This window comes from Mytilus edulis, chromosome 5, assembly GCF_963676685.1.
Source record: "Mytilus edulis chromosome 5, xbMytEdul2.2, whole genome shotgun sequence".
Taxonomy (NCBI): Eukaryota; Metazoa; Mollusca; class Bivalvia; order Mytilida; family Mytilidae; genus Mytilus; species Mytilus edulis.
The window spans coordinates 79,865,438-80,009,616 of record NC_092348.1 but is presented as its reverse complement, the minus strand read 5'-3'; the positions used below and the strand labels follow the sequence as shown (position 1 = coordinate 80,009,616).

General features: G+C 31.8%; 5 protein-coding genes across 8 annotated transcripts in view; 4 read left to right on the top strand and 1 right to left on the bottom strand.

Annotated features, from left to right (window-relative positions):
• Nucleotides 1-13,398, top strand: part of LOC139525493 (transmembrane protein 143-like) — a 19,594-nt gene extending 6,196 nt beyond the window's left edge. Inside the window, exons 4-6 of one of the 2 annotated variants that reach the window (XM_071320872.1) lie at nt 4,160-4,354; nt 6,601-7,225; nt 10,476-13,398. In XM_071320872.1, coding sequence (XP_071176973.1) covers nt 4,160-4,354; nt 6,601-7,225; nt 10,476-10,789 — 1,134 coding nt within the window. In that variant the 3' untranslated portion in view covers nt 10,790-13,398. The remainder of the gene's footprint in view (nt 1-4,159; nt 4,355-6,600; nt 7,226-10,475) is intronic. The other variant, XM_071320873.1, reaches the window with a different exon arrangement.
• A 2,567-nt stretch (nt 13,399-15,965) lies between these two features.
• Nucleotides 15,966-24,193, top strand: LOC139525262 (uncharacterized). Its single transcript, XM_071320462.1, has 2 exons — nt 15,966-16,842; nt 19,474-24,193. Exons 1-2 carry the CDS (start codon nt 15,966-15,968, stop codon nt 24,135-24,137), a joined length of 5,541 nt encoding a protein of 1,846 aa, XP_071176563.1. The 3' UTR covers nt 24,138-24,193.
• A 9,339-nt stretch (nt 24,194-33,532) lies between these two features.
• On the top strand, nt 33,533-42,475 carry LOC139525261 (protein TANC2-like). The gene is made up of 2 exons (XM_071320461.1): nt 33,533-34,268; nt 39,882-42,475. Exons 1-2 carry the CDS (start codon nt 33,533-33,535, stop codon nt 42,473-42,475), a joined length of 3,330 nt encoding a protein of 1,109 aa, XP_071176562.1.
• Nucleotides 42,476-64,130: 21,655 nt separating this feature from the next.
• Nucleotides 64,131-123,971, bottom strand: LOC139525492 (dentin sialophosphoprotein-like). 2 transcript variants are annotated; one of them, XM_071320870.1, is made up of 11 exons: nt 123,509-123,971; nt 118,396-118,452; nt 102,122-102,177; nt 91,823-93,025; nt 74,465-74,513; nt 72,974-73,018; nt 69,316-69,460; nt 68,728-68,869; nt 68,135-68,203; nt 65,913-66,007; nt 64,131-64,872 (listed from the first exon to the last, which is right to left on the bottom strand). In XM_071320870.1, exons 4-11 carry the CDS (start codon nt 92,947-92,949, stop codon nt 64,832-64,834), a joined length of 1,713 nt encoding a protein of 570 aa, XP_071176971.1. In that variant the 5' UTR covers nt 92,950-93,025; nt 102,122-102,177; nt 118,396-118,452; nt 123,509-123,971; the 3' UTR covers nt 64,131-64,831. The 2 variants fall into 2 exon arrangements, with proteins under 2 accessions (XP_071176971.1, XP_071176972.1); XM_071320871.1 differs by lacking the exons at nt 102,122-102,177; nt 118,396-118,452; nt 123,509-123,971 and adding an exon at nt 93,899-93,991.
• Nucleotides 123,972-142,923: 18,952 nt separating this feature from the next.
• LOC139524540 (uncharacterized) overlaps nt 142,924-144,179 on the top strand; it is a 10,687-nt gene continuing 9,431 nt past the window's right edge. For both annotated transcript variants that reach the window (XM_071319386.1, XM_071319385.1), the window contains exon 1: nt 142,924-143,029. The gene's annotated coding sequence lies outside the window, so the exon portion shown is untranslated. The remainder of the gene's footprint in view (nt 143,030-144,179) is intronic.

Below are 144,179 nucleotides of genomic sequence, written 5' to 3'. Positions count from 1 at the left end.
ATTTTCTATACAAACTGGAATCTGCTTGTGTTATCATTAATTATGCATGAGAGGTCATTGTGTAGTAATCAGCCAGGAACCAGTTTACAAACTAACTGGTTTCTGCTTGTATTCCACTACACTCGGACAAAGTGTTGTAGTTTGACGGGAACCAGTTTAGAATTTGTAAACTACAAAACGTAATCGGTTATTGTTCATTCCGTTTTGGTGTTTCATACCGACTTTTATGGTTTGAATAAGCTTAAGACCCTTCAAACATTAATGTGATAGGTATATAAAGGACTGGTTTACAAAAGGATGGAACTGTTTTGCTTTCAAAGTCTTACTATAGTGATATCTGTTATGTACGGATTTCCACTCTCACCGGTTAATTTCTTTTTTTACACGTGCTTTTGAAACTTCCTGTTTAAACATCGCAAGTTTTAAAATTGTTTTTTGAGTGAATTTAACTTATTTTAACAATCATGAAGCGTTCCAGAATCATTTTCAAGCAGTTTCTTCTTCTCTTTGATGATGGAAAATAGGTTTTTCTCAAGAAAATACCGCAAACTATCGCAGAGGAATTGAAACGTACAAGTCAAGTCGGCACCTGGTTAGATTGGCATCTAGTCAAATCGGCACCTATTTGACGTCAATTCGGCATCCAATAATATTTGTTATAATATTTTCTATTCAATTAATTAATAACTGTTACCAAGTACATAGTGAATATGTTGTTGTGTATTTAGGTAAACAACGAAACCAAAGTAAAATTATGTTGTTGTGTATAAAGGTAAACAACGAAGCCCTTACCCAAGCTGTTGTTTTAACAATTAGACAATTATTAAAAAAAAATGGAAAACTATGAGTCCCTTTCAATAAATCAAACTTTCATGCCAAATAATAAGCAAATTTAAGGTGTTTTTTTTTTCAGTAAAGTTTAAAAAGCATTAAACAAACAATCCTGTAAAATGCTCAACTGGTTTAAATAATGCATAAAAATATCCAATATCTCATGTATTAGTCCAAATAATTATGACGTCTGGCATGGCTATTTTATTTTTTTTCTGTGACGTCTTCCTACGAAGTTCGTAGGAAGGCTTTCTTAGGAAGGCGTCCCAGAAAAAAATTAACATAGCCTTGCGGTCATAGAAAGGTGTCCCAGAATAAAATTTAAAAAGCCTTGCCAGACGTAATAATTATTTTGACTACTCATATATATATCATTAAAAATACACCAAAAATGACATTTAGTTGAGAAAAATAAATATATACAAAATGTACAATGAACACCCCAAAATGTGAAAGTTAGTATTTAACTCTTTTTGCTTAAATACTGAAAAAAATTCTGGCAACCCCAGGGGTCACCACACCAGGCGAAGTGAGCGACAAAGTCGCTCTAGGTCTCCCCACTTCGCTCTAGAGAAGCTCCAGGGAGAAGTTTATGTCGCCCTCGATTTTCAGTAAAATTCCCCAATGTCGCCTCATGATTTTTGATAAATTCTCGATTCAAACGTAAACGACCGATAGGTATTGAAATACAAAACATGATTCCCCAAAGTCAGAACTGATTTCTCCGCGATAGTATCATACATCAACGTAAAAATTGCATGCCCGGGTGTACTATAAGCAAAAAAAAAGAAAAATCTCGATTTTGTTATGATTGTTTATTGTCCGCCATCTTTGTTATTGAAAATTGTAGATGGCGCCATTTCATCTTTTCATCTCTCATCATTTACCTTATCCATATTAAAATGCACTATTAATTTTGATGTTCTTATATTTACTGACAAAATGTGATGTCCCATAAAAAATTTCAGATTTCTTTTAAAAAACGGAATATTATCAACTGGTATTCGCTAGTATTTTTACTACGTATGTAGTTTAGTACACTGCCGGGAACAAGCACAACAATTATAAACTACAAAACGCAGTCGGTTTTTTGTTCAGGATTTTGTTTTACAGACTGATACATGTGCTTTGTTTCAGCTAAAGGTCCTTTAAACAGTATTTTAATGAATATCTGCTCATTAATTTGATAAGGAACGGCAATATTTACTTCCAAAGTCGTATATTTTTCAAAAATATAAAGTTAGAATTAATGACGTGGATCGCACCGTATTTGTTTTCGATTTACAAGTACCTATTCAATTCCGGTTATGAAAAATACGAGGACTTACAAAATGTACTTCCTTAGTAATTGTCATGAAAAAATGATTAAAAAAGTAACAAAAAATTTTATTCATAAAAAGTATAAACGTGATCTGTCGATTTTCCCTGAAGTCTCCCTGTTGGGCCTTCACTTCTCCCTGAAGTCTCCCTGTTTGGTCTTCACTTCTCCCTGTTTGGCTGCCAGGGAGAAGTCACTTCTCCCTATAATTTTGAAGTGTGGTGACCCCTGAACCCCTTACTTATTTTTACTTCTTTTTGCTTAAAATACTGTTAAAATATATATTTAACATGGGTGACGAATTGACTATATCAGGTGTTGATTTAACCAGGTGCTGATTTGTCCAGGTGCCAATTTAACCAGGTGCCGGTTTGACTAGAATTCTTTGACAAATGTTTAATATTACCTGAGTTTCATTAGACCTTTGATAACAGTAACAAAAAGATTATTTACTTAATATTTTGTGGTATCAGGTCTGTTCGCGCCCAATACACTTTCGCACCTTGCAGGTTCGCACCTCGCACGTTCGCACCCAAGGTCTGTTCGCACTCTACTCATTCGCGCTCAATTTTAATTCAAATTCAAGTTGAATAATTGGAAAATCATGATTGTTGTTTTAAATTGCTTTGGTGTAAATACTGAATGTATTTATAGCTTGGTATGAGTAAAACATTGAAGATTTTAAAGGAAAAACACAAAAGATAATTGTTTTTAACAGCTTGGTCCCTTTGATCTGAAACAACGAAACAATAAAATATAGGAACCAAAATATAGCAATCCACTATTATAACCAAAACATGATAAAATCTATTCAACACACAGAAAAAAACATAGTCAGAATCTCACTTCATTTTGAAAGAAGTCAATGAAACAAAGTTATAACAATACACTAACCAAAACATGATTAAGAGTTATTCAAAACAAAATAAAACGTTGACAAAATACCACTTTAATTAGAAAGGATTATTATTATTTTTAACAATACGCTATCCAAAACATGATTAAGATTTATTCAACACAAATAAAAATGCTGTCTCACTTTATTTTGAGACAATGACAACAATTATACTTATAAGAAAACACTTGCTTACAGAGTTATTAAACACAAAACCAATTAAGATTGGGTGCGAACATTTAGGGTGTGAAAGTGAAAGGGGGCGAACATGAGTGGGCGCGAACGGACCCGGATTCAGACTATGTACCAGTGAGAAATATACAAGCCTTTCTACGGTATTTATTTGTACAATTCAGGTAGTCTTGACCTATTCATTTGTCTTAAAAAAACAGCCAGTTGTCACCTTCACTTCACACACACACATATATACGAATATCAATTATATGCTTACGAGACATGTTGCATTGTTAAACTAATTACGGTATGTGAAAATCAAGACTTGCATAAAAACTATCCCAATATTAGAGACAGTGGCGTCATTTTTCTTCAGAGCTTTCAGCTCTTTGATTTTTAAAAACATCTGCATTTTAAAGTACTATATATATAACAATTTTATCATTGAAGTGAAACTTATCTTTTCATTCAAATACAATGTATCAAACAACCAAGACCCTATTTTTAAGTGGTTATAGCCAAAGTTATATACTACTATGGCAGGGGTTTCATTATCTTTCATGTTGACTGGTACTTTCCACGTTTCTAGGTGGTACTTTTCAATTTATTCCATGATATCTTATATAAAAATTCCTACATTTAGGCGGTACTTGTCAATAGCATAGGAGGGTAAAAGTACCGGGTACCGCCTCCTAATGAATGGCCTGCTATGGATTCATTAATATTCGTTGGATACCAGTTTTCTTGGATTTCGTCAACACAGGTGAACCATGAAATTAAATGTTCAACGAATAACATTTTTTCTATAGGCCTGTATGCAGTGGCAAAATTATTAAATAAAATTTCCGTCAACATGTTAGTTTTCCTTAATCTGCAAAAAATTGGTACCCACGAAAATAAATCAGTCCACAGTATTTACATAAATTTGTTTTATTTTTCAGGCACTGTTTGATCCTATTAATCCTGATAAAGATACAGTCAAAACCAGAAAGTACACTAGACGTGAGAAACTTGACAATGAGTTCTGGTTATTACAAAGACTTGAGGACTTGGTAGAGAAGGCAAACTTTCATGAACTCTCAGAAAATACTCTCATTAGATCTATGAATGAGCATGATGTGTCAGAGGGTGTTAGGGTTTGTAAATTATAATTTTATTTATGCTTAAACAATGAAAGCTGCTAAGGCTTGATCCTTTTAAAATTTAAATATGATAAAATGAAGGTCAGGATTGGTATTGACCATATTTCATTTTTAACCGGATTTTTGTGACAAAAATGTCGGTTATTGATTTGGGGATGTACGGCGGGCGGGCGGGCGGCAATCAAATGTTGTCCGTGCATTAACTCATGAACCGTTCAACCAAAGCTTTTAAAATTTTAATATGTTATTCCTGACAACTATACGAAGGTCAAGTTCAATAATGGCGATTTTGACTTTTACCGTTCAGGAGTTATGGTTCTTTAAAGATTGAAAAATTGAGTTGTCCGTGCATTTACGCATGAACTGTTCTACCAAAGCTTCCCAAATTTTAATATGTTGTTACTAATGAAAGAATGGAGGTCAAGTTCAATAATGACGAATTTGACTTTTACCGTTCAGGAGTTATGGTTCTTGAAAGATTGAAAAATGGAGTTTCCAGTCGTGTCCGTGCATTTATGCATGAACTGTTCTACCAAAGCTTCCGAAATTTTATTATGCTGTTACTGATGACAAAATGGAGGTCAAGTTCAATAATGACGATTTTGACTTTTACCGTTCAGGAGTTATGGTTCTTGAAAGATTGAAAAATGGTTTTTCCCGTCGTGTCCGTGCATTTTCTCATGAACCATTCAACCAAAGCTTTTGAATTTTAATATGTTGTTACTGATGACAAAATAGAGGTCAAGTTCAATAATGACGATTTTGACTTTTACCGTTCAGGAGTTATGGTTCTTGAAAGATCGTAAAATGGCGTTTCCATTCAGGTTGTTACATTTACTCATGAACCATTCAATCTAAGCTTTTCAAATTTTAATATGTTGATACTGATGACAAAATGGAGGTCAAATTTGATATTGACGATTTTCACTTTCACCATTCATCAGTAATGGTTCTTGTGATATTGCCAGGACACAAATAAATGTTAATAAATCTGGTTTGCTGTTGTTGTGACAGCCTCTTGTTAACATTCAAAAGATATGGCTCCTGCAAGATTGCTTTAACAATGACGCTAATAAAAATATTCTCTGCTAGCCACACATGTAATGCATTTGATGTATAGAATACAATGAACCTTGGTAATTTCATGATCATTTTTATTTGACAGCAAATTTTTTGCAGCATTGAATCAGAATGAACTTGTTATTCTCTGAAGAAGTTTTATAGTTTCCATACAGTAACTTTATTATAAGTGTAAGGATCTCTATATATTTGTACCATAAGGTTACACACCCCAAAAGAAAGGTTGGGATTTATTTTTTTATGATAAATTTCAATGGGGGCTAATTCAAAGTCTTGAACTCTTTGAGTTCTTTTATATGCTGAATCTAACCTGTCACCACTTATTTTGAATTTGGATATTGAGCCAGTTTTTAAAATGATCCACATCGAGGTCCAAAGGTTCGAAATTATACTTTGTTTGATTTCATCATAAAATGAATTATAGGGGCTCTTTGATATGCCAAATCTTACAGTGTATTTAGATTTTTGTCACCCCTTGAAAGAAGTTTAAAAGCTAGACATATGTATGCTGTTACAAATGGCAGCGGCTGTGGCATCAACAATGAGTAATTTGCTTTGTTCTATTAGAATAACAAAAAAGCAAGACATATCTCTTAACAGTTTCATAAATTTTGGGCCTATTTCCAAATTTGTTCACATGAAGGTCCAAAGGGTCAAAAATTAAACTTCCTTTGATTTTAAAAAGAGTTGAATTTGTGGTGTTCTTTATATTCCGAATCTAACCGTTTATTATGATTTTTAAACTTTGGTCCCTGTTATTAAATTGGTCCAATTTATTTCGTAGAAAATTGAATTCTTTATTTCATACCAAATTGAATTCTTTGGGTTCTTTGATATGCTGAATCGAACCACATATTTAGACTTTGGGTATTGGACCATAATAGGTTAATGTCCAATTTAAAAAATTTAAGTTCTTAAAGTCCACATTCATTCTGTGTCAGAAAAATATGCTGTGCAAAATATTTAATCACAAACAAAATTTAGAGCTGTATCAATCTTGACTGTTGTGTCCATACTTGCTGAGGTTGTATCAAGCTGCACCCTGCTTAACATTTTATCTTTAGAGAGATAGCAGCTAAATTTAAGAAGCCTCAGTATATGAATGTCCTTAAAATGTTCAATTTCTACACAATAATAAATTATTTGACTTATATTTACAGGTCAAAGTGGATAGGAACAATTTTGATATTCTTCGTATTTGGGCCTTAGGAAAAGAGAAACCAGAAATGAGTATTCCATGGTATAGAAAATTACAGTTTTGGAAGACACCTGTTAAGCAGACAGATGGACCTGCCTTTTACAAACGTGTTGTGGTAGCTTTAAGGTTGAAGAAAGATCAGAAACTCATGTTAAAAGTTTATAAAGAAGTTCCAGTAAACGGTTTAGAAATGTTATTACCAGATGGAAGAATAGTAATCAAATCAAGAGACAAACAAATTATAGCAGGATCGGCATTCCTTGCAATGTCTTCTGTTTTGGCAAAATGTGTCACGATTTTAGCTCACCTGAATATAGATTGGTTTTTGGTTGTATTTATAACGGCTGGAATGATAGGAGGTCGTACATATACTGTGTACAATAATCGTAAAAATAAATACCTTGCACGATTAAATAGACAATTATATTTTAAGAACGTAGCAAATAACCGTGGCTCCTTGGCTTTGTTGGTTGATCGAGCTGAAGATGAAAGTTTTAAAGAGGCACTCATGGCCTACACATTTCTGTTGACAAATAGATCAGTATTAGCAATGAAGAAGGACGTTCAGTTTGTACCAACAGAATTAGGTATGAATTAAATGAAATTAGGTTCTTAATATCATAAATTGTTCGAACTATAAGAAGATGTGGTATGAGTGTCAATGAAAAACCATTATAGGTCAAAATAAGGTCTTCAACAAGCCTTGGCTCACACCGAACAGTAGGCCTAGCCACTATAAGCCATTTATAAGCAATATACATGTAATAGAATCTTGTAGGATATTTTCCCAATAGTACAAAAAACAAGAAAGAATAAAGGAAGGTTTGCGAACAATAGTTGAAAAAAAATTAAGAGAAACAAAATGGTCAGTTAAGGAATACGGAAAGAAGTTTCTCCATCCAGACCCTCATATATTCACCATAGTAAGCACTTTTATGAACTAAAGAAATGAGTGAATGATAATTGTATGTATGATTGGCAAATGTCTGACAATTGCATATATATGAAATTTACTCTTTGATTTAAAAAACGTTATTAAAATTTTTACAAACATACCAAACTCAAACGTAAATTACAAAAAGGGTGAAGACCATCGAACTTGACAAAATAAAACTTTGGAATATATATTAAACAATGGAATAAATGGAAAACAATTGCATATTCCTGATTAATGTACAAGAAAATGATAGGTTTATGTGTGGATGTAATTTGTTGCTGTATATCATATTTGTTTTTCGTTCATTATTTTGTACATACATTTTTTTTGTGTAAATGAAACCTTTAGTTTTTGTTGTTTGAATTATTTTGCATTTTTATTTGGGGCCTTTTATAGCTGCCTATGCGGTAGGTGTTTTGACCATTTTTGCAGGCCTTATGATGACCTATTTTGTTAATTTCTGTCTTTTGGTCTCTTGTGGAGAGTTTTCTCATTGGCAATCGTACCACATCTTCTCTTTTTTAGCTCACCTGGCCCGAAGGGCCAAGTGAGCTTTTCTCATCACTTGGCGTCCGTCGTCCGTCGTCGTCCGTCGTCCGTCGTCCGTCGTCCGTCGTCGTCGTCGTCCGTCGTCGTTAACTTTTACAAAAATCTTCTCCTCTGAAACTACTGGGCCAAATCAAACCAAACTTGGCCACAATCATCATTGGGGTATCTAGTTTAAAAAATGTGTGGCGTGACCCGGTCAACCAACCAAGATGGCCGCCACGGCTAAAAATAGAACATAGGGGTAAAATGCAGTTTTTGGCTTATAACTCAAAAACCAAAGCATTTTGAGGAAATCTGACATGGGATAGAAATGTTTATCAGGTCAAGATCTATCTGCCCTGAAATTTTCAGATGAATCGGTCAATCGGTTGTTGGGTTGCTGCCCCTGAATTGGTAATTTTGAGGAAATTTTGCTGTTTTTGGTTATTATCTTGAATATTATTATAGATAGAGATTAATTGTAAACAGCAATAATGTTCAGCAAAGTAAGATCTACAAATAAGTCAACATGACCAAAATGGTCAGTTGACCCCTTTAGGAGTTATTGCCCTTTATAGTCAATCTTTAACCATTTTTCATAAATCTAAGTAATCTTTTACAAAATCTCCACTGAAACTACTAGGCCACAATCATCTTTGGGGTATCTAGTTTGAAAAATGTGTCCGATGACCTGGCCATTCAACCAAGATGGCCGCCACGGCTAAAAATAGAACATAGGGGTAAAATGCAGTTTTTGGCTTATAACTATGAATTCAAAGCATCTAGAGCAAATCTGACAAGAAGTTAAATTGTTAATCAAGTCAATATCTATATGCCCTGAATTTTTCAGATGAATTGGACAACTGGTTGTTGGGTTGCTGCCCTCCAATTGGTAATTTTTAAAGAAGTTTTGCCGTTTTTGGTTATCTTGAATACTATTATAGATAGCGATAAACTGTAAACAGCAATAATGTTCAGCAAAGTAAGATCTACAAATAAGTCAACCTGACCTAAATGGTCAATTGACCCCTTAAGGAGTTATTGCCCTTTATAGTCAATTTTTAACAATTTTCATTAATTTGGTAAATATATGTAAATTTTTACCAAATATAGTTCTCTGTTACTAATGGGCAAAGTTCATTATAGATATAATTGTAAGGAGCAAAATCGTTCAGTAAAGTAAGAACTTCAAACACATCACCATCACCAAAATACAATTTTGTCATGAATCCATTTGTGTCCTTTGTTTAATATGCACATAGACCAAGGTGAGCGACACAGGCTCTTTAGAGCCTCTAGTTTTTTTTTTTTTTTAAATAAACTGGGTTTTGTAGCTACCTACATGTAAACCTCCTTCTTTTATGACAGTTGTTTCACGGTGAGGATTGATGATTATTTTGCAGTGACTAAGCAATAATTATAAAGTCTGATTTGAATATTACCTTGACTTTATAGATCTATTATAAAAGAAGACAACATCAATCAAAAACATACTCTTCATTATGGCATCTTAATTAACATCAACTAAATGTCGATTATAAGATTCGTAAAACTTAAAATGTATCAGGTCATTTTTTTATCCCTTGGGGAAAAACATCACATAATAGAATATTTTTATTATGCCCCACCTACGATAGTAGAGGGGCATTATGTTTTCTAGTCTGTGCGTTCGTTCGTTCGTCCGTCTGTCCCGCTTCAGGTTAAAGTTTTTGGTCGAGGTAGTTTTTGATGAAGTTGAAGTCCAATCGACTTCAAACTTAGTATACATGTTCCCTATGATATGATCTTTTTAATTTTAATGCCAAATTAGAGGGTTTACCCCACTTTCACGGTCCACTGAACATAGAAAATGATAGTGCGAGTGGGGCATTCGTGTACTGGGGACACATTCTTGTTTATCATTCTTTAGATAACTTCAATATAATTAAGGAATGACTGTAATATTTTTTCTGTCTATGAAGAAATAACATAACAAATTTGGTGCACACTGAATAACGCGTGTAGCGGGTTATTTAACAGTGTGCACCACATTTTTTATGTTATTTCGAATAGACAGAAAAAATATTACAGTCATTTCTTATAATTTAATTCTAAATTCCATTTTAAACCGTAGAAAACCATGTAAAAACGTTGATGACGTCACGGTCACATGACTAAATTGTGTCTATGGGCTCATAACAAAATAACGTCAGCCAATCAGAAGACGTGTTACATCCAAAATTAAATTATATGTATTTGTTTATTACTTTCTATTGAAATCTTCATACTTCTTAAATATTTTGCCATGTTTTGACATCTAATCAATATCCTAATATTACATGTAACAGTAACTGTATCCAGGAAGATAATTCTGATATTCTTTGTAATTTCAGGAAATATTACAGATTTGCATTTAGAGAGAAAATGCGAGGAATGGATAGAGAAAAAGACCGGTGCCAAAATAGAATTTGATTCGTCAGAAGCCATCAAACACTTACAAGACTTTGGTATTCTAAGTAAATTAAACGGGAAACTAAATGTATTACCACTTGATTCAGCCATGCGTAACCTTCCACAGCAACCATCACCAAAAGTAGAACGTATGGAGGAAGATTTATTGGAGGGTTACGACAGGGACTATTTCTTAGAAACAGAGGAGAAATACACAGAAGAGGAAAACAAGGACAAGAAGTATGGATGGTTTTAAAGAAAAAAACTATGCATAGAAGGATTTTATATTTAATTTGAATAAGGTGTTATTAAACATGATTTATATTTATATTTATGTTAAAAAGTTTTAAGTGAATTTCATGACTTTGTAACTAGAAGTAGTGACGTGTATGTTTTCAGTTGATTTCTAGTGTGTCACCCCTATAAATCATGAATTCAAGATTATTTAAAGGTAAAAGTAAATGAATTTGTCCATTTATTATTTATTGTCAATATTCATAAGAATAAACTGAACAAAAATGCATGATGTTATTCACATATCAAACACATTTGAAATAACATCCAGCTAATATGAACAAAAAGAGAGTCTCAGTGAAATAGCAAATTTTTTTATAAACAGACCAAAAAAATAACATAGTTCAACATTGAGTCATGTTGTTAGAATGTAACAAAGTTTCAGTATGTTAATCTCATATTCACTCTAATTATTGACTACATGTTTTATGTTGGGAGGTAAATATCTTTCTGAGATAAGTTATTTATTTTTATCATATATTTAGTACAAAATACAGCAATTTTGTATATCTATTAAAGGTTCTTTTATCCAGTCTGTATCACCTACCCTGTATCGCATACCCCATATCGCATACCCCTTATCGAATAGCAAAACCTGTATCACATACCTGTTGAGACGTCATAATTTGAATGACGTCAACGTTTGGTCTATGACGTCCAGTTGCTGTATTTCTTTGCATGATAGGAAAAAATGAGTTCCGGGGGGGACCCACTTAAAAAATGTCCTATCATTTCAACTAAAATCGATTTGTTTCCAACAATTATTACCCAGTAACTTTACGAGTGATTTTATACATAAAAAGATACAATAAGATGAAGTAATATTTAAAGTTTTATTGTCCATTTTGTCATAATTTTCGTTAAGTTTATTTTCATTCCCTGATGGATTAAACACAAATGCAATTTTTACGATTTTAATTTGGTAAGAATAGATACATTTTGTAGCAAACTTTTCAAGAAAAAATTTCTTGCTGTTCACCTCCTCAGAAATTTTTAAATGATCATGAAAAATATCATTGCCAAACAAACAATAAAACTTTAAATATTTCTACATTTTATGATATTTATTTGATAAATTTTGGAGAAGACGCTACTAAGTTGTAAAACTTGTGTCTGATCCTTTTGTCATTTTGAACAATAAAATATGTTTAAATTAACGTATATTGAGAATGTAATAAGGTTATAGGGGACATTACGATGTTGATATTAAGCAAATAAGGAAGTCTATAAAAAATGTCAGCTGGAAAAATACAGGAAAATCATAATGTTCTTTTCTAGCTTATAATTTCAGACAATTAAAAAAACAATGGATATCCCATGAATCTGATTCTATTAAAATATATGATAAACAGAATAATACATGGCAAAATCTGTATCGCATGCTGTATCACCACTCGACCAATATCAGCCCTGGGGACTGATATTGGTTTCTCAAGGTGATACAGAATAAGATACAGATTTTGCCATGTATTATTCTATATATATCAGACTGAGATAAGATATTTATGTATGTAATTAGAAGAGACTCCTGCAGTGTTCCTTTGAATTCTAAATTTCAATTACAATTTCGGAAAAAATGGTGATTACTCTTTTCAGATTAGAAATCAGATTCAGAATTACTTCAAAGGCCATATTTATGCTAATCATTAAAGTGCTTAGTTCCTGAAAATAACTAAAGTCTTGACAGTGTTTCTGATCTGTTTTATAACTTTTCCAACTTTATAAATTGTTGTTTTTGTCCTCTGTAACATCCAGTACATTAAATAAGGCTTATATCTTTGGCAAATCCTGAAAAAAGAGTCTAAACTCTATTGACACACGAATCAATGAATGTGTTTGTAAATAGATGTTTTTGTGTTCTGTTAAATTTGTTACATGATGACGACTGCTGTACCCATATTTTGACTATTTTATTTATTGTGTCTGTTTAGTTAACGCATCATTGTAAATATTACGGATTTGATGAGACTTGTCATCTAAGTGAGAGGGTTAGCGCTATAAAACAAGGTTTAATCCACCAATTTCTACATTTGAAAATGCCTGTACCAAGTCAGGAATATGACAGTTCTTGTCCATTCGTTTTTGATGTGTTTTGTTATTTGATTTTGCCATGTGATTATGGACTTTCCAAATTGATTTTCCTCTGAGTTCAATATTTTTGTGATTTTACTTTTTTTTGAAAGCAGATAATGATATTTCTTAGTTTCAAATTTTCAATAAATTTTGGATTTTATTATTACTCATGGGGGGGGGGGGGCAATTATCTTGGTTAAAAACCATGCATGTTCAACCAAGTACCAATTTTCTATAGGCTTGTTGTATACTTTTGCAAACCACAAAATCCAATATCCGCAAAAAGATTCAATTTATCGTAGTCCATTAAAATTGTTTATTAGGGGAAAGAACATTAAAGTTTGCCATTCCTTCATTCAATATAGATGGTTGTATTACAAATGAAGGGTCATCATAATGACATTCTTAAATGTGGGTTGGATATCACTGAGAGCATATTATGGAAAAGATGATAAAAGCATAAATGTTAATATATAGAAATAAAAGATTAGAAAATTCTTTACTATTTATGTCTGAATTGTGAGCACCGTTATGAAAGGAAAGTTTCCAATACAGTTTAAGAAAGCCTGGAGCTAATCTCCTTTCCTGTGGTGTAAAATCGTTTGGTGTTAAATTTAGCTCTGTACTAGATTAAATTGAGAATGATAATGGGAATATGTCAAAGAAACAACTACCCGACCAAAGAGCAGACAACATATGAAGGCCACCAATGGGTCTTAAATCAAGCCACAAAATCCCACACCTGGAGATGGTCCTCAGCCGGCCCCTAACAAAATTGTGTACTAGGTCAGTGAAAATGGACATCCCACTAAATTCCAAAACATATAAATGAACTAGATTTAAAAAAAACATACAAGACTAACAAAGGCCAGATGATCCTGATTTGGGACAGACACAAAAATGTGACAGGGTTAAACATGTTTTGTGAGATGTCAACCCTCTAACCAATGGAGAATAAGGAAACACATAGCAATGTGCATAGTAAAACTCAGTTTAAAAGAAGTTATGATGTCTTCTAGCTGAGGACTTAATTACTGGAGCAAAAGGGGTCAGACTCTTATTTCTGCATTAAATGCTCAGCAATTAATCAAACAAATCATACCGAATATAACGATGATAAATCATGATGATTGATGACTTTTAAACACCGGTATGTCCTGTTGCCTTTATTACAAAAAATAATAACTAACATGAAACTGCCAACCACTCAGTAATTATTATGGATTGTGACATAGGTGTGCATAAACAAGATCCTACTTGTCACAGACAAAGTACGTATTCAAGCAAATTATTGAATAAACAGTAAACGGATCAAAAGAGATTGTCGGTGACTACTAAACTGTGTATAGAAACAGCAGTATTAAACAGTTTAAACGTTTGTTAGCAGAGGAAGCAGAAATTCACCCTTGTTCAGAATTGACAATACTAAAGTGTAACTTGAACACAAATTTGATCATCAAATAAAACTAAACCTGTGAGTTATTTTCGATAAATAAGGAGGTAAAATGAACTCACAAACACTCTACTTCAAACATTGCCCAATATATATAAGGCACTGGCTACGGTTACATGGAAATGTAACAATAATAAAAATATTATTGTTACATTTAAGACTAAATGCCGGAATGCATGGTTGAGTAAGGACCTGTTTAATGGACAATGTAACAATAATTATTGAGGCTACGATTAAATTGCGTTATTGTTACATGAAAAAAAAAGCAATGTACAATGGGACTAGTAATATGTACTAAATAATAAAAGTTGAGGACATTTATTACATACATTTATAACATACAATTTATTTACTATAATTTTTTATTTACAATGACAATTTCTACAAATCCAGTAAGTTGTTTTTAAAGTCCGACACATTTTTGATGAACGAAATTACGTCCTCCACGGATACGTGTACATACAGAATTTCTTAGTATTTAAGTTACAGTTAGCAAACTTTGCTTTTGATTATCAATTTGCGTCAAGTAATAAAGATGTATGAAATGTATGTCTTGATATTGTTTCAGTTTCGTTTAAAACGCATCCCAAGTTTTATTTTTTTCACCATTAACAAAATTGGTCCAAAGTATAATAACAGTAATAAGAGTAGGTGTGCTGTTCAATACTTTAAAAAAGTGAAACCATTGAACTATATTTTTCGCCTTTGACGGTCACACTCTTAATCTTGAGTAGTATCTTTAAGAACATCAAAACCATTAATACGTAGTAAAACTATTCAAGTTGTACACCATTTGTTGAATAATAATATTTTATTATTTATCAGTATTAAATTACAAGTATTGTTTAGTACATATGAAAGAATGAAGCAATGCAACTATAGAAGATTTAAGTTTAATCAATCTAGCGTACATTGCTGTTTTTCATGTAACAATAACGTAATGTAACCGTAGCCTCAGTAATTATTGTTACATTTGTAATTAATCGGTTCCTCACCCAACTTTGCATTCAGGCAATTAGTCTCCAATGTAACAATGATATTTTTATTATTGTTACATTTCCATGTAACCGTAGCCAGTGCATATATATAAAGGGGAAAGTAGTTTACTGATGTCCAAGGTTACAAACAAAATTGACAGAATTGCATTAACTAAAAAAGGAGCGAGCTAGATTGAGTTCATCGACATGGTATAGCGTCTCATGCAATGAATGCGTCACCTGCATATGAATCCATGCTCAGTCACAATGTCAAAATAGCGAAAATTCGATAACCCATGATAAGCTAGAAGCTTAATAAGACGAAATCGTATATTATTTCTTTTTACGAATATTATGCAAGTGTCAGTATAATTATATATTTAACCGTTTTGGGCTTATAGTTACAAGTGAACCAGCTAGTCTATCAAGCTGATTTTCTATCAGTTTTTGTGCATCACTAATACGTGCATTTAATAGTTGTAAGTACATATCCATGTCCTTAGTAGGTAGGTTATAGTATACGAGTATAAAGAACTCATTCATTTAGAACATTTTCCACATTTAAATGTACAATTTCAATCAATTCAATGACGTACGTAATCCGTATTTTTAGACAAGGATGTAATTAATACACGATGGATCAAATTAACGAGGAACATTATGACAATTATAAGTCAGTTACTGTTGCCTTGAAATTAACAGTTAATGGATTACAAGATTTCGTTCATGGACATTTTCAAAGATTACATCAAAATATATACAGAAAGTGTTCAGTGGGTCAATGTAAGGTGAACTGTAGTAGAAGATATGGAAATGAGTTTTCACGATGGTGCTCTACCTGTCAAACTTGGAAGATGGAACTCAAACAGTTTAATCGAAACAAGAAACATTGGAATAACATAAAATGGAATACATTAGACACAATTGATTTTCCCATTTCCTATGAAGAGGTTGCAAAAGTCTTTGTGCAAGACTTCTCACACGTTCGGCAAGGAGTACTGAAAGACATAAGTGCTGTAATGTCACTTTGTAGGAACTTGAGGATATTCAACTGCATTATAAGTGATAATTTAATAGCTAATATTCAGCGTTCACGAAATAACTGTTTTGCTCATAATTATAATCTTGAGTTACACGACGTTGAAAAATCACAATGCTTCAATTATTTTATTGCACTATTAAAAATACCTGATATAGCATGCACTCAAAGCTCCAAAGCTGCTTTGCATCTATTGGAAGAAATGAAAACGTCACAAAAAATACCAGAGAAAATTTTAAGAAAACCAAGCGTTCAGTACACAATAGCAATTATCCAGAATGCTGAAAGAGGAGAAACATTTGATACTGCAATGGCAAAACAAAGCTCTTATGAGTACCTCGACAATGAACAATTAGATATCAGAAATCTTTTGGCAAAGTTTCTACGTATTCTGCTTCTTTTGACCACCATAGCTTTATGGACATGTATAATCATGTATGGATTATTGTCTGAAAATACAATACCAGTTAAAGGTAAATTATTTCTTTTTAGTTGTATCATTGTGGGTGCTGGTATTTGTTTTTTGACATGTACATGTATCTATTTCAGACAAATGGAATGATCTGAAAAAAGAAAACATGATTAAGCAGATTTTGATCAAATTAAACCTATATTGATGTTATTTCAGAGATAAGTTCTGTGAAATAATTAAATATAATCACCATCATTATTGCATAGTTGCTAACAACTCATTGGCAATCATACCGAAACAATATTTCATATTAATAGAAGGTTTGGTTGCTCGTTTTGTGTGGATGCCGAGGAATGTCCGTATATTTCATTTTTGTGTTTACTAGTCAGATAACGGTCTCCATTTATTATTCTTTTATTTTATTTCTTTTAATTTAGCTTGTTCTATCTGGTCTTCATATAATAATACTTTCTGTACACTGTTTTTCTTATTTGTCTGTTATGTTTTACCCATGTCTTTGTGTCGGACAGTTTAAAAGTTTTTAAACAGTTCTTTGATTGCACTACCTATTGCTTATGTATTCCGTATTTGTAATCGTTCTTTAGGGCTTTGTTTTTCGGTCTCATTTAGTTTTCTCTATTCACGCATTACCATTTGTGATATTACCAGGCAAACATAATGTTTAAATTCTACATATAAATTTTACGAATAAACTCGTCTTCTAAATTTAGCAGTCTTCACAATTGTGACGAAGTAAGCATTACCTCTGCAGCTAGATCATTTATAAAAAAGAAACGCGGATATCCCATGCAATACAAACAATGCCATACCTGCTCGAGATTGCCTTATGATTATGATACCATGACATCAACAGTAAACGGGGAAGCTTTTTATCCTCCTTTTCCTATGAATTACTTGAAAAACCCAAAGCTTTATTTATAATGTTACTTTAACCAAACTAAAGTGTGATATTGTTGAAATGTGTAGGACAAACGTGACGGAGATATTTTAAATAACACAGGATCATCTATACTGCTTCCTAAAACCTAAGACATTTAAAAGATTAATTTATCAAACTTTAGAAAAACACAAGCACAATATTAGATGTAAAAGATGTCAATCACTCAAAACAAGAATAATATGTATATTCCCGTACATGTGAGCTGTCTTGGGTTCAACGATTGCAATCAGTATATCTATACTTCCTCTATTGACACCGCTTATATTGATAAACGACAATGCAATAAAAGGTCGCAGGACAAACGTATGAATCAAAAATCAACAAATTGTATGTTTTGTGCGCCTCTCTTTGTCGACATGTTCTCAATTTCATGTGAGTTCGTAGATACTACGGACACTTGTCAAAAACATGATCAAAGAAGTAAGATCAGATATATTGATGATGTTCTTTGCATTAACAATCCAAACTTTTCTGATGGGCTCCATTAATATATCATTTCAGTACCAGAATCTCTGACAAACGAGAAGCTTTTAATTTCATAAATTCCCCCCACCGTAGCAGCAATACACCAACTTCTCCTGTATAAGGAATACACATTTCCGAACTCATTTGGTATTCAAGGGCTGTTATTTAGACTTGAAAGTTGACGAACCATGGATATGCCAAAGAACGTCTCGTCCTTGTTCTAAAAAAGTTTAATCGTAAGATACCACGACCTTATTGATGAATATTCAGTATCAACTTAACAAATAATACATGATGGTCTTGAACTATAAATTTTAATTAGTGACATCTTTATTTGATATGTTATAGTGTTCTTTTTATTTGTCTTTGTATTTTTTGTAGCTTTTACTCTTAAGTCTATTTTTTGTAATATCTTCTTGTCGTGGATCAGTTTTTATACATCCCGCCAATGTGTTATTGCGCTATGGTCATTTTTTGTATTATTGTCTTTCTTTTTTGCTTATGTGCTTTGTCAATAGAGTGTCTCCATGCATTTTGTTTTTCTTTGTTGACATTATTGTTTGTTTTATAGTGATTTTAAGATAATTATAATACAATGTTAACTGCTGTACCCGAATTGTTTTGATATTTTTAACTATTAAGACTGTTTGTTATACTCGCGTATTGTTGTCAATGTGCGGATTTTCACGTGACTGTCGTACAAGTGAGAGGTTTAGCTAGCTATAAAACCAGGTTTCATCTACCATTTTTTTTGCATATGGAAATGCTTCATGTGCTTGAACTTTTGATTTAGCTATTTTAAATTCTATTGTAGTTTTCCGTTATTTGATGCATCCAATTTTACGATAGTTATGGGACTTTTATTATATATTAAGCATTGCAATATTGTCATCCTGTGATTATAAATTCTTTATGTAGGACAATTTAGCAGAAAGCTCATATTATACTGCCATTTTGTTTGGACTTAATGGGAGAAGCGAGACGTTTACAATATTTTGACTATTTTACCACAAATAATTTGTATTAAGAAGGTGGAGGTGATGTTGCTACGGCATAGCAATCTTGTTGAATTTTTTCACTTTTAAGGTATTCATTCAAACGACTTAGGTCACACATCTGTTGACAGATATATATTCACCATAACTAATCATAGATAACAGAATTAAATTTTTGCGCTTTTTTTCTACAAATGACTCAGTGCATTTGCTTGAATGGTTATAAATCGTCCATTAAAATATTGTGTGTTTAAACTCTTTTTAATTACAGGTTGTTTAAGCGTACGATTTGGTGAATATTGGAAGAGTGATTTAGATTTTGATTTATATGTCCAGGAAAAAAGCAAGGAAAGCATAATTGAGAGATCTTGGATTCGTCAGGAGATACAAACTCACAATGATCCTGAAAGAAGAGGAATACTAATGTCAGCTGATATGGGGTTCGGGAAATCAACCATCGTTTCAAATATCGTTTGTGCAGAATCCAAGTCTATCTGGTATTCATTAAGGCAGCACACACTTGTTTATCACATGTGTCGGTATGACTTGATTTTATCGTCCAAACCCGAAGTTTTTGTACGTAATTTAGCTGGTGCAATCGTGAGAGCAATTCCAGAGATTGGTAATGCGATTCTTTCAGATGATATGGCTCTAGATTTTCTATATGGCAAATGTGCAATTGATCCAGTAGCCTGTTTAGAATTTTCTATTCTGAATAAATTAAACCAATTATGTGATAATCGGAAGTATCTTATTATTATAGATGCAATTGATGAATGCGAAACTTCAGGAGGAATTGATTTAGTTGGTTTATTGTATAAGAAAATTTCATTTTTTCCACGCAATTTTCAGTTCATAATTACTTCTAGAAACATAGAAAGATTAATTTATAAATTCAAAGAACTTACTCACATCGATCTACAGGAATATGAACAAAATAATTTGCAAGACATACGTTTATACCTTGAAAACGTTAACCATTTGACAAATGAAGATGTGGTTAAACTAACAGAAATTTCCGGCAGAAACTTTCTTCAAGTCAAACTGTATCTCCATTATTGTAAGAATTTAAGTATCGATGTTTGTGATTCTATTCCAGACAGTCTCGAGAAAATATATATGCTGAACTTCGAGCGAGTGTTTGGTGAGAAAGGAGATTTGTTTGAAGAATTTATAAGTGTATTTGAAGTCTTATGTTCCTTGCAAAGTCAAATTGATGAAAGTAAACTTTTTGATGTTGCAGGTCTATCAAAAGAAATCAAAAGAAAAGCATCTCGCATTTTAGGCAATGAACTACGTCATTTCATCAAGATATCAAATGGTTATATATCATTTCAGCATAAATCAATAATTGACTTCCTAACAGATAAATCAAGAAAACATTTAAATTTTTATGTAGATTCGCAAAATGGTCATAAACTTTTTGCAAAATATTTACTGAATGGCTTAAATGTATCAAAAATGGATAATTTGATAGAGACTGTTTACCATGCTGCAAAAGCACGAGAACCACACTATGAAAATATATTATTAGAATTTGTTCGAGAACTGAATAGTGAGAAGATTGTATCAAATTTTACGTATTTGAATTTAGCAGCAAAGGATGTCAATTGTTACAAAACACTTAAATTATTTATTAAATTAGTAATTCCAAATAAACTTCAAACACCTGATCAAAGATTCACTGCCAACCATAGCTGGATTAAGAACGTACTGTCTGAAGCAGCCTTTATTGCTGCCCAATATGGAAACGAAAAGTCTTTATTTGCTCTTCTTGATCACGGATCTGATATAATGTTCACACTTCATAGTTCTGTACCATTTTACATTATGGGTGAAAGAGAACGCGCAATGTGTCAATATGAATTATTTTGTGGTTATAACATGCTTCATATCGCAGCACAACGTGGATATATTAAAATAGTGAAAGAACTATTACGCAGAAATTTGACATTACTTTATCAGCATAATACTATGAAACTTTGTGCGTTTCAATTGGCGGCTGAAAATGGGCATGTTCATGTACTACAAATTTTTCTAAACATTAACAGTTCTCTTGCAGATTCACATTCGTTATACTTAGCATCCAAAAATGGACACACGAAAGCCGTTGCTCTTTTACTAAACTATGTCGAAGAAAAGTGTCTTCCTTGTACTGTGAATATTACTGGGAGACCAAGTATACTAACTGACAAAGAACAAGAAGATGGGCAGTTATTAGTACATTTTGTTTTCAACATGTCGGAAATACCAGTTTTGAAATCTGTCTATGATTTCAGATTATTAACTTGTGATACACCATTAAATATAGCTGTGAGAAACGGACATATTAAAATCGTTAAAATTTTGGCCAAAAAGAGTCCTGAAACAGTAAATTGCAGTGTTTACGATGGATCTACTCCTCTTTTCACTGCGGTCAAATATAATCAAAACGAAATATTCAAATATCTATATGATACATCAGACTTATCGCATAAATGTAGAGGGATTTCTGTTGATCAGACAAAACTTGGAGTTTTTGAAAAAAATATTTTTAATTCCAAGAAGTGTCCTTATAATGCTGGAATGGAACATTTACTAGCTATATATGATAATTTACAGCTTATCGAATATGTTTTTCAGAAACATTACAGAAATTGGGAAACATTTGACAAGGAAGGTTGTACTCCACTTCATTACGCTTTTTGTCATGGGAGTTACAAATTTATAAATTTTTTTGTATTCGAAAAGATGCTTCCTCTAGATTTATTGTCCAGGTCAGTCAATGGCTCTACTCCTTTTCATTTGGCAGCACATTGCCAGTCATTCGTACTACATCAATATTTGCAAAAGATGAATGAGACTTACCTGCCAATTATACCTGATGTAGTAGATAACCAGGGGCACTCAATTGTACAGTATGGTTTAAATAAATCATTAAGCACTGATGACTTAGTTAAAATTGACAGACTTGGTAGAGATGATTTCACCTTTTCTTTATTTGTAGTAGTCATCAAGTTTCATCATAATTTACTACATACTGATAAATCAAAAAACAACTTTCTTCATTACGCTTCGAAAGCAGGAAATTACTGGGCATTTTCCCTGATACGTGATTCAAAGATATTTAAAGAAAAAATGCACCTGTTATTAATGCAAAGAAATCAACAAAATCGAACACCTTTGGAAGTAGCATTTGATACTTTACCAAGGCGAAAATCTTTTGAGGCAATTAGAATTCCTGACAACTGCAGCTTGACTGATGTTTTCTTTGTTAGCTGTAAAGCAAACTTTTCGGTTTTACTTTCTCCACACGAGTATTTTATACTCACTCTGTTCCAGTATTTCTATAAAATGGAAAACTTTTCTGGGGTTAATATAAGTGAACTACTTGAGATATCCATAAATAAATCAAGAATATATCCGATTCTTATTATGAATGTATACGCAGAACGGCAAGTAATGCATATTATGGAAAGGTCTACTGAAATACCCTTTTTATTATCCATGTCAAATTCGCTATATATTACCGAGTTATTACTAAACACAGACAACGCACTTCGTTGTGATGGAAAGAAAAGTGCTCTTCATGAAATAGTACAAAACGACAGAAACATTCAATGGACATTCTGTTCTCATATTCTCAATCCTCTTTTCAAAAAATATTCTGCAAAATATTTGGATGAATGCTTCGATGACCAAGGATATAATCTACTTCATAGATCTATCATGGGGGCACATTTGATGACGATACAATTTTTTGTCGAGCGAGGAATGAACCTTTGGCAAGTCTCCAAAGATAACAAAACAGCTCTAGAAATATACATTTACAATTCACCATATACAGACAATGGTATCACACCATCTTACTATACACGTGGGTCACGCCTTCATACGATTCGATATGTATCTTCGATCAGAAATCAAGACGTTTCATTCGATTATAGTCATCTTATAAGTTTTGATGGAATAACAAAATTTCTTTTGTATACAGATGAGAATAAAAAACAACTTGTTATTAGTCTATTGTGTGACTCAAAAAGTCAAGAATTTGGATTAGTGCACATTGCTGCTGCTAAAGGTCTTTTTACGTTTTTGAAAACAGTTGAAGAAACCTATGGTTTAGATTATTTACGTTGTGAGGATAAATTTGGGATAACACCAATGTATATTGCAAATATCTACAATCAAAAAAGAATTGTCCATTGGTTGAGAAAATTAAAATTTAAGCTAAAAAGACCTAAGACAAGTTCAGAAAATGTGCTTCTTTTTCATATGATAGATAATTACAAACCTTTAAAAGAGCACGATTGGACTTGTCTCCTGCGATATAGATACATATACACTAGAATAATACAAAATCAAATTATAAAATGTATTCTAAAAAATAGACATTTACCCATTCATCATTCGTGGAAGTTCAAAAAGGCCACATATTTTGCATTACGCAAATTAATTTATCTTATGAATCATGCGACAGTATTCTCTACAATGGGAACTGAAGTGGACAATCTTCATTTTAAACTGAAATCTGAGATGGGCTATCTGACTTCTAAAGTACAAACTACGATGCACAATTTACGCTTATCAGTCAACAAGAAGCATATTTGTTTTAAAACGGTCCAGAATAAAGCATATTATTTGATGAGAAAATTGATGTTGTTCGGAGCTGATGATGAAGACTTTTATTATGTGAAATTACTTACGTCGGTAAAGAAGAAAATGAATTCACATATAAAAAATACACCAGTAATGATTTCTGATTTATTCTATGATGTTTATGGAACACGTTACAGACATTTCAGCAAATTAAAGATGCGCTCTTCACTTCACCACTTGTGGTTGAAAGAATCACAAATTCGCTTTACAGATGATTTTCAAATTTTTTTGAAATTCAAAAATGTAAATAATCGCAAGTTGTACAAGTTTTTGGAATTTAGCACGATATGTATTTAGACAGACATAGGCTAAGATATATGAGAACTTTCAATAAGATTTTAAAATTTATAGTAAATTTGTAGTTTGTTGTGGAATATTAATAATTGATTATCACAAATAAAAGCTGAGCTATTTGTAAATAGTTTATATGTTGTATATTAAAAGAGTTTTACACATATAATAGGCTTGTACAAAATCAAGATTCGAACGAAGTTTCTGTCTGACATTGGTATAAAGCTCTTAACCATATTTCAATCCTCAAAGATAAAATAAAATATGCAAAAGGTTCTACATTTTATGACCCTTTCACTTGATATGACTAATATATCAGTTATAATAATGGCACATAATTCTTCCGATAGGATTCAGTTGATATGACTTAATTTTATAGTCCAGAGATCAACGTTAAGTCATCATAAAAAGATCTGCTGAAAATAATTCCCTATCAAGAACACCTTTCTATTTTGAGGTATAGAATGATTTGCAATTTTAGTCAGGTAAGGATTACTTAATCCTGACTTCATGTCGATGATTCTTTGGTCAATATCAAGTTTTCAAAGTCCTATTCATAAAGAATTGAAATGAATCAAAAAATCAATGTTTTCGGCACAACTTTGGGTGCTCAATACTGTTCAACTTTGTACTTGTTTGGTTTTATAACTTTTTTGATCTGAGCGTCACGGATGAGTCTTATGTAGACGAAACGCACGTCTGGCGTATTAAATTATAAACCTGGTACCTTTGATAACTATTTTACCTATTCTTATTAATAAATGGCAGGGCTGCATTGATCTTAATCTCATTCCATTCATCATTAATCATTGTAACAAATCACCAGCCCTACAAACGCACACTAAATCAAAATTCAACAATAAGAATATGTTTAAAGTCGTCATTTTGTTTTAATATCCAGGAAAAATATATAGTTATCGGTAATGTTAGTTATGTCCTTCTCTTGCAGATTTTCTTGTTCTTTATCAGTTTGTATACTTGAAGAACATGACTAACATTACCGATTGTTATTTTTTTTCAATTTTCACTGGAACATTGAGCGTTTGCTAAAATAGGTATCCATAAAGTCAAATACGGTTTCCACTGGTCACTAAGGGGACACAAGATTGTTTGGACAATGAGATATCGAATACCAGACATTAGAATATTTTAGACTCAAATTGTATTTACATTTTTTCACTTTGATTTGTCAAATGCCCTGATGAATATCATTTGTACTAATATTGTAAATAAGCATTATTATCGATTTTACACATTATGACAAAGTGTGTCAGAAATCATATCTGATATTCTTCCTCAGTCATTATAACCTTCCATCCTTACCGAACTGTACAAAGAAATAACACGACGGATGCCGTATACGGAGCAGGAAATGCCTACCCTTCCGGAGCACCTGATTTCACTCCCGGTTTTTAGTGCAGTTCGTGTTGTTTCTTATCTATTATTTATAACTGTTGATGTAAATGTTCTTTGGTTTTGTGCGTCTTTGTTTACTCCTTGGTTTTGATTGTTATTGTCTTACACGATCGAAACATGCTTGTACGTAACAAATTGTTCATTATTTCAATAGACGAGAAAGTAAGAAATCTAGCTTCACCTGAAAAAAACATTTACAGGTGAAGGTGCTTTGAAGGACATGACTAACATTAATTGTAAGTTATGGCATTCATGAGAGTAGCATTTGCAAGTAAAGATTTGTTCATCCCAAATTTTGTAAATTTGGTGTACGAAAGTCGTCAACCTTTGATAAATGTCACTGCCTACGTTTAAAATGTGATTGATTCAGCGCAGCTGTCCTACGTCAGGAACATGTTCATCAGTGGTTGTCGTTTGTTGATGTGGTTAATAAGTGTTTCTCGTTTCTCTTTTTTTTTGTAAAGATTATACCATAGGTTTTCCTGATTGAATTGTTTTACACTAGCCATTTTCAGGCACTTTATACCTTGCTGGTCGGTGTGAGCCAAGGCTCCGTTTGGAAGGCCGTACTTTGACCTATAATTGTTTACTTTATACATATTGGAACTTGGATGAAGAGTTGTCTAATTGACACTCATATCACAATTTACTATTTCTATTTTGTCAATATTTGTCAACTAAGTTCTAGACTCCTTTACAGGTCCATTGTTTCTTAATTTATGTAGGTAAAATGCTAGGAAAGTTTTTTTTTATATTTTATTTGTAGCCGTTAGCTGGTTAATATTTCATTGGGATCATGTAGCTATAAAGGTTCTGCATCTGTACCTTTTTTATTTTGGCTTGTCGTTCTTATCTTTTGGTGCCTATTGTACCACCGCTTAACAATTACAAAATATCTTTAAATCTTATACAAATTTTGTCATTATGCGCGGTTTTACTATTATGAGTTCATTTTAATATATCGACATTCAATAAAAGAGTCTAATTCACGTCTTTAGGCCATCGTACGATCTTCTCAAATGAGAAAAACCCAAAATTCTACCGCATCCGAAGCTATAAAAGGCGCCGGTATGACAACATGTACAACTATAAAAACGAGAAAACAACGATCTGATATTTTACAAAACAGCAAACGAAAATCAAATAAGATATGAATTACAAGTTCATGACTTGTAACGGACACATACAGAGAGTGGCATAACTTATTTGATCAAAACAAAGCCCCCCCCCCCCCAAAAAAAAAAACAAAAAAAACAATCCAAATAACAAAAACACCTATAAACACTAAGAACCGATCTGAGAGTACTCAATATTAAAATATGCAATAAGACAACTTTCCACAAGGAACACAATGACATATCTGTTTCACAGATGAAAGCGGATATGTTCCTAATATGGTAACCACAATCCTGTTCCCTTTTCACGAATGTGACTTACCGAATTAGATTTATATCCGGGTTTCTACTACCATGACGGGTGCCGCATGTGGATCAGGATCGACTCACCCTTCCAGAGCACCTAGGAACACCCCTTTTTGATAAGTGTCTTGTTACTCAGTCTTTAGCTTTCTATGTTGTGTTTTGTGTACTACTATTTGTCTGTTTGTTTTTTTCTTTTTAAACCATGACATTGTCAGTTTATTTTCGACCAGTGAGTTTGAATGTACCTCTGGAATCTTTCCTCCCTCTTTTAAAACTATACTTCATCGTGTGTCCTCCAACAAATAGAAAAACCCATACCGCAAAGTCAGCAATAAAAGGCCCCGAAATTAAAAATGTAAAACAAAAAATGAGAAAACTATGAGATTGATGTAAACAGAAAATGACAAAAAAAAACAACAAATATGATAAACAGTATTAAACGACAACCACTGAATAACATTGACTTTGGATAGCGCATACAGAATGTGGCTGGGTAAAACTAGTTTGTCGGCGCCAAGCTTTCTCCCTTAACTGGGACAGTGGTAATGCACAACATAAGAACACACAATGAAAATCAACCAAAGGGCTTAACTCATCCGAAAGAAAGAAGGAAACATCTTCAAAAACACAAATCGGACATGGCAGGGTATTTATAATCCCTCTAGCAAACAAAAAACAACTTATTACAGATCTAAGAGTACTCACAGTTACTAGTAGCTAGTTCAAAGACAATAATAGCTAATTAAATAAAGAATCATGCATCGTAGACTAAAATATCAATAAGTGCACATCCAACATCTAATAGATATTGCGTAATGACGCCATAAACAGTCAGAGAAAAAAAAACACTACCTTATGCAATGCCAAAATACAAGTATCGAAAGATTGTAGAGCCATCATGAATGTGCATATGTGTAAAACAGTAATATTTAAGATGCTTTTAATTAATAGTTATACAAATAAAAACAATATTCAAAGTACATTATCGTAGAAAGCTAAAAATTATTTGTACAATCGATGGCTTTATTACAGGATAAATACTAACTCACTGGTGGTAAGCGGATGTTTAAGTTACGACATTCGAAAATGGGAGACAGCTCTAGGGATAAATTTTTTTTCTCCGATTTTTGTGCAGTAAAAGATTTATTTGAGCCAAACCGCTTGTCTCATACATACTAATTGTCAGTGCGTTGATATTGAAACAAAATTTGATAGATAAAAACATTCCAATTTTCGTAAAATAGTCATTCAATAATTCGAGCATGATGGTCGTAAATAAAACAACAAAAATGTTCAGGATGGACGTAACTTAATTTTGTGATGGTCGTAACTCTTTATGACCCAATGAATCAATAATTGTAATAGGACCTAATAAGCTTAAGACAAGTCAAGAGTTCTAGACGTATATTTTATTATATGAATATTTTATATGATATATTTGTGAAGTTGATTTCACCAAATGATAAAAACTAAAAGTGATGAAGAGAGGGGTACATGTAAAGTGCGAAACAGAAGTAAATTGGAACGAATCTTTGTCTTTCTTATTGATAATATCCTGAACCCTGGACCACAGGTTTTTTCTATTCCCAATTCATAAAGGGAACGATGCATCCGATCTTAATAACTATCGCGGAATTACAATTACTGATTCATTGGGGAAGCTTTTAAATAAGATTCTTGATACACGTCTTTGTAAATTCTTAGATAAATATCATATCATCAATGATAGCCAAATTGGGTTTACAAAAAAAACCATAACAATTTGAGTCCAATTTTGTTCAAAATTTTCATAAATGAACTTCCTGATTGTTTTAAAAGTTCCCCTGATCCAGCTGTTAATTCACGACCAGTGCATTCTTAACTATACATGCTGATGATATTGTCTTTTTTTCAACTTTGACAAAAGGATTTCAGAGTAAACTTGATGTATTAAGTACTTATTTTTAAGGTTGGTGTTTGAAAATTTGTCCAATTAAAACCAAGGGGGTTGTATTTAACAAGGTAGGCAGACATATCAAACATGTTTTTTTATTTTTATAACATACTTAGTGATTATGCTCAACGTTGTAAATATTTAGGAATAACTTTTAGTGCATCTGGATATTTTTCCTTCACTCAGAGAGAATTGTATAGTAAGGCGTTAAAGAATATTAAAGGGGTTAGCAATTTACATTGCTTACTATATGCTGATGATAATGTATTTTTTTTAACTTCAGCAAAAGCACTTCAGTATTAAACAATATTCATAATAGCTTGTAGCCATGATAATATAAAAGATAGAACTTTATGCTTCAATTCAGCGTGCTTTTCTTTTAAATCTGAATATATTTACAATATTGACATAAACATTATTTTCAACGTGCATATGTATGTGATAGTTGCCGCAGTACATTTAGTTCTACCTTGTAATATTATCCTGGCTACAAACTACTAATATTTGATTCAACACGTGGAGATGGGCCATTTTGTACATTTACAATGAGGAAACTTCGATCAAGCATTGATATTTGTAGTTTTATTGCATTTAAAAGTTAAACGGGATTTCGTGGCAAATAAACCAAGATTGTTGTAGAAAATCCACAGATATTTGTTATAGACGTATAGACTTTGTTATAAAATTTTCAGCATAGATTACTCACTTGATTTTCTATGATGTGCTAGCGTTTATTGTTTACAAAAAGTCCTAGACAACCGTTAATGTAAATTGTCCGAAGTCACGAAATTCGAGCGCACACTAGAAGGTTTACTTGTCCATATATATATTTGTTTAAACCAATATCTAAATTTATAAACTTGTTTTAATGAAATCATTGCTAGCACTGCTTGCAAAAAATCCTCCATGTATCAAGTTCTAAATTGCCAACTATAAAAGTGCATGGGGAAATGCTGTGGATTTTCTATAAAATTTCCATTTGTTTAGCATTGAATCAACACAAGGGTACATCATCCTTGAACAAAACATAAATCGTAACTCCGCTTCTAATTTATTGTAATACATAGAATTTTTTAATTCAATTAAAAGCTATAAGAAATGAAATTTAATTTGCAAAGTTGTTTAGGAAAACCTTTTTGTATGAAACATACATATTATAAACAGGACATTGATATGAGTGTTTTCATTGGATGATGAATTGGTGCTATGCTCCACCAAATTTTGAGGTAATAATCATTTCATTGTTGAGCTAACAAGGAAGCTAACCAAAGAATCTACATGTAGCTTCGAATTCATACTCGTTGGAATCTGTTGTAACATCGCGATGTTTACAATGTTAAAACGATGTTGTTTCAACATCGTTTACATTGTTTGAACCCTAATATATTGTTTACATCGTTGACATCGTTAGCATCGCGATGTATACAATGTTAACACGATGTTGTGTCAACATCCTTTACATTGTTTGAACTCTTCTATATTGTTTACATCGTTGACATCATTAACATTACAATATTTACAATGTTATCACGATGTTGTATCAACATTGTTTACATTGTTTGAACTCTTATATAGTGTTGACATCTTTGACATCGTTAACATCGTGATGCATACAATGTTAAACATATTTTGTATTTATATTGTTTACATTGCCATATAAGCAGTGTTAACACTATTTTTTGTCAAGTTAGAGCTATAACATCACATATTTTTATGAATTGTTGTTAAAAAAACCCAATAAAAATGCAAACTCTATACAGGTAATCTACTTTATGGAATAATATTAATGAATAAAAAAACATTTTTGTGAATATTATCAACATCACAATGTATACGATGTGAACGATGCAAAAACAAAGGTGATATCTTGGTACACTTTATTTATACGATGTTGACGATGTAAATGAGATAAAAACGATATTGTCAACATCACGATGTAAACGATGTTAACGATATAAACAGAAAGTTATAGAGTCCATATACAACATAAACACGATGTTGACACGATATTGTTAACATTGCGATGTATACGATGTGATCGATGTAAACAGAAAGGTATGGACTCTGTATACAATATAAACACGATGTTGACACAACATTGTCAACAACACGATCTATACGATGTTGACGATGTAAAAACGATATTGTCAATATCACGATGTATACACTGTTAATGATGTTAACAGAAATTTTAGGAATCTATATTCAACATAAACATGATGTTGACACGATATTGTCAACATCACGATGTATACAATGGGAACGATGTAAACAGAAAGTTATAGAGTCGATATACAACATAAACACGATGTGGACACGACATTGTTACCATCACGAATATACGATATAAAAGATGTAAACACAGGTACAGAACATAAAGGTAGGATACAATGTAAACAAAATAACGACGCTATAAAGCTGACATTGCGATATTGACAATATCGACAAAAACATCGTGCACTGGACATACTTCTATGTTTTGTATAATTTGTGCTTGTATTGGATTTTATATTTCTGCTCCTTTGGGGCGTTCATTGCAAAATAAAATTATTTGTATGTGTATTTGTATTTGTATTTGTATTAAAACACAATACAAAAGTGTTCTTGTAGGGGATTCGAGCTTGACTACAACAACTATTGCTAAAATATATTTAGACCCCTCATGAAAAAGAATATAACCATACAACAGCAACTCCTAGTCGCACTATTCAATCTCCATGGTCTGATAAAAATAAAATCAACGGTACCAATTTTGTTGCACCAGATGCGCATTTCGACAAAATATGTCTCTTCAGTGATGCTCGTGGCCAAAATACAATGTTGAAATTAGGGCTTAAAACCATAATTTGGTGAACAAGTAAAAAGGTTTCACATTCTTATGAGCGCCCCAAAGGAGCAGAAATATAAAGTCCAATACAAGCACAAATTATACAAAACATAAATCCAGAGTTAGTCCTTAGTGGGCCAGTAAGCTGGAATTGAGATAACAAGAATTGGAACTAGTAGTGGAGTGACAAATCACGAAAAGGGTGCTTATTTTACGAGTTTAATGGACCGGCATACCTGCAGGCTGAAAATTATATTTTTGCAAAGCCAATAGATTAATCTAACGTTTTTGCCCGGTCGTAGACATTTCGTACGGTGCAATTTTTTTTGAGAGTGAAAAGAAAATGAATTTTCGATTTTAACTTGAAATGTATTCCAAAAACATTTTTTAGCATGATTTCATTTTTATAATCCACAAACTCTTAATTTTGGATTTTATTAAGAGAGTAACAACACATGTATATTATAAAATGAAAATTTGTTCTATTGAACCTTATTTTTAACTTTTTTATCCCCTTTGAAAAATGCATACTCTTTTTTTTATTTGAACGGAGAGGTTACAAAACTTGTAATTAATATCTTATTGATATATTACAAAGTTTTTTATGTGAAAAGTAATAAAACTTCATTTTCTAAACTTATGAGACCAACTTCAGCTCATTCGGATGAGTATATCTATATTTTTAGCAATTTATAAACATTGCTATGAAATTCATTGAATTTCCGGATTTTTAATTCCTTACCGATCAGCAATTATATGCTGTCGCCCAACAGGTGAAATGGTCTATGCCGGATGTTTTTCACTCCCATATAATAAGACTCGGTGGATTTCACGGGCTTTCCTGTTTTATAGCAACAGTTGGTAAGTTATGGGCATCAGCTGGGCTCTCTGACTTACTTGTAGACTCTGGAATTTATGCTTCAAATACAGTTTGATCAAATGCTAGTTGGTAAACAGTTTAATCGTGGTGTTCGAGGATTAACATTGGCCTATGAGGCTCTTATGGTTCTTTTGTTTAAGGCATTCTTTAATTGATGTAGAGATGAAAACCGTATGAAAACGATTCAATCAAATGTGTGGAAGGTGTTCCTTGACTGTCATAGCTCATTTGCTGTCCCCAGCACACCACAAAGCACTGAAGATATTGAGGAGTTCTTCAATGTTTTTGAAGAACATATTTTACCTTTGTTTGAAGAATTCAGAACACATTATTGTAGTATATCACCAACCTTTGCATTTTGGGATATGTTTCTTCAAGCAGTTGAAATATTGTTACAGAATATAAGAGCTGAACGGGATAGTTTGTGGCTTTTACATTTGAAATCAGTGTCTGCAATGTTGCCATACTTCTTCATAACTAACCGGACAAACTACGCTAGGTAGACTCCAGCCTACATTTTGGATATGTTAAATTTACCAGAAACGGTTAAGTCCTCCTTTTTGTCAGGTGAGTTTGCAGTCAGACAAAAGCCTGGAACCTTTAATGGTATCTGGAGTGACATGGCCACAGAAAAAACTATCATTAAATATTCCAAAGGTTGTGGCGGCATTGTAGGATTGACAAGAAAAAAACCAGCATTACTTTGATGGATGCTTACAAGGCATATTCTTGCGCATTTCAGTGCTGAAATGAGAGCAAGATCTGGATTATCAACCGACACGAAGAAAACAAACCAACAGCAATGAATCGCGACGAACAAAATGTGTCTGATTTGGTTAGTTATGTGCATTCAAACATGACTGACCCATTTACATTTGTAACATCACCGATCATCCAAAATACTTGATGAATATTTCTACAGGGATGCAAGCCTCAAAAGACGTTCAAGATTCTCTTCTAAAATCTCTTGAACGTGGCAACCAAATGGTCAAGTCTTTTGTCGAAGGTTGCTTTAATGAAGGTGAAAACCGTGTTTTCTACAGTCCTATTTCGAGGTCTCCACTAAAGACATTTCAGGATATGACTATGACTTCAAAACTCAAATGTAAAACAGGTGACTTTGTGAAAGCCCATATAAACCCAGAGATGATATTTCGTCGCGCTTTAGCCCTGGCTAATGTTCGAGAAGATGTTACAGTAGACAAGATCTTGGCATATCCTATTGGTTCAATACCTTCAGCACTTTTCCACGATGATGGTACCATGCTTAAGTGTTGCAAATCAGATATAATTCACCTACTTGAAGAGGAAATCTGCTCTTCCTTCAACCTTCCAAGTTATGACACAGCAAATACAGTTTTGATACGTGATGGTATGGGAATTATTCAATGTATGGATTTCAAGAAATGCAACACATTTGGTGATCTGCTTCGAAACTATGTAACAATGTTTCTGACGTGTTTTTTAAATGCTGGAACTGTGGTCGATGTTTTTGATCGATACGATGTAAAACATTCAATCAAAGCAGCGGAAAGATTGCGTCGAACCTTGTCATTTGGAGCTCAAAAGGTTTATCAGGTTATTGAAGGAAGAGCAATTCCGGACTGGAAAAAGTTCCTTTGCAATCCAGAAAATAAACAGTCACTTATCAGAATACTTGGTGAGTAATGCAAACGGTATTTTGGACAGTCTCCTTTAGAGGGAGGTATCGAATTGTTTCTCGCGGGTGTTTTTGAAAACCCAGAAGTTGTCAAGAGATTTTCTTGTGATGGCCTGTCAAATTGTACTGACTTATACAGCACACAAGAAGAAGCAGATACACGAATGATTCTTCATTCGGTGTATGCAGATGCCAATATTTTTTCGAATGATAGAAAAGGTCGTATTATTATAAAGTCATCTGACACTGATGTGTTAGTGCTCTGTGTCCACTATTTTCCTAAACTTGAAAATACAGAGGAGATGTGGTTCCAAACTGGGTCAGTATCAAATTTGAAAGATGGAGGCGTTTTCTACCTGTTCACGATATATGTTGCTCACTTGGACACTCAATCTGTAATTTACTGCCAGCCACACATGCCCTCCCTGCAGGATGCGATACGACTTCTTTTTGTTTTGGTCTCGGAAAGAAGTCTATGTACAAACTTTTGCAGAAAAGTGCAGACAATTTCCAATCCCTTCAGATAGGTTTTTCAAAGGGAGATCAGGACTCCGCCATTCATGATGGACGCAAATTTGTTGTTTTGTTATACGATCCGAAGAGGAAATTCAGTGATTTACATGAAGACCTGAACAAGTAGAGGGTGAAATTTGCCACAACAAAAGATATGAATCTTGTTAGATTACCCCCATGTGAGGCGTCCTTTTAACAACACATCCTCCGTGCAATGTTACAGACGCAAGTTTGGATGCATTCACACATTGCAAAACCAGCAACCAGACAGCCCAAAAACTCTGGTTGGCAAGAGGGTAAAATGGTTTACTACCGATTTTGTTTGAAGGACCTATGTCAGCAGATTTCCTTCAAGACCTTATTTGCACATGCAAGGGTAAAAAGGCTTGCGATAAAAATTGTGTCTGCAACCAGCAAAATCTTGGTTGTACAACTATTTTTTCGTGTGAAAGTTCTGAGAGTTGTAGAAACTATCTTACTCACATTCAAATTAGTGAAGAAGATGACGATGAAAATGGCGTCTGAGTGAACTGCCCTTTATGACTGACCACTTTTTATTTGTTTTATGGGTTTCATGTATGCATAGCTGTCCTGCAATAAGGGAAAGTTTGTTTTTCTATCCGTACAATATGTATTTTTATTGGAGTACACATAACAATGACGCCTTGGAATTAATTGTTTCGATCTCATTCACATACCTTTGGTGAAATATTTGCCACTGACAAATGGCATATACCATACCAGAAGCATAATTTACTCTCTTTTAATTTGAAAAAACGTATAAATCAGAAATACATCGTAAAATGTATATGTGAAGAACAAAATACCAATTAAAGGTCATAAACATGTTTATCTTGTGTGTAAATATTGTTGCTGATCTGAATTTTCTTTAAAATCGCCTTTTTTTAAATTTAAAAATTTATTTTTTTTGGATAGTGAATTGTTACAGTTTATTGCTTCATTTAAGAATTAAATTTTGTTTATTAAAGCAAATGTGATATTATTTTTTTGATTGTTCATAACCGCGTGTGAAATAAATGTACTTCGGTGAAAAATCTACCACTGCACTTTAACCCCAAATAAAAAAAAAATGCACCATATTTCGATTCTACGACCAGGCAAACATTAAACTTTAATCATTTCTCTATCCAAAAATGTATAATTTAGCCTGCAGGTAGGGTGGTCCATTAAATGTGAAAAATCATCGACTTTGTCACTCCACTATAGCTTAAACATTTGATTGAAATTCTAACAATGAATGGAGATGATTGTGAATAAATCTCGACCTGAATCGGCAATTTCGGGATATGTCTCCTAAAGGTACGGAATCGGCCGAGTTGTGACGAATGATCTGCACCTTTGAATTAAAAATAGTTCTGAAAAGTCCAAACGTTTGTAATAGAGAAAATAAAAAAAGTTATCTTGATTTTTCCGCCTCAGATATGTTCCATTTTTGCCAAAAGTTAAAAAAATTGAATTACATTCTTACTTATAGCAATTTTTTGTTTAAAGACACACCTTAAGTTTTAATCTGTTTAAAATGATGATTCTAAACGTTTCGTAAAGGGTCTATATTTGTGTACTTCATACCTTAAAATGAAAAATTAAAACAACAAGTTCTTGCATTTTTGCAAAACCGAAAACGACACTAGTATTGAAGTTCTCTTTTTGTAATTGAGTAATTATCCGTGAAAAGGCTAAATTGAAGAAACAAGTAAACAATGCACAGGGTAGTCACTCAAATAGATTAGGTGTAACATACCACAACTAACTATAGATAAATGAAAAGGATAATCGGTGTATAATTCCGGACATGAAAAATCATAATATACATATAAAAATCCTAGAAACAAAGACTAGCACCTGAATTGCTTTTAATCTTTACCTTTTACGGGTATGCTCATGTAGTTCTAATCTTTGCTATCAATAACTTATCAAATTAAATAAACACGGTATATATATAATTGTAGGAAGGTTCATACTGATAACACTATAATTTGATAAATAAACATATAATTTGCTTTGTCACTTGGTCATTTGTTGCACAATTAATAAGATCATATGCCACAAAATGAATCAGATTGATAGTGAACATTTTGATAATTTCGGTTGCTGTCGCTTTGAAAATAACAGTGTATGGATTACAAGACTACGTTCATAGCAAACTTCGAAGCTTACATCAAAATATATACAGAAAGTGTTCAGTTGGTCAATGTAACGACAACTGTAGCAGGAGGTACGGACACAAATTTTCACAATGGTGTACTACGTGTCAAACTTGGAAGAAAGAACTCCACCACCATAATAGGCACAGGAAACATTGGGATAACATAAAGTGGAATAAATTAGACACAATAGATTTCCCCTTCTCCTATGAAGAGGCTTGCAAAGTTTTTGTTCAAGACTTCTCCAACGGACGACAAGGGTTACTTGAGGATTTGAGTGCTTTGATGTCAATATGCAGGAATTTAAGACAATTTAACTGCGTTATCAACGACAATATAATAAGCGATATTCTGCGAATAAGAAATAAATATTTTGCTCATAACTATGCTCTAAGTTTACACGCCGTTGAAAAGGCTCAATGTTTCAGTTGTTTAATTGTATTATTCAAAATACCCGAGATAGCATGCACCCAGAGCTCAAAAACTGCTCTTAGCGTGTTGGAAGAAATGAAAACGTCACAGGACATTCCAGAGAGGATATTAAATAAACCGAACGTGCAGTACACATTAGCCGTTATCAAGGATGTTTTAAACAAAACAACCCATGAAAAATTGGAAGAAAATACAATATTAAATCCATTTTATGATGAATGTGTTGACAACGAACATTTTCGTGTCAAACAATTTACAAATAAGCAAAAACCTCCGACGCAAAATTGCATGACCAAGATTCTACGCTTTGCAATCTTTCTCACAACACTAGGTATGGGGATATCTATAATACTGTATGGATTGTTGTCCAAAGACACGATACCAGTTAAAGGTAATTATTATTATTTTTTTTTTATCCTGAATTGGTTATGTTTTAGTTATTATTTATATTAAATGAGTGAGTGGTTTACATAAATAAATAATTAAGCGTGATTGCTACTACTGTCACAATTTTAATGGTAATGCGATAGCCCATTTTTTATTTGCCGACTTGTGAATTGAATACCTCTGCTACTATCTCCCAAATGTAATCGGTTAGCATGGAAAGTTTTTCCTTTACCAGACTGGATGTTTGAAAAATCATCCATCTACATACCAACTTGCCAGTCCAGAATACTAATATTTACGACTTCTTGCATCCTTTGTTTACAGTTTAAATTTTCAATTTCATTTAAAACCACAAAGACATTTATTGATAGAAGTTTAAATCTGCTGATACCCTACTCAAATTTTCAATTAACAAATAAAGCGTCTTGTTTAAATTTTTTCTTCCCATTCCAACTTGGTCTTGTCTGAATTTATATTAAGACCTGCATATATATCTAGAAAAACGGATGGATCCAAAGATTCAGGTGATCCATCAAGTACAAGATGATGATGATGGATGACTGCTTACGTCTAGCGTAAAATTAATAGCATATTCAGGATGAGAACTTGTTTATGTATTATGTATATAAACCCTGCTTGGTACTATTCTAGTTCACAAGTTTATATTTCCGTCAGAAGACATGATACCTTAACTGGATACATTATTCTGACTCCGAGCCGACCAGTCTTTGCTGTAACTTCGTAATGCCGTATGCCCAGTGAAAAGGCAGCAAAAATTTGGGTTCGAACCCACGACCACCTGCAATCGAGGCGAACACGCCACCACGAGTCCACCGAGGTGATTTTCAAGTACTAGTATTAGGGAATAATGAATATTTTTGTAATTCATCACAACGGTTTTTCAGATTTTTTGTTTAGAGCGGAAGGTTATCAGTCGGCAGCGGTATAAGTGTATTGACGAGTATTATGAATCACATACGTAAACAAACAATGGGATATTTTAACGTTGCTAGTTTGCGAATGATTCTTCATTTTGATTTCAAAGCAGTAATACGGACTTAAGACAAAAACATAATCATCTCAAATGATTAATATGTAATGGATTTTTATACCAGTGAGAGATTTAACAAGCTATAAAACCAGATTTTTTAAAAAGTTTAAAGTTATCCTTTCGTTAAATGTGTTAGAGCTTTTTATTTTGCCATTTAATAAGGGAATTTCTGTTTTTTTAATTTTCCACAGAGTTCGGTATTTTTGTGATTTTACCTTTTAACTGAATTCGAAATTGAAAACAACACGTTTGATAATTCTATGCGTCCGAAGCGCTTTTCTAGATTTACCTTCATCAGGAACGCTAAAAACCAAACATTTGAAATCTGAAGATGTATAAGTACCGAAACCATTGAAGAGCTATACGACAAAAATACCTAAAATAAATAGCCAATTATACAAAAGTTATCAAAGGTGCTAGGCTTGTAATTTGATACGTCAGACGCACGTTTCGTCTACTTAGGACTCACCAGTGAAGTAAAAATAAAAATTGATTCCTAATTAGACAACTATCAACTATAGATTAATGGACAAAACATTGTTAAGTTTCTCTTAGAACGTAATAAGAGACAAATAAGGGTCCACTTTACAAACACAGAAGTATGTAGCAAAAAAAAAAAAGAACAAGACATTTGGTCACATGTGAATATTTGTCTCATTGGCAATTATACCTTATCTTCTAATTTAGAAGACGCAATTTTGTCTAAAAATAAAATTTCTAGCCCATTAGTCAGCATTTCTGTGTTGACATGAATTTTCATTGATATGGTTATAATTATAAACTACCTGTTTACAACACTTTGAAATTTTGTAATACTAAGGCTTGTCTACCTCAGGAATAGATTACCTTTGGTCAAACTTATAGGAACTTTTGGTCCTCAATGCTCTTCAACTTCGTACTTTATTTTGCCTTTTTGATTTGAGCGCAAATAAAACATTTCTTTCCTGGTTTCTATGATGAATTTATTCATATTAAATAGAAGCAACTGGTTGAATGTGTGTGTAATTTTACCATTATGATATAATAGTACTTTGCAATTATGTTTAACATCAGTTTTAATTATAGGGTGTCTAAGTGTACGATTTGATGAACACTGGAGAAGTGAACTAGATTTTGATTCGTATGTCGAAGAAAAAAGCAACGAAAGCATAATTGAGAGACCATGGATTTTTCAGAAGATACAAACACATTATGATACTAAACGAAAAGGAATACTGGTATCAGCTGACATGGGGTTTGGAAAATCAACCATCGTGTCAGATATAGTTTGTGCAGATCCAAATTCTATTTGGTATTCATTAAGACAACAGGTACTCGTGTATCACATGTGTCGATATGACTTGATTTTATCGTCAAAACCCGAAGTTTTCGTTCGAAATTTAGCAGGTGCAATCGTGAGAACATATCCAGAGATTGGAAATGCGATTCTCTCAGATGATATGGCTCTTGATTTTCTATATGGCAAATGTTCAATTGATCCAGTGGCCTGTTTAGAATTTTCTGTTCTAAATAAGTTGAGACACAGTAATACTAATCGTAAGCATCTTATCATAATAGACGCAATTGATGAATGCGAAACTTCAGGAGGAACTGATTTAGTTGATTTATTGTATAAGAAGATTCCATTCTTTCCAGATAATTTTCAGTTTCTTATTACTTCTAGAAATATAGAGAGATTGCTTTATAAATTCAAAGAACTTGAGCACGTTGACCTACAGATATATACACAAAATAATTTACAAGACATACGTTTATACCTTGAAAAAGTTGAACAGTTGACAAATGACGAAATTGATAAATTTACAACAATTTCCGGCAGAAATTTTCTCCACGTCAAACTTTATCTACAGTATTGTAAGGATATAAGTGTGGAAGATTGTGACTCTATTCCAGGAACTCTTGAAAAAATCTACACTGAAAATTTTCAGCGGGTATTTGGTAAACATGGAGATCTTTTCAATGAATTCATATGCCTTTTTGAAGTTTTATGTTCATTGCAAAATCCTATTGATGAAAATAAACTTTTCGAGGTTGCAGGAATGAAATCTGAAAAAAATAGAAGTAAAGCATTTCGAATTTTAGGTAATGAACTTCGTCATTTCATCAAGATATCGAACGCTTATATTTCATTTCAGCACAAATCAATCAGTGACTTCCTAACGGATTCTTCAAGAAAACATTTAAACTTTTATGTTGATTTACAAAATGGCCATAAACTGTTTGCGAAATATCTACTGAATGGGTTTAACCTGTCAAAGACGGACAACCTGGTAGAGATTGTATATCATATAGCTATGTCTCGAGAAAAAGAGTACGAGAATATAATATTTAGATATGTAAGAGAATTAAAAGGTGGTCGAATTTCATTTAATTCTACGTATTTGAATTTAGCTGCAAAACAAGTAAATTGTTACGAAACTCTTAAGCTATTCATTGAATTGATAATACCGAACATACGTTATTCAGATGAACAAAGATTCGCTGCCAACCATCCGTGGATAAAGAATGCACTGTCTGAAGCTGTATTTATTGCTGCTCATTACGGAAACGAAAAGTCTTTGTTGGCTCTTCTCGACCACGAATCTGATATAATGTTTACACATCTTAATGCTTCACTATCCCTTAATCTCGTTTTTAATGTAAGATATAGAACAATTTGTAATTATGTACTATTTTGCGGCTATAATATGTTACATATAGCAGCACAGCGTGGATATATCAAAATAGTGAAAGAACTATTACGCAGGAACGTAAAATTACTTTATCAACATACTACTATGCAAATGAATGCATTTCACTTGGCTGCTGAAAATGGGCATGTTCATGTATTACGGGAGTTTCTTAAATTGAACAGTTCACTGGCAGATTCTCATTCCTTATACTTAGCCTGTGAAAATGGACACGTCAGAGTTGTTGTTCTTTTACTTAACTATGTTAAAGAAAAGTGTTTGCCGTGTAACGTCGACGTTTCTTGGAGACCAAGTGTACAGATCGTCGAGGAGCCAACAACAGGAAATTTATCATATAAGATACTTCATGCATTTAACCCGACAGATTTGACAGATAGAAAAAATCTAGAGGCATGGAAAAAGAAATTGGAGGATACGAGATTGATAACTTGTGATACACCCTTAAATGCTGCTGTAAGAAATGGACATATTGAAATCGTAAAAATTTTAATTAAAAAGAGTGTCAGAACCGTTAACTGCAGTATCTATGATGGGTCGATTCCTCTTTTTACGGCTGTGAAATATAATCGAAACGAAATATTCAAACTTTTATATAACATATCAGATGTATCACATAGATGTAAAGGCATATTTATTGACCAATCAAAACTTACAGCTTCCGAATTACAAATAACAAATTCAATGAAGTGTCCAGATTATGCGAGTGTTGAACATTTACTAGCTACTTATGATAATATACAGCTCATTGAGTTCCTTTTTAAGAAGGGTCACCGGAATTGGAAATCAGCAGACGAAGACGGTTGTACTCCTCTGCATTACGCTTTTTGTCATGGAAGTTACAAATTTCTAAATTTCTTTATATTCGAAGACAGACTCACTTTAAATTTGACATCAAGATCAATCAATGGATCTACACCTTTCCATTCGGCAGCAGCTTGTCAGTCAAATATACTATATCAGTACAAATAGAAGTTCAATGAGAGTAAATTACCCACGATACCTGATCTAGTAGATAATCAGGGACATTCTATCTTACAATACGGTTTGAATAAATCAATCAGCGCTGATGATGTGATAAGAATTGACAAAATTGGTAAAGATGATTTTACATTTTCTCTATTTAAAGTAGTTTTAAGTTTTCATCATAATTTACTGCATAATGATAAACGAAATAACAATTTTCTTCATTACGCCTCGAAAGCAGGAAATTACTGGGCATTTTCAACGATTCGTGAATTTGAAATCCTACCTTTTTTATTAAATCAACGTAATCGAAACAATCGAACACCTTTAGAGGTCGCATTTGATGCTTTACCTAGGCAGGAATCTTTTGAGGCAGTCCGAATTCCTCACAACTGCAGTCTTACGGATGTTTTTTTCGTTTAATGTAAAGCAAACGTCTCTGTGCTACTATCCCCACACGAATATGTGATTTTCGTCGTGTTCCAGTACATATATAATAAAGGAAACTTTTCGGAGTTTGATATAGGAGAACTACTAGAGATATCAATAAATAAATCACGAATATATCCGATTCTCATTATGAAAGTATATGCAGAGCGGGAATTTCAACACGTTCTAGAAATTTCTTCTAAAATACCATTTTTATTATCCAAAACTAATTCGACATATATTACAGAAATACTATTGAACACAAAGAATGCACTGCGATGTGACGGGAGGAGAAGTGCTATTCATGAAATATTACACAACGACAGGAACACCCAATGGACATTTCATTCTCTCACTTTTCTTAATCCTCTTTTTCATAAATACTCTGTAAAATTTCTAGATAAATGTTTCGATAACCAAGGGTACAACTTACTTCACAGATCTATCATGGGGGCACATTTGAAGACAATACAATATTTAATCGATCAAGGAATGGACCCTTACCAACTGTCAAAAGATAACAAAACAGCTTTGGAAATATGTATTTATAATTCACCATATACAGATAATGGTATTACACCGACCTTTTATACTCGTGGATCACGCTTCCATACAGTTCAATATGTATCATCCGTTAAAAATCAAAGTATACAGTACGACAGCAGTCGTCTTATAAGTTTTGATGTAACAGCAAAATTTCTCTTGAACACTTATGAGAAAAAAGGACAGTTCATAATGAGTCTATTGTGTGATTTTAAAAATAGCAAGGACCTTGGATTAATACACATTGCTGCGGCCAAAGGGCTTTTTATTTTTTTGCAAAACGTAGCCGAAATCTATGGATTAGATTATTTACGTTGTGAGGATAAATATGGAGTAACTCCTATATATATTGCACATATCTATAAACAAAAGAAAATCGTCCGTTGGTTGAAGAAATAGAAACTTGATTTGAAAAGACCTGAGAAAAGATCAGAAAGCGTTTTACTTTTTAATATAATAGATAATTATGATACTCGGGGAGAGTACGATTGGACTTGTTTTCTTAGATATAGATACATATACACTGGAATAATACGTAATCAAATTTTAAAATGTGTCACAAATAATCATCTACCCATTCATCATTCTTGGATGTTTCAGAACAATATATTTTCTATGTTAAGAAATCTTACTATTTCTTTACATGATATTAAACTTCCTTTATTCGAAACGTTGATAAAAACTCTATATTTGATGAATAAAAACAGCATTAAAATGAACAGTCTTTCTTCTAAAGGTATAACTGCAATCATGTACAATTTATCTTTATTAAACAGTCACCTTTGTTTTCTTCAGTTTTGGCAGAACAAAGCATACTCTATGATGAGAAAATTGATGATTTTCGGAGTTGATGATAAGGACTTTTATTATTTACAGTTACATTCATTGGTAAGAAAGGAACTGAACGTGATTGGGGAGAATACACCAGAAAACTTTTCCAATTTATTCTTCGATGTTTATGGAAAACAACATGCACATTTTAGTAAATTGAGGATGCGATCAGAAATGCATCGCGATTGGTTGAAAAAAACACAAATTCGCTTATCAGACGATTTCAGCATATTCTTTAAATACAAGACAAATCTACTAAACCAGAATGATTTGCAATTGCTTGGCAAGATGTGTAAGAACGCTGTAAGTCTATCACTAAAATTATTGTCTAAAAAAGATGCACAAGTTTAAATTGACATGGAAAAAATGAATGGAGAGCAATTTTCAAATTGCTTTTTATAGTCAATAAAATACCAAACTGCAATGGTAAAAATATTGAATAAACAAGCTTATGTTAGGTATGAAGAAATGTTCGAATGAAAAAAAATGTGGGTGAAGATCCAAATTGTATTTTTTTGCCAAAAAGAGACAGAAACATGAGCATGTTTTTTGGAATGTGAGAGTTTTCTAACATTCATTGATGGAATGATTTAATTTTTTTTTGTCAAGGTATGAATTTTCAATGTTACCATAAAAGGTTTTCTATTTGCGTATATAACAGTACTGTAGGTGATGCTGTATATTTGATTGATCTGCAAATAAAACAATGTTTTTTAAACTGCCTATATAAAAAATGGTTTAACATGACAGACAGTGAAAATTAAAGTAAAGTGTTTAGACAGCAACGAAAATATATTGCTGTTAAAGTTAATAGACACGATACTTTTAACAAGAGTAAATGATTTTGCCATACTTTTCAGTGAATGATCAGTTATTTTGTATAATGTGTGTGTGTACATAATTTAGTAAAAATAGAAATGTCATATGATTTATTGGCTCTTATATGAAAAAATTGTATATATTTAAAATTAATCTGTGCAAATTAAAAACCGAATCAAAATTAAAAGCTTTTAACATTAAAAAAGAATCTATCTTTGATTACTTTTTTATTTTTTCAATTGTTTTTTTTTTATGTGTGTTTTTTTTTGGTGTTTTCCCCATTATTTGATAACTAAAATTCTACAGATATACTTTCAATATATATCTCAACATTTTACCACCAAAACAACACAAACTGTGCTTTTGATGTGTTGAATAATTATGTTATTCCACTCTTCTGTCGAAAGACTTATTCTATTTGTTCTGATTATTATGTTTTTCAAAATTACGATGGAAATTCTTATTGTATTTGTTCTGATTATTATTTTTTGTTCTCCCGCTACTTTTATTCTTTTACGTGTACATTTTGTTTCGCAGTTAACAGTTCGATTAAATAAACAAAATTTAGCGAGTAACCAAAAGAAATATATAAAACTGATATGACAATAAAGATGGACGAAAGATACCAAAGGGACAGTCAAACTCATAAATCTAAAACAAACTGACAACGCCATGGCTAAAAATGAAAAAGACAAACGGACAAATAATAGTACACATGACACAACATAGAAAACTAAAGAATAAACAACACGAACTCCACCAAAAAACTAGGGGTGATCGCAGGTGCTCCGGAAGGGTAAGAAGATCCTGATAATTTAGATTCAGTAGCCAAAATTGTTAAACTGATTAAAAAATTCAAACACAGGAAAAACTGACAAACAGATAAAGTTACACAACTTCAGCTACCAGACCTAAAAAAAACCATTATGTATTACTTGTGTAGTAGGCACTGAATATATATTTATATGGGCTGGTACTTTCTGATTGACTTTTTGAGAAAAAAAAGAACGAAACATTCTTTTACAAATTTCTGGCTCATTAATTTCTTACCCAGGCAATGCATGGTGACGTTTTACAATGTCTGATTAGCAGCCGCAAACTCTTAGATATCGTATCATAAGAATGTATACTATAAACACACATGAAATTGGTATATTGCTGCTATGGTGAGGAAAATCAATAATCTATAATTGAAATCATCTCGTATGTCAGATTCTAAAGTAGAGATGACTGCTGTTGTCAAATTTGAGGTAAATTTCGCGAAATGAGGCGGTATTTCTTTAATTTCAAGACATTTGTTGTTGCTTTATATCAAGTTTAGGATGATTTAATAATGGGAACCTGGTAGAAAAGTATGGATTCATAATGTAAAAAAACATTATCAATTTAACTATATATGCAATTAAATAATCTAGTCTCTTTGATCATCTTGTTTTGCAAGCGTCTGAATGAACCCCATCTCATATGAAAATAAGAAAAGTTCGGCCAAGGAAGTGCACAGTTTGATCCCAAAGAAATGCACACAACCAGCTGTGAAACGGTTATTCCATAATGGTCAACCAACTCGTGATGGCGTCCGTAACATTTACGAAGGGATGATTTCAACTACACCATTTGGAACTCTTGGTTTAATAGTTTGTGAGAAGCAATCCTCTATGAAGAAAATCAAGAAAGTTCTATCTCCAAATTCAACAAATATGTTGGCAATGAGAAAATCTATCATACTAATAACTTGTTCCTCGGTGTATGCATTTATATTTATATATACCACATAAATTACACAGATCATTGCAAAGGAGCGAAGAAGGAGCAATTTTGCATTGCCTTATGGTCGGAATAGCGGAATAGAAAAAAGGCTATTCAAATATCAACAGATTAATGTTGAAAATAGGCACTGTAAAATTTTCAATTTGAAAATTATCACTACAGTCAGCTTTACGGACGTTATAGAACCTGTTGTGAGGTAGGAACTTTTTGTCAATGTTGAAGATCTTACAGTAACTGTAAAGATGACGAACAGCATTTCAAGCATTGTCCCTTTAAGGTAGCACAATACAAAGATTTTTCATCCCAAATCAGACATCTTTAAACTGATGTAATTCCACTCATCCTTCTTTAAATTTTATAAATGAGGTACCAAAAGAAAGAAGAAAGATTAATCTTTCAAATTGTGATAATTTCATTATGACATAATTATTACATAATACATTGTTATGTAATTAGTTGCTATATTGTGATGTCCACACTTGAATGAATTTAGCTTCTTTGTTATTCATAGCATCCCAAAATATTTTATAGATTCTTGCACAACACAGTTTGACCTCCAAAACTGTGTCTCAGATTTTTCCTATTGTATTTCATTCTCTCATAAATCTTCAATGAAGTTTGCAACATCCATTCATAAGAGATCACTAAATTCAATGGGGTATAAAATTTGTTCTATTGATGTTTTTGGAAATCTGAGACACAGTTTTGGAGGTCAAGCTGTGTTGTACAAGAATCTATAAAATATTTTGGGATGCTATTTTGTTGTACAAGAATCTATAAAATATTTTGGGATGCTATGAAGAACAAAGAAGCTAAATTCATTCAAGTGTGGACATCACAATATAGCAACTAATTACATAACAATTTATTATGTAATAATTATGTCATAATGAAATTATCACAATTTGAAAGATTAATCTTTCTTCTTTCTTTTGGTACCTCATTTATAAAATATAAAGAAGGATGAAATGAATTACATCAGTTTAAAGTTGTCTGATTGGGAGTGAACAAATCTTTGTATTGTGCTACCTTAAATATCGTTACTCTAAATGAAGAAATGTTTGCGATGTTATTATAATTGCGTATATATATGTTTCTCAACAATACGATGTCACATTTAAAATTTTGAAAACACTATTTTTTGTCAGTGTTTTCAGAAATTGCAATATAACTAATCTTGAATTTTGGAATTTGGTAAGCAACTGCGACAGATGCTGCATGTATAAATTTCTGAAATTTCAGTATTCCTTGAATTTCTTTTATATGTGTATCATGGGGATCCATTATAAATTCTTTTTCCTTCAATGAGTAACTGTAAAACGAAACGATGATTTATTGTTTACAATATCAATATATGTTTTATTTTCAATGGGAAAATGATATCATGACTTGTACACCAAGTTTTAACAGAAATAAGGCACACAAACATTTGTGTAGTATATAATACATATTACAAACTTTTGCAATTATATTCTTTTACCAAAAAAAAACCCAACAAAAAACAAAGGTAGATAACTTCTGGTGTATTATCTGGATATTCTTTAACGAAAATTTCGAATTGTAAAACTTAATATATATAATTATAGAGAGAAAACGTTAATAAATACGGAGTGTATATATAACAAATCTAAAAGCGTACGACATCACAAAACATAATAATAAAATGAACAAATTTTACACAATTCAGATAACAGGTATCCTTCATCAGTATGATTACGATGTAAAATGAATTATATCAATCTATTCTGATTAAATTATAACAATCTTGAACAGTCGGAAAGCAAGCCCTTAGAAACGACCGTTGTTGCTACTTTCTTAAGACAACAATGGGACTGATATTAAAACCCGCCATTCTGAAATTGCGTTAATTTCGCGGAAAAAATAATTTGGCGCCAATTTGGAATTTTTTCTTTTGTCTGTTTTTAAATTGCCATTAAGGTCAGAAACAGATGTCCTTTGATTTTTGAAAGCATATGGTTGATCATGGTTCTTCTTATTAAAGAAAATAATACTTAAACATGTTAAATTGTCCGTCTTTAAACAATTACGTAACGCCGTTGATCGACGTTTATAAGTTATGCGAGATTGTCTGTTAATAGTGTTATTTTTCTTATTTTTCACAGATAAACAAATATTATATATAATATACTAAATAAAAGATAACTTATACGTATCTCAAAGTTAAAAAAAAAAAACACAAGTCTAACGTTCTATCACCCCTTAGGAATCCCCACTGGAACTAAATTCCAAACGAAACACATTTTTTGACATTGTACAATACACCAGTCAAAACTGAATATCATAGAGACGATTGTACAATTCTATTTATTTTTAAACAAGACGTAGATTAAATATAGATTCTACCACTGCACCGAGTGTGATACGATATTTATCTACTCGAGACACTGAGTTAAATTTTCAAATGTAAAACGCGAGGCTCGCCGAGCGTTTTAAATATTTAAAATTTAACTGTCGAGAGTGGATAAATATCGTATTACACGAGATTTGGTGGTGGAATCTGTTTCTCTAATGATTTTCAAACAATACGCAGGCAAATTTATTGCTTCTTTGCGACTGATCTGCAAAAAGATGTGTTCTTTCTATGTGACGTCATCAGGCATGGTTGCCTTTTTTATGCCGTCACAATAGGAAATTCAGAGGAAAACAAGAATATTCGACGTCATAATCGGATTTTAACCAATGAAGAACTGAGATCAAACTAACCACACGTTGATTAAATTTTTTTATACAAGGGTTCAGAAAGGGAAAGACAAAGAATTAGAGAAATAGCTATTTACAACAGAGACTGGAAAGATATGCTTCAAATAAAAATAGATATATACATATATAAAACGTCTGGATATCAGAAGTCAACCCTCTTTCTTATGAGGGCGCTGGATAATTACGAGTAACGATACATGTACACAATAGATTAATTATATAAACGCCTAAAATGTACAAAAAAACACCAATAATAATAATGAAAAAAAGAAGCATAAAATGTAATTGTCTATAAATATTTCGGATAACAGTTTGATAATGATGTAAAAATGGGGAATATGTCAAAGAGACAACAACCCGACCAAAGAGCAGATAACAGACGAAGGCCACCAATGGGTCTTCAACGCCGCGAGAAAATGAATAATATTGATCTATTCTACGTTGATTTAACTGTAACAATCTTGACATTTTTACAATTAAACAATTAAAATCAAACACAAAAACTCTTGTACAATTCTAACATTTCAAAAATGATGTATGCTATATAGCTATATACAACTGAGACTGTACAGATATTTTTCAAATAAAAATAGTAATGCGCGATACGAACAAGTACACTCTTATAATTTCAAAGTTGACGACAGTTAAGATGTTACAACAACGACTGCGTAGAAGTATATTCCCAATAAAACACACTAACCTGCCTAAGCTGTTATAATACTTCAAATTTTACAACGGTTAAGCAATTTCAACAGAGGCACTGAACATCTCAAATAAATTGCAGTTTGATATTGATTAAAGAAAATAATAATAAATTTTGACAAAGGTTAAGTAATTATACGTGACTGCTTACTTGGACATCCAAAATGAATAGAACCTTGCGATTTAAACTCAAGGATTTTAATTTTTAGAGTTGACAAAGGAAAAGAAATAGCAACAGAGACCGTATGGTAATATGTGTAGTAATATGTAGCATAAGACCTTTATATATTCTTAAAAATCACTGCATGGCTTTTATGTAATTTTAAAATTCTTTACATATATAACCTTTTCATATTCAAAATGCAGTTAATATTTATGTTTTTTTAATGAAATGATATTCCCTGATTGTTACTTAGGTTGATAAACAAAGGGAATTACTTTGGTTAAAAATAGCGAGATGGGAACCTGCACCTACAGAAATTGTGTCTTAGTGGTCTTGATGTAGGTAAATCCAGAAATCCCTACAGACACACCAAAATTATACAGTTTTAGTTTAAATTTTTAAGGTTGTTACAATTATGAAACTTTTGGACGAATCAGGTTCAATTTTCTTGAATTTTTGTATACGCTTCAAGCATTCTCCATATAGGAGTATTCAATATAACAGACTGGTCCAGCAGTAGCCAGAATCTTGAGCCATGTCCTGTTTGCAGTCGGAGAATATATCGTTACCTACAAACGCAACCTTAGTAAGCATTATGAGTAGCATGTAACCCGTGAACTAAAAAACTTATTAATACACAAAATATCAGAACTATTTTCATTGTCCTATATCACTTATCCTTCCCAAGAAGTACGAATATTTATATCCTTTGAATAAACTGTTAAATTCAGTCAGCTTTAAAAGGACTCGAAATTACAAATGTAAATCAATTAAACAAGAAAGATCACGGGTTGATTTATGTACAAAATAAAAAACGTTTCCGAAAAATATTCAGACATGAGCGATATAATCTTTAGATCTGCTGGTTATTTCAAACAGTCGCACTTTTTACAATATTTAGGGAGGGGGAAATATTTTTGTAGCGTGAAAAGTAACTTTAGAATAGAAGTTGCTATTACATTGATAATCAGAGCTCATCTTGGGTTCCTTTACACCTTTGACTTGTAGTTAGTAAAAGCCAACGGAAAACTTGAGAAAATATGCAGGCAGCAATAAAATTATAAAAATGAGGTCAGGTACAATGGCCATTTACAAAACAAAACGTCAAAAGGCATATAAAGACAAAATAAAAATATCAATCTCTGAAGTTTTCAGCTTTCAATAAATAATTCACATCGGCGCCGTGATAGAATCTCTATGTTTTGAAAGATCAAAGTAAATGCAAAAAAAAAAACCAACTAAATGAAATGACAATTAGTTAAGCCTCGGTCACACCTTACCGGATAGCTCGAACGGACGCCTAACGGATAAAAAAAAAGTTATCCGTTGACAAATTTTTTATCCGTTGGGAGTCCGTTTGTGTACTAACGGACAGGTAACGAATGCCTAACGGACACACAACGGACATTGAACGTACGTGAAACGGATACATACCGGACAGAACGGACGTCGAACGTACATCCAACGGACGAGTACCGGATAAAACGGACACCTAACGAAAGCGTAACGGATAAAACGGATGAACAAAATAATCTGAAAATTAAAGGCAATAGACTATCTAAAAATTAAAGGCAATAAACCATCTGAAAATTAAAAGAAATAAACCATCTGAAAATTAAAGGCGCGTCAGATGGACATGGTATCTAGTATATATGTTATAATATTTGCTTCTGGGAAAGTCTGGTCAGTAGGACAGTTATCAAGGTCACACGTACCAAACAAATTGAACAATTTATCCGATTTTTTTTTACGTTTCTTCACACGAGGGTCACTTTTTGAGTTAACTGGTTTAGTTGATTTTATTTTGTATTGCGTCTTGTTTAGCATGATATGTGTGCAAATATAGTGCTCCTCTGATTAAAAAAAAATCAAGGTAGAAGCAGTGTGGTAATTCAGTCTTATAGAGTTTAAGTTGATTTTCTGAATTTGTTTATATTATGTACCTCTGGTATGAAAACGGATGTGGTGCTATGCGGAACTATCCATCCGTACTGCATGCTACGATATTTTGCTCCAGAAGCAAGGTGTCTAAGTGTAATTGCTTACTTGAGTCCTGGTTCCAGCGGATTTCTGTAAAAGGTATTCTGCTTGGCTTTGCGAGGCCCAACCCGCTGCAATATCTCGTCGAACATCTCGGTGGGCATTCGAAGGAAGTGTACTAAGGAATGCCGATTCTCCCGCCTAAGTTCGGTCATGAGTTGGTCATATAGACCAAAACTGCGTCGTCTTTCAGGACTAAGCCATGGTCGTGTCCACCATCTCCTTTGTCTTCTCCTTCTTCTCCTTTCGACAGCTATAAGGTTAATATTTGCTACATTTAAGTTGAGTCTGGCCTGAATAAGAGCTGCTTGATAGCGAAGACGTGCTCTTACTCCAAGATCCATCACGAATAATAAATAGTCATGACACTCAAGAAAATCGAACATACCATATATTGGCATTTCTGACGCGAAATTTCAATTGGCATTTGTCCGTTTTACATCTAGTATTTTTGAATTTTATGCATTTCTAATGCATATTTTGTTTTTTATGTATATTATTTTTCAACTTCTCTGTAACCTTTGTACTTGCATGGTTTTATGAGAATAAACTATCAGTAGGCATCCGTTTTATCCGTTATCCTTCCGTTAATGTCCGTTTCACATCCGTTTTATCCGTTAGGCGTCCGTTAGGCGTCCGTTAGGCGTCCGTTAGGCGTCCTGTAGACGTTCGTTGGTGAATTGGTCTACCGGATCTCCAACGGATGCATAACGGACACGTAACGGATACAAAACGGACGAGTACCGTACAAAACGGACGTCTAACGGACGCCTAACGGACGTTCAACGGACATTTTATCCGTTGGACGTCCGTTCAAAGTTTTGAACATGCTCAAAATTTTCCACCGGACAGAACGGACGTCAACGGATAAAACGGACGCTTAACGGACACGCAACGGATATGGACGGACGCCTAACGGATAAGAACGGACGTCTAACGGACATCAACGGATTGAAAAAAAGTTATCCGTTAGGCGTCCGTTCGAGCTATCCGGTAAGGTGTGACCGAGGCTTTAAACTCAGTATTCAATTTTCCTTCCACAATGGCAAATTTACTATATAAAAGAGGGACGAACGATACCAAAGGGACAGTCAAACTCATAAATCTAAAACAAACTGACAACGCCATGGCTAAAAATGAAAAAGACAAACAGAAAAACAATAGTACACACGACACAACATAGAAAACTAAAGAATAAACAACACGAACCCCACCAAAAACTAGGGGTGATCTCAGGTGCTCCGGAAGGGTAAGCAGATCCTGCTCCACATGTGGCACCCATCGTGTTGCTTATGTGATTACAAATCCGGTAAATAGTCTAATTCGGTAGGTCATATTCATGAAAGGGAAGGGGATTGTAGTTACGACGTAAGGAACATATCCGATATCATTTGTGAAACGGTTATTCATAACGGTCAACCAACTCGTGATGGTGTCCGTAAAATTTACGAAGGGATGATTTCAATTTCACCATTTGGAACTCTTGGTTTAATAGCTTCCTTGTGAGTAGCAAACCTCTATCAAGAAAATCATGATAGGAAATGCAAGCACGGGAATATCGTATCAATTGGGAGATATATACCCCGTATGCAGGTGCTGCTGGAATGTTGCTACTTAGAAATGGAAAGTTCACAATTGGAAAGCTGAAATCATCTCTTTTGTCGTAAAGTTTTGTTTTCAACCGACCCTCATTGTCAATTTCTAGATGTAAGTCAAGATATGAAGCCGACTTAACTGTATATGTAGTATCCTTTATCTCTAGTTCGATTGGATAGATGCGTTCCACATAGTCACCAAATTTTGAATTGTTTAGTGAAAGAACATCATCTTTATAGCGGAAAGTAGAGTTAAAGGATATTGCTAACTTCTTATCTTTCTTCCTAAGAAGTTCCTGCATGAAGTCAGCCTCATAATAATAAAGAAACAAGTCGGTGAGTAGAGGGGCACAGTTTGTTCCCATTGGAATGCCGACAGTCTGTTGAAAAACACGTCCTCCGAACGTAACAAATATGTTGTCAATCAAGAAATCAAGCATCTTGATAATATCAGTTTCAGAGAATTTTTTGATTGAATCAGAGTGATTCTTTACAAAGTAGGATTTATCCCTCCCTAAGACAAGATACTTGTATCTACGTTGGCCTTTCTTTTTTATGAAGCAAATTAATACCAACTCTTTCAATTTGTCTTTTAGTTTGGAATATGGAATACTTGTGTACAGAGTAGAAAAGTCAAATGTTTTAAAACTGTTACAAGATGAAAGAGAGTTAGATTGTATGTACTCTAAAAGATCTTTTGAATTTTTAAGTATCCACATCTGATTCACGCCACCTCTAGAATAGGCAGTTTCACAATAACTTTGAAGCCCGTCTTTGATTTCTGATAAAATAGATGTTAATAATTTAGAAAGAGGCTTCGTGGAGCACTTGGAAGACCCAGCAATATACCGTTGTTTGTAAGGACACTTATGTAGTTAAGGTATCCAATACAGTGGTGGAAAATCCAGTTCTTCATCTTTGGTTGAAATTCCAAAGGAACATAGAACGGTCTAGACCTATGATTATCCAGGATTTCCTCTTTGGTAAGTGTCGTGAGGGTATATGTTGAGTTTCCAAGTGAATTGTCAATACCTAATTCGTTTATCAAGCAGTTGATGTTGTGACTTTTACACACAAAAACGATGTTATTTGGGGCTTTATCTGCGGGGACAACAACATATTTGTCATGGAGGTCGGATAGGTATTTTGCAACATTTGGGTCTTTAAAGATTGACGTAGCATGGGCATTGATGGACCCATTCAGTTTCTTAATTCTGATTTGTATCAACGACCTCACTGCCTTAATCCATTTGGAAAGAGTGTCTTCGTCTTCCTTCTCGCGCTTAGCCCATTGCCTGGCATAATCCTCGACTGAATCCATCAAAATTTTAAAGTTGTATTTCCAATTGATGGATTTAGGCTCACGATATTTGGGACCTTTCGATAACACATTTCGTAGAGAAGTGTTATTAACAATGTTAAGGTCACCGGTAATAACGTGGCCAGCAGGATTATATGTGAATTTGGAACTAGCACAAGTGCAATCAGGAGGTTTAGACTTGAAGTCGTCAATATCGAGATCCTGCAAAACGCGTTTGTAATTGAAAATTTTAGTTTGGTATAGGTATAAGACATTATTGGTACAGACTGGTCTTTGAAATAAGGAGGTATTTTCGATTGCACTAATTTATGATGAAGGATATTGCCTAGGTTGACGCCATCGAGACCTTTGTTGGCGAAGGAAAAATTAAGAAAAGATCTTTTCTCTTTTTCATCTTTTCCAATGCGAACTGGCTTGAAAAGTCTGTGACTTGCAATATCCGAAATTATAGCTTCAAGTTTGTATTGGTTTGAATGAGGGTTTGTAACAGTGGATTTCAAACATAAATTGAACAGAGAATGAAGTTTTGAAAGGGGTAATGAATAAAGTTTCATACTATTCAAAATGTATGATTTTTTATTTTAGTTTCTTGTGTATAATTCGGAGTTTAGTATGACGTCCATTATCACTGTACCAGTATACATATTTTTAAGGGGCCAGCTGCAGGACGCCTACGGGAGCGGGAGTTTCTCGCTACATTGAAGACCCATTGGAGGCCTTCGGCTGTTGTCTGCTCTATGGTCGGGTTGTTGTCGCTTTGACACATTCCCCATTTCCTTTCTCAATTTTATCAAAGGAGTAGGTCCGGTAAGGACTCATTTTGGCCTCAAATTTCAGTTTCATCTGACGAAAGATTTTGACTACTTTTTAAAGACTTAAGTGTCTATTTCACTTGATTTAATTAGTATAAGTGAAAGATTTTAACTGATTTAGTCATGAAAAACGATCCGATTCAAGCTCAAATATGAAAAATCTCTCAAATATGCCAAAAAACGTCACTTTTCAGATGTTTTTTGTCAAAAATGAAAGTGGTCGCATTCGTGTTCATCCACAACCTTTATATATGTTATGTATTATCATAAAATACAACTTACATTTCAATATTAAGGATGAACACGAATGCGGCCAATTTCGTTTTACAAGGAAACCGTCTAAAATTTAACTAAAATGATAGAATTTTGAAGATTTCAGTAATTTAGCATGACTTAATGGTGCTACAACCCGATATATGTGCATTGTATTGTCAAAAACTGCCCATATTTATGTAGCAGAAGCATTCAACTGTCCAATAAATAACTAAAAGTTTACATTTTAACAATTTTGTAAAACTGTTATATTTTGGGGCCAAAAAGGGGTCTTACCGTACCTACTCCTTTGTCAATTTTATATTTTATCAAAGTGTTTCTATTTTCAAAACACAGCTTGTACAATAATTGAATGTTGAGATTATTTAATTTTCGCTTTTGTTCATATGCAGATTTCAAGTTAATCATATTAGAACAAATGTAAATTGTTAATTCGGCGAAAAAGTGTTTGATTCAACCACAACTGATGCAGTTGAGATCGCATTGTTAATTTTCCAAAATGTCTAAATGTATTCTATAAACATCATAAAACAAATTTGAAACATTTACTGATGTTTTTTCACCATTTGTATTCCGTTTCTCATTTACCGACGACAGTAGCTGTCGATAATAAAAGTCTTTGTCATCATCTCCAAACAATTACAATTTTCTCATCATATATATAAGTAGAAATGAAAAGCAACAATAAAAAAATTACCATAACACAATAATTAGCACAATGGCGGGATATTTAATACCGATTCATGATAAAAGTTTATCACCAATAGTGGACTAAACAGTAAAGTTTTATGATATACAAAAACAAAAAACAACAGCACTATAACACGTAATTAAGATGATACAAAATGTCAGTATGTAAAATCTATACTTCAAACCATCATGTTTTATTTTTGAAGTTGATAGGGAATATCTATCAACATGGTCTTGGTATCTTAGGTAATACGATAAACATTATCAAAAACAGGAGCAGACGTTCGTTGACATATCCATGGTACATCAACTGTCTGGGTGATTTTTAATTAAGTCCGAGTAGTATTAACAAGCTCTTGAATACCAAATGAGTTTGGCAAGGTATATTTCAATATTTGTATATTGCTTGTAAGGTTGGGGAAATACATTATTTCAAAATTAAAAACGTCTCGTTTGTCGGGGATTCTAGTACTGATAAGATGACCATGTGACGAATTCGAAGAATAAATCTAAACTGCAGGTGGAGGAAGCAGTGTCTTTTGTTTCTGTAATTTATAATTCTGAATATGTTTATGCAAACAAATCAGAAAAGTTTGGATTGTTATTGGAAAGAACATTATCAATATACATAAATGTGAAATAAAAAAAAGATTCTTAGTGGCTTCTTTAATCGTCCGGTTTTTGACAAGTTTCTAAAGGAACTCCAACTTACTATAAGTATGTGAAAATAAGTAAGTAGAGGCGCACATGTCATTCGCATAGCAAATCCGACAATTGTTGAAAAAAACTCCTCCAAATTCTTCTAATATGTTGTCAAAAAGAAACTCTAGCATACTAATCATTTGTTTCTCTGTGTAGCATGTTTTACCTTCAGTTTGTTTATTGTTACCAAAATAAGCCGTATGGTATCACAAAGTAATGCATGTATAGCATATGCTTCCATTTTTAAACTGAAAAGTATTGAGGATTATTTCTTTTATTAGATTTTAATTTTTTGTTGATATTGCAATAAACAGCTGCGCCATGAGCGCATGATACGCCCGACGTCTTTTGTGGCAGTTTTATGCAATAATCATAAATAGTTTCTGACAAAGTTTTAAGCAATAACCATTTATTGTTTTTGAGACACAGCAGGACATGTGAACCCCCCCCCCCCCTGTTTTTTTTTTACAAATATCACTAAAAAAAATTTGAATCAAACCAAAAAGTATACAGATCTTTAGATTAATATAACAAAGAAGTGTGTACAGTTTCAAGCAATAATCATAAATTGTTTTTGAAAAACGGCGTGACATGTAAAAAAACCTCCCATTTTTTACAAAATACTCAATAACTCAAAAATAAAATTTTGAGTCATCACCAAAAAGTATACAGATCTTTAGATTAATATAACAAAGAAGTGTGTAAAGTTTTAGGCAATAATCATAAATCGTTTTTGAAATACAGCACAACATGTAAAAAAACCCTCCCCCTTTTTTACAAAATACTCAATAACTCAAAAATTAAATTTTGAATCATCACCAAAAAGTATACAGATGTTTAGATTAATATTACAAAGAAGTGTGTAAAGTTTTAAACAATAATCATAAATCGTTTTTGAGATACGGCGCAACATGTAAAACAACCCCTCCCCCTTTTTTACAAAATACTCAATAACTCAAAAATTAAATTTTGAATCATCATCAAAAAGTATACAGATATTAAGATTAATATAACTAAGAAGTGATTTAAGTTTTAAGCAATAATCAAGAATTGTTTTTGAGAAACGCTGCGACATGTGAAAAAAAAACACACCCCTGTTTTAGTTACAAAGTGCCGTAACTCAAAAAGTTTAAATCTTATTTTCACTAAAAAGTATACAGATCATTTGACCATCATAAAAAACAACTATATTAAGTTTCATGAAATTTAGATAAGTCGTTCTCAAATTATGGTGCGACATGTTAACGCCGGACACAGACGGACAGACGGACAGACAGACAGACAGACGGACGGACACTGGACATTTGGATACCATAATACGTCCCGTCAAAATTTTGACGGGCGTATAAAAACGGAATGAAGGATTAATAAATGGAAAATGTGTCCCCATAAACACAGATGATACCCCGCTTGCATGCAACATGATAAAGGAACATAAAGCAAGAACGATAAAAGGTACACTACCCATTTAGTTGAGGCTAAATTAAGTTAAAGAACGGAAACTAAAATTTGGCATTTTTTTTCATTTATCAAGCGGCAGAACAGAACGGTTAAAGTGACGCTGTCAAAATTCAAACTTGATACGTGTTTTGAACATTTGTATGAGGCAAACTCAAGTTAGAGAATGAGAACCAAATTTTGGACGTACATACATACAACAGACGGACATGGGTAAAATTAATGCCCCACAACTATGTCGGGGGGGCATTACAAACCCCCCCAAGATTTTGATAAAATTCAGCCAGTGGCTAAGGGACAAAAAAGTAAAATCAGAAACATACTGAACTCCAAGGAAAATTCAAAAACGAAATTCCCTAATCAAATGGCAAAATTAAAAGCTGAAACACATCAAACGAATGGATAGCAACTGTCATATTCCTTACTTGGTACAGGCATTTTCGTGTACCTTGTCATGATAAAGCTTTATACCAATTGTGAAATCAATATCTCTGCACAAAATCATCAGACAGGAACAAAATTTTATAAAAGTTTATACGGATCGTACTTATCTCTTTAAACAACATAACCACAATTCCTGCATTCATTAAGATCTACTTCAAATTACAATGGTATCCATACCTGTGCAAGTATGATGGTCGATGGTAAAATAAAATCTATTAGTCGGACATGTATGTCTTGCAATAATTTCATACACCAAATATCTGAATATAGTTTACCTATTGCTTACAGCATCTAAGATACAGACTTGACCAATAAAACTTAACCTTGAATCATGAAATGAAGTTGAGGTCAAGTAAAATCTGTCTGACGAACATGTACACCTAGCTTGCAAGTATCTCATATACAAAACATAGTTTATATATATAAATATCCTATAATCATCCTTGAGTATTTCACATTACAACTTTTTCGAGCAGTTGCTTAACAATGAAAAGGAGGCCAAGGACATACAACAAAACAGAAACTTTGTTTCATAAAGCATCTGCATAAAAGATCCTCTACAATTGGACATAAAAAAATTAATTTAAGCCCAGACTGTCGCATGATAGTTATCCCTGTAAAATGATGACAAAAAATATCTCTATTTTTAAAACTTGTTTTATTGTTAACAATATCAATACATGTTTTATTTCCTATGGGAAAATGATTTCATGACTAGTACAGAAAGTTTTAACAAAAAATAATGCACACATACATTTGTGTGGTATAAAATACATATTTCAAACACTCAAAATCATCTTCTTACTAACAATTAAACAAAGGTAGATAACTACTTGTGTATTACTTTTACATGCGTTTTACATTCATCAAAGAGTATTTTTAACTACGAATAATATATATATATATGTATAGGTCTATTGCAGATAAGTTTGTTTTATTTAGAAAATTTTCACTGAATAACCTGTTTAGTAATCAAATTAGTCTGAACATATTTTTTTTCAATTTTCAAAATGCAACTCAAGACAGAAATATTAGGAGAAAGACTGATCATAATCATAAAGTTTACTTTCATTCTATACAAAGCCTTTCACAAGTTTTAGATCTTCCAAACAAGAATTATTTTTTTTGTCATTTAGCACTGCCAAAAAACCCTGCATGGTTAAATTGTCACAGAGTTGATATTCATGTTGGGTTTTTTTTTTATTATAAAAGGATAATTTGAAAATAGTTTTGTATACATGTGAAAACGTTCTGCATATATGAATATTCAAGATTAAAGACTGGTCGAGTAGTAGTCTTGTCCAGTTGATAAAGTGCCATATCCCTTTTGCACATTGTGAAGATATGGTTACTATTACCTGGACCTTAGTTAGCATCACAGTAGCATTAGTATCCCTGTTGAAACTCAACAAACTTATAAATTACACACAATATCAAAACTGTTTTGCAAATATCACAGAAAACAAAAAGTTAATACAAGTTCATCCTAATATAAATGATTTTATCATTAATGATTAAGGTAGATAGGGTGTCTTCCTCCATTTTGGATTTTGAAATACCAGAAAACAAGGTCTATATCTTTGATAAAATGTGCAAATTTTGAGATAAGTATGTAATTCATGTGTAAGATTTTTCATTATGATATAGAAAATGCAATGTTTTATCATATTTATTGTTGTATTTTACCATTAACCGAATACTTTTGTTTGATTCAATTTTTTCCAACTTTGCCAAATAAGGGGAGATAACTATAATACAAGGGCAGATCATTCAGATTGTGTGATTTTTACAATAGAATGTGTTAGGAATTTACCCATTTTATTATGTAGCAAGAAAACGAGTTCGGTGACCCCCATTTTTCTTTTTCTTACCTAAAGAATAATATTGCAGCCATCTTCTCGTATTTTATCTTAAAATTCTATGGTGTAGTTTTCGTTTTAATGAAGAAAATTGGGTTTTCCATGCATATTCTATACTAAAATTGACAATTTTGCACAACCTGTAGTGTGAAAATAAGTCCGGTGACCCATTCTTTTAATTAATGTTTTGAAACAAGCATGTTATAAACTACATTTTGGCAAATTATCAAAAAATTCTATGGATTATAATTTAGACACCCCATCTACCTTAAATATTATGAAAAATAACATAATGGATTACAAAGGGACTCAACATTGTTAATAGCCTACTGTCATATTAAACTGCAACTCTAAATAAATCAATATATCTAGAGACAAGTTTTATTAAGAGATAGTTCCATTGTATTTACATTCAAATACTAGTAAGTGCAATATAACAAACCCAAATTTAAAGTTTCAGCACTTTATCAAAGCATAATCTGTTCTGACACTAAAAAATTATGGAACAAGGTTTTATTCCTATATTTCCATGATTTCTTTCTATCACAGACAAACTAATCTTTATAATTTTTATAATGCTTATTCAATGCAACTTACACAAATTGTTTTAAGAAAATATTTTTTGATCTTGAAAAAGCAGTTTTTAAAATAGAAGTTGCTGTTACATTAATATTTAGAGTTCATCTGGATTTGAATTATCTCCCTTCACCCACTGCAAGGCGATGCAATTGAAGAAAGATACTTTTTTTGGGGGGGAAAAAATATAATGATAAGAAAACAAACCATGGCAGTCAGTATATAAATCTTCATAGTAACCAGGATTTAAATTTTTCATACAGTATTTCATTTACAAATGACACATCAGTGATGCTTGATCCAAATCAATGTATGTAACTTTATATGGCATATTTAGTTATACACCATCTTTAATTTCATAAACATCTGCATGAAAAAACAAAACTATTATATTGAATTTTACAAGATATGTATAAAAACATATTGTACATCAATAAAAGTTCATACATTTATACAGTCTATGGCCATACAATGGTGGCACACTTAATCAAGACACTTTATATACATTCCTATGACAAGGAACTGGTAAACAAATGTTATGAATATAAAGAGAAAAATATTCATCTCGGCCCTCCAGAAAGTTTAAGAGTTATGGTTACATAAAAATGCAAATAGAAGTGAATTAATTGAGTGTGCCAACAAGTGTGCCAACAAACACTTCTTACTATTGACTGTATCATGTTCTTCAATGAAAGAATGAATTAATGAAAACTATGAAATGTATTTCAGCAAATTCTATATTGCACATAAAAAAATTATTATTGCACTATTACAACTATATAACTATATAAACATGTTCATATCAACAGTAGGATTTCAGTTAAACAGACAATAGTTAATGATATCATCATCTGGATTTCAGTTTTATAGACAATAGTTAATGATATCATCTGGATTTCAGTTTTACAGACAATAGTTAATGATATCATCAGTATATTATAATTGCATGAAACACCTTGACAATTATCATTCATTTGCAATTTAATTCCATAGTAACTTGAGCATTTCATGTGAAAATATGATAATTAATTTTAGACAAGTGATACTCATGATCCCTTGTTAGTATTATTTAACAATAACAATTATATGTAACCATCTAGATGCAGGATTTTCTTGCAGTGTCCAAGACCCATTGATGACCTAAGACTGTACTTTGGTCGGATTGTTCTCTTTGACACATGCTGTTTCCATTCTCGACATTTAAGTATTACTGGGACCTATATATAAATGTTTTAGTCCAAGAATACTTACATTTAGCAAATATTTGCACAGTGAATGTTTTCAGTTGAAAAACTAACCAACAAAGTTAGATGTATGCCTACAGACAGAGGTGTCCTTTCATATTTAGGTATAATGTGTATCTGCATTTCAATTTGTTCTCTCAAATATCTAGAGGATTGGTTGTACATTAATGCTAGGTCTGGCTTTTAACATCTTTACTCTGTTGACATAAGTGTTTTAGTATGTTTATTAGACAGTTTTGAAGGACTTATTATATTATGTTCAATTTCATGTCAGGTTTGATTAAGTGAAATCCAATGTGACTCAGACTGAGAAACATATATAATGTCTCTAGTTCTAGCATTAGTAATAATTAGTCTACTAAGTATGGAACAAAAAACAACCTTAAAGTGCAATACAAAAAATGTGGTAAATAGTTTGAGTTCAATGTTATTATTTAATTATTGAATGTCTTTTGTAAATTTATTGGGGTGTAAAAGCTTTGACAAAGTACTTTCATATGAAGTGCTGAAGAGCCTCATACTAAAAATGTGCACATCTTCAACACTTTTATGGCCATGCATATAAAATTTCTGAAGGATGAACTTAGGTAAGGTTTTTGAATTTGTGTCAGATGTTCTGACTCCCTGTTTTTCCCCTACGATACAGGGTAAAATATTTTGCCCAATAACAAAATTTAAGACTTCTATAGCTCATTAAAGGTCATTTATCAAAATTTAAGGAGATTCTAAATTTATTCTCTTTTAATCTGAGATCCAAATAATATTAATGCAAATTTAAGGTAAAAGTCTGAGTCAGCCTTTCCCAACCATTTTTTAAAACTAAAATATCTCAAAGAGGAGCTCCATAACCTATCAATAATATTAAAATTGAGAATGGAAATGGGGAATGTGTCAAAGAGACAAAAACCCAACCATAGAGCAGATAATTAGCTTATTTTGTTCCTTGATTAAAGCTCTTTTGACTATTTGATATTTTCTTTTTTTACCTGTGCAATTTAATATGGAAGCTCCTGTCATCATTAATTTTACACTCCATTTTGAATTGATGGTTAATTTCAGAATGATGCAAGATTGCTATTAACCAATCAAAATAATGTAAAATAATGAAACATACATGTATGTAATAATAACAGTATAAATGCCATTTTTCTGAATATGAGTACGACTAATAAGTCCTAAAACCTTCTGCACACAGAGCATTTGAACGGTCCATATTGCTATGACAACATAGATATATATATAGTGGAAGTACACTTGGCAAACATTTGGCTGACCAATCAAACTCAAGGAATGTTAGAGTAACTTGTATCACCAAATAGAGTAACTTGTATCACCAAATCATTTTGTTTTTCCTCATGACTTTAGATCTTTTGTCATGATTTCTCTATATTGTCTTTTAGCATTCTTATTTGCTCTGAAATAAAAATGAAATTAAAATCAACACTGTACTGTAAATAGGATTCTATGACAGAAATCTAAAATTTATAAAATATAAAAGAATGTGTCAATGGGACACAGATGTCCTTGCTTGTAAATATAACAAAAAGGCATATGCAACAAATTTTTACGTAAATAAAGTGACATAACTTGAGAACAATCTAAGTTACGCCACCTTAACTGAACTTGATCTGTGAATGATGGTTATAAGCATTCTGTATAAGGCTCAAAGTATTTGGTTAAGACAAACTAAAGTTAGATTATAAAGGGACATAACTCAAGGAGGGTGAAAGGGATGCTATCCAAATTCGAAATTGATCAGTGTTTGGTGAGAATTAGCATTGTGTTTGTTTCAATTTAGGAACATATGGACAGAGGAAAAAAATGTCCTCTTTTTTTAGCAGCACAGGGCATGAAAAAAAGCACGTAACTAATATTGCTCCTGATTCTCCCCAATGACTGATACCACATAGGTATTGGATAGTTGATTTTAGGAAAAGTCAACAATTTCAAATGAATGTTCCTTTTATAAATGAGTTAATGCAATTCTTAATACTTCAATAGATTTAATGGACCAATTCAGAAATTCAACTCTTGTACTGGTATATTTCGAAGTGAGGGAGTCTCCTTGACACATTCTGTAATCCCACCTCTAAATTGATTCATGGGAGTAAATAGTGAACTTCAAAATATACAAATGTACTAAGTGCAATTTGTCAAAGTAGTGTTAGACTTGTCTGATCTATACAGTAGTTCAATTTAACTAAACAAAATTTAAAGATGGTTCTTGGTGCAAAAGAAAATCTTAAAAACAAAAAATAAGGTTTCGACTGCATGCCAAAATTATCTAAGATAGGAATTAAGTAAAAATATCATTCAATAACTCAATTTGTTCAGTAACACTGTGAACAAAGATATTTTGATTATGGCTAGATCAACACTCACATGCCTATTTCTGTGAAATTGTTTTAAGCTAACACATTTGATTTTCCCATATTAGCCTCTAGTGATACTAACCTGGTTTTAAATTTCCTATAGTAGACTGTTTTCTCAGGAATTCTAAACATAAATCTTTCCCTAGTCCAAATGATCGCATGTTGGATGAAAAGGTCCTGAAATAAAATTAATACTGTGCATTTTGTGCAATAAAGAAAATGCAGAAGCCTAGTGTGAACCTTCAAATCTATGTTTAAAAGGACTGGCTCATGTAGGTTAAGCAATATTTTTGAGATCTCAACCTTGTTGATCATGACTACTAAGAGAACCTGTTATATTTTTATTTTAAGTTGAAGAACTGCCTGATCATAAGACTTGCGTTCTCTTTGAACTGTATATATGTAATAACATACATATTCATCTTTAAATCAATTCCATTTCCAGCTGTGATCTCAGGAAATAATCAAGACTACCTTCTGGAGGCTATGTTGAACAAATTATTTCCAGTATCACAAATAACTGTTGATTTAACGAAGAGACAAAACCATTCTAATTAAATGTGTTTATCCACAGAAATACAATATTAAACACTGCTTTCTTTTAATAACAAATATCCTCTGTTTGACAGGTAGTAATATTCAGCCTTATTTTCACATTCAGTGATGACTTAAATCAATCTTCACATGCGATGGCTTTGTTTTTACATAAAATTGAGAATGGAAATGGGGAATGTGTCAAAAAGACAACAGTATGACCAAAGAGCAAAAAACAGCAGAAGGCCACAATGGGTCTTCAATACAGCGAGAAAATCCCACACCAGGATATGTGCTTCAACTGGCCCCTTAACAAAAATGTGTACTAGCTAGTTCAATGAAATGGACTTCATCCTAAACATGACTTATAATATAGTTTGAACTTTGATTGCAAAATATATATTTACAAGTTTGTAATTGCTCAGGGCTTTAAATATTTGAAAATCTTTGCCTCAGAAGTAATTTACATTACGTGGCAGAAACCGTTTATAGAATAATTTACAAACAATAACCAGACGGTATAAGAAAGTGTTCAAGTGCTGCAAACAATTGTCTTATGTTTGAGTCAGCATCATTTAATGGTTGTTGTTATATTGTCATCTTTTAAACAAAATCAGAGAACAAAATAAAAACAACTTTTATCCCATAATTTAATTCTCACCAGCAAAGTGTCATGAAAGCCAAATCATAAGTTGTTAATAAATAAAGATAATTAGCTACATAAATTGCCTAAGAATTCAAAAATTACATTTCAAGGGATGTCATGTGTGGAAAATAAACTGGTTGAACTCCATGAAGCTCTATAATGAAGTAAAACGATCACCTGAATTCAGCATTTCACGGAAGTAAACATTGATTTTAATACAAAAAAAATTAATAAAATTAACATTTGGATTGATTAGTTATAGGAAAATTATTCATCACATGGACTGTTTATGTTGTTAATATTTAGTACAAGTACAAATTATATTTTTCTCTTTATATATCATCCAAATAAAGATGAAAATACAACATTTGAGCATCTGACTTTGACATTGCACGCTTTAATTATCAATTCAGACAATAAATTGACTGTAAAAATAAGTATTTCCCCTGGTTCTGACAGATATGACTACACAGAAATAACGATTTCCTATAAAAATGATTAATTGCTGTATTCTATTCAAAATAATTTTCTCACTCACGTTCAAATCGTATTTTATTTTTTTCTCAAACTCATGTTTAATGGACTTTTCGTGATTGGTCTTTGTAAATAAATGATAAAATATCAAGTTTTTTTTTGGAAAATGCAGATTGCCACAAAAAAAAAACCCCATGCCTACATTAATTAAGTGTTGAGTAGGTGGTTTAATGGAGAATATCATAAAAACCCAAATTAAGCCACATCAGACAATGATGAAAGAGACTTAAAATATCAAACTGATTATAGAACCATGGAGTATTCTAATAACAGTGCTTTCTCACTCAAATGACACTTTTTGGACCTGGTATTGATGTGGTGGTAGGATGATAATGAGCAAGGACTGTGCATATTATAGCATGCTCACATGAAGCTCAATACCAAATTAAAAAAAATCTTATCCATGGTTTCTGAGAAAAATATGATGAAAATGTTTTTGGTTGTTATGTTTGATCAAACCAATACTAAGGAACTGCAAGGATACTATTTACACTTGCACTGCTGTATTTATAACTGCATAATTTTATTCAAACTACATTTTTTTTAAATAAAAACATTTAAAGAATGAATTAACAATTTACATAACATACCCTAACTGTCCAAATGTTATATTTTCTTGAAATAGTCTGTCATCCTTTTGGTCATCTCTTGCATCATTCCTATAATTAGAAACACAGTATTTAGGATGTAACTGTTTTGTATTTTCAGCTCCAATGACATCAATTGGTACTTTGATGGTTGCAAATTAAGTTTACTGGAGATGATGTCAGAGCTTAAAATACAATATTGTTATCTCCATTTTAGTGAAACTGACAGAAACCAACTTCAATTGCTGCATTTAAAATCTATCATAAGTCGTCTGTGCTTGCATGTACATTTTCATAGCATCAAACCCATTCAAAACAAGTTACCATATTTAACAATGTAAAGCGTACATCTGTGTGTATAATATGCTCCCCGTATCATCTTCCACAAGTTCTATATACAAATTTCACCATAATTGAAAAGTATAAACAATTTTGATTGAACTAGACCTTTTTGAAAGATACTGTTCATTTTAGATTATAAAGTGGTGAATTTTTAATCCAAAAAAATACTGGAGAATATACCATTTTTTCCACTTAAATATTCCGTTCATAATAAGAAGCATATTTGGCAGGTTTCACTTTACATATCATTGTACCTTGTTGTCATTGGTCGCCTTGCTCTCTCACACTGAACAGCATCAAAGTAGGCAGCATTCCAGAACCGTAAAGACTGCCAGATAGGCTGGTCACACAGGAAACTATACAAGAAATTCTTCTCAATAATCTTACCACAAGGTACTAATGGGAAAATATAAATGTATATTAATAGTATGTTTATAACTTTTTCAAATATATTTAAATAAAAAGTGAGAAAAAAAAAAAAAAAAGAAATAAACAGAGACATATGGGGTAATTGTCAGTGACAGTAATTCTAACCCAACAACACAAGAAATCCATTTATAAATTTTCATTAGATCAATTGTACTGTAACTGGAAATAATAAAATTAACAGGAAATGACCTTTGGTTACAATGTTACTGCATATATGATTCAAATCTTTCTTTTTTTCTTTTTATATATTTTTTTATTTTCCCAAAATAAGATAATTTGAAAGAATACATGTGTAGTGAGAATCCTTTAAAAATATTGAAATTTTACTAGACCAATTTAATATACAATGTATTATTTATAAACAGTAAAGATTGGTAAGTTACTCATTATTTTAACTATTTTGTGATACTTACTTTGACAATAAAATGTAAAACACATATTCATTAATGATTTAGCAGGAGAAAAGTCTTCAGCCTCGTTACATTCAAATAGCACCACTGCAAAATATTGCACAAGGCGGAAGAATATCTGTTCTGTGACCATCTTACTGTGTACTCTCTGAAACGAAATACATAATATTATAAAAATACAACTATGAAATACTTTATAAAATCATTATGGATGAATAGTTGGTCTGCAACCATCTTTGTGACTATTCTTCCTCGAAACCTCCCAAACTTGACACTAAATGCAATGTGAGATACTTTATAATATGAAAAATCTTTGTTTGTGCTACATGTACCACAATAATGATGACCATTATTACATGTACTACAATAATGATGACTATTATTACAATTTCTGAAAAGCTGCACACAAATAATCCTATATCTATCAAAATTTGAAATGTAATTTTTAATAACTTTTGATATTTTTTTTAAACCTATCCTGACCATTTAATAAAACATCAGCAAAAAAGTATCTGAATTTATGCTGTTTATTATCCTTCCCTCTAATGAAACATTCATTTTGTTTTTAAATGGTTAATCACTTTCATGTTTTATCAGTAAAATGCAGTCTAATTTCTTAATTTTTTTTTATTCAAAATGACTCAAAATTGATTTCTATTCTATTTATCTCCTGGAACAACCAAATGCATCCCTCCTTAAAGTAATGAAAAGCTGGCTTAATGAAAGAGCATGCTCATTTTGATCTGAGGTTGTTATAGAAATACTCCTATCTATCTTTTGATTGGTCTATAGTGTATGTTTACCTAGCTTAGTTACATGTCATATAATACAATTTATACCTAATTACCAAATTTTATAGCAATATTATCTCCATGCTGGTAAAAACGGCCATCAAGTCCAGTATAATTTAGCCATTTATGGTCATTTAGCATGGTTATACTTCAAACTTTATCTCAGATAAGCAATCAGGAGTTATGAATGCAGCACATAATGTAAAAGAGAAACCTATTAAAGCACAGCATAAAGTGTTCAGCCATGTCATAGGCTAATTCAATTGTTGCTTTCTCTAATTCTCCATGCATTTAAACTGATTCTGACCCAGGAATATATATTTGATGAAGCAAAAGTTGTTTAAATTATCACTTGTGATTTCCCATTAAAGACTAGTCACAATATATACCATGCATACAGAAGGGGTTTTCAATAATCATAAGAGGATCAGCAGATATTATCTCAATACTTTGATAATTTTAATTTTATCCATCCACTCTCAATAATCAAATTTTTAGATTTTATATCAATCACCACACCTATTATGTTAAATTTTAAAATTCATCTATCTAAAGCCCTGATGATGCATATAGTTTAGTGGTATATTCTATATTCAATAGTTTTCTCTCTTATACTTTTTAAACTACTACAATATTTTCATAATCCTGTCTCTTACATTTCTAAACATTTCACTCGCTGCAATTTTTAAATGGCAATTCATAAGAGTGCTCTCAAAACAACATTACTAAATTTCCTATGGGAATCAAATTTTCCTTTTACTTCATCTATCCCTTCTCTACATTCGTAGCTTAAATGAAGCCAGGTCATGAAAGACTAATAGATTTAAGACAATTTTGTTAAATGATTATCTGATTTCTTAAGTAATTGCATATAATGTCATATATCTGAAGCCATACAAGCTGACTGACAGTTATTGTGTAAAAGCTACTTTTGATGTAGCGAAACTTCTCAATTTTTCTAAATGTCCAAATACAGACTGTACCAACAGTTTTAAGAAAACAGACCTCTTTAACACTAGTACTGCCATAGGTATAGGAAGATGTGGTATGAGTGCCAATGAGACAACTCTCCATCCAAATAACAATTTATAAAAGTAAACCATTATAGTACAAGGTATGGCCTTCAGCCCAGAGCCTTGGCTCACACCGAACAACAAGCTATAAAGGGCCCCAAAATTACAAGTGTAAAACCATTCAAACGGGAAAACCATATTCATATGTATCTGTCACTTTGACATTTAATCCTGTCATTTTCATGTCTAACTCTGCCTCAATCTTTATATGAGGGGGGGGGGAGGGGTAGGAGGGGTCCTGATCCCGAAATCCCGGGCTTAAAAACATGAAATCCTGAGGTCCCAAATTTAAAAAAATTAAATCCTGACGTCCTGAAATATCATAAAAAGAATTCTTGGATCCCGGTAGGGTCAATCCTGAAATCCCAAGCTTAAAAACACCCGATCCCAGAGTCCCAATAAAGGTCCTATCCCCCCTCTTATATGGTTTTATTGATGGTTAGTTTTTTTTTAGCATAAATCAGGCCAGTGTGTTTTTTTTTCTTTTAAATTGTTTTATAATATGTCCTGTCAGGATCTTACTATACAGAATGAGTTTTGCTCATTGTTGAAGACCTAAAATGACATATTGTTTACATCCTCGTTCATTGGTTTTTGGTCTCTTCAGACCCATTCGCAATTGTACCACCTTGCCTTATTTCTATACTGGTTGGCTACAATAAATTACAATTTTTCCAAAATTGTGAATCTGGTGTCTTGTGTGACTGTCAAAACATTATGTCGTTTCAATAATATAGATCTCGGTCAACTAATGGATTTACTGGTATGTACTTCACACACTTCGGCAAATGTCAAACACTCAGTAATTTGAGAAATGAATCCTAAAATTCGAAATAATTTCTACTCCCTTGGCAATACAAGTTGTCTTTTGACAGAGTGAGAATTCTAAATGTTAATGATATCATTTCTCACAATACCATTTTTAAGCCCTGCAGCAAGCTATTTATAATTCAAGCTCCATTAGATTGGATCTACAAAAAATGTATTTGGTTTGTGCCGATGATGAACTAATGTTTCTGTAACATTGATCAAGTTCTTCCATCTATATATTTCTATATTATCTATATTTTCCATTATTTGTATCATCAATCAAATGCTGCTTATCTGCATGTAAAATATTGCTCCATCAAGCTTAATCCAAATTCTATGAAATAAATGGTATTCAGTAGGAGTGAAACTGATGAATAACTAGGCTTTTCCAGAAGACATATGACATATACAAAGCATGTGTGTTGATTGACTTTCAAATTGGAGGCTTATCAAACATGAACTATTCAATTTATATAGAAAAGTACAGTTTTATAAGTAATTGCCCTTAACAATGGAGTTGAAGTTTTTATGAGTCAAGTCCAAAAATTGTTTTAAAATACTGTAACAAAAGATATTACTACTAATGGAACATTTTTTCTCAGATTTTTACCTTTAACTATATTCCTTGAAAACTTAAAATTCCAATGATTTTAGTTGATCATATTGTTTTGTTTGCCTTTCTCCCTTATATTTCACATCTCACTTGTTCTTTGTATTTTTGTAATACCACATTTGGATTTTTTTTAATGGGAGATAACTCTTCTTGTATTGTGAGTTCAATTTCTGGCAACTCCAAAACTGTAATGAATGATATTCCAAAAATTCTGATATGTCTTAAAATTTTAAGTACAAAATAAGAAATTAAATAAATAGGTCTAATGTTTGCACTAATTGGAAAGACACATAAATTATTTGGGAAATATCAAGTTAAATTTTGTACCAAACTTCTTTAAATTAAAGTTCAAAATGCCATATTATGTAAATTACCTGTGAATTGACATATCTTGCAAACCACAATCTTCCTGGAGAATACTGAAATATATACATTTATACATTTAACACTATTATTTTGTTATAAATAAGAACATCCTTTTAAATAATAAATTTATTTTTGTATAAATCATAAAATTTATGGTAATAATTTTATTGTACCAGATGTGGATTTCAACAATAAATGCTTCTTCATACAGTGATGCTGGAGGCATAAACAGTAATTAAGTGTAAATTTGATGTAGGCTGATTATATTGATTTATTTCGTGTGGTGAAGCAATTGTACATTGACCAGAGTTGGAAATTAGAAATTTTTATGCCATGTATGGTGGATGTTTCGTCCCCAAGGGTATCACCATCTCAGTAGCTTTAGTCAGCACTTTGGTGTTGACATGAATATCAATTATGTGGTCATTTTTAAAAATTAACTGTTTGCAAAAGTATGAATTATTTCAAAATACTAAGGATTTTTTTTTATCCCAGACATAGATTACCTTAGCCCTATTCAATGGCACCGGGTCCTCATTCCTCAATGCTCTTTAACTTTATACTTGTTTGGCTTTCCAATTATTTTGATCTGAGCATCACTGATGACTGTCTTATGTAAACAAAAAGCGTGTCTGGTGTATCAAATTATAAGCCTGGTACCGATATTATTAACTATTATGCGATAGCCTAGTCTAGTACTTTCTATGTTTAACTGTTATATCATTGTGCAGATATTATACCCTAACATACTTAATTTCAGAGGCCGTAAATTAGGCTGTTAGTTTTCTCTGTGATTTTTTTTTCATTTGTCAATTCATGGTCTTTTAAAGCTGGTTACACTGTTTGACTTTTGCTTATTATCGAAGGCCATACAGTGACCTCTAGTTGTTAACTTCTATGTCATTTGGTCTCTGGATAAGAGTTGTCTGATTGGCAATAATACCATATCTTCTTATTTTCATATTGACATGGTTAGTATCATGGAGGAATGTGTACCTTTAACATGAATCCTGTATTTTCTATGATGACCAGTACATTTTATATCTTGACCATTCTAAACCATTGTAAACAAGATTTATATAAAATTAAGGTACAACTGCACTATCATACATAACTGCTATGATACATGATGTAAAGCAGGATCTACCTACCCTTCCGGAGCACCTGAGATCACCACCAGTTTTTGGTGTTGCTTATTCTTTAGTTTTCTATGATGTGTCTCATGTATTATTATAAGTCTGTTTGTCTTTTTCTTTTTTAGCCATAGCCTTTTTAGTTCATTTTCAATCTATGAATTTGAATCTTCCTCTTAGTATCCCCCCCTATTTAAATTTTCAATATTTTTTGTTTTACAATTTATCTGTTGTTACATGTTACAGGTATTATTATTAAATTGTTTAAATTATTTTAAAATACTGTTTTAATTCTTCTGTATTTTTCATAATGTTTTATGGGCTGCAAAACTATTGATGTACAGATATGTAATAAAACATAATTACCTGACATAATTCTCCAAACTTGGCCTTTTCTGTCTGTGTTATTTCTTTACTGTAAATAAAAATAACATAATGAATAAAAAGAAATACAGGGTATATATTAAATTAATACAGACAGCAATCAACCAATACAAATAAACAAAACCAATATGTGGTCTTCAAAAATGGACATAAGTATTTATTATTCAATATGGAAACTGATCAATCTTGGTCAACAAAAGTGACGAATTTAATCAAATACCTTAAAAATAAAATCTATACAATTAATTGTTATAGTAAAATATCTATGCAAAATATGAAAAGATTAAAACATATAAAGGATGCAATAACTGTATCTCTCCGGCTTCATTACTATACAGCATTATTCAAACCATTTCTTTGAATATATTATAGATCTTTGTAATCTTAGCTTAATACGTGATATCCTTCAACAATATGAAAGAACATATTTGCTAACAAAATCAATCCTTCTGAGATCTTTACATTTACGGAATAATGTATATAAGATGATTTAATGGTTCTATTTTACCTCATTATTCTCTAATATAGAGTTACAGACAAAGATTTAACAAGAAAACCTGTAGAAGTCTGACAGTGTCTTATCTGAGAGAAAACTATCTTTTAAGACAAGTTTTGAATCAAGTTGAGATGACACAAAATATTAATCCTACTTCCAGAATTTCATGAGTAAAAAACAGTGCACAAAGAAATGTTGCAATAAAGTGTAACCCTTAAAAATCTGGTAGCGCACTAAATCTCCCATGGAGATTTTCAAAGGTGGCAGGTCTGAATTTGGCGAAGTTCAAGATTTGTTATGGCATTTACAGCTTAATGAACCAATATGCATATCACTCCAACATGGTCAAATCAAACCTGTGACCTTGGGGCATGGGACAACATGTCACTCCAACAAGGTCAAATCAAACCTGTGACCTTGGGGCATGGGACAACATGTCACTCCAACAAGGTCAAATCAAACCTGTGACCTTGGGGCATGGGACAACATGTCACTCCAACATGGTCAAATCAAACCTGTGACCTTGGGGCATGGGACAACATGTCACTCCAACATGGTCAAATCAAACCTGTGACCTTGGGGCATGGGACAACATGTCACTCCAACATGGTCAAATCAAACCTGTGACCTTGGGGCATGGGACAACATGTCACTCCAACATGGTCAAATCAAACCTGTGACCTTGGGGCATGGGACAACATGTCACTCCAACATGGTCAAATCAAACCTGTGACCTTGGGGCATGGGACAACATGTCACTCCAACATGGTCAAATCAAACCTCTGACCTTGGGGCATGGGACAAAGGACTTTGAAACCAGAAATCTCATTTAAAAGGACCTGTAACCTTCAATGATGTTCAAAACCAGGATATTATCGGTAATAGAATTTGTGTGGTGTCTTGTTGCCACTTAAAACCATCATTGCTATATAAAATGGCAACTTAAATTTGTATTGATTGAGAAAGCCAGAATACACTGAGAAAACCACTGATCTTGGGCAGGTAAACTGTCAATTTGGATAGCAGTTGAACACACCTCTTTGTGAGCTGGATTCAAACTCACAATTTTAAAGTTGACAGGTTTTATTGTCACTGAAGTCAGTGAAGATGAACTTCTTAAACCACTCAGCAACCAAGGCGCCTTAAACATTCAAGTCGTGGTAATAATCATCACTTATATTCTTTTTATTCCCTCTAAACTATATATAGCTCTTAAAATCTTAGACTTAAATTATTGATTACCATAAAGAAGGATTATAAAATACTATACATTTTACAAGGAAGAAAGTAAGTGTTAAGATTCAGACTCTATCTCTCCAGGGAGTCACATGATAACAGACTGTAAACATTTATTTACTTTATTTTCTAGAGTAACTGACATTTCACTCCATCAATAACTCTAAAATATCTCCAATTATAAAGTTTGAGATTCCACACAAAATTTATCACCAATTATGGCGTCAAGATTTACCAGCAAGATACTTAATTCTAATCTTAAAGGGATAATTAAAATTAACAGGAAGTGGCAGGAGGCAATCAATTTCAGAAGTCGCAGAATTTTTGCCTTATTTTTTTCTATTTTTGTTTTTGTTGTAAAAATGTATGGAAAGATAAATGGAAAGAAATGCAAATTGATACAATGGCAGTAAAATTCTGAAATTTTGCAATTTTAGAGGCAAAAATTATCACATAATGAGAGATAATAGAGGCAGCAGTTGTGGCAATGTTAACCTTTCTGAGTATACAAATCAATGAAGTAAAAACAACTTGGGGTACCACATAAAATCAAAATGAGAGACTGTGTGATTAAATATAATACAAGGTAATTACAAAGATGGAAATTAAGGTCACCTGTATCATTATTATGACTTATACATAATTTCTCCAGTAAACATCTTATATAAATTATACTTCTTTTCCAAATATACAAAAATAATACCACTGTCAGATGATCAAAAAGTTACTAAGTATCAGATATAAAGTTTATATTTAGTCTGATTATCTATAACTTAATACTAAAATTACGAGGTCCAATTTGTCAGCCGTCATCACGTAAAAACGACGAATCACAGAATTCAACTTTATATATAACTAATATAGTACAAAGGTGTAGATTAAAAATTACACCACTCCAGGCCCTTTTGTTTTCCACGTAATTAATATTGCCAATAATTAAGAAGTTCCGGGTCGAGTCCGCTACCGATACCAATAGTATATTCACCTGTTACCTATTACCTTATCTGTACGTTCCGCATCTGACAGGCGCACCACCAAACGTTGTTTTCAGGATTAATATGCTATATACACGGGTCATAACCACAGGGTTGACACTACTAAATTGTCAAATTGTTACCTATTGTAGTATTTTAATTAGTAAGACTTTCTAAGATAACAATACAAATACTAAAAATCTGGACTAAAAATAAGGCGTATATAATAAGGTACAGTTTTCAATTTGTTAGTGGGCATGACGTAAAACAGCGAAGCAAAGAATTCAACTGTATTTATAACTTATATAGGACAATGCTGTTGATTAAAAAATACTCCATTCCAGGACCTTTTGTGTTCCAAATAATTTATATTATTGTTTCAGTTCGACGGGTTCAAACAGAAAGACTTGAAAGCAGAGAAAAACTGTGTATCTTATAATCGGCATGACTTTATCAGATGACAATACTAATACTAAAATAAGGCTTGTGCATAGTTATATACTTTAATTCATGTAAATTAGTATGGCGTTCATTATCACTGGACTAGTATATATTTGTTCAGGGGCCAGCTGAGGGACGCCTCCGGGTGCGGGAATTTCTCGCTAAATTGAAGACCTGTTGGTGACCCTCTGCTGTTGTTTTTTATTTGGTCGGGTTGTTGTCTCTTTGACACATTCCCCATTTCCATTCTCAATTTTATTTAATTCAGTCACGTACCCGTGATATCACAGGTGTGTTCTAGTAGATATATATAAGTATATGCCTTAGTGGCAATGGAGGGTCTGAGCTTAAATGATGACTGTTATAAATATAAACATATTCATTCCCCTTTTTTCTACAGCCTCATTTTAAAATCTTTTGATTAATTATCATATTCGTTATAACTAAGCCCAGCACAGTGTACAATATATAATCTAACAGTTTTTCTAATTTTCAACACAAGTAAATGTCACTGATTCAATACATTATTTAGGCTTCTATGTTCTTATAATTAATTGCTTTTCTCAAATCTCCAATGACAACAAACATTGAAAAGTAACACAAATATTATGCAATCGTTCAAAACATTTTACCCTTCAATTATTTCAATATCTATCTAAATCTTACATTCTCAAAAAAGCCAAAATTCCTTGTAAAAATATTTGAATAATTGACTTGATTGTAAAAATCTTGCTCTAAAAATTCCCTAAAAAATCATTTCAATTATAAGGATGTATTGAAAATGTTGAAAGAAATCTGTAACATGATATTTTTAAAATGAGTTAAAAATTTGAATTGCATTAAGGGCATACGATACAGTTACAGGGGAGGTAATGACGTTGCTAACGTAAAATGTTATTTTCTCGATGTCAAACTGTGACATATCGGGAAAAGATGCATTTTTCGGCTAATTATTATCTTTCAAACTGATTTAATTTGAAAACGAGTGCATGGACCCCTATTTTTTAAAACGACATTTTGTTTCATTTTGCAGGGAGATTATGTGGACCAAATTTTATAAAACTGTAAATAGTGCAATTTTTTTAATTTTGATAAAAATAAAGCAAAAAATTATGTTTTTTTTCGCAATTCATGACCATTTGATAAATATGAGTTATTTCTGAATAAAAAATGCATATTTTTTTAGGATACTTATAAAATACAGAAATTACAAATTATTTAACAAAAACTATTTGTGTTTATCTTTTAAAACAAAAAAATTATGACTTTCTTTCGAAAGGAAAAATACGGCCACAAATTCGAATTTTAAGCAAATATACAAAATTTCGACCTCATTTTACTCAAAAAGTAGCACATGAAGGTATATTTTTTATTACATATTTGATTTAATCAGGTAAAACATAGCCTATATGGAAATTTTCAACGAACTGTAAATACGGGATCAAAACTGTATCGTATGCCCTTAATTTTAGAACCAGAAAACTTTCATGCACATAAGAAATTAAAGAAATTCTAAATTATTTTCAATCATCAAGACATTTATCTCATTTTTTTTTTAGAACAACCAATTTGAAAAGTAAAACATGTTCATAAAGTGTAAAGCACTTTTAAACCTTATTGAAAATATCATTGATAATACAAGACAGTAGAAAGATACCAAAAGGACATTTCAAACTCACAAGTAGAAAATAAAAACTTTATTGCCAAAAATTGAAAAGACCAACAAACAAACAACAGTACAAAATACACAAACTAGAAAACTAAAGACTGCTCCACATCAACCCACCAAAAGTTGAAAACCAGGATGTGATCTCAGGTGCCTAGGAAGAGTAAGCAGATCCTACTCCACATGTGACACTTGTCATGCATGTCGCTCATGTTAAAGTACAAACACAGTGATATGTCTAATTTGATAGGCAACATTCGTGGAAGAGGGTTCAGGTTTGTAGTTAAAACCATTGGAACACATATCCATCTGTCAAACAGATATTCCAACTCCGGATGGCATCCGTAAATTTACAAAGGGATGAATTCAACTCTACCACTTCAAACTCTTGAAACTCTTTATATCTAATTAAAACGTGACATTTTAATTGGTTAGTAACAAAGAACCTTTTTTTCCACTTAAAAAGTATGAATTAATTAAGACTTAATGCAGCCTGATAACACACTCCAAACTTCTCTTCCTAATACTCTGATCCTAATGAAGCTGTAAAGTCTACATATATGCTCCTTCCTTATAATTGAAGCTTAATGTTGAGGAAATTTTTTTTTTTTCAAGTCATCAAGCACTTATTATCTGGAAGCAGCTGGATTTGAAGAATGTTTGTAGTGGTACACTATTACAGATATCGACCTCATCAGGCCTAGCCAAGATAATAATGAAATTGGAATCTTTTAATAATCTGTATTAAAAGGCCCATTAAATTGTTACAAAGATGAAATTAAATGTGGCAGCTTCACCAAAGATTACAGCATTCCGACAAAATTAATTGACCAAGGAGTCAAGAAAACCTGTAGGAGTTTAGATCACAGAACTGTTATATTTTAATCAAGTTATTGGAAATGTCTCCTCCATATTTTAGGTCTAACTCGCCACAATTAATAAAAGACTGCTAAAATTATAGGAGAACTCAAAAGTACAATACTGCAGTATGCAGTATTTTAAGATTTATCACTTAATTGTCTGAGACGGGAGCGAAAATCTGACCTATGTTTCCATCCTTTCTTTGACCCCTGTTCCAATCCCTACCATAACCTAAGAAGAATTTAGTGATGAATCATGGGTAATAAATCTGTTATGACAGCGTTATACTGAATAAACTCAATATGATATCATAGAATTGCTTCTATTTATGAATGAGACGGAATAGTCAATGTAGTAATAGGAAGTACGACAGATTAAAATTCTCCACCAATCATTGCTAAAGCCATAAAAATATATTTTTATTACAGTTTGTAACCTTTTATAGATTTCCAGTTTGATCTCCTAACTTTAGACAACTATAAAGCCAATTTTACAATTAATCCATTTAATCAGGGAAATGTTTTTTTGAAAATGCCCTGTAGACGGACACAAGTTTTTGACTCAATCAAACTGATTAATTCTGTATGATTCGCGCACATAAATTGTTACTCATAATGACATAGGCTAATGAATATGACATGGCTGTCAAATAAAAGAAATTAACTGGCATTATATGGTTCTTACGAAATGTTATATTTATGATCTTCAATGCAGCTCGTGTCTCCCAATTATTGTGACACTGAATATTCCTATAAAGCCTTAAATATAAGTAAAAAAACAGAAAGTTCAACATGAATTTAACATTCAAATAATCTCATGGCAGTTTTATAATCGCCTGTAGTCTTTTTATAATTCAAAGACATGAGTATTCATTGAATTTGCAAGTGATGTCAAAAATGGAAGTTTCAAATAAAAATGTACTTGAAATAACTTTTGCTTCATGTAAAGTCATAAATATCATTTATTTATAAAATTGTTGCATATTTTATTTTTCTAAATAATAAATTCAGGGTGAGATCAAAGTACGGGACTTAATTTTTAGAAAAATAAAAAATTGCTAGTTTCCCAAAACTTGAATACAATCTCAATATCTTAAAAAAAACAACACCCCTGTAATAACAAATCTTTTTCAGCTAAAATCTGCTAAAAATCACCACCAAATCACAACAATAACTGGTAAATCCCTCAGACAATACTTAATCAGTACCATTCTTAATGTTAACATTGACATTTACAAATAAAAGCCATTTAGAGCTTACAAAAGACAAGCTGCTATTATATAGATGACAAAAATTGAAAAAGATAATAAATTAATGGTCAGTAGTTATAGACAGTGATCCTTATTTCTACTTACAAATATCATTTCTAAACCAATAATATTGTCTACTTTAAGAATTTGTGTGGGTTACAATAAAATACATCATTCTTATCATATGATAGGTATACTTAAACAATCGTCAAACAAATCAATAGGTATGTACGTCACAAAGATTCATTATAAAATATTAACAAATTTTCACTTAAAAATGATTCAAACGATTTTGCACTGACAATTGTCTTCATTTGTTATTCCTTTCGTGAAAAAGAACATTAAATCATTATAGTTCTAATGCAAGTCTGAACGCAGGTCCATTTGATTTACACTTTATGACGTATGTTTTAAATTGTATCCTTATTTCAGGAATTCTAGTTGCAGCATGCATTGAATTTTATGCAGCTGTCATACAAGTGAGAGGTTTAGCTAGCTATAAAACCAGGTTTAATCCACCATTTACTCAAAAGAAAATGCCTGTACCAAGTCAGGAATATGAAAGTTGTTATCCATTTGTTTGATGTGTTTGAGCTTTTGATTTTTTCATTTGATTAGGGTCGACGTTCCTTTTGGAATTTTCCACAAAGTGCAGTATTTTTGTGATTTTACTTTCTAGAATTAATTCTCTGACAAATGAACTAACTTCCAACAAACCATGTGATTAAAGAAGAGGTAAAATATTTCAATCTGACTTAGAAACACCTGATCTGAAATCGATTAAGGATTACAAAGCTTCTCAGCATAAACATCTCTCAATATAATGCTCAGCACTAAATACAAACTGAATTTAGATTTTGCATTTTTTCAAATTTCTAAGCCCTTTTTAGTATCATGAAATTAATGACATAAGATAAAATATCAAAGATAAGGGTGTCAAGACCATGCACTTATATAGAGTCTTGCACTTGCTTTGACCATGACATTATAATCACCAAATCATTCAATTTCATATTGGCCATTTTGAAGTTTCCAAATCCAAAGTTTTCTTTAAAAATTTTCATGAGTTATTAGCTCTTTTGTTAAGTAATGAAGTCTCAGCTTTAGTTGATCATGAAATAAAAAGTTAGTTCCTGTCTTAAAGAAACCTTCAAGTTTGTGAAGATGCTTTGCAAATGTGTTCTTGACCATTGACTTTTTTTTTTTTTTACCAAAAAATGGTTTAATCTTCTTTGATACATCATAGTCAAAATAGCAAAGGTAATTATAACTGCTATTTGACCTCACTTATCATCTTATTTCTTATAAAATGATTGCAAAAAAATCTCCTGATTTAAGTTCTCAAAAATTTAAGGAAAGGGTATCAAAAGAAAAGATTATCAATGTTCAGTTTTTGAATTTGGTTGTAAGAGTTATACATTCATCATTCTGAAATTCTTACACAAAGAAAAACACATCCAAATCAAAAATACATAACCATGCGGATTTCAAAGGAACATCATTAAATTTTAACATGAATATTAAAAAGAAGATGTGGTATAATTTCCAAGGACACAACTCTCCACAAGACACCAAATGACACAGAAATTAACAACTATAGGTCACCGCACAGACTTCTACAACGAGAAAAACCCATATCGCATAGTAAGCTATAAAAGGCCCCATAATGACAATGTAAAACAATTTAAACGAGAAAACTAACAGCCCAATTTATGTACAAAAAAAATAAACAAAAAATAAATATGTAACACATCAACAAACGACAACCACTGAATTACAGGCTCCTGACTTGGGACTATGAAGACAGCTTCTACTACAAGTAGACAAGATTACCAAGGACTCTCAATAAATTCTTACATACAGACAGCTACTACAACATTATCAAACCAGATTTCCAAGGACCCTCAATAAATTCTTACATAAAGACAGCTACGACTTCAGAGCAGACCATATTTCCAAGGACCTCAATAAATTTGAAAAACAGACAGCTAATTTAGACTATAGGCAGACCAGATTGCCAAGGACCCTCAAATTATAACACACAGACAGCTTAGAGTCTACAGGTAGAGTAAAATCATCAAGACAGGAAATTGCTTCCTGGTTAATACAGTATTCATAGAGACTTCAGCAATCAAAACAAAGCATCTGTTTACACAAGATATATTATTTTCCCAACACAGGAACAATGTAAACAATCTTCAGGATCCATTTGTTTGTCTTACAGTTTGTTAACCTTTTATAAAAAATATCTTAATTGGTTATATCTTCCTGTCATGATAGAAAACAAAATTAATATCCTATGAACCATTAATCAGGATAGAAAAAACAATTTATTAACAGGATAAACTTTATCTGCCATTGTCAACAGCAGGTGCTTGTTTACAGGACTTCAAAGAGAGCCCTATATATTGGATATTTGATGGACTGTTATCATGACAGAACCTTGAAATTGAAGAAAAGTAAATTATCTGGTACAAAAAGGTAAAGAACTGGACTAAGAAAAAAAAGTAAAGTGATGTCAAAGCATGGCATTTTTAGTTGGATTCTGTGGGCTTGTAGAGAAGAATTTAACAAGCCTGAAAGCATGCAATTTCACAAGCCATGGCCGTAGGACTTGTGGTTACACGAGTACAGACTGTTAAAGCATCTGGTATTCAATTTTATGTTAAGACTTTTTAGAAACCTAGACATTTTGTTAGAAAAATCAATCTTTCATTGATTTATATGATAATTCCTTGTAAATTTGTATGACTTATGATGGATAGTTTTATCATGTGGTTTCACTTTGTTTTCGTTTGACCTTTTTATATCCAGCTTACTATTGGTTTTCCTGATTATTTTTCTTGTTCTTTTCTTAATCTTATTTTATTTTTTTTTGCTTTCAAATCATGAATATTTTAAATTGCCTTGAACTTTTTAAATTGCCTTTAACTTCTGGTCTTCCAATTTTTTTTCATTTAGACATGTTAGATAGAAAAAAAGTTTTAAAAGATTTCTTTTGAATTCATATTCGAAATAAACCGTTGTCACAGAGATATGCCTCGCTTGTCGCTTTTAAAACAAGAATGTGTCCCAAGTACACGGATGCCCCACTCGCACTATCATTTTCTGTGTTCAGTGGACCCTGAAATTGGGGTAAAAACTCTTAATTTGGCATTAAAATTAGAATCATATCATAGGGAACATGTGTTCTAAGTTTCAAGTTGATTAAACTTCAACTTCATCAAAAACTACCTTGACCAAAAACTTTAACCTGAAGCGGGACAGACGGACGAAAGAATGAACGAACGAACGGACCCACAGACCAGAAAACATAATGCCCCTCTACTATGGTAGGTGGGGCATAAAAAGGCAATCTGATGGACAGCAACATATTGCTTGTTATTTCAAGGTAACTAGACAATAATATTGTAGACAGGGCCTAGAAATGATCAACGAAATAAGATGAACAAACAGTTATGTTACTTTGTCGAAAATATTGTTGTCTTATGTAAATAGTTCCTATCAAACCTTAACATTGAAAATTGCTTATTAATTCAAAAACACTGAATCAAATATTTTGCGCATAGACTTAGCTGCTGTGACTTTTGACCTTCTGACTCCTTAAAAATTGTGTCTCTCACCCTATGAGACATTCTCAAACCAATTGTAGTCAAGATCTTGTTGAGGGCTTCAAATCTTTATGTTCAGACAACTCCTGGATGCCATTTGTCATTTTACAAGCAATTTGAATTTGTATAAATCAAATGCAATGTTGCAAAGAACATGAAGAATTTTAATGTTTTCTTAACCTGCAAGTTATATAGTTTGTGTTTTATTTCTAAAGATATTCAGTATGTTTCAGATTAAAGTTTTTAATTATGCATGATTTGACGTCATAAGCTTGGAAATCATTTTACTCAAATTAATATCTATCATGTCTTTACAAGATTTCTTATTGCTAAATTTAAGACATATTTATAAATAAAACGATTAATTGTTAAAAGTACATGGATTCAGCTAAAAGTGACATTTTGATTTATTTATAGAAACATCAATTGGTCCTAAGAAAATAATTTCATTCAAAGCATTGTTGTCAGGAAATAGCTTTCAAATGAAAACTGTAAGCTGCAATTTGTAGATATTTTTATATTGCTTATAGATCATTCAATGAAAACTGTAAGCTGCAATTCGTGCCAAATTGATGACCACTTAAAACTCAAAATAACCTCCTTACAATGTATATTTGGAAATGATCCATTTCAATTCTGATATTCTTGACAATAAGTAAAAGTAGCTATGCATGCTGAATTATCCATTTTAAGAGTTGAGTGGTGTTTATTTAGCATCTGATAATGTTCCTTCATCCAAGCATATCTTGGATGTGCAGGATGAAGGTCATTCTTAGAATATGAGCCTGAGGCTCGAAAGTAATGAATTAGCTTTACTTCTCTATGAGGGGTGAAGCTTACATATAATATCTCTGTTTAAAGAAACAAACTATATAACCACCTATAGCTGGCCAGTGACCTTGACCCTAGTATATAAGCACCTGTTCCATAATAACTTGTCATAATTTAAAGCAAGTTTGTGTCCACCAAATATAAAACCCAGTGGAAAAGGGTGGGTCTGACTGATAATCCCTAGGGTGGGAATTAATTACTTTCGAGCCTCAGGCTCATATTCTAAGAATGACCTTCATCCTGCACATCCAAGATATGCTTGGATGAAGGAACATTCTTATTCATATTTCGCCTTCGGTCTCAAGTAATGAATTAGCTTGTTTAAAGTGTAGACACAAACTAAAAACAATTTTTATATAAATGCCAACATTTAATAAAGGATAAAAATCACAAGATCATCCAGTAACTACAACTGAAGAAAAGTGTTTTAGTACTGATATTATTTACTTTCCTGTTATAGAACTTGTAAAAAGTTTTACCATATGTCCAGACAAAACTGTTGCCATAATGTCCTTAATAGAACATCCTGAAGCTAAATGCACTTATGAAGAGGTTCCTCCAAATGAGTTAACCTTAAAACCTCGGATAAAATTAGAACTCTCTCTAACTATCTAAACTTTACGAAAAGACTTAGATGAATTCTCTCACCTATTTTGTACACAAAACATGATAAATCATTGTCTTAATCAACACAAAGTTTTGGTTTATCAAAACCTTTGATCACCTCATTAGGTAAACTAACTAACAGATCTAGTATTTTTCAAAAACTCATGTATATGAAAAAATAAAGTGCCATGTCTCTGAATGAAAGACATAGAATGTAAATCTACAGCTGATAAAGATAGTACTTCAAGGCAGATGTAGTCAAGGCAAATAAAGACACAAGTATAAAAGACAGTTTCAATGTTAAATACTCCAATGAATATTAAGAACTTAAAAAAAGATAGCGCTAAATTCATCTCCCAAGTGAAAGAGTATCTAACTCTTCAATTGCAGATTCAGGTTTAAGCAACCTTCCACAAATACATGTAGTAAACAAACAAATTCAGTAAAATCTATTTCTTAAAGGATAAAGTCTGTTTCAACATAGACCAAGAAAAATTCACATTAAACATGCTGAATATGAAAAGCTTGTGTTTTACAAAAATTTCAATAATCCGTGACTAACATCCTTTTTAGATGGTGATAAGGAATTGGTTCTCTAATTGAACACACCAAATAATGAAATTTCTCAAAAAAATATTGATAATGCTTGATTATAGATGCATGGTCTCCAAGAAGAAGTGTAAATATATTTTACAAATGATTCTGAAATCTCCTGTTTATATTAAAGTGATTTCTGAGTATAATACACACGTTTTTACCCTACTGCACAATCAACCCTTCAGGTGTTGGTTCACTTTAATTTTTTACAATATACAGTTAAATTAAGTCTCTTCCTGACGGAAAGACATTATCTTCAGTATGTAACATTGTTACAATGTACTAATTTTTATGCTTAACAGTTTAACTGGCAAATAAATTAAAATTGGTCTTAGCAAAGAAAACCAACTCTGAGCAAGCCAAAAAGGATAATCAAAAGAGCCTTCTGAACTTTATCACTAATAATTTTCTTTATAAATATCCCCAACAATGAAAAAGATGGGAAAATATAAGGTCATAATTCTGATCATGAAAATAAAAACATCTCTGAAAGGAGCTTGTTGGTCAAAAGACAACGAAGTAATTATCTACAGATTGAAAATGAAAACGTAATAACAACAAAACAAATATATCTTCTTTCAATTGACATCCTTTTGAATCTGTAAATTTTTTAGACATATGATAAGCATCAAAAATTTTCTTACCAGGAATATAAAGAGCTGTGATAAAAATGTTCTTTCTTGAACACCAAGCCCAAATAATGAAATATTTGTAGTAAGCATGTTAAGTGACAAAGAGGTTACACCTCCTATTGCATAATAAAAGCTACTGAAATTGTATCTTCTGATTGTATAACTCTCTGTGACTAAAACTTTTTCTCCAGAAGAATATTATAGCCAACAATACTATGAAATCTATATGAAATGAGTGCATACTCTTAAAGAAGCTCCGTCTACCAACAGAAACATTTTCTTCAAATTTGGATCCCAAATCCTTATGTCAGAGGAATCTGGTACAACCCAAAAACTTATTTGGATGGGTCTATAAATCAAATTTTTAATTTCTGATTTTAAATTGTTAAAAAATTTCACCTATTGATGATAATAAACACTGTAACAACTATACAGTGTTTCAACATTATTTCTCGCCATGTTTCTGCAATGTAACATTCCCATGCATGCCACAGATACTGCATTAAAAGCATTCATCACAAGACCAATAAATGATGTAAAACATCTATAATACCGTTACACAATTCTATTTAAAAAGAATTTCCCAAGGGAGATAATTTTACCATTTCTCATCTGTCAGAAAAAACTTAAATAGCTCAGTATCAATAATGAGACAAAGGAAAACAATGTGCTTCCAAGGAATGAGTACCAACTTCTAAAAATTTTTCTGAAGCACAGCTTATCAAGCATTTGCACCACTTCTTCTGTATTCACAATACAATCATCTAAACTCTGATCCATAATAAAATAATCATCAATGTATAAACTATAGCATGTATATACTTCAAGTGACATTATTTCATAAATACATAGACAGGTTTTAAAACCTTAGTAAAAACTCTTGATGCAGAAGCCAATCCAAAACAAAAAAAAACATAAATATCATATCAATGTCTTTTCCACATAAATCAGGAAATTGTGATATAAACATAAATGATACTTAAATATGCATCTGTGAGATCTATAGATGTTAGCTCTATCTATATATATATATATATATATAGATAATTATTCTAAAGAATTACATCTAAACAAAAGATAAATGGTCCTGCTCCAAATGCTGATAAGCCACAAACTTAGTTTGTTTTAATTTTTCAAATAGATACAGGCCTTGAAGACCAATCTTTCTTAGGAACCAAGAAAATATAGGAAATTAATTCATCCTTATGAAAGGTGAAATGTATTTAATTCAAAAAGGATAAACCTTGTGGTACATCATTAAAAATAATTTTATAACCATTTCTTAATAAATCTAATATCAATAGATCATTAGTAACATTTTCCAAATCATAATATTTAAGTTATCTACTGTATATATAGCAACTGGTTGAGAAATGTGACCTCTTTGAGATTCTCTGTTCCCTTTTTGGAAACGTCTCCCTCTCAATGAAGGGAATTGCCTACTACATGTAGTATAGTCGCCCTGTTGACCAACAGAGCCTCTGCAGTTAAAAAACTGATATTGCCTTTCCCATAACAGCTGGTAGTAAATTAATTGCTAGACCTGGAACCTCTTCCAAGGAATCTATAATTTGCTAAGAATCTTTGTATAAACACTAAGTTTGCTTTTTGCAATCATAACTAGAAATGTGATAAAGCAACTATCACAACAGAATTACAAATAAGTTTTATCATCTAAATATTTCTGAGCATCTCCTATGGGTTTAACCAGAAAACCATGGTAAAACAAACAAATATAATTTTACAATAAAATCCTTGTATTATCAAGATCCAATGGCTCATTCCTACAACAAGAAATAGCAAACTCAACAATAGGGGTGATGATCAACCCCTTAATAAAGTATCTCTGGGTTTCCTGCATCTTTGAAACCACAGAGTGGGCCTGTCTAGGCATTGCCATTTCGATTTTTTAATTATCCCAGACACACTAGGATTGTCACAGTTCTCAGTGTGATAGTATTTCCTCTAAGAACTTTATATATTCCTGATTTTATCAAAATCATGATTAAACTGTTCAACAAACAGGATGAGATAATGGACCATTAATCTCACTAAAAGAAGCCTTAAAGGCTTCTGAAAACCTTAATGCAGGATCAAAAGACCTTAATGCAGGATCAAAAGACCTTAATGCAGGATCAAAAGACGTATCAAATTCAACTCCGGCTGGACTATCATCAGCCATGGCACATACTCCAAAAGGAGGTACATACACCGTATCAATTCAGTAGATAAGATCAAAATTTAGAACTAAATCTTCATTAAAGTAAGCCTCTAATGGCAAAAATTCAAATATAGCAGCAGGTTTCTCTACAAACTCTGCTAGAGTTGAAGGCAGTGAAACTGTCTCAAACCTCATGATTCATACAGGTTCTTTAATACATTAATAATAAATAGTAAATGTATCAATATACATGCCTATCTAAATCTCAACAGCACTTTCGTTAGAAACAATCACAAATCAAGTAGATTTTGAAGTTATACAAGTAACACTAGATTTTAAAACTTACTTTTTACAGGTTCTGTTGCTTTGTCAATTATTTCCAATTGCCATGCCATTATGATCTATTATAAAACTACTAGGTTTTATAACTGTTTAAGAAGAGGATTTATTCAAAATACCTCTTGTATTCCTATTAAATTTATCATCTATAATTTCTAAAACATTCCAGAGGTGATGAAAATCATAACCATCACCCTTGTAAGTGTAAACATCATTCTAAACATCTTGCAAAAACAATACATTTGCATAAACAAATTCAGCCATTGTAATACAAAAATGTGTACCTGTGCAGGTAAAACACGTGTAAATTGTGAAAAGTACTCACGACCTTCAGATGAATAGAAATACTTTTAAATATCTACCTGTTTAACAAACAGGAGTATGAATTAAGTAACAAATGTGCTATTAGGCAAAAACTTAATGAATATATAAAATTGTCATACATCGTAGACAATAAAATATTTAATTAATTTCCATGAACACTTGTCATACATCGTAGACAAGAAATTTTTAAATTCATTTCCATCAACAATTGTCATACATCGTAGACAGTTGAGGAATTATTATTTGTAAATAACAAAATAACATTAGAACTTGTCGTACATCGTAGACAAGTTAATGTAACTTTAATAACTTTCTGCCAAATTTAAGATAAAAATAAAATAACTAAAAAGAACTTATGTGAAGTGTTCACTTCAACCCTCTAGAAAAATAATGACAAGTTATTATGGAACAGGTGCTTATATACTAGGGTCAAGGTCACTGGCCAGCTATAGGTGGTTATATAGTTTGTTTCTTTAAACAGAGATATTATATGTAAGCTTCACCCCTCATAGAGAAGTAAAGCTAATTCATTACTTGAGACCGAAGGCGAAATATGAATAAGAATTATTTTTAACTCTCACAACACGGTTACACCTCTGTAACCACCCATGCAACAAATAATCTCTTTCTTATATTGAAAATTAATAGCTTACTGCTTAGGGCTAAAAACCTAGTACTTCTCAAATTTATTTTTTTCATTTTCTTTTAAATGAGTGGAGAGGATATTTTTTTCATTTTGCTTTTAGTACTTTGAATTACCAAGACAATTGTTTAGCTCTTTTCCCCTATCTTAGATGTCATTTAGTGGTTTGCTTACCAGTATATATATAGAAATATATGTTGGTCATAATATAAAACCTCAACATGGAGCTATTATTTAATATACTGTGAATTTTTATAAAGACTGAAAGATTTTTTTATACATGTACCTGCCCTGGTGACCTGATCTTATAGGACCTTAAATTTATATTATAATAAGTCATTATTTTGTTTGAAATTTATGAAAAAGACATCATCTAACTGGAGCTGGATGGTAAGTATTAATTTTAATTTCACAGCACTAACTTCATACTAACAAACTTTCACTTGAGCAATCTGTTAAAACATTTTACTAGTTGACCAGTTTGTGGCAGAAGAATTCAAACTGCAATTTGGTAAACTGTTTTTGCCAATGCTATTGTGATAACACAAAGGTAACTGGATTATCATTAGCACAGTAAAAAAATCTTGAATCTTTCAATTGTATGCTAAAACTTTACCAAATCTTGTAATTTTGAATACTGAAAAGCAGACATCAAATATATATATATACAAACCTAGAGTCAAAGATCATGTCAACAAAGTGCTTCATAAACTCCATACACTCCAGGGTAATCTCATCAGGCTGGCTGTCAACACTGTATGATGATGTCCAAGAGATTTCTGACCCCATTGATTCAGATCGTTGCATTTCATTTTGATAATCACCATATTCTGGTTCCGAAGAATCAACACTTCCAGGAAAATAATTAATGTCAGAACTGTTAGTGCTACTCACACTTTGTAAGGGTGACCTCTTTTTGGGTGAGAGATTTTCATTTTCATCGGGTTCTGTATCATCGTCAAATGATATAAGGTCAGCCATGACAGCTATTGTCTTCCTTGTATGCGGTATCAAGTCTTCTCCAACAGTATCTCGAGATTCATCAACCATTTCTGACTTTTCTTCTTCTTCTTCTTCTGCAGGGGGTTTATAATCATCAAACAACATTTCATCAACAGTACTTGACCTTCGTTTTAACTTCGGGGGTTTAAAATTTTTGCTTTCATTTTGTTCGTTTGTTTTTTCACTGTCAGATGTACCATTCACGGTACCATTTTGTTTTCGTATTGGATCAACGTCTGCATTATTAACTTTTTTAATTCCAATGCACTGTGACTGTGGAACATGAATATCAGCTTTGATTTCATGGTTTGTGGTATTAGGCTGTACCACATGGTTTGATGAAGTTTTCACATCAACTGAATTTGTTTTATTGTATTTAAATTGAGGATCATTCTTTAACGTAGGAGAATACAAAGGTTCCTCAAAACTCATATTTAAAGGTCGAGGTTGAATAATTTCTTTTTTACCACTGTTGGAATGTCCAGTGGGACTATTCTTTGTATTTGGCTGTTCATGCTCCTGATCTGAGTCATATAATACATTTGTACCATAATTATAAGCATCAGCACTAGAAAATCTATTGGTCAGTTTAGGAATCCCTTCCTCACTGCTAAAACTATCACTACTACTACTAGTTTTCATCACAGTGTCAAACTTATTCGACAAATTGTTCATCAATCCATTTTTCTTTGCAACCATTGAACTGAAAAATCTACTTGTGCCCTCGGACAAACTAGATGATAATGATGATTCATCATCGCTCCCTCCTTTGGATAATCTTCTCCGAACAAAATCCATTTTCAAATCCTTTGCATTCCTTCGGCTTTCTTAGTTAAACACACAGCCTTCGTCTAAAATGATGGTGCTAACACTCCTGAAAATGCATGATAGAATTAATAGACGGAACAAAGAAGTAAATCAATTAAATTGATAACTAATTATTACTGTTTATTGCACTGCCAACTTAAAGAAGGATCGCACTAACAAAATCAATGAGGTAACACAAATACAATGGAAGACAAATATTTGGATAAAATATAGATTTCACAACTCTGGTAATGGTTCCATTGATCTATTTTACTTAATGATTGTTACTATAAAATCTTCATTAGGCTCATGTGAATGTGTACAGACTTTTTTCCGTTGTAAGTCGATAGTTTGTAAGATGATTAGTCGAGTCTGACATCATTCTATATCATCTAAAGAAAAGGAACTATGAATGAGTGAATTCAAATAAGTCTTATGACTCAATAATCTGCTTTATTTTGGAAAATGAATCTTCGACTTTTTATAAAGATATGGTTTTCAGAGAATAACAAGGAAGCCTTAATTGTATTCTTCTACTGACTCAAAGATCAAATCATCCAGCCATGAGAAGCAGTGCAGACATTTAAGAAATATCAACTTGATTGCATCTCCAAACTAGTATCAGAGCAATTCCCATGTATGTGATATTAATTCGTGATTTTTCAAAATGAAATGGTGCCATTGTCTCCTTGTCCTAATTGAAATTGTAATAAAATAAAGAATTTGTTATAGCAATACCTTAGTTATTACAAATGTAATTGGCAAAGATATTTAAGGTGCAAATCTTAATTATTTCATATTTGATATTGTGACCTTCACTTTTAATCACTGACCTTTAAAGCTTTAAGAACCATGGTTGGTTAAGATTTAACGCCCTTGATCCTTACAATGATTTATTAACAAAGTGATATTATTGTGACCTTGACTTTTAATCACTGACCTTTAAAACTTGTCATAGCCAAGAGTAGGAACCATGGTTGGCGAAGATTTAATGCCCTTGATCCTTACAATGATTTATTAACAAAGTGATATTATTGTGACCTTGACTTTTAATGAGGGGGGATAGGACCTTTATCGGGACTCCGGGATCGGGTGTTTTTAAGCTCGGGATTTCGGGATTGACCCTTTCGGGATCCGGGAATTCTTTTTTTCGGATTTCGGGACGTCGGGATTTACTTTATTTAAATTCGGGACCTCGGGATTTCGTTTTTTTAAGTTCGGGATTTCGGGATCAGGACCCCTCCTATCCCCCCTCTTTAATCACTGACCTTTAAAACTTGTCATAGCCAAGAGTAGGAACCATGGTTGGCGAAGATTTAATGCCCTTGATCCTTACAGTGATTTATTAACAAAGTGATGATGTGACCTTGAAAATATATAATAAAAATTTATAAATGATTAAGTGAAGTTTATTCTTTACTGTATACAGTTAGTACTTATATTGAGTGGTTTCATCCTTGTCTCATGTTAGGGTGAGGATTGAAACCTTACAAACATGTTTACCCCCATCACATTTTTTAGAAGCCAGTCCCTAGCAAGGAAACTATAATTCTGTTATTGGATGCTTGTCTGCCATATTTGTGCTTTCTGATTTGTATACCTATATTAATACTGACACTCTAATTAGAGATCATAATATCAAAACTATTGTTTCCCTAAATTTTCAAGTTTCATGTAACTCTAAAACCCATAGCAAAAACTTATTTCTGTATCTCATGGTCATTTATTTACTGACTGCAATCGAGAACAATGGTAAAAAGATATAAATAAATTGATGTGGTATGATTTTCAATGAGATAACTATATTAATCAATATCTGACAGAAAACAACCAATGAGCAGGGGTAGAAAAAGGTAAAATTCCCTGAAACCTGATAAAATCATACATTAAATTATTAAATAAATCAACCAACAGACATGATAGAAGAAATAGAAAACAACTGCAAACACAGTTCATGTTAGATTGCAGTTAAAAGTCATTGAATCAATTATTTAAAATGGCATTCCCTTAAGACCCTTATATATATAGTGTCATGCAAAACACATTTTAATCATATTTCTAATTTAACTTAAGGGAGCAGAAATCCATGATTAAGTATATAGTTGCAGAAATAGCATGAACAGCATGAATTTTCACATGTACATATATTGGACCAAAAAAAATCTAAATTGTATCTGTATCTTTAAATGTTCTCCCAATGACAAGTGCCAATTGAGTCACACCTTTAATTCAAAGTTTCACTGTTGAATGCAAGGTGATGATTTGAATAATGTAATCTTTCTACAAAATAATGCAATGCCAGCAAAATTCTATTCCACTGGGCAGTGCGTGAACCGGTGACAAAATATTATCACCCTGTAAACAGTGGGCTCTTCTGACTAGAGGTAATCGGTAAAGAACAGCGGAAAATGGTGTACATTGTTTACGAGCTTGAAATGAGCTAACACAGACGAACTGAGACGTGTCAACGTAATGTGAATATGATAATGCACCAGGTAAATTATTAATTGTTAAGTTTATCACATCATCGTATCTTCATATGATAGGTAAATAAGTGAATTTTCGATTTTAAGTGTCGTCAGGGTTCAAACCTGGAATCATGCCAACCTTTCATTATTTTTTTTTAATACTAACCTATAGTCGGAACATCTTGATTTTCTCCCAATTTGTAAAGTTAATTATGCTGCTTGACATATATTCTTTTTGGGAAAAAAAATTGATATGCAGTCAAATGTGGCAGTTTTTAATATTTGTTGCTATGTGAAATAAAGGGAAGTAAATTAAAGTAAAAGAAGGCGCGCTTTTTCAAATAGTAAACAATTTAATTCAGATGCATAGTATTTTGTCAAATGATAAAGAATATCGTAGAAACTTGCTAGAAATTCATCTAATTTATAAAAGATATACAACATGACATACTGAAATCTGAAAAGGGGTAAAACCACCATACCTTGAACAAATTCAGTTAAAAAAAAGGGGGGTGGTAAAATGCTACGAAATTTAGATTTTATTTATTTTTTGTCGACAGCCAAAAGATGATTTGACATGTAACTAACTACTTTTTCAATTTCATTTTAAAGTAAAATTGGCTTTTTTTGGGGTCTCTGTTTATTGTGGTCTGATGTTTTCAGGTTCTCTTTGGATTGCCAAATAATATTATAATCATCTAATTGAATGTTCAAATTATTTTGCAGCGATGGTGTGTAATGAAGGAAGTCTGTCATAAAACCCAACAGTTCCGGATGGCCCTTTAAATAATTGCTTAACATCAATAGCGATGTAAGATTCAAGTGTTTGAATTTAGCACAAGTTTAGCCAGGTTTTCCTTGTAATTGTGGCAGAAAAACCACTAGACAGTGTCATGCATTGAAAGGATATCAAACGGATATTTTATGGAATGATTCTCGTACATATAAAATCATATGCATAGGAATGTGGAGCTAGTGTCTTTCATGCAGCAATTTTTAATTTCCAATATAAACTCTGAAAAGACAAGAGCATAGAAATGTATACCAATGAGAAACATTCTTTGTGAATAAAATCATTCCAAAACTTAAATGTGTCATTAGTGTTGCATTATTTATCAGTAGAGATAATCAGATTCCAGTAAGATTGTCCAACTGATGGTTTTTGTTTGTAATCGTTTTTGTAAATCTTAGTTGTTTTGACAATCCGGGCTGTGCATGTTGCCCGGCTGACCCTTTCAGTGTGAGACAATATTTTGTTTATGATAAACAAAATCACTGATTCAAGACTGGAGCGGACCCCTTTTAGGCAGTTAGTGCGAATCCTTTAGGTTTAAACCATTACATGCAATACGGGGGGAGGGGGAAGATTTTTTTTTACCGAGTCAAACATTTTTCCTAATTATAATACATTGAGATTTAATATATACTTTGCTATATGTAGTGTGTATATTAAAGTATTGCCAACAAAATTCATCAAATTTGGGATCATAATATTGTTTATGAAAAACCCTTACCCCCTGTACATCATAAAAGTTCATAATCTTCTGTAGCACACGTGCATGGTTAATTCGGATCACATATTTTCTATTCCGATGTTATAAGAATTCGAAGGTTCATATCATTTACAATATCATTCAAAAAATTTCTGGGATTTTTTTTTACTATCAACGTTGAACCTCGAGGTTACATTGTAGTAAAAAAAAATCCAATAAAAACGTTGAATGTAAATGATATGCACCTTTAAATCTTATATTGTAGGACTCATGTTGTTCAAACATAATGTGTTGATCAATTATGTTATGATGATTTTGATAAACTTCACATTAGGTAATCTTTCACGTATATTGATTACATTATATCGAGTTGTCCCAACGATATACTTGTCGGTGTGCTCGATCATACGAATTTACCGACATTCATATAGACAAAATGACACAACTTTGAAAAATTCTTGTGACGAAACTACATTTCGGAACACGTTAAAAATTGGATACCCAGAAAGCTACATTATTAAGGTTTGATATATATTTTTTTCAAATAAAAAGAAAAATATGCAGTCAAATCTGGCAGTTTTTTACACACCCCTATGTTGAACAATAGGTTGTTCAATTAACAGCATGTTTGGCAATTAAAAAATCATATATTAACACATTTAGCTTTAACATATACTTTATTTATAGTGGTTGTATACAAGTTATATAATGGTTTTGTGTTTTAAGAGATATTCATCCCTATGTATATCGGGTTAAGACAATTTACGCATAAAACCCGCCGGGTTTTATGCGTAAATTGTCTCTCCTGTTCTTAGACCTTTTCTATCTCTTTCATAAGAAGAGTGACTTTTCTATTGTTCTAGTGTCACTGGAAATCCCACTGTGGGGATCCAAATTATTAAACCTTCATCCCAGTGAGTCATCTTCCTGTGTTATTCCTTTAAAAAAAATTTTTCCTTTAAAATATTTTTTTTTTTTAAACCAGAATGAAATATTTGCCACTGGACTGCAAGCAAACCATTTCCAACTATATTTCTAAATGTGGATTTCAAAGAGAGTTAAGAGTATGGACACATGCTACTTTTTATAGCCGTATGAAGAATTCAAACTTGTAATCACATCAAATTATCTTTAATCTTTGCTCCAAGAAAATTCTTTAAACAGTATTTTGCCGAGTAAGCTAAATATAAATTTTATATGAATGGAAATTAATCGAAAGAACTCATCTTTATTCTGTTGAATTTTGTAATTTCAATATTTTCTCCATCATAATGTCTTTTTGCCCTTGCTGTCAAAGTGCCAAGTTCTTAAACAACACTATTGTATCTATTGTCTGCAATCATCTGAAATCTTGTAGCATGTATTCCCAGACCAGTCTTATGTCTTTATCTGACTATACATGTTTCTCAGACCACAAAAGGTTCAATAATACACACAACAGAGAACAGAATGATATTTTACATATATTTTCCAGACAGACACGACTAAAACCTTACAAATGCTAATTTAATTTATTTCAATAAAGCAGTTAGCCTGAAGCTAAGTGTCTCTATAATGAAATAGTAAAAGATATTTCTTCCTAAAAGTGCACTTTGTATTAGCTATAATCTGAAAGCTTTATGAAGGATGTAAACAAAATGTGCAATAAAATGTCACGTTTGCAATTTTAATGACCAATACATATAAGTTATGATCATCTTAAGTAGAAAAAAAACAAGACCATATATAATATAATATCTAGAAAGTGCAAATTGTTTCATCCCACAACATTATGTGCCTATAGATACCAATTAAGTTATAATGACCAATTTCAGTGCCTTTTCTTGTTGTTTGTATATCTATTTTTGGCATGAAATTGTCAACAAAAAATTAGCAAACACTAAAACCAATTTCCTTATGGGTGGAACAGGTTTCTTTGTAACAAGAACTTATAATTCTGTGAATTTCTTATTTCATATAATATATATTGAATGTAAAAAATGCTTGAGATTTGCAATCTGCACATTTTTCAAACTTTATGAAAATCAGTAAATATTGACAAAATTGTAAGCTGATTACTATATTTGTTTCAGCAACTTGAAAGTTGGACAGAGAATCCAGAAAAATCCATCAACGATTCTACTGCATATCTTTTCAAAAATCATATATCAGATGTCAGTCATAACAACAAAATGGAAAATTGGATTCGATATAAAACATTACAGTCTACTTCTGATTAATTAAGGTTCTGGACAAGACCTGAGAAAACAGTAGAATCTGAGACTTGGATTTTTTTGACAATCTCTACAGTGAAACAAATCCTTTAATATATCTGACTTAAGAAAACAGTAGAATCTGAGACTTGGGAGTTCTTTGACAATCTCTACAGTGAAACAAATCCTTCAATATATCTGACTTGAGAAAACAGTAGAATCTGAGACTTGGGAGTTTTTTGACAATCTCTACAGTGAAACAAATCCTTCAATATATCTGACTTGAGAAAACAGTAGAATCTGAGACTTGGGAGAAATTTGACTATCTCTACAGTGAAACAAATCCTTCAATATATCTGACTTAAGAAAACAGTAGAATCTGAGACTTGGATTTTTTTGACAATCTCTACAGTGAAACAAATCCTTCAATATATCTGACTTAAGAAAACAGTACAATCTGAGACTTGGGTGTTCTTTGACAATCTCTACAGTGAAACAAAACCTTCAATATATCTGACTTAAGAAAACAGTAGAATCGGTGACTTGGGAGTTCTTTGACAATCTCTACAGTGAAACAAATCCTTCAATATATCTGACTTGAGAAAACAGTAGAATCTGAGACTTGGGAGTTTTTTGACGATCTCTACAGTGAAACAAATCCTTCATTATATCTGACTTAAGAAAACAGTAGGATCTGAGACTTGGGTGTTCTTTGACAATCTCTACAGTGCAACAAATCCTTCAATATATCTGACTTAAGAAAACAGTACAATCTGAGACTTGGGTGTTTTTTGACAATCTCTACAGTGAAACAAAACCTTCAATATATCTGACTTAAGAAAACAGTAGAATCGGTGACTTGGGAGTTCTTTAACAATCTCTACAGTGAAACAAAACCTTCAATATATCTGATCAATATATAATAATCTCCATTAGATCTTACTCAGGGGTGTGCTTTAACCTCATTTGTTCTTTACTGTAGATCAATACACTTTTACTTCTGAGGAATTACTTCCTATTAAAAGTATTTGTACATTTCATGATACGACACCAAATTCTCATTAATGTTCTATTAACAAGATTAAATTCTTGTAGTTCCTTAGTCTTATTCCATTATTTGTATTGTATAGGGAGTCAGAGATTCTTCTGACAAAAAATATTACGATCATTATTATGTTCATGACTGTATCAGGTCTTTTTTGAGAAATATGTTGCAGAGGATGATCTTCTTTATGACCTAATTTAAAAAAATCTTTCAACATCTATTGTGTCAGAATAAAAAGTTTAAGATTTGTCCACAACTCTGATAGCTACAAAGATGGAAATTTTACATTCTTTTACAGTTCATGAACTTGACTACAAATAGAATTATAAATAAGGCTCTTCAAACAAATGTTTTAAGATGAGTGCAGCATTAAATCAATTTAAAATAAAGATGACATTAATTTTTACCAATTCTTTAAACGGCTAAATTATCACCAACATATTAAAAAAAAAGTTCTAAGTTAAAAATTTTACACTCAAATCAGTCACAAGTGTTAACAAATAAAACAAATAATTTCATTTCAATCTTTGCAGTTTTAAAAATGTTCAAGAAAGATAATTAAGTTAAACAAAATAAATTTCATTTCCAACAAATTGAATAAAACATGATACATGACAGAATAAGGGTAAAGACTTTAATGTCTGGCATCAGAAACAATGTCTTGACAATTCTGTACTATTACAATCAGAGCAAGCATTAATTTGATACCACCATGGTAATGTAAGGTGACACTGTCACAATAAAACAATTTGCGGTCTTGCTAGAAAGTATGTATTACTGGTTTTTATCACTCTCAACTTCTGACCTTACTTCCGATGCATTTGTATCAATAATTATATAAAATAGAAATAAGGCTGACATCTATAAGTATCCAGTTTTTATCGGTATGCTAAATGGATGTTCAGGTCTTACCAGATAAGGCAGCCTTTCAATTACAGGATACTATTATTCTTTTCGATCACATTTAAATTTTCAGGGACACTAATGGAGGGAGGGGGAGAAGAAAAGCAACTGTAGGGACCAAACGCAAAGAGACTGCAGGATATTTAAAGTTGAATTATTTAACTTTCAATTTTTATTTTTAACATTCATCATTCCTTAGTGTTATTGTATTTATCTAATGTTATACCAGCTGGTGCTTAGTAAATGCAACTTTCTAATCTTTAGACATTATCTTATATAATATAGTACTAAGTTAAGATTATATAAAATAATAATATCATATTTGTATAATTGGCTTTCTCTTAATTTTGTAACATTATAATTGGGGATTAGAAAGGGCACTGGCTTAGGCTTAAATTCTCCCTAATCCTCAAACAATAGCATGGCATCTACATACAAATATCACTTCTGTTCATACAATATTATGGAAAGGCATGTCTTCAATACTTGGATAATTTTCCTACATAGTTCATATAAAGTCAGATGCTTTTGGTTTTTTTTTCATTGGAACTTTGAATGCTGTCTCATAGACTTATTTTTATTAACCCATATTATCTCCCTGTAGTATCTTTTGGGGTTTTTAAAAACCTTGATTTTGACCCCTCATAAAATAGGTCATGTTCTTCTTTTGAGGGGCTTTATATAAATACCTCATTAGAGGGTTAGTTCCAAAACTTTGATTTAAGCACTTTTAAAATATGATTTTCCTTTACTAAATTAATAAAAAAAAGATTAGAAAAATAAGAACTTTTTAATTATACTTTACTGCTTACCTGGCCTTAGTTCTTGACATGACCAAAATCATTAAATAACAGATCAATCTTAACCCACATGGACTATAAATATAACTATTAAATCAGTACTTAATATTTTCTACTTTCATATTCCATTTATGGACCCAGTAATTCTATATATGGAACAAGTTTTAACATAAATATTTACATAAGAACTGAACTGATTTAGCCTTTTAATATCGTGAGAATTATGTACAACAAACTAAACCAAAGTTAAATTATTACATACCTTAAGGAATCAATAAGCACTGTCAAGTCTTCTTTGACAATCTGAAGTTATATCTGCTGAAAGATAAGACGACAAATATGCATAATTCTGTGAGAATACTGATAAGACTCATGCTAGTATATCCTTACACTGACACAGTTGTTTACAACTAAATACCGGTAAAATCAATAGTACATATAAAGTATTAAGCTTACTATGCAGTTAACAAATAATATGCCTTATAGTCAAATACAGGTATCATAAAAAATCACTCAACCATGACAAAATATATACTACCATAAAAACTGTTTTTATTGAAAAATTTACATTGTAATCTCTATTACTAGCCTGTAGGTAGTGGTCAATGCATTAATGGACATCTCGTTAACACAATTGTATAGGGATAGGTTTTCAATTAGCTCTTTCATTTTATAAACAATATGTGGATTATAGATTTTTCAGTTATTATAATAAATCATATTTATTTTTATTTCAACTTTTAAACTCATTTTAAGGACAAAGTTCAAGGCCTATATAGTTTAATATATCTGTGCTGTCAGCTAAATTGGAGATTTAATTTTTCAAGTTAACATTATAGTACCTATATTTAATGTTCAAGGTTTTATTGATGTGTACGTCTGCACCTTTATTTGATATAAATTATGTCGTAGTCAATTTAATAATAAAATACATATCACACAAACTGAAATTCAAGGTTAACAAGAATCTTCTGAAAGAAATGGATTTTTTTGTGTATAAACATAATGACTGCCAACTCTTCCATTTAAGCTGGGAAATTTCCCCCATGGCAGATATTGATCTGGCTCTAGTTATAGGTTAGACAATACTTGGTCATGTTTTATGAAGATTTAAGCCCAAGGCGAAGCCGAGGGCTTAAATCTTCATAAAACATGACCAAGTATTGTCTGACCAATTTAGAACATATTCACACTTTCAAGTGACCTTACAAAATTATCCTTTCCCATTCAAACCTAAATAAGAGTTCACTTTTTATAATGAACTAAAATATAAAACATAGGTAATGATCATTTCAATGGATGAAATGAAATAGCACTGACATAGTTTGTGAAGGATTTATAAATTGTTTTCTTCTGCTTCAGGTAAAATTTAATACTTATATATCTTTAGACTTTTTTTTTATTTTAAACAGCAACACAATGTTATATAAATTCCCTTTTTAAAATTTGATTTTTTTTATAAATATAAAACCCTTTGTATGAATATTTGAATTCAGACCATTCAACATTAAATGCTTACTTTTTATTGACAAATTTAAATGTACTGTGTTTCTTCGAAAACAATCCTTTTCTTTATATATCAGCAGTCTAGCTGGCATTGTGTTTTTTTGAAAGAAAAAGTAAATAATTCCCTCAAATGTAAGGTATATAAATTAAATAAATATCATTTTATATATCCTTACCAAAATGAAATTTTAGAACATACTCACCCCTTCTCGTACAATGAAAAGTCAGTTTTTTGCCCTCTAATTTTCATAGTACATGGTTTTCCATGCACTATGAAATGCTATACATGAATGACTTTTCATTGTCAGTTAATTATGAAAGTGAACTCTTAATAGCTGCACTAACGAAGTGTACAACCCCCAAGGCATTTTCCTTGGGAAAATAGCCTACTGATTAAAGATGAAATAGCAAAGATTTAAAACATTTTGAATTTTGGAAAATTTCATGCATTTGCTAATGGTGCACATATATAGAATACACAAAACTAGAGGCTCTAAAGAGCCTGTGTCGCTCACCTTGGTCTATGTGCATATTAAACAAAGGACACAAATGGATTCATGACAAAATTGTATTTTGGTGATGGTGATGTGTTTGAAGTTCTTACTTTACTGAACGATTTTGCTTCTTACAATTATATCTATAATGAACTTTGCCCATTAGTAACAGAGAACTATATTTGGTAAAAATTTACATAAATTTACCAAATTAATGAAAATTGTTAAAAATTGACTATAAAGGGCAATAACTCCTTAAGGGGTCAATTGACCATTTAGGTCATTTGACTTATTTGTAGATCTTACTTTGCTGAACATTATTGCTGTTTACAGTTTATCGCTATCTATAATAGTATTCAAGATAACCAAAAACGGCAAAATTTCTTTAAAAATTACCAATTGGAGGGCAGCAACCCAACAACCAGTTGTCCAATTCATCTGAAAAATTCAGGGCAGATAGATATTGACTTGATTAACAATTTAACTTCTTGTCAGATTTTCTCTAGATGCTTTGGTTTCATAGTTATAAGCCAAAAACTGCATTTTACCCCTATGTTCTATTTTTAGCCGTGGCGGCCATCTTGGTTGAATGGCCAGGTCATCGGACACATTTTTCAAACTAGATACCCCAAAGATGATTGTGGCCTAGTAGTTTCAGTGAAGATTTTGTAAAAGATTACTTAGATTTATGAAAAATGGTTAAAGATTGACTATAAAGGGCAATAACTCCTAAAGGGGTCAACTTATTTGTAGATCTTACTTTGCTGAACATTATTGCTGTTTACAGTTTATCTCTATCTATAATAATATTCAAGATAATAACCAAAAACAGCAAAATTTCCTCAAAATTACCAATTCAGGGGCAGCAACCCAACAACCGATTGACCGATTCATCTGAAAATTTCAGGGCAGATAGATCTTGACCTGATAAACATTTTTATCCCATGTCAGATTTCCTCAAAATGCTTTGGTTTTTGAGTTATAAGCCAAAAACTGCATTTTACCCCTTTGTTCTATTTTTAGCCGTGGCGGCCATCTTGGTTGGTTGACCAGGTCACGCCACACATTTTTTAAACTAGATACCCCAAAGATGATTGTGGCCAAGTTTGGATTAATTTGGCCCAGTAGTTTCAGAGGAGAAGATTTTTGTAAAAGATTACTTTAATTAACGAAAAATGGTTAAAAATTGACTATAAAGGGCAATAACTCCTAAACGGGTCAACTGACCATTTTGGTCATGTTGACTTATTTGTAGATCTTACTTTGCTGAACATTATTGCTGTTTACAATTTATCTCTATCTACAATAATATTCAAGATAATAACCAAAAACAGCAAAATTTCCTCAAAATTACCAATTCAGGGGCAGCAACCCAACAACCGATTGACCGATTCATCTGAAAATTTCAGGGCAGATAGATCTTGACCTGATAAACATTTTTACCCCATGTCAGATTTGCTCTAAATGCTTTGGTTTTTGAGTTATAAGCCAAAAACTGCATTTTACCCCTATGTTCTATTTTTAGCCGTGGCGGCCATCTTGGTTGGTTGACCGGGTCACGCCACACATTTTTTAAACTAGATACCCCAATGATGATTGTGGCCAAGTTTGGTTTGATTTGGCCCAGTAGTTTCAGAGGAGAAGATTTTTGTAAAAGTTAACGACGACGGACGACGACGGACGCCGGACGCCAAGTGATGAGAAAAGCTCACTTGGCCCTTCGGGCCAGGTGAGCTAAAAAATTGGTAAGGATATATAAAATGATAGTTATTTAATTTATATACCTTACATTTGAGGGAATTATTTACTTTTTCTTTCAAAAAAACACAATGCCAGCTAGACTGCTGATATATAAAGAAAAGGATTGTTTTCGAAGAAACACAGTACATTTAAATTTGTCAATAAAAAGTAAGCATTTAATGTTGAATGGTCTGAATTCAAATATTCATACAAAGGGTTTTATATTTATAAAAAAAATCAAATTTTAAAAAGGGAATTTATATAACATTGTGTTGCTGTTTAAAATAAAAAAAAGTCTAAAGATATATAAGTATTAAATTTTACCTGAAGCAGAAGAAAACAATTTATCCTTCACAAACTATGTCAGTGCTATTTCATTTCATCCATTGAAATGATCATTACCTATGTTTTATATTTTAGTTCATTATAAAAAGTGAACTCTTATTTAGGTTTGAATGGGAAAGGATAATTTTGTAAGGTCACTTGAAAGTGTGAATATGTTCTAAATTGGTCAGACAATACTTGGTCATGTTTTATGAAGATTTAAGCCCTCGGCTTCGCCTTGGGCTTAAATCTTCATAAAACATGACCAAGTATTGTCTAACCTATAAGAAGCACACATATATATATTACAAGTCTTACATTAAAAACACTCTTTATACATGTTATAAGAGATGCACTGAAGTGTCTTGTACATCCTGCAGGACCTGAGTGAGTGCCTGTCATATTAATTTCCAATTTGTACTTGCCCTGATTATGCATAAAATAATTGCCACTGGACAATCCTCTTGCATTTTAAAATTTCCATGGAAATTTCTTTTATTTTGCGGGATGACCACAAATATTTTCCGTTCATAAAGATTTAGGGAATAGAGAATCTGACACAATCTTTTTTAAAATATATTTTCAAATTCATTATCTCTTACATTTAAAACATTCATGTATATAAGAGATGCACTGGATTGTCTTGTACATCCTGCAGGACCTGCCTATCATTGAAATATAATCAAATATTCATTGATTTTAAACTAACCAAATTACATTAATAAATAAGTTTTACTTAATCCCCAAAAACATTTCACAGCATTGACTTAAAGGTGCTAAATTTGTTTATATATTCGTGGAAAATCTAGCTAATTAACTTAAAATAACCAAATTAACTGTTATAATAACAATCAAGTAATTATTAATTGAAATACAATTGTATTAATCCTTTATCACAGTTAATTGGGATGTATGAAAATTTGTCCTGGAAAAGAGGCAGCAGTCCTTTTGTGCCAACCACTGGCGGATCTAGAAATTTTCATAAGTGGGGGCCCACTGACTGCGCTAAGAGGGGGCCAGCTCCAGTCACGCTTCAGTGATTCTCTATATAAGCAACCAATTTTTTTTCCAAAAAGGGGGGGCCCGGGCCCCCCTTTAAATCCGCCTCTGCCAACTACTGTTTTTCAGGGGCAAAATTTCCGCCAAATTTTGTTTTCCAAATGTATCAATTGTGCCAATATTCGGAACTCATTTGCGCCAATTTACCTGTACACATATCTATCATAAATATTAATGATTAATATTTACTCTTATTCTTGGCTTAAAAAGTATCATATGTTTGTTGATATTTCACATTTGAGGATGAGCATCTGGAGAGAAATGACTTGAAATGCATTAGACTGTCCATGTATAGAGAGTTATGAAAACTTATTACTTTGCTGAATATTTAATACAAGATATGCCAAAAAGAGAAGAAAATAAAAGCTTTTGCTGATTATGTTTTTGCCACATATGTTGATGACACATCATGCTTTGTTTCCACCATCGATATCTAACACAAGACGTACCAGTAATGGAGCAGAAGCATTCGACAGGAATTATAATGAACTGTTTTATGCATTTCATCCTTCAATGTTTGTCTTTTTGGACAATAAAGTGAAGTTACAAACTACTACATACATATCATTGGGAAGTACCTATGCAGCAGCAGTAGGAAGAAAGTATGTTTCAGAAAAGTAAAACATTTGCCATGTAAACTGCCGGTTCCAAGTCCGAATAAAGGAGGAGGGAAGTCATTTTTCTTCTAATTGGCGCAATAGTATGTTTTAAATTTGGGGCAAATGATACCATGTAATTTTAAAACAGGTGGCTCAAACGTAGAAATGGGGGAAAAAGTTGTGGTGCAAAAGGACGCTTTTTTGGCGCAAACGGATCTCTCCCAGAAAAGAGAAGTTGTTTTAATTGTTTAATTTAATACTGTTGAAGATGAATTTCATGTTATTTTACATTGTCAGGTTTATTAAGATCTTATAAAAATTCTGTTTACTGAATCTCTGATAAAAATTGATGAAAATTTTAATAGAATTACTGTCGGAATTTTTATTTTTTATTTTTGTATCAAGATATTATTTAAGAATTGAATGCTCTTTTTTGGTAAATTTATTGGGGTGTAAAAGCGTTGACCGAAGTACATTTTGTATGAAGCGCGGAAGCGCTTCATACTTAAAATGTGCGCACGGTCAACGCTTTTACAACCCTATAAAGTTACAAAAAAAAGCATTCAATACTTATAATTACATTTTTACCTATAGGATCATGAAAACACACCTTTTATCAAGTTTTTATTTCATTTACCTGTGCACTTTATTGTGGGACCTCGTGTCATCATGAATGAGAAGTTTTAATGAGTGATACAACTGCTTAAGGAATAACACATGATGTGCCGTTAGCCAATCAGAATAACGTATAGTAATGAAACATACATCTAATGTAATTATTAGATTATAATGTGCCACAACCTGTAATTTTATTGTGAAATGGAGAAGTTTTATATTGTGAATAATAGATAAATAATTATGCTGTTTATTTAACCATTTTTATTTTAATATATATTATTTTAAATACAAGATGTTTTAGTTGTTATCAGTTCTCCTAAATCTCAACAGATTGACTACTAAATAAAGTTTCATGAGAACTCCACAAAGCATATTTGCGTTATTGTCTGAAAACTGGAAAATCTTACTTTTTTTAGGAATAAAATCCAAAAACTCGATCTGAAAAGAAAAATCTAAAATTTCAAAAATCCAAAGAAAACTAATGTCAAAAGATATAAAGAATTCACTAAAGTTTCATCATGTTCATGCAAATTGGTATAGGTTTTTTTTTAGACTTAATGACTCAAATGTTGATGATGGATTGACAGACAATGGTATACAATAATAGGTCCTATAAATGGGAGTATAAAACCATATCTTATATAATTGTATTGTGTACTAATGTAAGCATAAGGTGAGACTTAAACAAAATTATCAAGATTGAATTATTATTTAGCAATAAGATCTTAGCAATGGTAGGTATAAGGAGGATGGACATATTGTTCAAATAAATATTGTCATCAAATCAAAATTTTGGCCAAATTTATCATTTGTAGAAACTCACATTTTTCAAAATTGCAGAATAAATGCTTTCAGAAATTTTTAGTTTTAGCTTTAATTTGGCGAAGTGACATAATGTGACTATGACAGAATTTGTCACATTTCTAGCAAACACTGCAAATCGACCAATAAAATATAATTCCTGCATGAATGCATATATATGTTTTTGAACAAGAAATGAACTCTATGATATTTTTCTAATTATTGTATAACTCATTTTTAAGCAATGAAGATTTTACCGTAAATACTTCTTATAAAATGTTAAATCATGACAGTAAAGCCCATATCATGGAAAGGAAATTGTTTAAACAAAAACTGTACATAGTGTTCATCAAGTACACTTATTTATTCTTGACATTAAAGTTCTGGATGGAAATCCAAATATTTTAACTACATTTGGTTTAAGACCTAACTAATACAGAAAACAAAACAAAAGTAGAAGCTATTTCCAATTTCCTCCTCTAGGCATAAATACAGAGGCAAAAATAGCAATTTCCTCCTCTAGGCATAAATACAGAAGCAAAAATAGCAATTTCCTCCTCTAGGCATAAATACAGAAGCAAAAATAGCAATTTCCTCCTCTAGGCATAAATACAGAAGCAAAAATAGCCATGTACAGAAATATATAAATACCCAAAATAGACAAACAAACTCAAAATATTGGCAATAAAACATCCAATGTGTAGGCCGATTATATTTTTACCAATAGTTGATTAAAAGCTCCAATTGAAATGAGTTATATAGATAGCCAGAAAACCATTGGGAGCAGTGTTTTGATTTTCTGCGTACATTTGTATTAGAAGTTATTAAATCAATAAGAAATCTATTTTATATTTCATATTCTTGCTGTATTGATAACAAACTTCAGTAGTCTTGGTAAATTATAATCAGAGACTGCAATCATAGTAATTAACTACCCATGTGTAAAACCTCATCTTTTGTCAAGTATTACAATGGCTAACAAATCAGATTCACTCAATAGTACAGTCAGGGTAAATCACTTTTTAGAAACCTAACAAACACAAACAAAACATTTTATTTCCAAAAACATTTAGTTCTATCATTATAGTGACTATTTATTTTCATTTCAATCTCTTTTATTGATTTATCTTTAAATTCACCATAAAATGAAACCTATACATGAAAGCATAAATGCAGTTTTTATATAAACAAAGGACTCCTTTTGAAATTACATTAAAGGCATAAAAAAATCATCATTATGGTAAGTTTCTGGAACTGGTTTCTGGTTGAATTAAGATAATGAAATAAGATACCTAATCTCTATTTAAAAAGTCTATTATTTTGAAATATCAATTTTTCCCAGAAGCTCTAACACATTTTAAGAGTTCATTTTTTTATGTTATTGCTTGAAAACAACAAATATTTTTCTTCATTACCAAGACAATAAGCCCAGATTTTTTTTGAATAGCTCACTAGATTCTTTCTTAAATATTGACTATTTTAAATTGACATTTGAATGACTTTAAGCTCATCAGTCTGTTCTTACAATTTATTTCAAATATTATCTAAAAACTGACCATGATTAAATTTAAAAAATTTTCTAAATATCTTTTGAACCTACAGGTACTCACATCAAATATTATTGTTGACAAAAATCTACTTCTCACCTCAATGCTTATTATATATAACAAAATGTTCCTTCATCCAAGCATATCTTGGATGTGCAGGATGAAGGTCATTCTTAGAATATGAGCCTGAGGCTCGAAAGTAATAAATTAGCTTAACTTCTCTATGAGGGGTGAAGCTTACATGTAATATCTCTGTTTAAAGAAACAAACTATAACTATAATAGCTGGCCAGTGACCTTGACCCTAGTATATAAGCACCTGTTCCATAATAACTTGTCATAATTTAAAGCAAGTTTGTGTCGACCAAATATAAAACCCATTGGAAAAAGGGTGGGTCTAACTGAAAATCCCTAGGGTGGGAATTAATTACTTTCGAGCCTCAGGCTCATATTCTAAGAATGACCTTCATCCTGCACATCCAAGATATGCTTGGATGAAGGAACATTCTTATTCATATTTCGCCTTCGGTCTCAAGTAATAAATTAGCTTGTTTAAAGTGTAGACACAAACTAAAAACAATTTTTATAAATGCCAACATTAAATAAAGCATAGAAATCACAAGATCATCCAGTAACTACAACTGAAGAAAAGTGTTTTAGTACTGATATTATTCACTTTCCCTTTTATAGAACTTATAAAAAGTTTTATCATATGTCCAGACTAAGCTGTTGCCATAATGTCTTTAATAGAACATCCTGAAGCTAAATTCACTTATGAAGAGGTTCCTCTAAATGAGTAATCCTTAAAACCTCTGCTAAAATTAGAACTATCTCTAACTATCTAAACTTTACGAAAAGACTTAGATGAATTCTCTCACATATTTTGTACACAAAACATGATAAATCATTGTCTTAACAACACAAAGTTTTGGTTTATCAAAACCCTTGATCACCTCATTAGGTAGACTAACTAACAGATCTAGTATTTTTCAAAAACTCATGTATATGAAAAAATGAAATGCCATGTCTCTGAATGAAAGACATAGAATGTAAATCTACAGCTGATAAAGAATGTACTTTGGCAGTTGTAGTCAAGGCAAATAAAGACACAAGTATAAAAGACAGTCTTCAATGTAAAATCCTCTAATGAATATAAAGAACTTAAAAAGATAGCACTAAATTCATCTCCACAGTGAACGAGTATCTTACTCTTCAATTGCAGATTCAGGCTTAAGCAACCTTTCACATATGCATGTAGTAAACAAACAAATTAAGTAACATCTACTTCTTAAAGGATCAAGTCTGTTTCAACATAAAACAAGTAAAATTCACATTAAACATGCTGAATATGAAAAGCTTGTGTTTTACAAAAAATTTCAATAATCAATAACATCCTTTTTAGATGGTGATAAGGAATTGGTTCTCTTTGAACACACCAAATAATGAAATTTCTCAAAAAATATTGATAATGCTTGATCATAGATGCATGATCTCCAAGATGAAGTGTAAATATATTTTACAAATGATTTTGAAATCTCCTGTTTATATTAAAGTGATTTCTGAATATAATACACACGTTTTTACCCTACCGCACAATCAACCCTTCAGGTGTTGGTTCACTTATATTTTTTACAATACACAGTTAAATCAAATCTCTTCCTAACGGAAAGGCATTTTTCAGTATGTAACATTGTTACTAACTTTTATGTTTAGCAGAACTTTTAACTGTCAAATAAATTAAAATTGGTCTTAGCAAAGAAAACCAACTCTGAGCAGACCAAAAGGAATAATCAAAAGAGCCTTCTGAACTTTGTCACTAATAATTTTCTTTATAATTATCCCCAACAATGAAAAAAGATTGGAAAGTATAAGGTCTTAAATCTGACCATGAAAAGTACAAACATCTCTGAAAGGAGCTTGTTGGTCAAAAGACAACGAATCAAATATCTACAGATTTGAAAATGAAAACGTGATAACAACAAAACAAATATATCTTCTTTCAATTGCCATCCTGTTGAATCTGTAAATTTTTTAGACATATGATAAGCATCAAAATTTTCTTACCAGGAATATAAAGAGCTGTGATAAAAATGTTCTTTCTTGAACACCAAGCCCAAATAATGAAATATTTGTAGTAAGCATGTTTTAAAAGTGACAAAGAGGTTATACCTCCTATTGCATAATAAATGCTACTGAAATTGTATTTTCTGATTGTATAACTCTCTGTGCTAAAAATTTCTCTCCAAAAGAAAAATATAGCCAACAATTCTAAGAAATCTATATGAAATGAGCGCATGTTCTTAAAGAAGCTCCATCTACCAACAGAAAAATTTTCTTCAAATTTGGATCCCAAATCCTTCTAATGAGGCATCTGGTCCAATCCAAAAACTTATTTGGATGGGTCTAAAAATCAATTCTTAATTTCTGATTTAAATTGTTAAAAATTTCACCTATAGATTGATGAAAATAAACACTGTAACAACTATACAGTGTTTCAACATTATTTCTCGCCATGTTTCTGCAACATTCCCACAGATACTGCATTAAAAGCATGTGCCACAAGACCAATATATGATGCAAATCATCTATAATACAGTTACACAATTCTATTTAAGAAGAATTTCCCAAGGGAGATAATTTTACCATTTCTCATCTGTCATAAAAAACTTAAATAGCTCAGTATCAATAATGAGACAAAGGAAAACAATGTGATTCCAAGGAATGAGTACCAACTTCTCAAAATTTATTCTGAAGCACAGCTTATCAAGCATTTGCACCACTTCTTCTGTATTCATAATACAACCATCTAAATTCTGATCCATAATAAAAGAATCATCAATGTATAAATTATAGCATGTATATACTTCAAGTGACATTATTTCATAAAAATACATAGACAGATTTTAAAACCTTAGTAAAAACTCTTGATGCAGAAGCCAATCCAAAACAAAGAACATAAATATCATATCAATGTCCTGTCCACATGAATCAGGAAATTGTGATATAATCATAAATGATACTTAAATATGCATCTGTGAGATCTATAGATGTTAGCTCTCTCTCTCTATATATATATAGATAACCATCCCTAAGAATTACATCTAAACAAAAGATAAATGGTCCTGCTCCAAATGCTGATTAGCCACAAGCTAAGCTTGTTTGAATTATTCAAATAGGTAACAGGCCTTGAAGACCCATCTTTCTTAGAAACTAAGAAAATATATAGGAAATAAACTGATTTTCCAATGATCGATCAACCTCTTAAATAGCTCCCTTAGCTATCAATTTTTGGACTTCTGAAATTATTTCATCCTTATGAAAGGTGAAATGTATTATATTCAAATATGTGGTACATCACTAAAAATAATTTTATAACCATTTCTTATTAAATCTAATATCAATAGATCATTAGTAACATTTTCCAAATCATAGTATTTAAGTTATCTACTGTATATAGCAACTGGTTGAGAAATGTGACCTCTTTGAGATTCTCTGTTCCCTTTTTGGAAACCTCTCCCTCTCAATGCAGGGAATTGCCTACTAGTATACGCCCTGTTGACCAACAGAGCCTCCACAGTTAAAAGACTGATATTGCCTTTCCCATAACAGCTGGGAGTAAAATAATTGCTAGACCTGGAACCTCTTCCAAGGAATCTAGAATTTGCTTTAGAATCTTTGTATAATCACCAAGTTTGCTTCATGCAATCATAACTAAAAACGTAATAAATCAACTATCACATCAGAATTACAAATAAGTTTTATCATCTAGATATTTCTGAGCATCTCCTATGCGTTTAAATAGAAACCCATGGTCAAACAAACAAATAGAATTTTACAATAAAATCCTCAACAAAAGGGGTGATGATCAACCCCTTCATAAAGTATCTCTGGGTTTCCTGCATCTTTGAAACCACATAGTGGGCCTGTCTAGGCAGTGCCATTTCAATCCTGTTATTTATCCTAGACACACTAGGATTCTCACAGTTCTCAGGGTGATAGTATTACTCCTCTATGAACTTGATATTTTCCTGATTTGATATTTACTGACATGGTAGTATTATTAACAGTCACAGAAAGTCCAGAAGAAAACTTAGACACAGTTTTCTGCCTTTTTAAACAATTTTGGGATTTTCCAAGCAAAATCATGATTAAACTGTTCAACAAACAGGATGAGATAATGGACCATTAATCTCACTAAGAGAAGCCTTAAAGGCTTCTGAAAACCTTAATGCAGGATCAAAAGACGTATCAAAATTCAGTTCCGGCTGGACTATCATCAGCCATGGCACAAACTCCAAAAGGAGGTACATGAACAGTATCATTACAGTAGTTCAGATCAAAATTAGAACTAAATCTTCATAAAAGTAAGCCTTTAATGGCAAAATTCGAATAAAGCAGCAGGTTTCTTTACAAACTCTGCTTGAGTTGAAGGCAGAGAAACTGTCTCAAACCTCATGATTCATACATGTTCTTTACTACATTAATAAAAATGAGTCAATGCATCAATATGTATTGTACATGCCTATCTTAAATCTCAACAGCACTATCTTGAGAAAAATTCACAAATGAAGGAGATTTTGAAGCTACTGTATACAAGTAGCACTAGATTTTAAAAACTTACTTTTGACTCGTTCTGTTGCTTTGTCAATTATTTCCAATTGCAATGCCATTATGATCTTTTATAAAACTACTAGGTTTTATAAATGTTTAAGAAGAGGATTTATTCAAAATACCTCGTTTTCCTATTAAATTTATCATCTTTAATTTCTAAAACAACTCAGAGGTGATGAAAATCATAGCCATCACCCTTGTAAGTGTAAACATAATTCTAAACATCTTGCAAAAGCAATACATTTGCATAATCAAATTCAGCCATTGTAATAAAATAATGTGTACCTGTGCAGGTAAAACACGTGTAAATTCTGAAGAGAACTCACAATCTTCAGGTGAATAGAAATACTTTTAAATATCTACCTGTTTAACAAACAGGAGCAAATGTGCTGTACATCGTACTAAGGCAAATACTTATTAATGAATATATAAAATTGTCATACATCGTAGACAATAAAAATTTTAATTAATTTCCATCGACACTTGTAATACATCGTAGACAAGAATTTTTTAAATTCATTTCCATCAACACTTGTCATACATCGTAGACAATTGAGGAATTATTATTTCTAATTAACAAAATAACATTAGAACTTGTCGTACATCGTAGACAAGTTAAATGTAACTTTAGTAACTTTCCCCTAAATCTTAGATAAAAATAAAATAACTTAAAAGAATTCAAGTGAAGTGTTCACTTCACACCCTCTAGAAAAATAATGACAAGTTATTATGGAACAGGTGCTTATATACTAGGGTCAAGGTCACTGGCCAGCTATTATAGTTATAGTTTGTTTCTTTAAACAGAGATATTACATGTAAGCTTCACCCCTCATAGAGAAGTTAAGCTAATTTATTACTTGAGACCGAAGGCGAAATATGAATAAGAATCATTTGACCTTCTTATATAACGTACATTTTAATTCTTTTATACTTTGACATTAAATCAAAAAGTGTTCTTTAAGATTGCTGTAGAAATCAATGGCTTCCACGGTTAATAGTTATTTTGTCATTTTCTTACATGATAATGACTTCTGACATTTAAAACAATTTCTTAGCACAGAAAAGTTGAATTATATAATTTCTTCTTTTTTTTATACAATCAGAGCAGTTCATTGACAGTGTACTTTAAACTTGCATCTTAAACTAGAGGCTCTAAAAAGCCTGTGTCGCTCACCTTGGTCTATGCGCATATCATAAACAAAGGACACAGATGGATTAATGACAAAATTGTATTTTGATGATGGTCATGCATTAGTAGATCTTACCTTACTGAACATTCTTGCTGCTTACAATTATCTCTATCTAATAAACCTATGAATATATCCTAGTAGTTAAAATCTTTTGTAAAAATTTACAAAATTTACAAAATTTATGAAAATTATTAAAAATTGACTATAAAGGGCAATAACTCCTTAAGAGGTCAATTGACCATTTTGATTAAGTTGACTTATTTGTAGGTTTTACTTTGCTGTACATTATTGCTGTTTACAATTTACCTCTATCTATAATAATATTCAAGATAATAACCAAAAGCTACAAAATTTTTCTTAAAATTACAAATTCAGTGGCAGCAACCCAACTAAAGGTTGCCTGATTGGTTCTGAAAATTTCAGGTCAGATAGACATTGATCAAACGAACAACTGTTTCCTGTCAGATTTGCTCTAAATGCTTTGGGTTTTTTTTAGATTTAAGGTGGTACCCAACACCTTCAACGTTTAGCTGATTTTACAGAGTTATCTCCCTGTAATGTTAGGTACCACCTTAAAGTCATAAGAAACCTCAAATCAAAAAAAAATAATGCATATGATTTTAATAACTCAATGGATAGTTTTCATTATAAAACTTATGTACATATACTTTTTTCTGAAGAAAATTCTTTAATTTATTCATATTTAGAAGAAGTTTACTTTATTTGAATAGCTTCCTTCCAGCAAGCAATTCCCCCGACATATTTTCCGTATGCAAGGTGACCTCAGTGTGACCCATCTCGTAAAAATCCGGTGACCACAATACGCATGGATGTCCTTAAAATAAACTATTATCTGAATTTACATGTTAAACACGTGCTCAATTTCCATGCTTTTTTGTTTATTTTTCGTGAATTGTTGACAAACAGGTGACAATCGTTAAACTTCGGCTTGAAAACACGAACTTTAATTACCTGCCATATTTTCACAACAACACTGACCGATTGAAAAAAAAATTTGACAATTATACGAAATTTACACGAAAAAATGATAAATTCGAGCACAGAAGACTAAGTTTATGATGTTTGTATGCATCGGTTCAAGAATTGGACGAACATTATTTTTCACCGGTGACTCGTTTCTTATGACTTTAAGCTAAAAACTGCATTTTACCCTATATAGTATTTTTAGCCATGTCCGCCATCTTGATGAGCAAGCCAGGTCATCAGACACATTTTTTAAATTGGATACCCTAATGATGATTGTGGACAGGTTTGGTTAAATTTGTCTCAGTAGTTTCAGAGAGAAGATTTTTGTAAAATATTACAAAAATTTAAGAAAGATTGACAAAAATTGACTATAAAGGGCAATAACTTGTTAAAGGGTCAACTGACCATTTTGATCATGTTGACTTTTTTGTAGATCTTACTTTGCTGAACATTATTGCTGTTAACACTTTATCTCTTTTTATAATAATATTCAAGATAATACCAAAAACGCCAAATTTCCCTAAAATTACCAATTCAGGGGCAGCAACCCAACAACCGGTTGTCAGATTCATCTGAAAATTTCAGGAAAGATAGATCTGGACCTGATAAACAATTTTACCACTGTCAGATTTGCTCTAAATGCTTTAGTTTCAGAGATATAAGCCAAAATCTATGTTCTATTTTTTGCCATGGTGGCCATCTTGGTTGGTTGGCCGGGTCACCAGACACATTTTTTTAAACTAGATAGCTCAATGATCATTGTGGCCAAGAATGGTTTAATTTGGCCAAGTAGTTTCAGAGGAGAAGATTTTTGTAAAAGTTAACACTGACGACGACGACTGACGACAGACGCCGGACGCCACATGATGAGAAAAAGGGAGACCATTCAAAAGGTCATGGTTTTTTTCAGCTGGATTAATATGAAGCATAGCAATGTCTTATTATGTGGGTACAATCTTAAATCTTGTATTGTGTTTAAGATTTTTTTGTAAAAGCAAAACTAGCTTCTAAGCATTTCAATTGAATTTTTTTTTATTTTCCTAAGAGTACAAATGACTAACCTTTCACACTGATTCTAAAACAGGATGTATCAGATGTTTTTTCCTTTATTGGAATATCTGGAATGTATATAATATAAGAAAACTGAATGTTTAAAAATATTCAGGAAACATCAAAACAAGGGGAAAAGATAATATTTGTATTCCAGAAAACACAATAAATCAATAAAGTTTAATAAGTTGATTTGACAGATATCATATGCTTTTGTAAATCAATGAAACAGCATTACAAAAACACAATCATGCAAAAACAGTTAACTACTGGTATAGGATATCAGTTATCTGAATTCTATATTTTTCTTTGCAAAGTGTGGACAATTTTTGTTGCAGAATTTATAGTCCTTTTTGCAACAATTTATTTTCACATCTTTTAAACATACATGTAGTAGGTCACTGTCACAGTATTCATATAAAACATTTCAAAGCTTCATATTTTCAGCAAATTTTTCTAATATTAGGCCCAAAATAATAATGGTTTTTAGAGTTAATGGTGTAATAGAAAGTTTCATGGGCTAAATGATTAAATTTTATTATGGTTAAAAAAAAACATTCCCCCTGTTTTGTAGTGAGTAAAATTTCTGATAATGTACATAATATTGTTTTTTTTTATCTACACCTGGCACTTTAAGGTTGAGTTTTTCAAATCCAAAAAATAATATCTGATATTGTAAAGAAATCAACATTAGTTAAGTTACTTGCAGGATAAAATAGACATACGGTGAACAAGACAGCACAACATACAACAATTATAGTATATTATTAGCTATAATTATAAATTTGTCCCAAATATAAACAAGTTATACATTAAAGTCTATCAAAGATCTGCTGTCAACACAAATTCTTCAACAGGACAAAAACAAAATTGTTGACTAATTCTATCTGTAAACAGCTATGTCAGTTACTTAAAGTCAGTTTAACTTTAATGATTGTTAAAATATTGATTTGTTCACACTGGAAATCTGTACCACCTTGCAAGAATTAAATCTAAAGATTTTTTTAATTTCACAAATTAAATAAAGATAATTATAGACACGATTTTACATTCAGGTAAAATAACCATCTGCCAGGAGTATACAGTATTTATATTTCACCATTCCAAGCTGCAACTATACTAAGCAATTGAGTCAACAAAGATTTCCTTTAGAAGAAAAATTTTCACAAAAAATATCTATAATTTCAATAAGAAAATCCTGAAATTCTTGAGATTATCATTTAAAAAAAATCTTTTTTTTAAGCAAGAAATAAGTTCAGTAAGAAAAAATGATAATGGAATACAAAAACTTGTTAACTCTCTCTGAACAAAATGATTAAATGACGAACAGAAATAATACCTCTCACAATAATGGGTACTGCTATTTTGCATGTTGCATGTTGCATGTTGCGTGTTGCGTGTTGCGTGTTGCGTGTTGCGTGTTGCATGTTGCATGTTGCATGTTGAATGTTGACTTAAAGGATAAAAGTTAATTCTTTATTTACTTTAAACAATACAGTTTATCAGTATAATATGCATAAATATACAGTTTACCAGTTGTATAGCGTTAACATACACATAAATAACAAACGTCAGAAATATCAGTCACATATTATACAGTTTGTGAGTTTCAATAAAATTGAGAAAGAAAATGGGGAATGTGTCAAAGCGACAACAGCCCGACCATAGAGCAGTCCACAGCCAAAGACCACCAATGGGTCTTTAATGTAGCGAGAAACTCCCGCATCCAGAGGGGTCCTTCAGCTGGCCCCTTAAAATATGTATACATGTACTAGTTCAGTGATAATGGACGTCATACTAAACTCCGAATTATACACAAGAAACTAAAATTTAAAATCATACAAAACTAACAAAGGCCAGAGGCTTGGGACAGGCGCAAAATTTTGGCGGGGTTAAACATGTTTGTGAGATCTCAACCCTCCCCCCCTCCAAACTACATATAATAAACATAGGTCTAAAATATTATTCCTGCACTTAAATGCATAGAGTAAGTACTTTCCTAAATTACAGAGTTCCTTAGTGTTTTTAACAGAAAGCAATTGTACTAATTTATAAGTTGACGGTCCTTTAATATTTCTTGATAAACTTCTTACGTATATCATTATAATTTGTACATTGTAAAATAAAATGAAATTCACCCTCTACTACATTTTATCACACATTATACACATTCTACTATTTCTACTTATTCCATAAAAACGACCAGTTTCAATGCATAGATTATGTGAGGACAGGCGAATTCTCGTTATCCACTTACAAGCTATTACAGGAATACATTTTTGTAAATAAAATTGTAATTCTACATTCTACATTTGACACTATATACTTATATATTCTACCCTTTGGTGATGTTTCAAGCGTGAAATGCAACTCTTGATTAGCTTGATCATATATCCGTTGTTTGGTTGATAGTAAAAAGGAACTATCCAAACAAAGTACCCATTGGTTGTACCAATAATAATTCATACCAAGATCATATAAAATTGTTTTAATACAAGTTGCCCAATTTTTGCATTTATTGCTATTTGCTACTAGTTCTTTGGAACATGACTTTCTAATACAATTTTCACTACCGTGAATTTAAGTTCATAATTTGAGCATCCTAAAATTTCGCTCATATAACAATGGAAATCTTCCTAATTCATAATATACCATTACATTAGAAGTGGACCTCTTGACACCTAGTAATGTTTAACAATAGTCCAAATGAACTTTTTCTACATTTTGGTGCTCTATGAACACCACAAACTTCACAACCATACATTAAAATACTACATACATAAGTGTCAAATAAACTTATAGAAGTTAATTACAGTGTTCAGGTATAAGGATGATGCCTTTTCATCATAACATAGATTTCCTGCCTTGTTCAGCAGTGGTTTTGAGTAATATAAAATTTACAATTATAATGAAATAACACACCAGATAACAAAAAGGAACTACAATATATAATGGTTTACCATTATAAATCCATGTCTCAGTAAGACTAATTTTCCCACCTTTACGAAAAACTACCTTAAATGACATTTTTTTTGTTCATTAAGGAAGTCTTTTCTGTCGTTTTTGTTTGTTGTTGTTTGATTGCTGTTTCAATGACGTCATTCAAAATTATAAAACAATTCATTTTAAAGGGTGTTTAATTAATTTTTATGAGAACAAATTTAGGTATTTTAAGTTTTTACCAGTGTCTGTAAATTTAACTTTTTTTATGTTGAAGTACATGAAGTAACAGAATCTAAAAAATAAAGGCTAAACATTTTAAATATTCATTTGTTAAATGTACACGAGGTTCAATGTTTAGGTTTATATCATAACTAAATGTGTATGAGTCAAATTTATTCTGCTTGGTAACATAAAATGGACCATACATGAACCTATCTGTTGACATAGTGAATACTTCAATTCATTTGAAATTTATAATTAATCTATCAACAAAAGTCATCAAAACTTGGATTCTGAAGACTGATCTATAGTATTAATTAGATGATATGGGATAATTTGATAGAATTTTATGACCTGTTAATTATTTTCAATGACAGAGATTTTCTCTCAACATAGAGATTTTTATATTCGGCTAACATAAATAAACAACTTATCAAGCTAAAGGTGAAATGATCAATTGTTGTATGGGGTCATACAACAATTAAAAACAATTAAAATTAAGGAATGCCCATGTGAAATGGTTTATTTTAAAAAGAAGAAAAGCGAAAGGAAGACAAACTTAAGCTCAATGACAGTATTTTAAACTTGAATTAAAAGACAGATATTGATAAAAGTGCAGACTCCATGATGTATGTCATAGATATAAGGGTGAAAATACGATGACTGATAAAAAAAAATTACAAAAAGTATTTGTATATCCAAATTAAAAATTCATCCAATTTTACAAAAACTGTGAAAGAAATAATGGAACATCATGCAACACGCAACACGCAACACGCAACATGCAACATGCAGCATGCAATACGCAACACGCAACATGCATACTAGTCAATTTCTCACAGTAATGGTACAATACAAAAATTTATGAAAAGAAAACCATAAACTGTTTACAATTATATATACCATTTTCTACTATACAGAGACACTTAATTTCATTAAATGTGAAAATGTGCTCAGGCCAAATAAATCATAATTTATCTGAATATTTATTTTTAATGTCATGAAAAGTCCCTCGACTTCTATGGAATATTTCTAATTAATTGAGTGAGGTTGAAAGTTGATTATATATATAGTTTTAACGGTAATATTTCTCCCTATGCTAACATTGGAATACATCCCGTGGTAATGGTACAATAAATATTGCTTGCACAATTAATTTGTCTGTCTGAAAACATTATTGAAATCATTCTTGAAACTTCATTGTCATTTATAATACCAGATTAATATTTAAATATGATTAAAAAAAAAATGACCACAACTTGATAAACAAGTATTAGAAAATTCTAATGAAACTTTTTCAAAATTTGTAGTAGAAATAAATTCTTAAACTGAATCAAGGATGTTTATCAATCAGGATATTTCAAAACTTATTTTTATTCCATTTTTATACAGAGTGCATTGTAAATTCAACCTATTAGGGGAGATAACCCATACATTAATGAACACAATTTTCTAGCCTTTAAATTAAACCCTTATAATTTTTGACAAAAATCTAATGAAGCATAAACAAATTCCTGCGAATGATGATATTTTCTTTGGATTTTTTGAGAATTTCTTCCCTTTTCTAGTAAAATAAGCCATAGAAAATTGCCTTGAATGTTAACCCCAACCAATGAAGGGGAGATGAGGAAAAAAAGACTGGTTAAGCACCCCCTTTTTCGATGGGTTTAACACCCCTAAAGCCTCCTCCAAAAGTTGTAGGATTTTCCCATGGACTTGTTTTATGTTGTTCATGGATTTTTTTAGCAACAATTTAGTATAATATCAATTTTTTTTCCTTTTGGTATATCATATATCTAAGAAATTACTGGTAATTAGTAACGCAGTAATAAATTCAAAGATATAGAAAAAGTCTAGTATATAAGAATTAAACACATTTACAATAATTTTGATTGTTTTGAAAGTTACAACATCATCTATAAAAACTTCAAATCAATGAGAATAAAGTGTAATAATGCTTACCAGTAAGTAAAACTACTAGATCCTTCAATTCTAATACACAAGCTTGGTCTTTGTAATCCCAGCAATCTTCTCTCAATTGCTTCTTCAAACTTTCCACATAATAATATCAAATAACAATGACGAACAATTAAATCGTCAGGCTACACTCTCCCCCGCATATTAGATCCAGTTACTGTCCAATTTCCTAAAAGAGCTCATATAGCTATCATATTCCTTCCGAAATAGATAAGTTCAAATAGATATTCCAAAAATCATTAGAAGTATTGCCGGCAAGTCCAAACCTGTAATGTTAGACAAAAGATCAATACTATATTGACCAGCCCATGCCAAATAATCAAAACTATCTTTGTGCTTTAGAACTCCTCTCTTTCATAGGCCAATGGCACGAAATAAAGGCTATCTGCTTCGTCAGTTTGTTATAGTTTGTCCAATATACCGTTGAGCTTGTACCGAATCAATAATCCTACAAAGATACAAAACATAACTGGCTCCATTCAAAGAATTCAGTTTATCACAGTATTTTTTTCAATTAATCAATTTCTGCTTGGTGTCTGATAGATGAATTATTAATGTATCTGATTATAAATGACGAGTACATTAATGAATTCATACAATTTGAACAGTAAAAAAACATTTTTTCAGGGTAGTTCATTGATTTCTGCATTACTGATTTTCCAATGACAATTATTCCGATAACAATTATTCCTCTTTAGTGAGATAACAAATTAAACGTTTATATGTGATTGACTAAACTCTGTAGGTGAACTTAATAAGTTAGAAACTAATTTCACATCAGCTTTATCAAACTTTAAAATAATTTTGTATTGACAAACTTTCACATCATCAGCTTTATAGAACTTGACAATCATTTTGTACTGACCAATTCTTTAATTTCACATTTTTAATCAGTTTCAAAATTGGTTGATTTTATTGTATAAATTCTATAAAGTATTGCTCATTATTTTCAAATATAATTGAATTTTCCAAATATTCAAAGATGTTTTTTGTATATGACCTTCAACATCACAGTTCTCATGTTGCACCTTATTGTATCATGTTTGCACACAATGAACAATGAAAACCAGACTTCTTAAAGGTCTTCTATGAGATTAAACACTTTCTTTACATATCGTTTGTCATAATGCATGTCCTTATGCTTAAAGATTCACAAAACATTCACATCAATAGGTGCACAGAAAATTAAGTTTTATTGGAGGGATATTAAATTCATACCTCAGGGGGAGGGTTGAAATCTCAAGAAACACGTTAATCCCGCTGCATTTTTTGTGTCTGTCCTGAGTCAGGAGCCTCTGGCCTTTCATGGTCTTTTTATTTGAGTTTCTTCTGTTATTTTGGAGTTTAGCATGACATCAATTATTCTAAACTAGTACATATTTTTGTTTTGGGGCAGCTAAGGCACACCTCCCACTGCAGGATTTTCTCGTTGTGTTAAAGACCCATTGGTGGCCTTTTGCTGTTTTCTGCTTTTTAATCAGGTTGTTTTCTATTTGGCACATTCCCAATTTTTATTCTAAATTTTATTCTGGATTTTAATAAGTAAGAATGTAGGTGTATATATGCTACTGAGGCAGTAACCATAATGACACAAAAACAACAAAATGCTACTATCGATAAATTTAGCTTTCTACAATAAACACATTCTATACTGAATTTGTCAATTTCTAAATGTTCCTGGGTCTAGAACAATTACATGCCATCAATAACAATTCCCTAATTGACAATAACATTAAGGTTTAGCAAAAGACATTAACCACTGATAACGTTCCAGACTTGGATAAAACTATATAACATTGTATGCTGTGTCTGATGTTTGTCAGATTTATAGTTTATATACATGTCTTTCTATGTTGTGATGCTACACTAATGTTTCAGTTAAGGGTGAAGGTTGGCATCTATTAAAATAAATAAACTTGCTACAGTTGTTTGCACCTGTCCTAAGTGAGGAACCTGAAGTTCAGTTGTTGTGGTTTGTTGATGTGGTACATAAGTGGTTTTTTTTGTTATATACTTTAGACCGTTGCTTTTCTAGTTTGATGATTTTACACTTTTCATTTTTGGGTCCCTTTATAGCTTGCTGTTAAGTGTGAGCCAAGGCTCCGTGTTGAAGACCGTACTTTGAACTATTATGGTATACTTTAACAAATTGTGACTTAGATGGAGAGTTGTCTCATTGGCACTCATTTCCACATCTTCTTATTTCTATGTACTCATATATATGTATGTTGTATATTCAAGAAAGATACTTCAATTATAGTATAAATTCTGTAATAACCATTAGATCAAAGGCTTTCAATAAAATGTCTATATCTTCTCTGGTTTCTAAATGTTATTTGATCAGGTAATCATCAATATGGCATAATGACATCAGATATAGGAGAAAGTATGATAAATTTTTTTTTAATTTGCAAAAATTAGGCATACTGGTACTTCAAAATTTCTACAAATATTGATTTACTTCATAAAGTAGTCAAGTTTGGAGTAATGCAATTTATACAATTTAAGCGTTTTGATGAACAAATGCTAGTGGAAAAGCCTTTATCAGTTAGACTGGAGTAAGTTATGAGCAAATTTACCAATCAAGAAGTGTAATTAATGTCTCTGTCCTAGAAATCAAATCAAAGCATAAGGTATCATGCCATGATTAATCAATGTATTGATGTTGTCTTTTAGCTGTATTTACATGAGTTAGCTATACTGCACAGAGAAACTCTATCAAAGATGGTCATAATGTCAAAATCTGACCACTGATGTCAAAATTTTGACCACAGGTGCAAAAATTTGACCACTTATGTCAAAATCTGATCACTGGTGTAAAATCTTACCACTAGTGTAAAAATCTGACCACTGATGTCAAAATCTACACTGATGTCAAAATCTGACCACTGATGTCAAAATCTGACCACTGATATCAAAATCTGACCATTGGTGTAAAAATCAGACCACTGATGTCAAAATCAGACCACTGATGTCAAAATCTGACCACTGTCAAAATCTTACCACTGATGTCAAAATTCTGACCACAGATGCAAAAATCTGACCACTGAAGTCAAAATCTGACCACTGGTGTAAAATCTTACCACTAGTGTAAAAATCTTACCACTGATGTCAAAATCTACACTGATGTCAAAATCTGACCACTGATGTCAAAATCTGACCACTGATATCAAAATCGAACCACTGCCAAAATCTTACCACTGATGTCTAAAATCAACAGCTCCCCTTACCAAAAGTGATAAGTTGTATGGCTGAATCAAAAATCTTCTACTGACTCATTCAAGGCAAGGGCACCTTAAAACAGGTCCATATTTTAACTTGTTTATCTTAATTTGAAGACTTATTTAGTGAATTCATTGCTAACACTCAGTCTGCATGCAGTAATCCCTGTTTTTTTAAGTACATAATTGTCAAATTTAACAGTACACAGGGAAAGGCTGTGGATTTTTATTTTATAAAATTTCCACTAAAACAACAAAAACAAACATAATCCTTTAATTTTGACAGTTAATAAAAAAAAAAAATGGTATAACAGTTAAAAGTGTGCAATTATTCATATATATTATGTACTTTATACAAATGTAGTATAATGACTTGTACTTGAGAAGTATTTTCATAATTGTCATATGTTTTTGATTAAAATTCTTTTTTTCTGTACTTCATCTCTTAATATTGTGTAAAATTCATTGATCATTAAAGAAAAATATGAAATAGATGACTTTAAAAGGAAATTCTAAATAATGAATCAAAGGCAACACAAAAAATGTTATATAATTATATACTGCTAATTCAGAAATTATTGGGAGGTTTTTATTAATGGGAATGTGACTAGGTGAGTATTGCAATAATAAGAACTTGCATTCTGGTATCTTATACACAGTGGCGGATCCAGAGGGGGGTTCCGGGGTTGGAACCCCCCCTTTGTTAGGCCGATCAATGCATTTGAATGGGGACATATAGTTGGACTCCCCCCCTTTATCCTGGGTTGGGATCCGCCCCTGATACATATTTCTGTAAGTAAATTTTCTCAACAACACAATAATTAATCTTGTATTTTTGTCACTTCTTCATAAATCGCAATAATAAATGCACCCAATGATTTCTGAATTACATTACAATTCATATTACCATCCTGGCTACCATTATTTAGCCTGAGTTCATCTTTTTTTCTGAACAGCACCTTTGTAGCCACATTCATAACCTAAAACAAGAAATTGATTTTTAATAAACACTTATGTGTGAAACTGTCAAAAAATTTTAACACATTTCTGTCAATCAATGATGTACATGTAATTGTCATCAACTTGATATATTATTTAGAATCATATATAGAGGCAGATCCAGAAAACTTTCAAAACATTTCATTATTATTTAGTTATATATTAAGGTCTAAGGTTACAACAAAACACATGGTAACACATGGTATAAAAAAAGTATTTCCAATTTCATTATATTTGAACACTTTGGTGGTTTTGTGGTAGAATGATTGCCTAAACTGCAGGAGGTCTAGAGTTCTAAGTCCTCAGTGCTAAACCAAAGACTTGAAAAATGGTAACTTCTGCTTCTCCATTCAGCATACATATAGATAGGACTAAGAGCAAAGACTGGTTTACTTAGAGTCAGTCAATAATGTGTCCTGGTAGTTCTACATGACTTGGATTGTCTTCCTGGAGAAATTTTGCTTAATATGACCTAGCACTTTAAACATATAACTCATAATGTCAGTCTTGTAAACAGCAGGTTTTTCTGTTCATATCACATTACCATATTTTCATTCTGAAAACGTATCAAATTTGCCACTGGACTTTGAACTGTCATCTATCATCATCAGTTTTCTTTGATATCTGCAAGCAAAAGTGTAAACCATCATATCAAGGTATGAGTGTAAACATATATTGCACCTGCATCAGTGCTATGCAATTTAGTCATTTTTTGTCTACCAGGTTCTTGCATGTTAAAAGATTTTTGGGAACATGAGCTTACTTAACATGCTTCATATATTCTTAGATTTGCTCATTTTGACATCTGAGTGCTGTTGTGCAAACAATTTAAGAACGACACAGATGTTTGGATAATCAAACTTGTTACATTTCCTGTGCCTTCGCCTGCTGAATTTTTCAATGTCTCTTTTAATATGTATTTTGCCAAAACTTCAATCAAATTTCAAATTTTCACGTTTGAAGAATTTGAAAGACTACTTATAAGTCTAAAAGAGATCGAGACATATATATATATGACACATACAAACACATGATAGACAAGTCAACATGCTTAAAAAAAATTGACAGTAATGGTTAGAAATAATATCAGAGAGGAATTTGTCATTTTTATTTCAAAGAAAATGGACCATAAAATACTGTTAGACATCTCCTTCATATGTCACTGTGGATCTGCAACTCTTTTCACAAAATATCTTGTGTAAAATTGATCGTAAGTTATACTGAGATGAGTGTATGACTTACAAGTTTTTTTTGTGAAATGAGCCACAGGATTTTTATATGTAGTTGGATATTTAAAATTTTTAATTTACCCCTAAAAAAATCAACAATTTATATTTAACCTAAAAAAAATCAAATTGGTTTGAATTACACTCAAATGAATGCAGTCACTTAGGCAGCAACCATTGGATTTTCTGGGGGGGGCTATGGTTTTTTTGGAAAAAAAAGTTTGTTTCCAGTTTTTGGAGAAAAAACTATAATTTGTTTTTGATTCTGAGAAAAAAAATTATTTGTTTCACCCTCAGCTGCCACTATATGTAATGCTAAAATTAAAAGAAAAAAATTGTTTTCGACTTGTCGCGAAAAAAAATAGATTGTTTTTCGCCATAGGCGGAAAAAAAATTTGTCCAGAAAAAAAAAACATAGCCCCCCCCCCCGAAAATCAAATGGTTGCTGCCTTAGCCATGGGAACAGTTTATCGAACATGTCAATATATATATATATATAATGTTCCTGCTTTACAGGCTTAGTTTACTCATAGATTACATCTATGGTTTACTTAAAGTTAACAGCGCCATGGGAGATAACTCTATATTGCAAATTATCTGGCCCGATCCAAGGTGAAGCCTATTGCAACTGCTGTCACGAGAATAACTCACCTAGATTCGAACTCATAAAAATTCAAAGTCATTAATTTAAGTCCGCGGACAATGCAGTACATGTATGTTACCTAGTTAATCTGTAATTTCTACCTGCAGGCTGCAGTCAGAGAATCTGTAGTACAAGGAAGATAACTCTTCTTTGTATTTTGGCGGGAGACTATACCGACTTTTTTTTGTTAAGACCACTGTAATTTTCCAAAACAGAGACAAAGACATGTCGTAAAAATCTGAATGTTTTTAAGTCCATTGGCTGCTACTTAACTACATTAAATAAATTTACCATTTTCCACGCATTTGTTTTATCTAATTTATCTAATTTCAGATATATCAGCTAGAAAAATATTGTGCTAACTGGTGCCTTAAAGTTAATAATAGAAAAACTAAAGTGATTATTTTTGATAAGGCTGGAAGAAAAATTCAGGCTGATTTCCTGCTTCAGCTAGAATAACTTGATCGATTGTGTGTCACATTAAAAATACTTATAGGTGTTCACTTTACTGCATCTGGAAGTTTTCATCTAGCTAAAACTGAACCATATAATAAGGCTCTTAAGGCCTATTATAAACTTAGAAAGAATTTTATAAATTTGTCTCCGGGAATAAAATCCTGTGTGCATATTTTTGATCATACCCTTAAACCCATTCTGTTATATAATTCAGAGGTATGGGGAGGTTATAATGTTTCATGTAATAAATTACAATCCTCCTTATTTAATCTTGAAAATATTTATAAAAATCTTCAGTGTGAGAAGCTTCATCTCAAGTCCTCAAAGTTTATACTGGGTGTACACAAAAGAAGTGTAAATTTTGCTGTATTATCAGAACCGGGCCGTTTCCCCATTAATACATTATGGTATTGTAAAGGCAATTGTTAAATACTGGTATAGATTTGAAAATCTTCAGTCTGAATTCAGTCTGCTGAAAGATGCTTATATATGCAGCCAAGAGTTTCACAAATCTGACAAAACTGTCTTCATTTGTTAAGAAATTGTTAGATTATATTGATATTAAACAAGAAGTAAAAAATTATGGAAAATATTTTTTTTTTAATATATCTAACAAATTAATTCACACTCAATATATTGACAATTGGTACGTTAGCCAAACAAATGCTGCTGATGGAAAATTGTTCAATTATTTAAAATTTAAACAAAATTTTGGCTATGAGAATTATCTCTCTTTGGTTAAGAACTTTGATTTTAGAAAAGCTATTTGTAAATTACGTATATCTGCTAATAAGCTGCAAATTGAATTTGGTCGTTTTTCTAATAGTCCACGAAATGAAGGAATTTGCAAAAAATGCTCCTCTGGCTGTGTTGAAGATGAAATCCATTTTTTTTTTACTTCATGTGAAAAATTTAAGTCTGATAGAGATGATCATTTTGACTTTGTTTGCCATAAAATACCTAACAATACTTTACTTAACAATCAGCAAAAATTTATTTATTCATTAAGCTGTGAAGACAATCAGGTGCTTAATGCTGTTGGAAAATTTATTCAAGTCAATATGAGTTAGATGTATTAATTACTCATATAAATATATTATATATTATAAACCAAGGGTTTTGTTATTTACAGTCTAATTGTATCGTGATTGTTTATGTATATTCTATGTATATATGCTAATCAATGTTCTTTTCCCTTATACTTGTAATCTCTATATGCCCCTTGTGGGCCCTTAATTGGAAATAAAATATATCTTATCTTATTAGCTTTAATACTTGGCTTTTTTTAATGGTTTTAAACTAATAATTTTTGGGGCCCTTTATAGCTTGCTGTTCGATGTGAGCCTAGGCTCCGTGTTGAAGACCGCGTAGACCGTGTTTAACCCCCGTGTGAATGGCTTAACACTAGTAATTTTGGGGTCCTTTATAGCTTTTTGTTCGGTGTGAGCCAATGCTTCGTGTTGAAGGCCGTACATTGACCTATAATGGTTTACTTTTATAAATTGTTATTTGGATGGAGAGTTGTCTCATTGGCACTCGCACCACATCTTCCTATATCTATGTACTAACTATACTAATTAGATAAAGGAAGATGTGGTGTGAGTGCCAATGAGACAACTCTCCATCCAAATAACAATTTAAAAAGTACTATACTAGAGGTGGCATGAGTCAACTTTGGATACTAAAAAATCCAAAGATCTATTATAGTTATTTCTGCATTGTTTCATAAACAAGGATCAGTAAAATGGATAAACATATCTTGTTGTAGGGTTGGGCAAATCGTACTTTGTCATAAATCACTCTGTTTTAATTAAAAATTCTCTGAAACTAATTTTATTAAGATGCCTGATTTCTTGATTGATAACATATTTGTTACGTTGGCTTTTCTACCCCAGGAAAAGATAACCTTAGCTGTATTTGACAAAACTTTTAGGAATGTTCGTCCTCAATGCTCTTAAACTTTGTACTTTATGTGGCTGTTTTAACTTTTTGGATTCGAGCGTCACTGACGAGTCTTTTGTAGACGAAACGCGCGTCTGGCGTTAATTCAAAATTAAATCCTGGTATCTATAATAATTTCTTATTTACAACCACTGGGTCGATGCCACTGCTGGTGGGTATGACCAGCCCATTAGTCAGCACTTCTGTGCTGACATGAATTATCATTGATATGGTCATATTTATGAATTATCTGTTTACAAAATTATTAAATGGTTTGAAATAATAATGCTTTTCTACCTCAGGATTAGATTACCTTAGCTGTATTTGGCAAAACTTTAACGAATTCTGGTCCTCAATGCTCGTCAATTTTGTACTTTATTTGGCCTTTTAAACTTTTTTGGATTCGAGCGTCACTTACGAGTTTTTTTAAAAGACGAAACCCACGTCTAGCATAAATACAAAATTTAATCCTGGTATCTATGATGAGTTTATTGAAGGACGTGATTTTCAATATACATCCAGCATTCCCATGGAAACCATCTGCGCTCAACATCTTGCGGACTTGTTCCTTTATTCCGTGATATGAGACTGACTTCATACATGAGCTTCTTAGGAAGAAAGAAAATAATTAGCAAATTATTCTTTATCTTCACTTTCTGCTATATAGGTGATGTTCTCTCACTTAATGATTTTCAGTTTGGTGACTATCCTACGGAACTTGAGATGAACGACACAACAGATACATTTAAGTCTGTCTCATATCTTGACTTAAATCAAGAAGTTTACAATGAGTGCTGGTTGAAAATTAAACCTTATGACAAAAGAGAAGATTACAGCATACAAATAAAACTTTCCATTTCTATGAAGCAACCATCAAGCTACGCCTGCATATGGGATATATGCCGTATCTCCCGGTTGATACGATATTCCACGGCTGGTATATCATTACATGATTTCCTTAATAGAGGGTTGCTGCTCACATGGAAACTATTAAACAAAAGGTACCAAGTGGTGAAGTTGAAATAATCCTCGTAAATTACAAATTGGTTGACCATTATAAAATAACTATTTTACAGACGACTACCGGACACATTACTTCTTAATTTCGTCTTGCATCTTTATCGATCTGAGACAAACACTCTAAAAACGAGGTCAAGAACAAATGAACCCTATCATACAGACATTTGCACTTAGCAATACTATTATTATGACCATCGAAATACAATCTAATTAAAAACCGATCTCTCATCGCTCCTGTTTCTGATATGTCGCGTGGGAGATCTAACGAAACCGGCTTTGAGGTCACATGTGAGTGAACTAAAAGTCATGAATTTATAAAGATATGCAAATGAGTTGACGACCTATTAATAAGCCAATCAAAAAAGTTTATGAATTATTATGACTGACGATTTCGTCGTAAATAAAATGAGTTACATCCCTTTGCCTTACGTTAAACTTCCAAGATCGTGGAAGACTCAATTTCATTGGTCGAAAAAGACACACCTACGAGGTCACTCACATGTGACCTCAAAGCGGGTTTCGTTAGATCTCCCACGCGACATATCAGAAACAGGAGCGATGAGAGATCGGTTTTTAATTAGATTGATCGAAATATAGTTACGTATTGCTCATTTAAAAATATAAATTATCCCAAAAACTTAACAGAAATCTTGGTATTGTGTCACTGTACGGTCAACCCTTTTCGAAAAATGTCTACCTTTCAATGACCTGTATACTGTATGAGGTGTTTTTTTTGCTGACCCAATTTTGTCAATTATAACAATTGTCATACAAGTGGGATATTTTAAACTAGCTACCTACAAACCAGGTTAACTCCCATTTATTACGAACATGTTTTACTAAGTCAAAACTAGAGGCTCTGAAGAGCCTGTGTCGCTTACCTTGGTTTATGTGCATATTAAACTAAGGACACAGATGGATTCATGACAAAATTTTGTTTTGGTGAAGGTGATGTGTATTTAGATCTTACTTTACTGAACATTCTTGCTGCTACAATTATCTCTATCTACAATGAACTTCGACCAGTAGTTACAGAGGAAATAAAAATGTAAAAATTGACAAAAACTTACAAAATTTATGAAAATTGTTAAAAATTTACTATAAAGGGCAATAACTCATTAAGGGGTCAATTGACCATTTTGGTCATGTTGACTTATTTGTAAGTCTTACTTTGCTGTACATTATTGCTGTTAACAGTTCATCTCTATATATAATAACATTGAAGATCATAACCAAAAGCTGCAAAATTTTCTTAAAATTACCAATTAAGGGGTTGCAACCCAACAACGGGTTGCTTGATTGGTCTAAAAATTTCAGGGCAGATACATATTGACCTAATGAAGAATTTTATCCCATGTCAGATAAGCTCTTAATGCTTTTGGTTTAAAATTAAACCTTATGACAAAAGAGAAGATTACAGCATACAAATAAAACTTTCAATTTCTATGAAGCAACCATCAAGCTACACCTGCATATGGGATATATGCCGTATCTCCCGGTTGATACGATATTCCACGGCTTGTATATCATTACATGATTTCCTTAATAGAGGGTTGCTGCTCACATGGAAACTATTAAACAAAAGGTACCAAGTGGTGAAGTTGAAATAATTCCTCGTAAATTACAAATTGGTTGACCATTATAAAATAACTATTTTACAGACGACTACCGGACACATTACTTCTTAATTTCGTCTTGCATCTTTATCGATCTGAGACAAACACTCTAAAAACGAGGTCAAGAACAAATGAACCCTATCATACAGACATTTGCACTTAGCAATACTATTATTATGACCATCGAAATATAGTTACGTATTGCTCATTGAAAAATATAAATTATCCCAAAAACTTAACAGAAATCTTGGTATTGTGTCACTGTACGGTCAACCCTTTTCGAAAAATGTCTACCTTTCAATGACATGTATACTGTATGAGGTGTTTTTTTTGCTGACCCAATTTTGTCAATTATAACAATTGTCATACAAGTGGGATATTTTAAACTAGCTACCTACAAACCAGGTTAACTCCCATTTATTACGAACATGTTTTACTAAGTCAAAACTAGAGGCTCTGAAGAGCCTGTGTCGCTTACCTTGGTTTATGTGCATATTAAACTAAGGACACAGATGGATGACAAAATTTTGTTTTGGTGAAGGTGATGTGTATTTAGATCTTACTTTACTGAACATTCTTGCTGCTACAATTATCTCTATCTACAATGAACTTCGACCAGTAGTTACAGAGGAAATAAAAATGTAAAAATTGACAAAAACTTACAAAATTTATGAAAATTGTTAAAAATTTACTATAAAGGGCAATAACTCATTAAGGGGTCAATTGACCATTTTGGTCATGTTGGCTTATTTGTAGGTCTTACTTTGCTGTACATTATTGCTGTTAACAGTTCATCTCTATATATAATAACATTGAAGATCATAACCAAAAGCTGCAAAAATTTTCTTAAAATTACCAATTCAGGGGTTGCAACCCAACAACGGGTTGCTTGATTGGTCTAAAAATTTCAGGGCAGATACATATTGACCTAATGAAGAATTTTATCTCATTTCAGATAAGCTCTTAATGCTTTTGGTTTCAGATATATGAGCCAAAAACTGCATTTTAGCCTTATACTATTTTTAGCCATGTCATCCATCTTGGTTCGCGGTCGCGGTCATCGGACACATTTTTAAAACTAGATACCCTAATGATGCTTGAAGACAAATTTGGTTCCAGTAGTTTCAGAGAAGAAGATTTTTTTTAAAAGATTACAATTTATGAAAAATTGTTAAAAAGTGACTAGAAATGGCAAGAACTCCTTAAGGGATCAATTGTCCGTTTTGTTCAAGTTTGACTAATTAGTAGATCTTACTTTCCTAAACATTATTGCTTTCCCAACAACGGGTTTTCTGATTGAATGATTCTTCTGAAAATTTCAGAGCAGATAGATCTTGGCTTGATAAACAATTTTAACCCTATCAGATTTGCTCTAAATGCTTTGGTTTCAAAAATATTTAGCCACGAACGACGGACGCCGAACGTCAAGTGATGAGAAAAGCTCACTTGGCCCTTTGGCCAGGTGCACTAAAAATGACAGTTGTTTTTCATTCGTTTCGTTTGTTAATAAAGTCTAACGTTTGACTTTCTAAGTTTTTTGTTATACTTATTTTGACTAAATATACAAATCAAATCAAATCAAATCAAATTAAATATTTCATTTTTCAAATCAGGGTCCCACAGGGTGAATTTACAATTTACAATTATGATAGTTAAAAGCAACGAACATGAGACATTATAACATGTATAAAGTATAGAAAGTGACATATATTATGATAAACAAATGAAAATAGCATTAATAACAAAAATTCATTAAAAGTACTCTTGAGTATTTATTTTTCTCCCTTCATTCCTTATTTCCATTATTATTTCTATGCCTGGCAGTGCACAAATAATTCCTAAAATAAAATTGATGATAACAAATAAAAAAATAGAAGACAACACAATAATTTCATGCAAGTTTGAACAAACTTAAATTATTATCTATAAAGGTGGAAAATTTGTTCATCTGCTGGAGAAACCAAGGCACGGTGCTCTAGGATATACTATTGATTGCGATAGGCAATAACAGCAATCCTCTCCGTGAGAGAAGCAGATGAACAAATATATATGGGTTTATTCGAGCTATGTCATCAGTTTGAAGTTGAGGTCTAAAATTCTAGGAAATATGTTTGCATAGGTTGAATAAGATATTACAGATTAAATGTTATAAAACATTAAATAATCAGATACTCATTAAAACAGTTGAAACCTGTAATTAGCGTTTAAGTGTACTAAAACTATTTTGTTACATGCATAGAAAATAAAGGTACTTCTATACGTGCAGATCTCTTTGCAATAGTAATTGACATTATAAAATAATAAATATAATATGAAGAACACAATGGTGACTAGCTATAAAACCAGGTGTAATCAACCATTTTCCTTGAGTTTTTTTTTCTTTTTTCTTATCATTACTGTACCCCAATTTTTGACATATTTACTTATTGTGTCTGTTTGTTTTGTACACACACTATTGTCAATATAATGGAATTATGTGCAACTGTCATACACGTGAGAGAAATAGCTGACATAAAACCAGGTTCAAACAATTTTCAAGGAGATGCCTGTACCTTACCATTCGTTTGATGTATTTGATATTTTTATTTTGTCGTTTAAAAAAAAAGACTTTACGTTTTAAATTTTCCTCTATATTTTTGTGACTTTACTTTTTGCCTTAGGAATTAACTTTATAAAATAATAATAAATAAAGGCAACATTAGTTTGTCGCTTTGAGAAAAACAAATCCGGGTTACAAACTAAAACCGAGGAAAAAACATCAACTGTAAGATGAAAAAGATGACGCAATAAACATTAAGGATACTTGTTATTTAATAAATAACTTATCATTCATATAGAAATATATACCAGCTATTGTGTCATTCTATCTTATCTGCATAGACATCATACAACCGGGGACATATGATACATGTTATAAATATTGATATCATTATGCCACGAATTAAACATCCTCAACAAATTGTAAGTATCTATATCTTACAATGACTTAATTATGTATGTGGGGGATAAAACTAGATTCATACACTCATTTTCTTCTGAAAAAAATGCACCAAATCAGGAATATAACAGTTGTTTTTCACTTGATTTTGTCAGTTTTTTATGAAGTCCCCCTTTTTGAATAATTGTTGTGTTACTTTAATATGTAACACTTTTTAAAGCACATATTTGTTTGTACAATTTTTTTGATATTGTCAAATTAGATACAAGTTTTTCATATTTTTCATATTTGGAACAATTAAAGTTTGCAAGTGTTAACATTTCTATTTCTTTTAATTTCGTATTCAATATATTCACATAAATTTGCAAGTATTGTTACAGTACTGTTATGTCTTACTCTGAAGAGTATTTTTTAATGATTAAATATTCTGATTGTATACTAGTATGTACCTGTTTATAATGGTTAAGTGTCATAACAACAGCCATTGTACTTTGAAGGCATAGATTTAAGACACCGGTATATGATATATCATAAATATTTATTGGAACATAAATTGGCCAAAGAATATATTATTTCAAATGTATATGTTTTTGATATCGTGAACCCATATTAAAGTTGTATCGTATCAGATGCATCTTAGTATAACAAATATTGTGTTTTTTCGTGTATATTTAATGATTTCCAGACATTGGTAGTAGTAAATATATATTTCAACGCACAGGAATTCTATAAATTTAATGATTTACAAGATATTACAAGTTAATACCAATATGCGTAAGTACTATTGTTAAAATGTCACTAATAAGGCTCTAAATCTACAAATTTTAAAATAAAATGAATAGACAAAGGCAACAGTTGTATCGTTTGATGTGTTTCAGCTTTTGATTTTGCCATTTGATTACAGACTTTCCGTTATGAATTTTCCTAGGAGTTCGGTATTTTTGTTATCTTACTTTATACCGCTTTTCAAAAGTTATAAATCCATAAAAAAATGCGATTATTATAGTACTATTATCATAGGAGCATGAACTGAGCTGGTATAGTTTTGAGTTTTCTGAAGTAAAGTTTTGCATTCCGTTACATAAGGGCAAACCATTTGATTTCCCAGGAAAACAGGGTTAAAATAAGTATCCTGGCCTTTTAAACTGGATTAAAATCAGTGAAAAACCTTGCATTAAAGAGGCCGAAAATTAATTTTCTGCACGACAAACCAAAAGGAAACAGTTGTGTGCAAAGAAATATGCGTAGATGATAGTTAATCAACACAAAAAAATGCCTTGTTTCTTTTCTTTAGAAAACTTGTATAATTGCAATTGGTTTAAGCTATTGTAGATCATGGGCGTATGACTTTTGAGCCAATTGTTCGAGCTTTCATTTCGGCCGATGTGATTCTTTCGTTTGCGCCGATTGTGCACAGGTAAATTACAGGTGAAAGTTATCTTTTATTTATCAATATAAACCTTTTCCTTTGTACATATGTTATAAGTTGTCAGTTATCCCATTATAACTGTTGTCCCCTGCAAATAGATTATTGTCAGTTTCGTCTGTCACAGAACTGGTAAAGGAAAATCGTTTGGCTGAGTATAAAGAGACAAATCAAGTGAAACTGGTAAATGGCTATCTCAATTTGTCGGGCTACCATTCCTTCCTTCAGGGCATACGATACAGTTACAGGGGAGGTAATGACGTGCTAACGTAAATTGTTAATTTCGCGACGTCTATAAACTATGACTTATCGGGAAAAGATTAGAAGGTTATGTGCCCCAATTTTCATGAAAACGTAATTAGTGCTTTTTTTTTAAATTTGATAAATATACATAAAAAAATGACATTTTTTTTTCTACATTCGTGAACATTTGATAAATATGAGTTATTTTGAAAAATAAATTGCACAAATTTAAAGGACATTTATATAAAACATAATTGACAAATAATTTAACCAAAAACAGCTTGTGTTTATCTTAAAAAAACAAAAAAGTTATGTATCTCTGTCGAAAGGAAAGATACGTCCACAAATCCTAATTTTGAGCAACTATATGAAATTTGGACCTCATTTATCTAAACAAAAAATAGAGCATGAAGGTATATTTTTGATAACATATTTGATTTAATCAGGTAAAAAATAGTCTATATGGAAATTTTTATCAAAATGTAAATACGGGATCAAAACTGTATCGTATGCCCTTAAGATGAAATCGAGGACTGCTTCTCGTTTGACATTAGGTCTGACGGTCCTTCTGATGCATTCTTAAAGTACTTATAAATGCTCACCATCACGTTTTCACCTTATTTCTGAGCAGGTATACCGGTTGAAAATTGTAAGAGGACAAATTACGGTACATAATTGTTTCATTCTCATTACATTAAACAGTTATATATTCGCACCACCGTAATATATAATTTATAGGTGTCATTAAGAAAATTCAGGCGTTACTTATGTCAAAATTACATCTCATAAAATGCCATGGTGAGCTGGGGACATAAGCTTATAATTTACAATTCATTACATGTACACAAAGGATAAATAATAAATAACAGTCACCTGTAATTTCCCTGTACACAATCAGCGCAAATGAAAGAAAAAAATCGACGCAAAGAAATGCAGATCGACGTAAATGCAAAACGTCGGGAGAACATATATCATATTTATCCTGCAATTAGCCAACTATGGTACAAATAACAGACATACAAATAAATTTTTGCTTTATTTGTACTTGTACAAATAAAGTCTCCTGTTACCCAACTTCCACGTTGAGCAAGCGGTAATATGAGTATTTCTGTTTCATAACCAGTTCATTTTGGGGTTCTCTTCGCTGTCCGATTTTGAACTCTGCCGATTTCTAGAAAGTAATTTTCAGGATAAACAAAGTATATGTACATTGTATATGTATCTGCATGTGTCTTGTCGGGATACCAGTCCATACAGGACAAATACGAAAATGATTGTCGTAAATCAAGTAATAAAAACACGAGGATAATTTTAAATCATCTATGGTCTAGTCACGGATCATAAAAAGGAAGTTTTCGAGAAATATGTTTGTTCCAATCCAACTTAAACTATTCATATTTCTTAATGAGTATGTATGATTTTGATAATATCTCATTGTCATTATTCATGAATCATATCGCGTTTTCGTTCGGTTTTAAATTTTCAAATGCTATTATACAATTCAGTTGTTATATATATTCGTTGTATTTGATAGACTATCACAATCGAAAAGTTAATTTGTTTCAACCTCGACTTCATTACTGCAACATCGATGACATGCTACATTGTGTCGAGAAATGTAATAATATCTACCACTTTCGAAAACAAATTGATGATCAGATACGGAAAATGCTGTAAGATATAAAAAAAAAAAAAAAGAAGAAGATATGTGATGATTGCCAATGAGACAATTCTCCACCAGAGACCAAATAATACAAACATGAATAACTTTAGACACCGTACGACCAAAAAATGAACGAAAAACAAATATGTAACACATAAACAAAAGACAACCACTGAATTACAGGCTCCTGACTTGGGACAGACACATACATACAGTATGTGGCAAGGTTAAACATGTAAGCGGGATCCCAACCCTCCTCCTAATCTGGGCCCTGTTTTTCTTAAAACATTTTAATAATACCAATATATATTTCGCAACTAAATCAATACAGTTAATAAAAGTGATATATCTGCATAATTTACCTTCTAAATGGTTTCGCGAGCTAGTTATTCTCAATCTTCCAAAGTAACAATTATTAGTTATCTGTTTGTTTACCCCTGCCAAAATTAGGAAATTGTTGGTCAATGATATAAATTCCTGTGACGACACATACCACGACGGTTTCTTTGACTCAATAGTTTCTTAGATTCCAGAAAAGCCTCATAAAATAAAGGACAGTTAGCAGATAGTATCATATTTTTCGAATTATATCATATTATTTATAATCATTGCATTTATCATGTTAAAACGCATTAGTAGTTTTTATGGTATGGTAAAAACAAATGCTAATTTGTTAAGCTCAAAAGATGTAAGGATCTTTTGACATCTTTAAAAAAAAAGCATTGCTTTTATACATAATGCAGCCGGATGCATAAAAATATACGTCTATACCCAAATATCATTTTTTAACACATCAGTTAGCATGAAATCCTTTTTGGTAATCAATATTCCTTCTCTGTTAAATATAAGAACCTTTGTTTTACTGGTACTGTTTTAACCTTCAGCACGTTTTATTGCAGGATTTTTTCGATACATTTTCATTGCACCATTTGAACAAAATGTGTTGATCTAGTTAATCTTAGAGATGAAAAAGTAAATCGTTGACTCGATGTTTGCTTTGCATTATCAACACCTTAGTATTCAGAGTGATGTGTATTGACAAGGATTTGTATGTAACTGAATTCGATGCTTTGAGTTATAAGGATTGCACCGTATTGACCTGTTCCATGAATTTAAGATAGTTTACACAATACGATTGTATAGATGTAACTTTTTGGCAAACGAATTGTTTCTTGACGAAAGGTAACACAATTTCTGTAAATCGTACTCCGCATGTTTGTTTTCAATATTCATTGTAAGGTAAAAATGTTGCAGATTTCCTTTTTTGGTTTATTACCTAATGATAGTAAATAGTAGTAGTCGAAACTAGATTTGAATGCTGTCGGTACGGATCCTCAAATGATTTCATCAAATACATAAATACGGTATAGTAGAAATCCTTATTCCTGTAAACTTTAAATATTGTAAAACAGATTGGAAAAAAGGATTCTTCAATATAATCTTCCCATATTTTTTGTTTGTTATTCCTTTAAGTTTTTTTTTTTGGCAATGAAATTAACTTTTGTTTACTTTTCACCTTTGTGTATTAAAACATGTTTAACCCCGCCACATTTTTGCGCCTGTCCCAAATCAGGAGCCTCTGGCTTTTGTTATTCATGTATGATTTTTAATTTTAGTTTGCTTTTATATATTTCGGAGTTTAGTATGACATCCATTATCATTGAACTAGTATACATTTTTGATTAGGTGCCAGCTGAAGCACGCCTACGAGTGCGGGAATTTCTCGCTGCTTTGAAAACCCATTGGTTGCATTCGGCTGTTAATTGCTCTTTGGTCGGGTTGTTGTCTCTTTGTCACATTCCCCATTTCCATTGTCAATTGTATTTTATACGATGATGGTATACGAAGATAATTATTTAATTAAATATTTAAATATGTCAAATAAGAATGGTATGTTGACTAACATATGCATTTAACCATGCTGATATGAATTTTACAGGTAAAAAGGAATGAGTTTAATTATTTATTGATTAGGTAATATCGTATACTAAACTTAAATAATATATTACTTCCTGTTCTAGAGAATCGGCTTTCGTTTCTTCATTCCACTTTAAGATTTGAAAACTTGATTGGAAATTTTATTTCAACCCATCTGACGTCCAAGGGAAATATTTGTAAGTTAACAAATTACCATAAGATAGATTCACGAAATTTCAAGTTGATTTTTAACAGGCAGTTCGTAAAATATATGAACCAACACTCAACACGTAACAATTGAATCATTGTTTTCTATTTTCAAATTAGTTTTTCATTTGTAAAAATCTTCATTATGTTGGGCATACTTTTTTCCTTTGGATCTTCATAATTTAGTATTCGCACAGTCTTACAGATCTTTTATTTTGAAGGTAAGATATTGCTTTTGCCCGATGACACGTTTTGTGATAGAATTTACCAAACCAAAGTTCTTTTGGAAAATAGAGATGTGCCTGTTCATTGTAGATACAGTTGAGGACAATGAGGGTCGATTGAAAACAAACTTTACGACAAAAGAGATGATTTCATCTTTCCAATTGTGAACTTTCCATTTCTAAGTAGCAACATTCCAGCAGCACCTGCATACGGTGTAAATATCTCCCAATTGATACGATATTCCCGTGCTTGCATTTCTTATCATGATTTTCTTGACAGAGGGTTGTTGCTCACAAGGAAGCTATTAAATCAAGAGTTCCAAATGGTGAAGTTGAAATCATCTCTTCGTAAATTTTACGGACGCCATCACGAGTTGGTTGACCGTTATGGAATGACCGTTTCACAAATGATATCGGATATGTTCCTTACGTCGTAACTACAATCCCCTTCCCTTTCATAAATGTGACCTACCGAATTAGACTATTTACCGGATTTTTTATCTCATAAGCAACACGACGGTTGCCACATGTGGAGCAGGATCTGCTTAACCCTTCCGAAGCACATGAGATCACCCCTAGTTTTTGGTGGGGTTCGTGTTGTTTGTTCTTTAGTTTTCTATGTTGTGTCATGTGTCTATTGTTTGTCTGTTTGTCCTTTTCATTTTTAGCCATGGCGCTGTCAGTTTATTTTCCATTTATGAGTCTGACTGTCCCTCTGGTATCTTTCGTCCGTCTTTGAGGACCTTTCTGTCCCGTTTATCATAAAATTGGGAAATATACTTAAACTATTAATTTTACAATACTGAAAGAGGGACGAAAGATACCAGAGGGACAGTCAAACTCATAGATAAAAAATAAACTGACAAAACCATGGCTAAAAATAAAAAATACAAAGAGACAAATAATAGTACACAAG

Bases quoted from the DNA above. Each gene is read 5' to 3' on its own strand.
- LOC139525492 (XM_071320870.1), bottom strand. From the start codon at position 92,949: ATGGATTTTGTTCGGAGAAGATTATCCAAAGGAGGGAGCGATGATGAA. The intron at 73,019-74,464 runs GTAATTATGTTT...TATATATTTCAG, and splicing joins AGTTTGGAGAATTATGTCAG to TATTCTCCAGGAAGATTGTG. The intron at 68,204-68,727 runs GTACAATGATAT...TTCTAATTATAG, and splicing joins AGGCGACCAATGACAACAAG to GAATGATGCAAGAGATGACC.
- LOC139525262 (XM_071320462.1), top strand. From the start codon at position 15,966: ATGGATCAAATTAACGAGGAACATTATGACAATTATAAGTCAGTTACT. The intron at 16,843-19,473 runs GTAAATTATTTC...TTTTAATTACAG, and splicing joins AAATACAATACCAGTTAAAG to GTTGTTTAAGCGTACGATTT.
- LOC139525261 (XM_071320461.1), top strand. From the start codon at position 33,533: ATGCAAGCCTCAAAAGACGTTCAAGATTCTCTTCTAAAATCTCTTGAA. The intron at 34,269-39,881 runs GTGAGTAATGCA...TTTTAATTATAG, and splicing joins GTCACTTATCAGAATACTTG to GGTGTCTAAGTGTACGATTT.